The sequence below is a fragment of the Centrocercus urophasianus genome, unplaced genomic scaffold (genome assembly GCF_019232065.1).
Source record: "Centrocercus urophasianus isolate 14NV4802_14NV808 unplaced genomic scaffold, USGS_Curo_1.0 seq_12, whole genome shotgun sequence".
NCBI lineage: Eukaryota > Metazoa > Chordata > Aves > Galliformes > Phasianidae > Centrocercus > Centrocercus urophasianus.
The window spans coordinates 56,725,511-56,861,497 of NW_024884364.1; the positions used below are offsets into that span (position 1 = coordinate 56,725,511).

General features: G+C 42.8%; 5 protein-coding genes across 6 annotated transcripts; 2 read left to right on the plus strand and 3 right to left on the minus strand.

Annotated features, from left to right (window-relative positions):
• Positions 1-21,540: 21,540 nt before the first annotated feature.
• On the minus strand, positions 21,541-38,544 carry CHST10 (carbohydrate sulfotransferase 10). 2 transcript variants are annotated; one of them, XM_042810844.1, is made up of 6 exons: positions 38,498-38,544; positions 33,479-33,613; positions 30,071-30,168; positions 27,821-28,055; positions 24,683-24,788; positions 21,541-24,121 (listed from the first exon to the last, which is right to left on the minus strand). In XM_042810844.1, exons 2-6 carry the CDS (start codon positions 33,588-33,590, stop codon positions 23,584-23,586), a joined length of 1,089 nt encoding a protein of 362 aa, XP_042666778.1. In that variant the 5' UTR covers positions 33,591-33,613; positions 38,498-38,544; the 3' UTR covers positions 21,541-23,583. The 2 variants fall into 2 exon arrangements, with proteins under 2 accessions (XP_042666778.1, XP_042666779.1); XM_042810845.1 differs by lacking the exon at positions 38,498-38,544 and adding an exon at positions 37,725-38,149.
• Positions 38,545-49,502: 10,958 nt separating this feature from the next.
• NMS (neuromedin S) lies at positions 49,503-54,944 on the plus strand. Its single transcript, XM_042810973.1, is given in 9 exon segments — positions 49,503-49,575; positions 49,655-49,710; positions 49,811-49,861; positions 50,742-50,801; positions 53,077-53,112; positions 53,539-53,580; positions 54,481-54,511; positions 54,782-54,898; positions 54,901-54,944. Coding segments are annotated over 9 exon segments (510 nt in total).
• Positions 54,945-63,996: 9,052 nt separating this feature from the next.
• Positions 63,997-69,583, minus strand: LOC122155939 (histone H2A, sperm-like). Its single transcript, XM_042810322.1, has 2 exons — positions 69,218-69,583; positions 63,997-64,062 (listed from the first exon to the last, which is right to left on the minus strand). Exons 1-2 carry the CDS (start codon positions 69,581-69,583, stop codon positions 63,997-63,999), a joined length of 432 nt encoding a protein of 143 aa, XP_042666256.1.
• Positions 69,584-73,522: 3,939 nt separating this feature from the next.
• On the minus strand, positions 73,523-73,942 carry LOC122155940 (histone H2A, sperm-like). Its single transcript, XM_042810323.1, has one exon. The coding sequence runs from the start codon at positions 73,940-73,942 to the stop codon at positions 73,523-73,525; it is 420 nt and encodes a 139-aa protein (XP_042666257.1).
• A 3,451-nt stretch (positions 73,943-77,393) lies between these two features.
• Positions 77,394-82,538, plus strand: PDCL3 (phosducin like 3). The gene is made up of 6 exons (XM_042810218.1): positions 77,394-77,473; positions 78,349-78,478; positions 79,096-79,186; positions 79,525-79,668; positions 80,100-80,308; positions 82,112-82,538. The coding sequence occupies exons 1-6, from the start codon at positions 77,468-77,470 to the stop codon at positions 82,252-82,254; spliced, it is 723 nt and encodes a 240-aa protein (XP_042666152.1). The 5' UTR covers positions 77,394-77,467; the 3' UTR covers positions 82,255-82,538.
• The last annotated feature ends 53,449 nt before the right edge of the window (positions 82,539-135,987 follow it).

Here is a 135,987-nt window from a genome sequence, read left to right on the forward strand (position 1 = left end):
GGCCCTCAGGCCCGAGTCCCCGGGCTGGGCTGCCCGCCGCGGGGAGCCGCGCTCTGCACGGGCTGGGCTCGGTGTAACGCCCGGCGTGGGGCGGCTGCGCAGGGGAAGAGTGCGCTCCGCTTCCCGAGAGAGCCGAGCACGTGTGTTCGCCTGAAGAAAAAAATAATAATGAAAAAGAAAAAAAATAAAATAATAACAATAAATCGCCGAGCCCTGGCTCTCAGAAAAAATCCTTTTCTGTAAGCGGCAGCCCTGCCAGCGCAGCTTGGGGTCTACGCTTCGTGCTGAGCGCTGGCTGGCGCATCGGCAGCAACAATAAAGATAATGCAGCTGGAAGTTAGTTAATCATGCGTGAGTCAGAAAGGAATCCAACTTGCTCCGCAGGAATAACAGGAGTAAAAAAAAAAAAATAGAAGAAGAAGAAAATGTAGGCAACGTTTATTTTAGACACGGCTGTAAACAAACCATTCTGAGGAACGGGAGCCTGGCAGCACGAGGAGCAGCACCGTTTCCAGTCGAGCTGCAGCTGCAGCAGGGAGGTTGCTGTCGTTTCTGCCTTCTGTGAGGCCACAAGGCCCGGGTGGGGACCTGTCACCGCCTCTCCATGCATGGCTTTGGTCTGCAGCCCCACTGCCTATTGGCCTTGCCCTCTCTGAAAACTTAATGTTGCTGATGATGGTTTTCTGAGCAATGATGATTGGCCTGGTGCTTACCTCCTGGGCTCAAGGTTACCATCTGAAAAATGACCTCCACGCTGTGCTACTAGTTCATCATTCTGGGGGCATTAGTTAATAGCTGGCTAAACATGAGCCAGCAGTGTGGTCAGGTGGCCAAGAAGGCCAATGGCATCCTGGCTTGTGTCAGAAATAGTACAGTCAGCAGGAGCAGGGAAGCGATTGTCCGTCTGTACTCAGCCTTACCTTGAGTACTATGTTCAATTTTGGGCCCCTTAATACAAGAAAGACATCAAGACCCTGAAACGTGTTCAGGGAAGGGCAGTGAAGCTGTGAGGGGTCTGGAGTATAAGCCTTGTGGGGAGTGGCTGAGGGAACTGGGATTGTTCAGTCTGGAAAAGAGGAGGCTCAGGGGAGACCTTACTGCTCTCTATAACTACCACTACCTGAAAGGAGGTTTTGGTGTGGTGGGATCAGCCTCTTCTTCCATTTAACCAGTGATAGGATGAGAGATGACAGCCTTAAGTTGTGCCAGGGGGGGTCCAGTCTGGATGTTAGAAAAATCATCTTCTCAGAGCGGTAAGGCAGTGGCACAGGCTGCCCAGGGAGGTGGTGCAGTCACCATCCTTGGAGGTGTTCAAGAACTGTGTGGATGTGGCACCGACGGATGTGAGAGGGCATGGTGGGGGTGGACTGATGGTTGGAGTACATGACGTGTTTTCCAACCTCAGTGATTCTATGATTTCATTTCTTGGCATCGTCACTTGGAGATAAGATGGCATCAGTCCCATTGCTATGTTATCAAAGTATGCTGGGGCCATTATTCATAAAAGACAGAACAAATATGCCTGGTTCTGCCCCACTACATCAAGGCCAGGTCTCAGGAACACGGAAGGATGAGTAAATTTGGGCTTGCCCCTTGAGCCACCCCACCTCTGTTTCCTGGGACCCTGATGAAAAGCAGCAGCATTTTTGCCGATTGCCCCATCCGGTTCATGCTGGGAACCTCCCTGCAGCCCTCCTGTCAAAGCAGGCAGCAGGTGAGCACGTCCGGCCACGTTGTTTCACCCCACGTGTCCCAGCTGCTGCGTGACAGTCTTTTCTTCACTGCATGACAGTGCAGCATGGTGGCACCAGCTCAGCCAGCAATATCAAGTGGGGCCAGATGGGCAGCCAGCATGCTGCTGTGCATGCTGCAGCCTGCGGGGTGGCCGCTGTCCTCTGCTCATGAGCAATCAGCAGGCACTGCAGCAGCACCTTTCCTCAAAGGAGGGAACTGCTTTATTTAGCAGCATTACTGATGGTCTCCTGGTATGCAGCCTCTGGTTTTCCAAAGGCAGCTATTTGCAAGGGGACAAAGTTACCTCATGGTCAGTGGGCACGGTGGGGGTGGGCTGAAGGTCGGACTAGATGATCTGAGGGGTCTTTTCCAGCCCTAATGATTCCATGATTGCATGAAAAATGACAGCAAAATGAGCTGCTGCTTGCAGGACGGCAACAGAGGATGCACAGTGGGAGTGGAGGTGAAGCACTCATCTAGGTGCCTGTTATTGCTTAGCAAGTAGGACTGATATCCTGTGAAACAAGAAGGAACGGAGCATGAAAAACTACAGCAAAACTAACAATAGTCTATAATTAAAAAACTCGTGCTTCTCATTGGGATAGTTGGTAGTTCCCAGGTTGTTTAACAGAGGTCAGGGTACGTGATGTAGGAAAGACCTGCTAAGAGTTCCCTTGGAATGGGTGCCCTGTGACACGGCCATGTGGTTTATGGCTTCTTCTTCGTGGTTTATGAGCTGAGAGTGACAGATTGCAACAGCCACAGAGCTGAGTGGACTTCTCACAAACCCTCTGTAAACTGATCAAAACACCACTACTAACTTACAGTTTTCATCAGCAGAAAAGCTGTAGCTTAGAAGCGTTGCCTCCTGCAGGAGATAAAGAATCTGCACTTGTATTCAGGGCAAAATTTTTCCCAGCTTCCTCAACTTAAAAAAATGCTCCTCACTCCACACTGTGTGGCATTTTGTTAGAGATGCCCCTGGACAGCAGCGTTATTGTTCCCGTGATTGGTGTATTTCCACCCAGGGTAGCCTGATGCCACTAAATCAAGTCACAGAAGTCCATCTGTTTTCCCAGGGGAGAATTCCAGGTGCTCACTCCTCTGAGTCACTGATAAACACTTCAGGGTTGACATTGGGTTTCCTTTAAGTTTGCAGCCTAATTCTCAGCTTCTTCCTGAGGCCCAAGATTTCCCTCCAGGGTAGAATTATACTTGAAGGGGAAAGGAGGGGAGGAAGCAGCTTGGAAATGAGAGCATTTACATATCGGGAGGGCATGTTCAATTCCTCTAGCATATTTCTATTCCAAGATAGTTTGAAGTGTTAAACTCCAGTTTGTTTTGATGTTCCTGTGGAGGAGATCTGTCTGTAACTGTTTTGGAATAGCTTAATTAGAAAGGCGTGTGAGGATATAATCAGTGCACAGATATTGCCACCGTGCTAAAATGTTACTGAAGTTGTAAAGTCAAACATACTAAAATTAGCATACAGCGTAATTAAGGCTATGTTTGCTTATTTAATTTGTCACTTTTACATCTCCTTTACCTTACCTTTTACCTCCTTTACCTTTACGTTACATTTTTTTTAATTTATCCCCTACTATTTTCTCTGTGAGACACGGGGAAGAAGATGCTCCATTGATAGGCTTCCCAGTGAGGTCCCAGTGGTCACCATGCAGTCCCTCACACCTATTGATTTGTAATAGTCATACTGTGCTGCAGTAACACATTTTCCTATGTGCTTTACTATAAAATTTAGGGCTACTATGTTGGAGTACTTCACAGGTACTCTCACATCTACATTTTCAGTCACAGGAGTCATAAGGGATTCATACTGCCCCCTGTAATATGGAAAGGTGAGGTACCAAGTTCAGAGCAGGCACTAACTCAGGGCACTCGATCCTGTGTACTCAGTGCTTGAGATTTCCAAATATCATTTGTCAGATACACAGACTGACAGAAGCACAGCTTTGCTTGAGCTGCGATTGAATGCAAACACCAGGAGTTTAGAGTTTAGGCCTTAGCATGAGCACTCTGAATAAGAGCCGTACAATTAGCAATTCTTCTCCCAAGGCATGCTTTAAATGACTTATACTTTGGCACACATAAAACCCACAGCAGAGTGCAGAACCCAATTCTTCTAGCCAGTGCTGCACTGCTTTTCTTTCCCTAATCACTGCCTCATTTATCAAAAACTTTCCAGCTTTCAAAAGAAAAGGTCACCGTATGATGATTATTATTACCAGATTCTTTGTTGGTTTAGTGAATTTACCCTAGATGAGATAGAAATAGTACTGTTTTACTTTCTAAAAAGAAAGCCTTTTTTGCAGAAGCCTCATTCTTGTAGCAAAAGTATAGGGTAGTGCAGTCATGAAAAAGGTGCTAGCTAAAATCTATTAATATTAACATAATTAAGATTTTACCCTTGCCCCCAGCAGAAGTTTAACACCTTTAACCCAGACGCTGTGAGTCATAGGAGCTAAGACTGTTTTTGGAGGTTTTCCTCCTTCCTTGCAACGTGCCAGTGGGGAGATGGATCCTGTCCTTGCAGTGTGACACACATGGATCGTGTACAAAATATATTACTCCTAACTACATCCTGCATGGGCTGAAGATTAAACAGCTTGATAACTGTCCAACAAATCGTTAGCACATCCGATGATGCAGAAGGAGTCAATTAGTTGAAGTATACTACTGGATTCCCTTCACGTTGCTCCTGAGCAGAGCAAGCAACTCTTAAAGGGTGTGAGGGCTCTTCAATCAGTGCCCACTTTCTAATGGGTGGTGAAGGATGATGCCAGTGGCAGTGCAGTCTACAGTCCTGTGGTTGCAATCTCCACCATTGGATAAATGGGACTCATTTCCTCACTGAACTTGAGGGGGTCCTGCAAGAAAACTTGAGGCAAAAATGTTTACATCTGTGTTACAGCCCCTGTTGAAACAGGGCTTCACGCAGCCCAACACTCACTGCTACGGTCTGCTACACATGCTTTAAGGCAGCAGCACCTGGATCCTGCTGGAAGCTAATGGCCCACACCATTGGGGTGGAAAGTGCTGCCACCAGTCTTGCAGCACACCAACACACCCTGAAGCAAAGTGAGATAGCGCACCATGGCAAGGGACCCTTTTGGCACCCAGCATCCAACTTGTTTGAAAAAGCAGGCTAGCACATCACATTCGGTGCCACCTCGAGTCCCTTTGTGTGCCAAGATCTCAGCGTGGGTGTTCTTACATGAGTGTTCCCAGAAGATGTCACAGTGTGGCTCCCCATGCACACAGGGGACATCTGATGCCTTCTGGGATTTCTCCCATCCCTGCTGTACAAACAGCTCTCAGGCAGCAGAGCTGCCCCGGAACCACAGACAGGATCAGCATATTACTCCCCCTCCTGATTTTTCCGTAATTCTCTTCTCAGATGATCTCACACAACTTTCGAATGTGAATATTTTCACCTCCCTCTTTTCACCTGGTATTTTTTCGCTGAGAGACATCTTGATTCCTGGAGGACATTAGCAGAAAAAGTACCCTTGAAACATAACATTTTGCCCCCATTTCAGAAAGAATTCCCCTGTTGTTTGACAGTGTTGTTGTGATGATGCACACCAGAAAGCCTTCTTTGAGACCATTTGGCACAAATTTTCTAGGAGTCTGGAGAAAGATGCCATGGTGCTATGCTCAAACATCCCATGGCCATGGTTTCCTGCAGTTCGTATTCTGAGACCCAGGATCTATCCTCATTAATTAGCAGTACAGTGGCTTCCATGTGAGGTCCCCAGGCACAGTCGATCTCAAACATGAATTTCTTTCCCCAGCTTTTGGTTGTTTGCAATCCAGCATGAGGAAGGTGGATAACATCAGTTAGGTACATGCTTGGGACACCACTGCTTTGCCTAACAGAAAATTTCTTGTCCTTTTTTGATCACTTCTTTACTGTGAGTCAGCATATGACACATTTTCCCGAAACACCCAGACACCGTGCTTACAAAAATAAATGTGGGTCAGATGGAAAAACCATTATGAAGATCTGGTGGTGCTGAGGCAGAAAACCAATTGCATTCCTGCAATTGGAGAGGAGCACAAGGTCTTCTTCCCCCTTGGAAACTTCTGATCTCCTTCTTCACGTCTCTACTCCAGGAACAGCGGAGTCTATGCTACAATTCTGTGATTCCTTATAGGCCATTCAGGATGAGCACCGGTCAACTCGATCTTCAGCGCTACGATCAGCTCAAACATTAGAGAGCTCCAAATGTCATACCTGGTCATCAAAGTTTTGTGGGCTACAAAACACGCAGCAGGTTGAGAGATACAAACTGGAGAGAACATAGTGAAATAATGTCTGTTATTCTTTGCCAGTTAAGAGCGGACGGGGCAAGGCAAGTTTCCACCTCCTGAACAATGAGTGTTTGTACTTTTTTTTTGTTTTTCTTCTTCTTTGGCCGAGGCAACATTGGAAGGAGACCATAGTGGCTTTTCATATTTTGACTAAATATCGCTTTTGGGTCACTGTAGCAGAGCAGCTGCTCCAGCAAAGGTCAGCCATTCTGTTCCATGGGGTGCGGCCATCAACCTTTCCAAATCAGGGCATTTCTGAGTCAGAGCCTTCTGTTTTTCCACTCAGCAGGCCATGCTGTGGAAATGCATGTTCAAGACAGATTACAGTATGGTCGCTGGGGAACTGGAACAGGGACCTGGCTCCAAAGGCCTCAGCTGAGGTGTACTTGCTGCCCAGAGATGAAAACCAATGTGCTGAATTTTTCCAGAAGAAAGTGCTGAGATGAAGAGCAAGCTTATGTGGTTAGGGGTTCCTCCATCAGGGAAATGGCCTGCCTGCTCTGGCTTCAGCTAGAGAAAGCTCAGCATCTCAGAAACCAAAAAGCCTGAGTAGAGTTGATTGAAGTGATGGAGGAGATCAAGGGAGGTTTCTGTTTGCAGAGAAGAGAGTAGAAGGACCTGAAGGAGGCATTACAGAATAATTGACAGGACAGGCAGCTTGAACAAGTGCTTAATGAACATACAGTGCAAGGAGAGCAGAGCCAGTCCTATGTGAACAGAATGGCTGAAACTAGGAAAATAGCACAGGAGACTGAACAGACGTGAGAACTTGTCTAAAAAGCACAGGGCAGGAGGGAATGGAAAAATTTGTACAAAGCCTGGACATTAGGGCCAAATTATAGGAAACGAAGATTACTGGTCTGCGTAACAAGAAGTACAGCTGGGAGGAAGTGTGAAAAGATACGGCCTTTTGGCCATGACCAGGTATTCACCAAGGGATGTCTGGAGGACATATCATGTTTTCTTTTAGCTGTGGGAAGAAATAAGATAAAAGTCAAAGCTGTGTTTGGGGCTGACATTGTCCAGAGGGGCAGAAGATAGGAAAGCCAAGAGAAGCCCTGAGGGACAGCATCCTTCTGCAAAAAGAATGGAAGGGACAAAGACCTGAAAGGAAGGGAACCAGAAGTCCTTCTAGATGAACAAACCTTCTAGAGATGATAGGGTGTAACAGCATGTAACATATTGTGGAGTGGACAAAAACAGAGTGGAAGAGACCTACAGTAGATCAGGGGGAAAGCAAAAGTCAGTGGCTCTAGGAAGTACACTGAACATGCTGCTTGGAGGCAAATGGGGAGAAGGCAGAAAGGGCAGTGCTCTGCAGAGAGGGGGTGACCAGTCTGTTGGTAAGATGCAAGATTTTCCACTTAGGCTAGTTAGAAACTGAAGGGGATGAATGAGAATAAGAGAAGGAAGAAGGCTGCAGAAGGCAAAGGAGAGGCTGAAGAATACAAGCACTTGGACACTTCTGTGGCAAGAGTACTGTGGGGGGTGAACCACAACGAACCCTTCCAAATGGCTGGGAGGTCTCCTTGAATGTCCATTTGTTTTGAAGAGCTTAGCAAGAGTCTGAGCAGAGAGGATTTTAAATAAGAAATACTGAATGCAGCTTCAGAACCAAGAAGATGAAAGAATGGAAGAGGTAAAATGCTTGCTTTGTTTGATTTTTTTTTTATAACCTACCTCCGGTGGAGTCATGCATTCCTTACTAAACAAAAGAAAATCATGTTAGGGAACTGGCAGCCAAATATAAGGTTACGTGTGCACACCTTGGCTCAGATGCAAGAAAGACGATCCTTTATGCTGCTTTACTCAGCATCTTCATCCAGATGAATGGGGTGTTATCCAGCCAAGAACTGATCAGGTCTAAGATTGATGCAGATTTTAAGGAAGCCAAGAGTAAAACTTCAAAGGGTTAGGTCAGTCCCTTTGTATGAAATCACGGAAAGCAGCTCTGTCTACCAGGACCGTGCAAGTAAAATGTAGGTTTCAACTCAGTCACAAACAAAGGAGTATTGTGTGAATCACGCTATATGAAAAGTAAATGCCAGTGTAATAATCACCATCTCCTCAATTAAAAGTAATGGTTTGGAAAGAAAAAATGCATAAATAAAATAAAACAAGGAGAGAAAAACACTTCTATGATTAATTTCAACTGCAGTGAATTATCTAGCATACAACCTTCCTGAATTGCAAACCTTTCAGAAATGGAAAGAGTACAAAAATAGCGAGTTTGTAGCCATTTTGATTCAAAGTGTTTTTTAATGAATGCAGCAGAGATTAGAGTGAGTAAAAACACATTAGGAATCTCTTCCAAAGAGATATTTGGAATGAGATCTGTTAAAGCCATTAAGATTTCCAGCAGAGTTTATTCTGAGCGGCAAATGGGGCTAAGTAGAACCAAGTACGGCTTTCGAAGGTGCGTGAAGCTCATACGTAAAGCTCATTCTTCTACTCATGCAATGATGTGAGTAAAATCTCATAGGTTCATCAGCCAGAAGTGCATGGTGCTTACTCTTAACAACAACCAGGACATGTATTTTAAATGTCCTAATAAAAAATACTCATAGTTGTCTGTTAGCTATCCGCGGAACGGATGTTTACAAGGGCAGATAGTGACAGGACAAGGGGGAATGGTTTTAAACTGAGACAGGGGAGGTTTAGGTTAGATATTAAGAGGAAGGTTTTCACACAGAGGGTGGTGACACACTGGAACAGGTTGCCCAAGGAGGCTGTGGATGCCCCATCCCTGGAGGCATTCAAGGCCAGGCTGGATGTGGCTCTGGCAGCCTGGTCTGGTGGTTGGTGACCCTGCACATAGCAGGGGGGTTGAAGCTGGATGATCATTGTGGTCCTTTTCCACCCAGGCCATTCTGTGATTCTGTGATCATTAATTTATACATTACTTTGAGAATAAGCCCTTTTCCAACCTACTCTCAAGCAACCTGTACACGATATATAATCTACCTTTTTTCATCACGCATATACATGTTGATTTTCTGGTTTTATGAAATGAGTAATCAGCAGGCTCCAAAACTCTCGTCCTTTTGAGATGTCTCTTCTCCCCATAACGATTGGCTCAGATCTTTTATAAACTTTATTTAAACGGTGTCTTTCAACTTCCTTATATTTCTAGGTGAGGTAGCAAGCCCAACCTATCAGTAACGTCAGCAGATTTCAAGTGCCATGGAGCTGGTGTCACAGAATCACGGAATCACAGAACTGTAGGGGTTGGAAGGGACCTCCAGAGATCATCGAGTCCAACCCCCCTGCCAAAGCAGGTTCCCTACAGCAGGTCGCACAGGTAGGCATCCAGGCAGGTCTTGAACATCTCCAGAGAAGGAGACTCCACCACCTCCCTGGGCAGCCTGTTCCAGTGCTCCGTCACCTCACTGTAAAGAAGTTCTTGCACACATTTGTGCATAACTTCCTATGCTGCAGTTTCTGGCCGTTTCCCCTTGTCCTGTCTCCATTCACCACTGAAAAGAGTCCGGCCTCGCCATTCTGCCCCCCACACCTTAGATATTTATAGACCTGGATCAGGTAACCAGGTACAGGAACACAGACAAATATCACTGATGGATTACAACCACTTTCATGACTAATGTGCTCCAACATGAGCCCAGCAAAATGTCTTACTTCAGACTGAAATTCAAACTGGTCTCTAAGAAAGGGATTCACAGCGTCTGGCAATCTAATCCTTGCATCTCCTTTGTAAGGTCAAGGAGAACAGGTGACAGTGATGTTAAGGGTGAATAAATGCAGATGATTTGCAGAAAGACACAGATAGCTACCACACAGTGCAAATTTGAATGTCTTCTCCATAGCAAGAAAGCATTTTAGATTTATACCACAAGGGAATAAAAGAGCTCCTCCTGCAAGCCTAATTTGATTCTTAAAGCAAATCTGTGGAAACAATACTGGAGAAACAAAGCTCTGCAATATTTTTTTACATGTATCCCTTTCCATTTCTCTTAAGCCCACACGTCATGAGGCTGACACGTGGTCAAAGAAGCTGAAAATCTGACAGTGCTTCTCCAGTCCATGCCAAGAACAGAGCCTTACTCCATGGAAGGTTGCACAAGCTGTGATGTGTCTGGAAAAAAAAAAAATCAGGGAATGCAGAAACCCCAGTAGGACATGTCAGTCCCAGTTCTTCGCAGTGCTGATGATTGTTATGGTGAGGTCCAGCATCTGCGTCAGAACTGATGTCACATTTAATCTCCTGGCTGCAGTAAAGTGAGACATCATAAGCTTTAGTACATGAAGGCTGAAGAAAGCTTAGATGAGAAATAAATATTAAATACGTAACTGTGATGATAATTGAAGGTAATTAACTGTGAAGGTAATTAACGTTGAGATATTTTACTAAGGGCTGCAATGAATTCTCCATTAATGGACTTGTGTAAATTCAGGTCAGTTTCCTTCCTCCTTCTCTTTCCTAAATGTGCACCTTCAGCCAACACAGAATAAGTTCAGGAATATTGTTTAAAGACTTTACGGTGCAGAAAGTCAGAACAGATGAGTACAGAATCTGTTTATAGCAAACCAGTGAAATACACACAAACCAGATGAGGACGCAGATCCTAGCACAACATTTTCTAGCCCATGTGCATTCATGCTGGTTGGACACAAACTGTCTTGGATTTGTATGCCCATGTTTGGGTGAAGTTTTACTTGGGCTTGCACAGAGCCATTAATATTGCCCTGTCTTCACCAGAAATCCCTGAATACATGCCTAAATAGCAAACATTGGGCACAGGAATGGTGACAACACTTGACTCTCTGCCAGAAGTTCTGCGTAAAAGCAATCACAGCAGGACAGCTTAAGGGTATTCTGACTTAATTTAGAACTCAAACATCATTTTTCTTAATTAATAAAAATACTCTCTTTGTTTCCAGAATCTGATCCTGGACCCCCTCCCCACCCATAAAAGAAACCAAAAGACCTACCCAGTAGGCTAAGTAAGCAATAAAGGTGAAAGCTGGCCATTACCAATTTTACAAGAATTTTTTCCATGCATCTTTCATTGCCTTCATACAAATACATTATGGCTTCTTCAGCTATGAATGTATTTTGAACAACTGGGGGGCTTAGTGTTCCTACCATAAGATGCACAACTCAGTTGCCATGTGGGTGTGAATCAATACAACACTTAGCAGCTATCCAACACTCGCTGCATACTTCTGAAACACTCAGCACACGCATAGTGCAGCTCAGGTGCACAGCACAGTCCTGTCCTCCAGAAAAAACTGGGTCTAGAGCAGTGGTTCTCCAGGTTAAAGATCTGTCATGAGACAACAGCATGAGCTGTCAAGCCAGAGCAACTCCCTGAGAAGTGAAATTGCTGTTTGCATGTTGCTCAGCACGTCACACCCAGTACATGTTACTGTGAAAACAGCGTGTGAGCAGGAGATCACATTGCAGGGGTAAGGAGGTGCTCACGGAAAACAAGGTAAGGAGGTCAGGAGAACAGCTAAGCAAACTTGCTTTGTTTGTGATCCAAGGGATCCTACAATAAGCCCTATTTGCCAAGTGGGCTGGAGAGAGAGAATAACTGAATCATGGAATTGCAGGGATGGAAGGGACCTCAAGAGATCATGGAGTCTGACCCCCCTGCTAAAGCAGGTTCCCTACAGCAGGCTGCACAGGTAGGCATTCAGACAGGTATTGAATATCTCCATAGAAGGAGATGCTATTACCTCTCTGGGCAACCCGTTCCAGGCTCTGTCACCCTTACCGTAAAGTTCTTCTGCATGTTTGCATGGAATTTCCTACATTCAAGTTTTAGACCATTGCTCCTTGTCTGGAGAGAAAAGGCTAGCAGTAGACACGGCCAGGGAAATCTCCCTAACACATCTGCAGTGGATGGAATTAGCCAGCATTTCACCTCCTGCATGGGCTCTTTCACGGAATTGTGACAGGCACATTCCGTGGGTTCCTCCTACTCTGTATGATTTCTGTTTTCAAGAGAAAAAGGAAGCAAAGATAAAGCAAAGGCAAGAAGTAAGGAGAGGAGAACTATGCTCGCTGCCTCCCCAAACCATAACTGCATAGCAGCTAAGGTTGGGAAGGATCTCTGGAGTTCATACAGTACTTAAATGGAGTAGGAGATGGTAAGTTTGTATGACACATACTTGCCAGCTAGTAGGTCCCTAGCACTGATGCCCAGGATTGTTCTGCTCCAGATGCAGACTTTGCACTTCTTGCTGAACTTTACAAGGTTTTCACTGTCCCAGATCCTAGGTTTTACAGTGCTGTTCTGTCACCCAGCACAGCAAGTCTTTCCTTGCCCAATGCACAGTTTAATGCCTCCCACACAACAGTTGAAGGTGCACCCTGGCTCAACACCCAACATCAGGGATATTGAATAATACTGACCCCTTGTATCACACTGTGCCACTTGGTGTCAAGCCATTGCTTACTTGCTTTTGAGTTCAGAAGGTCAGAGAGCCTCCAATCTGCCTGCCAGGCCCTTCATCCAGTCCGTGTTTCTCAGCTCTCAGATGAGAGTTCTGTGGGAGGCCATGTCAAAAGACACTTTGGAGACATACCCATGACTGTCCCCATGTCTCCAAAGCCAGCCATCCCAGCACAGAAGGCAGAACCCAGCCCGACCCTGTCTGCCACCTGGTAGCTTCATGAGCCTGAAAATGAATTCTCAGGGCTTGTGCTTGGCAGTCCTTGATGCCAGAAGGGAAGCTGGTTACCATCCAGCTCCATAGATCATCATCCTTTAGCATTAACTCTTCTCATCAGCTGGGATGTCTCCAGGATTTTGTGTAGATGGTCAGCAGCATCCTTGCACTCACATCACCCTCTAGTTGAACCTCATCCAGCCCCATGCATTTGCAAGTGAAATACATGCAGTGTATCACAAATTCCACAGTGCATTAATGCACATCCCATAACGGAGAAGAATTACACAGATAAACCCTTTTTTCTGGAATAAAGATTGAAGTGAGGGTAAGTGTATATTTTGGCTTTCTTTTGACATGTGCTCTTCACATTTTCACCACTAGAGTGAACTAATGTCACTGTCCCTCAAGAAACGCACTCTGTCATGGCACATAGCTGCTCACACCAACACCATTCTCCCCCAAACTCCTCCAGTGTTGGAGCTGTGTAGTCAAGGTCAAAAGGTAAGTAATGCTAATGTTAGAGTGGTCAAATCAGGTGTTTATATGACACTGCTTAGAGCATGACTGGGAAAATCCTCTATTGCTATAGAGTTTTGCTGCCAGCAATTATTATCCCTAAACACATACTAACACAGACTTAAAGGTGGAGATCTGACAAAAAGAAATCTAAGGAAAAAATATCCTCCTGTTTTCAAGCCTCATCTGTGGCACCTAAAATTGGATTTAATTTTATATTCAGCCTATGGCATCAACTGTCTTCGGTTGCAGCTGTAAACAAGAAGTACTTCTGCAAGTTACGTTGCAAAGTTTGCGGTCAGTGAATGAGGAACTCATTATTAGTGGCCATTTGTGAAGACAGTTATATGTCTTAATTAGCATCACTCAAAGTTTTGTAAAAACTACTGAATTGATTGTGGGATAGTGGGATTGAGTGCACTCTCAGCAAGCTGGCAGAAGACACTAAGCGAGGTGGTGTAATTGACACAACAGAGGGAAGGGATGCCACCCACAGAGACCTGGACAAGTTTGAGAAGTGGGTTCATGTGAACCTAGTGAAGTTCAACAAGGCCAAGTGCAAAGCGTTGCACATGGGGTGGGGCAATCTCAGATGTGAGTACAGACTGCAAGAAAAACCCATTGAGAGCAGTCCTGTGGAGAAAGGACTTGGGGGTTCTGATGGATGAAAAGCTGGACATGAGCCAGCAGTGTGCCTGCAGCCCAGGAGGCCAACTGTATCCTGGGCTGCATCAACATCTCTGGCCAGCAGGGAGAGAGAGGGGATCGTCCCCCTCTGCTCTGCCCTTGTGAGGCCCCAGCTGGAGAACTGCTTCTAGGTCTGGGACCTCCAGCACAAGAACGGCATGGAGCTATTGCAGTGGGACCAGAGGTGGAATGTAAGAATGATGAGAGGGCTGGAGCACCTCTCCTATGAAGAGAGGCTGAGGGAGCTGGGCTTGTTCAGCCTGGAGAAGAGACCTCACTGCAGCCTTCCAGTACCTGAAGAGAGCTTATAAACAGGAGGGAGAGCAAATTTTTACATGATCTAATAGTGACTGAGCAAGGAGGAATGGTTTAAACCAAAAGAGGGAAGATTTAGATTAGATATCAGGATGAAATTCTTCACTCATAGGGCGGTGAAACGCTGGCACAGCTGCCCAGAGAATCTGTGGTGCCCCATTCCTGGAAGCTCTCAAGGTCAGGTTGGATGGGGCTCTGGACAGTTCTGTGCATGGCAGGGGGTTGGGACTATGTGGGCTTTGAGGTCCCTTCCCACTCAAACTGTCCCATGTGATTGCTTAATAATTTTTTTCCTTTGGGCAGTTCTCTCCCTTCTCTCAATATCTACCTCCTAGCTCCTTCAAGAACCACAGGCATCTTACTTTTTTTTTCCAGATAGGGACACCCATCTCTCCAGGACAATGAATGAGATATGGATTCTGTAAAAACAATAGCATGTGACATTGAAGTAAGAACAACTCCCATGCAAAGGTGTGAGGGAAAGAGGGGGAGAGGGCAGTCACCACTTACACCTTGCAGCTGGTCTGCAGCAGTTTACTGCAATGGGGAACAGCGATTGATAGTAGAGCTTTCTTCACCATTTGCAGACCAGGACAAGTCATACCCTCTGTGATGAGTTTAGACATCAAGCTCTAGGGCTTTTCCAAGTTTGTGTGGCCTGAATTCTTCAAAGACTTGTAGTTTCTCAAGTGGTTTTAATCACACAAACATCAAAAGACACATTTCAAACCTTACTTTCTCATTGAATTTTAAGTCCTTCATCAATTGCGAAACTAACTAACTAACTAAATACCGACAGTACAGCACAGTAAAATTTTCAACACGACCTAAGCAGCTGTCCCAAACAGTGTTCCCAGAAATGGCACAAGAATTTTAGCTTTTAGCAAGTCAGTATTGAGGTACACCAACTGCAGGAGATTTCAGCCTGATAAGACTGGCTAAATTAGAAGTAATAAAAGTCAGAGATTTAAGGCTAACGTGTTTAGAAAGCCTTATTATGGCTGGAACTTTAATCAATCCATTCTGTAAAGGAGGCTGCTTCAGCCAAATGCCATGAGGCAGTCCTAGGCTCCTTAGAGCTGCAGACAAGGTGCTCCAGGATCCAGTCACACTGCAGAACTCACCACCAATCCCACATGCCTTAAACAAAGCAAAACCCAAAAGCAACTCCACAGACACCAAGAACCACTGGGAATGTAGCATGTGTCTTACTGACAGAAAATTATTATAGTCTCTTGTGTATTGAAATCATATTCCATTCATAGAGGCCATGGGCTAGAATTGAAAGAGCACAAGAGCAGGCAGTAGTGGAAAGACTGCTTGACTCTGTAAATCTTTCTGTGCTTTTAGACACTTAGCAGACTCCACATGTTTCATAATAGAGCACTGAGAAAAAAGCTCTCAACTCCATGTGAAACTTTCAGGTGGCTGATGAGAGTTATCACTCATCACCTGGAGTGTTAGACTGTGGCACTGACAGCAAACACATCCACGTCTGATCATTTTTGAGTCAGGGAAAAATTAAAATAATGCATCAGATTAGCTCCTAACAGCATTCAGCATCATCTGCACTAGCAGTAAATGGTGGCAGCCTACATGCTGAATTCAATCTGCATGATTGAACCCATAGGTTACAACTGTCTTTTAAAAGCATCTGCTGGTAATAGAGGCATTAATATTTGATTTCTGCTTTGTCTCCTACAGGAACTTCACACTTTCCCTAAGAATGTTATAAATATCTTTAATACTCACAGCCTCATAGGGAAAAGTTTTGCTCACCCGGCACAGCCATCAATAAAATAGATTAGATGTACTATGCCCGCAGCAACCACCTCTGTTTCTGACAGCAGCAGCTTCCTTTTGCAGAAAAAGCACTCATCATTCTGCACATCTAGGACAGGGAAGAAGAGGAGAACCGAAGCTTCATGATTCATTTGCAGGAGGCAATACCCATCCGAGCGGCGGTGCCTCGCAGGGTCTCCTTGCTCAGGGGTTTCCGTGTGCCCTGTGCTGTACAGGCACTCAAGTCAGCCTGCTGGGCTGGGGCTGGCATCCAGGTGAGAAGAAGAAATCATATGTTAGTGTGCTGCCAATTTCCCCCTGGACTGGGGAGGGCACAGAAAATACAGTGAGGTTATTTCATTGTATTGAGAAGGGTAGCGCTTTACTGCTGTCAAAATGAAGGAGTTACTCCACAGTACTCTTCCTTCTTGTCTTGTCATGTCTGTTTGCACCACGTCCAACTCAAACATGGACAGGTTGAAGCACCGTAAGATTGGAGCTACAGAAATAAAGTTAGGGAGTTAAAGTTTAAACTCTTTCCTCCTTACAGAAGTTTGCGTTCCTTCCAACATTTCCAAGTATGATTATCAAAAGAAGGCAGGAGAGAACAAGTTCTATAGCTTAGCATACAGGATGGGGCTGGATGCATGAGATTAGCTTCTTGTACCTCTGCTGACCCTTCTCTTCCATATACCAACATGGTGATGTGGAAATGTCCTCCCAGCCTCCAGCCCCAGCTGGCTCCTGGCTTATACAGACTGGGTGTCTACAACTATGTTGTCTTTTGGCTCCCCTCCTTCTCTGGGTGTCAGCTTCTCCCACCAGCCCTTCATTTGCCCAGTACACTTTCGGACAGCTACACAAGCCAGGAGCTCTGCTCTCTGGCAGGCAGACCTCTTCATTCCTCTTGAATGCTAGAGATAATGGCATAAATTGTGCCAGGGGAGACACGGGTTGGATATTAGGAAAAAATTCTTCTCAGAAGGAGTGGTGAGGCATTGGAACACGCTGTACAGGGTACTGGTGGAGTCACCACCCGTGGAGGTGTTCAAGAACCGTGTGGACGTGGCACTGAGGGACGTGGTGGGTGGGCTGATGATTAGACTAGATGACCTGAAAGGTCTTTTCCAACCTTAATGATTCTATGATCCCCCCTTATCACCACCAATGAGAACTGGCATCGAGGTAACGTCTCTCCACAGCGTTATTCACCACATCCACATACAGTGGTCATTAGTGGAAATAGGTTGCTGCATGCATGCAGGCAGGTGGCCGCTTTCTCAAAGCCATGTCACACCGCTGGCATACAGCTCTGCGTTAAAGCCCGCTGGGTCTTCACATTGTCCTTCTGGCCTATCTATAGTCCAGTTACACACTTTCCTTAAATTCCAAAATGTTTAAATCTGAAGCATTTCCAACCAGAAGCTTCAGAAAAGAGGGTCCAAAATAGCAGAAGTATGAAAACTCTGCAAATACTGCCCTAGTATAGGAGAAGAGAGTACAAAGAAAATTGGCCATGGTGTATTTTAAGCTCAAAATCCGTCAGTAAGAGGATTATATTAAAGAAAAAATCACTATCTAATGAAGTGATTTTCTCTGTCTGGCAAGCGATCATACGACAGGCCCTCACCTGGTGACAGTAATAAGGCACCTGCCTTGTTTTCCATCAGAATAGCATTTCAAAGAAGCTATTCATCCAATCCTAAATACATAAAAACAAACAATTAAAAAAACAACCAACCCAAAAACAACACAACCCAGCCAACTGCACCTTACTGCTGTGTCTTAAAAATCCCACATAGAGGTATCTTTAAACAGCATGTTGAAATTAAATGAAGAGGTGGAAAGCTCCTACCCCAAGCTTTTCCACCTTTTCTTACTTCTGGAAGCAATTCTGACACAAATCAAGGAAATATCAGTTTTGCTACATCTTTGCCATGCAGACACGTAGCACTTGACAGGACAGCCTAGGAGCCTGTCCCAATTACCCCAGAGAATAACAAGTGCATGCACACAGTTGAGACACCAGCAGGAAAATCTCATAGGTTCCAAAAGCATCCAAGCAAGAGCATACAAACCAGAGCAATGGTGTGGAAATGTGAAACAGGTGTGGAAGTTCCTTCCTCATGCATTGTCTTTTGGTATTTTTTTTTTTTTCTTGCTGCAACTGTTTCCCTAATCCCTTTACCCCCACACATTTCTCAATGTGTAATTTTAATCATAAATACAAATCTCGGCAGGCTTCACAGTGAAGAGCTAGGCTGAAAAGCTAATGAAAGGCAAAGGGATGCTGGCAGATGAAAGCAGCCTGTGATGAGGACAGAGGCATAGAGGTGCACTTGGGAGACCTGGCTGCTCCAGGACGCTCACTGCCTTTTTAAGAGACAAAAGGTAGAACATCTCAAAGAACAGCCAGAAACTGGAGAAACAGTAAGTTAAAAGAGCCTGCTATTTCTCTATTCAGTGCATAAAGCAGAATGAAAGTAAAACAGGCAGATCTGTAGTTAAGGTTAGCTGTATGGCAGATTTCAAATCTACCTGCTATAAAACCTTACTGGAACTCACTCGAAACATATGAACAAGGATTCGAAATAGAGAACAGCAATATTTTTCCTTAAGTGGATTCCTGACCACTGAAACACTGAATTGGTAGCTCATGCAATGTTCGTGTTTCACCATTGCCACAGTTATTCATAGCAATTCCCTTATCTCAATTTCTTCATCTTCTCCAGTGTTACAAAGGATGTTTTGTTCTTCCTGCAACCTCATCCACCTTTCTGATAAGAATGGCAGGTGTCATGCTGTCACATGTCATATAAAGGCCTCTCAGAAGAAGGGAAATAAAACTGAATTAAAAAGACAGACTATGGAGAAGAGGAAGAAAAGGGTCTAGGAGACAAAATGTTCCAACTTCTTAAGTCACACAGGTTTCTGAATTGTAGCTGTCAAAAGACCCAGTTATTCCACAAAGACTTCCTCCAGCATAGCCATACCTTTTCCCTAGATGAGAACCATTTGCTTTGGCATCGCTGGGTGCCTTAGCTGGCTTCTCAGCATTATATAGCTTTCCAGAAGGCGTGCAGGTGCTGGATGGTTCAAGTATACCATCTTATCTGCAAATTTGCTTTTGTCCCATGAGCTCCACGCATCCAGGGAAGTCAGGTAGGTGCTGCAGTTCACAGTGTACCCTCTAGCCTTATTTTTTAATTACTTTCTTTCCAGGGAAAGCGCTTTTTTCCTTGCTGTGCCATCAAGCAGGCACCAAGAGCAGATGCTTTATGCTTTCACGCTGCCACGTGCACTCTCTTAGGCTGGTGGCTGCTCCTTGGGTATGCATTTACATGGCACATGTGGCACACTGCTCCTCTAACACCTCTAGCAGAGACTCCCCATGCTCCTCTCAGCACGGAGTCCAGTATCTCCAGGGCTTTGACATGGCTGCAGGCTGCTTCTTTCAGCCTCGTACATCCACACATTGGATTTAACAGTCAAGAATTTCTTCCAGTGGGGTTTCCTTTTATGCCACAAAGCAAACACCCAGCTTTCTTCCCTTTCCCTCCTGCCTGGATTGAAAGGGAAAATGCTGACTTCAGAGCAGTGAGCCCTGAGCAGCAATCTGCTCCTACAGCAGCCCGTGGCCACCAGCTGCATATCCACAGGCCTCACACTGCTCGCTTCACCCTGGTTACGACAGGCTTTGCTGCTAAGAGGATAACTTAATGGTAAACCCATCCCCACAGCATCAGCCCAGAAAGGCTGAGGGGAGTTCTGCACCACCCACAGGCTGCTTCTGACATCACAGAGGTCTTCTCAAGCATGAGAAGAGGACCCACGCTGGCCTCTGCAGCTGGCACGTCACAAGCAATAACTGAGACAGACCTCCAGGATCCACATCACATGCCATGTTTCCCTTACACCCTTACATTTTAAACAAGCACAGGTAGAATTTACACCTCCTTTCAGGTCTCTTCGCATTTCCATGGGGCTCCCGTGTAAACCACAATAAGACCGTGAAGCAGAAATATCACTCATCTTTCTCTTTGTTCATCAAGCATCAGGTACAGACACTGACAAGGCATCCTTAACATCTAAGAAAATAAATTTAAGCAATCCCTATATAATCTTTTTTCTCCGCAAACTGTCTGGAGTGCAGATAAGATCAAAATGTGGCTTTCCCAGCCAACAAAATTATTAACAGCATGTGGAAAAAAGTAATGTTACACAGCAGCTGAAACTGTCTGATGGCTTCGTGGAGCTGACAACAGAGCTGGTGCCTGCAGCAGGGAGCTGCCACCCTCAGCAGCACCCAGGGAAATACTGATATAACAAATAGGAAACAACAGGGTTATCTGGGAAAAATCTGTATTCTCAGGGCACTTTTGAGTTGCTACTTCTTATAAAGAACACTTCCCAAAATAAAAACCTGCATGAATATACTAACTACTGAAAAACATCCTCATTGCCTATGATCAGAAAGCACACCTTGATAATTTACTGTGGGAAGCGCAGAGAAAAGAAGTTAGGCATCACCTGTAAAGACAGTTCACAGGCAAGTAAATTCTGGATCTCCTTTTATTGCAAGAAAGAGGGGTAACAACTCACATTAAAAAACAAAACAACAAAAAAAATTCTAATTGCTCTCTACAATGACCTGAAAGGAGGTTGTAGTGAGGTGGGGGATTGACCACTTTTCCCAGGTAACAGCAACAGGATGAGAGGGAATGGCCTCATGTTGTACCAGGGGAGGTTCAGGTTGGATATTGTAAAATCTTTCTTCCCAGGAAGAGCAGTGATGCAGTGGCACAGGCTGCCCAGGGAGGTGGTGCAGTCACTGTTCCTGGAGGTGTTCCAGAGCTGTGTGGATGTGGCACTGAGGGATGTGGGCAGTGGGCTTGGTGGGGGTGGGCTGACACTTGGACTGAGCGATCTTAGAGGTCTTTTCTGATCCTAACGATTCAGTGATTCTATAACAGTTCAACTCTCCTTTGTTCCAGTTAATGTTCCAATTGGCCAAAGGATTCAAAAGCTGCTGAGAAAAAAAACAAAAACAAAACAAACAACCACCAAAAAAAACCCAAAACAAAACAAACCAACAAAAAAGCCATAGCCAGAGACAGAGATAGGCACAAAACAAGAATTAAGTCCAGGAGTTCCCCAAGTATGGCACAAATATTATCTGTATCTGCTAGGCAAATGATGTCCTAATGGCCTAATGGCATTCATACACACCACTGAATTTGTAAAAGCCTTGCACAGTGTCCCAATAAGTTAAAATAAAACACAGCCATTTAATTCATTATAAGTAGCAGAGCAAGAGCCTCCTTCCCAACATAGCATACTCTGCCCACTCTGGAACGAATTCCTTCAGTCTCAGGAGCCCAGAGAACTCAACTCAGAAAGCCATTAGAAAAAAAAAAGATGCTGTTACTGGAGATTCATGCAGCACTTCCCACCTGGCCATTTTTAAACAATTGATACATGAAGTAATTTACCCGAGACAATAAAACCAGATACATTTGTATCAGTAACTTATGCTTTCAGTGGAAAACAATTCTACTTTCATCTTTATTAGAATTAAACTTTTAAGGCCTGAATTCACTATACATCATTCACACTGTTACATTTTAGATCCGCAGAGAGGTAATTGATCAGCTCATTAGCTCCAAAATGTGTTTAACAATACATTTTGCTAAGCTCCCATATTAAGAAAAACAGAGAAACCTGGAGCTGTTAACATCTTTTTATCGTTTGTTAAGAACTAACAAGTTAGGGCACTGTAACCATTGCTTTTTCTCAAAATAATAATAATAATCATCCCACCTTTGGAGATTTGCCACCTGGGACTGTTCTCTTCTCATGATGCTCAGTGAGTGATCCTCTCTCATTTCAGTGAGACTGTTGGGATCTTTCTGAAACCACATCCAGCTACAACAGGGCTTCCTTTCTGCAGATGGCAGCCCATGTCAGCTTGGCACAGCTTTCCTTTTTCACAAGTCCAAGATGCTTCCTTGTGCTGATAGAGAAGCTATGGAAAACATGCTGGGGCTGCACTGAAAAGCAGATTCCATAGCACTGACAGCCAGCAGCGTTTCCAGCCAGCAACGTTACACTGATCTGAAAAGTAATCCTTTAGGATCAGGATTTCAGAGCACAGGTTGCATGCTCACTTTGGACAGATTGATGGCTGCAGTCTGGGCTTGTGGTCTCTCTCCCACGAACTGCAGGATGAGGCAGCAGCACGCTGATGCTTATTGCTGGTGAGCTCAAACATGGGACAACTCCTTATTGGGCAGAATGCAAGCACAGGCAATTATTATGGCTGCATTCATTCAGTTCTGGTTTGCTGTTTTTTTGACACACAAAACATGTACAGAAATGTAAGCGAAATTCACACTCCTGGCAAGCTGCCACCTCACCTGTTGGTAACACAAATGTTGGACTTTTAAAACTCCGGGCACCATGGCAGTGAATGAAAACGGAAGGATCCAAATACTGCCTACTTCAGCAATAGGGGAATAGATTTTCAGAGGGAAGCAAACGTTCTGTTCTGCAAGGTACAGAACTCTGAGCAAGGCAGGATATAAGAAAAAGGAAGACCATTAATCCAAGTAACTTTAGCAGCTCTTCCATATGTCGACCTGCTTTTGTGGCTTCTTTATTAATCTCCACTGTTAGAAGACAAAACAAAATGTGTGGCATCTTTGATTTCTGTATGTGCTCCCACAAATACAACTAATTATTTTAAATTAATTTTCCTTAGGGTTCCCCTAACGGCTTCATATTTCTATGCATATTCTCCTATGCTCCATTTGATTCTGGTGTTCTCAGATAACTTACATAGCCAGGAGTTAAATAATACCTTGAAAATCAAAGGTAGAATGATGATGCTCAATAGACCAGTAGTAAGTACAGTAAACACTTGACAAAAGTACAAAGATAACTGGGCTTTAGAACCAGCCCCTTTCTGAACAGTTCTAAAGCTTCTGTCTAATTAGGTTCACTTTGTGACAAACAAAAATGGGATTAGATCAGCATTTCTATTATTATAGCAGCCACATGACAGAAACTAGATGATTTTACTTGTAAAGCATTCAATCAGTCTTTAGTCCTGTACTGGCCTCTAATTTTCAAAGCTCATGGGAGACTGCATGCCCTTCTCATGAGAATGAATCATCGAGCTCACAAACATGTCAGCATTAACCTGCAATGAAATTGCCATCTTTATAAATACTTCACAACATTTTTAAATTGCATTCTGCCTGGGAGAAGGAGGAGGAAGACTATCGTCCATTTGTTTTTCCCTTTTCTTTTTCCCCCTGCAAGGAAGGGAGAGAAGTGAAATCCTGTGTTTTAGATAACTGACTTCATTCCTAACAGACTGCAGTGTCACATATTGAAAATATGGTCAGTAAGCAACAACTTTAAGTCCCTAACTCTTCATATGACACATGTTTCATGGAAGAACGGAGCAACATCAAAAAGCTAGAAAACAAAAGGTCATTCTCATCTCTGTCAGCGTTGCAGCTGGTATTCACACAGGTTTCAATTAAGACACTTCTCCAGAGCTTCTCCCAAACATCACTTAAACAAGAAATCTGGCTCCTGATACCCAAAGAGTTTAAAGTCGCCTTCAAACCGAGCATAGAGGCGTCTGATGTCTCTCTTGCTGATTCCTGAAAAATACCTCTCTACTTTTGTTTTGTTGTACACTGTTATGCCTGGCGGAATCGTGGGGTACGATACCAGACGGTCTATGCCGGCTGCTTTCAAAATGTAGGGAGCATCGTCCTCCAGGGTTTCATGGTGTCCAATCACACTGTACGTGATTTCGCAGGGGGCACAGAGTTCCACGTAGGTTACCCAGTGAATAATGTGATCACCAAACTGGACATCCAGCCATCGGTGATTGGGGTCACCCAGATAGCGAACAAAATCCTCAAACTGCAGCCCTTTGGTCTCCAGGCGATTTCTCCTGTACTTACGAATGATGCTGGGAGCAATTTCGTGTCGGTACCAAGGCTCAAAGCGAGGATTGTGCACAAACTTGTCTTTAAATGCAGAAATAAGTCTTTCAAATGGATCTCTAACAATAAAAAACTTGAAGTATAAATTCAGCCTAAACAGAAGAAGGAAAAAAAATAAGATTGAATAATTATGAAAATATAAGCAGCACCTAGCAAAGTCTTACAAACTGTATGGAAACTGACTGCAGGGAGAGCAATGTAAATCATATGCTACTTCCATAATCTATCAATACTATCATCAGTAGGACTTGAAATACAATGTCTGTATTTTTCACTATAAGTTTTTGCATACAGTACAAAATGTCAGTAGAGCTTCCTCATCCTCCACATTCTATTACAGCTGAAGAAGCTTAGTTTATCACAATCCAAATAAACAGGAGACCAAATCCTCTATGATGCTGAAAACTCTGAATTCAAGATATTTTTAATGTTATGAGGGTAAGCTCAAAATAAAAGTAAAATACACAATCACACAGAAAAAGTAACTCAGTGCAGCTAAATACAAAGAGGGTTGCAATTTTCAATGTCAGGTAGTTAGACAAATCATTGCTTCAGCACCAAGTGTTTCAGCTGAATGTCTGCTCTCCAGTCTGCTCACCCCACTCCTGACTCCAAGCCCCTGCCACGTCCCCAGGAAGCCATTCATCTCTTACCGCTTTTTAATTTCAGAGTCACTGAAGGAGGACAGACGTGGAAGGCCATTTTTCTCATGATCATGTACAATGCTTTCGGGGATCTCGTCTATGGAAGAATATGCTCCTACAAAAATTGAAAAGAGAGCAAGAGGATTTTTCAAAAGGGGGAAAAAAAAAAAAAAGCAAAACTGAGCATGCTTTTGGCTGACAGCTTTTTAGTTTATCTTCCAATTTCCCCCATTTTCAGTGTTTATGGTTACAATACTTGATGCTGTCAAATGACAAAAGATTCTGACTGTAAAGCTCAGAGAACGGCCTGGATTGAAAAGGACCACAATGATCATCTGGTTTCAACCCTCCTGCTATGTGCACAGTCGCCAGCCACCAGACCAGGCTGCCCAGAGCCACATCCAGCCTGGCCTTGAATGCCTCCAGGGATGGGGCATCCACAGCCTCCTTGTGCAACCTGTTCCAGTGTGTCACCACCCTCTGTGTGAAAAACTTCCTCCTAATATCTAACCTGAACCTCCCCTGCCTCACTTTAAGACCATTCTCCCTTGTCCTATCATTATCCACCCTCGTAAACAGCCTTCCCCTTCCTGCTAATATGCTCCCTTGAAGTACTGGAAGGCCACAAGGAGGTCTCCCTGGAGTCTTCTCTTCTCCAAGCTAAACAAGCTCAGTTCTCATGGCTAACTAACACCAAAATCCAAGGCCATGGGGCTTAGAAGAATTTCATCAGCAATTATGCTTAAGCCCATAACTTCCCGTTTCAGTGTCCCCACTGTCTTTTCCTCTGCCCACACATACAAATGGGGGAAGACTTTGAGAATTAATTCCAGAGAAGGAATCAGCACTTTTTCTGAGTTTCCACCACCAGCAAAAAATAAATGCTGTGGGCCGCTTTTGGAACTGTGCCAACGCAAAAGCATTTTGCTCTCAGGATCCATAAAATTCCTTTAATGACTACACTATGCTCAAACAAAAATTCCAATCATACAATATCACACAGATTGATAAGCACTAAAATTAACAACAAAAAAGCTTCAGATATTCTTCAGCCCCCCTCCCCACCCCCTCCCCCTCCCTCCAAGGATGTAAACTGACAAGAAAAATTGTCACTAAGTTCTCATGCATTCTTTTTAAGAATCCAATCCTGGAAGTTTTTATGACCTTGAAAAACATCTTATGCGACCCCTTGGGCCTCAGGAGTAAGCCTTCACACAAAGCATCATTTCAGAAAGCCAACACACACTGAGAACAGGCTGATGCAAAGCAAGCTGTTTAGTTGAAAGTCTCTGTGGCATTCTCTGTTCCAATATTTCTACCACAAAAGTAATGTAGATAATTAACATTTCAATAAAAACCTTAGGAGCAGTCAGAATTGTGATGAATAATGCACGCAACTCAGATTCTCAGTTTTATCATTTTGTATGTGTGGGGAAATACTTTATTAATTTTAGTTTTCTAATTACATTTTTTGGCACTCCAGGGGAACTCCACGTGCACAGTAGATGTCAGATTAGATAACCTCAGCAACTGAAAGCTTTTATTGCACCTTAGCTCTGGATGAATACAAGCAGTATCAGAATTTGTTTCCCAGCAGTGCCACAGCTGTTTCTACATCCTGAACCTACACATACCACTTTCAGAAGCAGAGTATTCCCCTCTAAGTATCAGTTCCATTTGTGGAAACTACCCAAAGAGACAAAAGTTACAACAGTGAAAGAGATGGTCTTCATCAGCACATACTCACATACTGGCAGCACAAGGCAGAAGAGACCAATATTTATTCAGACACAATTCTCTATCATTATCCAGCATGCCAGAACTTGGAATCTTAAAGAAAAAGGTTCTCTGCTAGTAAGACATCAGTTATCCTCCACCGAACGACAAAAAACCCTGCCAGTCCTGAGCGATTCTTTGTATGTTCTCTGTTAAAATCAGGCAAAGGAAGGTAGTTCTAATGCACTCATGTAGTTTCACACTCAGTATTTTTTTCCAATGCAGTTTACGTAGGCATTTAAGAAACAAGTGTGTACCTCTGTGCCCGCGTATCTTCTCTGGATTTTAAGCTCTGATCCATAGATCAAGACTGAAACTAATATACAAGTCTTTGGAGATATACTCCTTAGAACAAACGTTTTGCTGAGGGACACAGCTCCTTTGTCAACTTGTGACTGTTTCCTTATTGGTATGCGAACTATTTCATGCAAGGTCAAGAGAACATAAACAGAAGTGTAGAGCTGGCTGTCCTGAGGGTTCTCATCACAAGAAATATAGGTTTATAGTATTCAGGTATCAGCTATACCTTGATGAACCATGTTGCCTGTAAAGCCACCAAAGGGCTCCAATTGACCTGGCTATACATAGGAAAGACACAGTCCTGGTAAAAGATGATCTCTTAAGTTAAACAAAGGTGTGTTATATTAAATACAATCAAGCTAAGCATGTGTGCACCCAGTGGTGCAGTGGGAAACTCTGAAGAAACCACTTATTTGTATTGGCATACCATGCTACTGAAGGAGTGTTCTAGGTCCAAGTAGACAGAGCATGCCTCATAGCTTGTTACTCAAACACCAGTCCTTTTACTCCTTCTTTTAGTCTTTTATAACACACCTTTGTTGATGAAATTCTACTCTGAAGTGCCTCAGAATCTCCTTAACTCATATGAGGCTTGGTGGTTACACATACACATGATTTCACCACCACAGATCCACAGCAGATGCTGAATTTTAATAAGCTTTCCTCGAGCCTTAAAGAGTGAAGTTGTAAGTTGGTGGGTTCAAGATTTTGTACAGTCATTTCTTAGGGAATTGTGGTACCTTGTAATTTACTTGTTTCAAACCCTTTAAATCAGTGCCACCCCTTCAAAGATAACAAACCTACCTACCACATGCATATGTGCACTACTGACTCAAAGAATTTTTGAGTCAAACATTAACAGTACTTATTTTCACAGAAAGAACAGGTTTATTTTCTTTAAAAATAGATCTTCTGAAAGGATTAGAAGCAACTGTGACGAATGAGTAGCTGAAATTAAGTATCAGTGTACTGAAAGGCAGAAAGAATCCATTTTAGTCCTGTCCCAGTTGGACCAATTCTGCTCTTTCCTCCCCCTCAAAAAAACCCACACACCCACAACTGAGTAGATACCATTTAAAACGATCAAGACTTTTTTCCACTGAGTGTTGCCCACTTTTGGCGTCTGACAAAACAGGATCTTGTGCTTGTCACACACAAATATTCGGTCCAAGACGAATTTGGAAACTGCAGTGTGAGAGAGATTACTCAATGCAGTGTCTCTGCAGACATTCCGGAGAAGCTCAAGTCTTTCCATATGAACCAAGGGATGGTGTAGCAGATTTCCAGTGAAAGCTTTTCCAGTAGGCTTTATAATATAGAGGGGAGAAAGAAAAAACAAAGTGCAAATGTTTAGTTTCAGATCAAATTCTAAACTGTAAAAGTCCTCAAACTGTTCATGATAATGATCCCTACGCTCATGATAACACTACTAAACATAAACTGAAGAAGTAACAGTTTCCTTCCTGCACTGCTGCTGTACGTGTTGGTATGTGGCATTCCTCTTATCCAAAAACTGATGACCTGTTTAACTTTTGTGAGGCTAAGAATCATAGAATCATAGAATCACCAAGGTTGGAAAAGACCTAAAAGATCACCCAGTCCAACCGTTCACCTATTCCCAATAGCTCCTACTAAACCATGTCCCTCAACACAACATCCAGCCTTTCCTTGAACACCCCCAGGCTCGGTGACTCCACCACCTCCCTGGGCAGTCCGTTCCAGAGGAGAGAGCCCTGACTACAACCACATCCCTCTGCCTCATGGTTAATTGGGAGAGAGAAAGAACAAGATTGCCTGATACACAGATGAAGAGAAATTTTAATTTTCTGTTGAAGAGTCCTCCTCTTTCCACTAAGTGTGATTTACACACCTGGATCTGGGAAGGAAAGAGATAACACTGTTCACAGAAAAACAGATTTTACACTGCCATTTCTTTGTTAATAGCAAAGAAAAATTCACTTATAGTTTTGGCACAGCACATTATGGTGTCAAACTTTTCTTCAGCTTCACAACTTCCTTATTTTAACGCTGTTACCTTTTGCAGCAAGCACAAGGTTAGAAAGCCACACTGCAAAGTGAAGTACATCATTCTTATTTCCACTGCTAACTCTCAGGCTTTCACTCTGGAGGGACTTCATTATTACTCAAGTAAATATAACAAGCTGAATTTGACCAGGTCCAATGCCACCAAGCATTGTCATCTGTTTCTTTATTCAGATGGTACTTTACATAGTGCCCAAGCAACATATGAGAAAGGGATGGTTTTACATTTTGTCCCAATTATTCATTCTCTGTTCAAGATGCAATTTGGATGGCCTGACAGATTGCTTATCAAAACCAATTCCTTTTGCATGCAACCAGGATTAATATTATTGTTCTGTGGTTCACATTGTCACAAAGTCAAGAGGGAATAGTTTTAGATCAACAACCTCTTATCCTCTTCCATACAACTAAAGGAAGATATTAAGACTTGCTACTGCCAGACTTCCACTGAACAAAGCCCTTCTCCCAAGTACAGTGAAGAAAACTTAAATTTCCTTTTTTTTTTTTTTAAACATAAGGAAAACAAAGTGCCCTGCTTATACAGATATCCACATTCCATACTGCTTTAAAGAAATACTCTAAATATCAGGTGACTGATTTATCCAATGGCACACCTAGTCTTAAGTTCACATTCGCATTTGGAATTCTCAGTTTCCTTGAGAATTAGCAAGGAATTTGCTAAGAACTGCATCTGTTCTGCTTTATTTCTGAAAGTACAGAACTGTGCAGTTGGATCAACTTGTATTGAATACTACTGTGTTTGTGTTTCACTTTGGACAAATTCTGCAATGTAAAGCACAAAGAGCACTGAAGATGAAGAAAAAAAATGGAATCTGATAAAAAAGAATCAGAAAGACCAGGCAAAGAACCAAGAGGAATGAAAACAGACAAGACTCAGGCTTGACCTCGAGAACCATGAACCTGATGATTATAACAAGACATCTAAGACACTGTAACAAGTAACCCAAAATGGGGCCATTACATAAGAAAGGCAAGCAAAAACTGATTGACCTGACTTGATAAAAGTGGTAGTGCTATATTCTATATACTAGAACTATATTCTCCTAGAAGTGGAAGTGCATTAATTTGGACAGATAGAAGGTTACTGTAACAAAGCAGCTTTGGGAAGCTGAAAGAAATTCTGTTGGCTCTACGAAAAATTAAAGTCTGAATAATGATTCCTGTCTAGCAGTTCCTTTAACCACAGGAAACCCTTACATAATCTCTCTTTTCTCCCACTCTTTAATACATACAAACTCTTATCTCAACGGTACGCACCTGGAATTCTTTAGTCCAATGTTTTTCCTCTGGCACACGTGCCTCCTCCACTTTTGTCACAGCTGTCAGTATTAATGGCTCTTGTTTGGCACCATAGCCTGCAGAAGGAAAAAAGATAAGAGCATTATGGAGGATGGGGGGAAAGCAACAATTTCTGCTTTACAGCCAACACAATGGAAAAACATTTTCTGCAATAAGCAGGCAAAACATTACGATTTGTTTCCAGATGGGAAAGTACTAGAGAAGACATGAGAGGCTATGAATATTTTAAAGAACATACTCTATGGGAATTTTGGATGTAATTTTAATTTAGTTTTCTCAAAGAAACACGACCATTATCTTTCTTGAGGGGGCTTTCAAAAACAAACTGCATACAAAGAAACACAGAAATTGAAAATCCAAATGTCAGGAAAAATAATAATGTTTGCACAGGTTTTAAGATCTAATAATATATGATATTGGAGTTTTCTTTAGTTGAAGAACAACTGGATGCATACGACAGTACAATACTTTTATTTTTTTAATAAACTTCCTGGAAACTAATTTTTGCAGGCTTCTGCCCTTCCCACATCCATATTAATAGGTAAGTTTCACCTACTGTAAACTCTTAGACATTAGCAAAAAAATAAAAAGAAAGCATTGTTAAGGAGCACCTTTATTTTCTTAGCAGCAGATCTAATCAGCACTAAAGAATACAAGATCCCTTTATTATTTATTACTGGAACGATGGCTTTTCCTTAGAGACTTCCACAAAGAGAAAAACAAATTCAGTGAATACATTCATTCTTTTTAATTATTTTAGAGCAGCTAATAATCCCAAACGAAATTAAAGTATGTAAGGGAAAAACCTCCTGCATCTTTTTGCAATTTGCATGCTACAGGGAAACTGAAAAATAACACAATTCTGTAGTTTTACGTGTTTTTGATGCAGGAAAAAAAAAAAAAAAAAATTGAAGTTTTCCTTAACCTCAAAGGGAAAAGAACAGGATTTCTCCCTCAAAATTTCTTTCTATCCATACTGCATTATTTTCCCCTTCATATAGTTCACTCTTTTATGAATAGTCTTTATTCATCCGCAACCACAATTGTTTATGGTTTTATGCTCAAGAAGACATCAACTGTTTATGCCCACCCCCCCTTTCAAGGTAGCACTTCACCACTGTGCTCATGCTGGATTTAAACAAAAGGAACAGATGGAAAAGCAACTTGAAACTGAAAGGAATGCAACATCCCTAAGTGCCACATCTGCGCCTCTCCTGAACGGCTCCAGGGACACGGCTGCACCACCTCCCTGGGCAGCCTATTCCAACACATTACCACTCTTTCTGAGAAGAAAGTTTTCCTAAAACCTAACCTGAACCTCCCCTGACACATCTGGGTTGTTTTTTTTTTTTGCTTGTTTTTTTAATTATTATTTTTTTTAATTTAATAAGAGTTCCTCCAGAATTAGCCATCATGCTTACTTGGGCTTTCTCCTGGTATATTCTTCCCTTCATCAGTCCCAGTATAAACACTGCAAACTCCAACACCTACATACTCATGGCTTTGTAAGACTGAAGCTTAAAAAATTATGGAGCTCCTGCTCAGAGATCCTCCTATCCAAATAAGAAAGAGGATTCAGCACAGAGGAAAAAAAGACAAAAAATGGTAAGGCAAGATAATGAAAAGCAAATAAATGCAGAGGGTGTGCTCTGCTTATTTATTATTTTAAGTACGTTTTAGTTCCTCTGACAACTTCTGGTGGAAATAACCACTCACATAATACTTAAGCTCAGAAGCAAGAGTTGGCATAGCATAAAATACTGGAACATTTAACTACCTTACATAAGGCTGGCACATCTGCAGATATACCAAGGCTCAAAAACAGCTAAAACGGAGGAAATCTACAAAGTAAGTCTATAGCTTTCACCTTTAAGACTTAAAAGGTACACCTAGCATATTTATCTGCTATCAAGTCAATGATACAAATAGCACTAGTGATCCCAGTGCTTCAGAAGTTACATATTTTTTGCATATTTTAGGCATATGCACAAGTACAGCTGTCTTAGAACTGTAGGTTGTGTCATAAGCTCTCTGTAGGACGATTTTTTTTTTTCCTAACACCAGCTCTTCGTTAGACTTTCTTTAGAAAACTCTAACGTGCTGTGTGGTGTCATCAAATGGCTTAAATTCCCCATCAGTCTAACACCATCTGGGTTACTTATGCTAAGCAAAAGCCTATCAGCTCTTTGTCAGTCAAACGGCAGAGGATAAAGCTGAACGCAAGAAGCAGGGCAGAGGTGGCTAGGCTAAGTGTGCTGTAAAAGAAAACAAGCTTTGCATGAAATCAAGCTATACACAATGCTGCCACAGTTACAAGAGGACAGAAACTAGTATTGCGGGAGCTTTATTTTGGTCATTTTTAAACAGGTAGCTTTGTACACACTATTCTGTACACAAATTCTCCCCTTCGGAAATGAAGATACTCAAGCTGAGTACATCGGAAAAAGCAGACCTCACAAGACAAAACTGCAAAACATGTTTTCCTCTGTTCCTGACCACTAAGGAAAAAGAAAAAAGGATCCCATACAAAGTTTGCAGACTTCTACCAGGACAAGCAGGAATTGAATATCAGCACTGACATTTCTACAGATTTATTTGTTCTGTTCTCAGACCTACTGAAAAAGAGTGGTAATGTGCTGAGAAGCGTTTTGCACAGGAAGTGCATTTATGTGAATGACTATACCATCTCCTCTTTCCCAGTGTTGGAAATAATCCAAGTAATTTTGTCAGGACGGTATCTCTGATAAAAGCAAAATTTATTCGCGATTGCAATGGCGGACATCCCGCAAGCAGGAGCGCGCCTATGGACACAACATGACAGCCTTTATACCCTGTTTTCTCCCCCTTGCCTCCCCCCTCCTCCCTTGTTTCCCGAATGGCTGGGTACTCCAGGTTCACAATCTTATCAGAAGGTTTACATTTGCTATTTATCTGGTGCCAGTCAGCAGTCATCCTGTTGTTTCCAAGATGTCTCGGTGCTCTCCTTGTCCTACTGATATGGTGATTTTCTTTGAAGTCATCATCGTTAAACAAAGAGCACTGGGGGATGTCAGGCCTTCCCAATGTCAGGCACTTCCTCGGGCATGCCATGGCTTGTTCTCTGGTTTGCTCTCGTGCAGGATATTCTTGCAGTGTGTATGACAAAATATACATATATATATACATATATACACATATATACAGAGTGTGCATTCCTGGGAAGGTTTGTCTATACGGTAAGTAAACTTATCAGAGATCTTCCCCAAGTTAAGTAGAAGGACTCCCAAAAAGAACTATGATAGCGGAGATCATAAAATAAAAATAATATTATACAATTCTAATGCAGAAACAACACTTGATTCCCACACCAGCAAACACTGAACTTACCATCTGGATCTTTAAAAGTCAATGTGATAAACTTGCTGGCAACCATGAACATGAATATCACCCAAAAGCATGCAGCTAGAAGCAGCCACTGGTGGTGCATGTTGTCAGACATGAGCCATATAAAGTTGTTGCTTCCTGTTTGAAAGGGGAAAGATAGGCACATGAATACTTTTTGTTCCAGTTTAGAAAAATGCTCTCCATAACCAAACTCTAGTTAAGTATATCACAGAATCACCAAGCTTGAAAATGACCTCCAAGTCTAGTCCAACTGTCCACCTACCACCAGTATTTCCCACTGAACCACGTCCCTCAGTACAACACCTAAATCTTTCCTTAACACTTCCAGGGACAGTGACCCCACCACCTTCCTGGGCAGCCCATCCCAGCACCTCATCACTTTTTCAGAGAAGAAATTTCTTCTAATGTCCAGCCTGAACCTCCCCTGGTGCAACTTGAGGCCATTCCCTCTCATCCTACCACTAGTTACACAGGAGAAGAGGCCAACCCCCACCACACCACAACCTCCCTTTAGGAAACTGTAGAGAGAGATAAGGCCTCCCCTTCTCTTCTCCAGACTGAACAATCCCAGTTCCCCCAGCTGCTCCCCTTAAGACTTGTGCTCCAGACCCCTCACAGCTCTGTTGCCCTTCTCTGAACACACCCCAGGTAAGCGTGTCCAGAAAGTACATCATATATACAACAAAAGAAAAGCAGCAGACTCCTCTCCTTCTATTTGCTGGTAGTTTTTTTTTTTGTTTGTTTTTTTTTTTTTTCCTGTTCTTTCAACTGAAACAACTGCTTAGCCAATATGAGCACCTGCTGCTATCAGTGAGATATTTCTTTCCTCATTCACCCCACCTTGGTCTGACTGCTCACAGATTGCTCTGGGTTAGAAGGGGCTTCAAAAGTGCCCATTCAGTTCCATACCCCTGCTGTGAGTTGGGCTGCCACCCCCCTCCTCCCCCCCATTAGGCTGCCCAGGGTCAAAGCAGCAAACCTCCAATTTTTTTTTGAGGGTAGTTCTTTTCCCCCATTTAAATTTCTGAGGCGGCTGATCACAGCACAAGAAGGTAAAATGAGGAAAGCTCCACTCCTCAGGGTTGCCAGCCAGGCAGATCAACGTTAACAGCATTCATAACTGTCCTGTGTCAACTCAGGACACAAGACATTCCTCTCCTGCCCAGCCTACAAAAACCACGGGCAAGATGCTACTGAGCCAACACACTAAGTTTAACCCAAAGCTGTATTTCAAGGCAGTAATGTTACTCATTTTGTTACTTTTGTTGCCAGTAAAGTATCAACTGGAAAGTTTTGATTTCCATGATGTTAATTATTACCCACACAGCCAGCAGGAGGAGTTTCCTCGCAGCAGTAAGTGAACTCTTCCTTTGGAGAACATTGATAATGCAACTTCAAAACTCCTCACCAAATAGGATTTAAATCAAATACTTTATGCAGTGAGATTCTCACAACAGTCTTGGGAGATTTGTACAGATGCAAAAAAAAACAAAAACAAAAACAAAAAAGCACCTGCATGGCATGCGATCACATTTCTGCACAGCCACTTGAATGAACTCCTCTCTGACGAGAGGAGAGGCCCTCATTCCCAGCTAAGATCATAAAATCATGCTAGTTATTGCTTCTGAGCAAATTTTGCATTATTTTTTTGGCTGCATACCAGTGTTTTGCCTTTTCATACCCACTGAAGCTTTTGACATTCTTCCAACACATCCATCTGCCACACCCTTACTCCTGCTACAGGTGCTGACTGCTTTTCCAACTAGCTTCTACCTTCCAGCAATGCAAATGCTTCTAAGAGTTCTCACTGGAGCTGATAGAAGTGAAATGTCTCCAGGGTACACCAAACACATGTGCAGGCAAGGCAAGCAGCTGAAAACAGATGGAGGAATCTCACCATACCATTACAATAATGCCAAATTTCTCCAAACCATCAGCTCCCAAAGGTGCTCGTTTTGAAGTATGCTACAGCATCAGCTATCTTCTGTTCAAGACACCAGAACTCACCACATTTGCTTTTAGATAAGCTGGCACTTCAAAGACATGAAAAATGGTCTGGGACGGATCGTCCCATCTAACCCATGACACCTGCTCTACATAAAGCCAGGAGAAACAGACCTCTGACAGTCAGAGTATCCCTGCTAGGCCAACCGTTTTCATAACGATGATGGATACACGTCATTCAGTAAGGAATGTGGATCCCTGTTGCTTTCAGTAATTTATGTACTGCAGTTCCACGAAGTTGTGTTGAATGTCACGGGGAGAGCAGCTCCGATGCGCTCCAACTTGGAAAACAACAGCAGTCAGTACCCACAGGGCCTGCAGCCAAATCCTCTGCTCTATGGGTAGGCCAGCAATGGGACGGGATCACAGTCACATCCATAACAATCACCATTATTACCCCTCAATACATTGAAGCTGAAAAGAAAACACTAAGCCGTTTGTGCACAAAGCAAATCTACAACCAGATCCCCTGATGGAATTGTGTTGTCAGAGGATTTATCAAAATGTACTTACAATGGCTGGCACGATTACTCACTTCCAGCATCTAAACAAAACTGCATCTACCCTAAGAAGCAGAACTACTCAAAATGATACACAGAAGTAAATCATTATTCTCACTTAAATGAGGTGACCATCAACATTTTTAAAAGAAGGTGTTTATGTTGCTCCCCTTTCTCTAGCTTTTTCTTTCCTAACAGAGATATTTTTCATCATTTTCACATACAGTAATCACACTTCCTGGTCTATCTCTGATCTTACTGCAATTTGTCTTTCCTGCCACTTATTTTCTAGTGAACACACGTACATACATATTAGCTCCTGAATCTCCCTTTTAAATGTTTCCTTTAACTTCTAAATGCACATTTTACTTCTTGCATAAAATATTCTTTCCTTACAAGTAGAAAAACCAAGAACATCGCTGAAGGCTCAGTTCATCCTGTCATAACATAACACAAAGGGATTTTTCAAATTGCTCCTTTTCCCTCTTATTACAATTCTGTGTTCTTTAGGGGCACAGGAGCCAAAAAAAGGAAAATAAAAGGTAAAAGGAAAAAAAAACAAAAAACAAAAAACACCAACCTTCTCTCCATGCATTCCCCTGTTCTTTCATCTCTGGCTATCTGCCCTGAATCCAAATTGGCACACAGTCCCCAGAGCAGTCAGGTGCCAGTTTTCCCAAAGCATGTACAGAAGCACAACGGGGAACATACACACAATCGTGAACCAAAGAACAAGACTCAGTAAGTGAGTTATCTGTCTGTGAGGAACATCCTATCTGGAAAAAACACTAGGACTTTGGGGAAAATTCCTGTTCTGCATATGAATGACAGAACCGAGTGAAGAATGACAGCTCAAGGCATCAAGGTCGGAAAAGACCTCATCTAGTCCAACCATCAACCTATCACCACCATACCCACTAAGCCGTGTCCCTCAGTATCACATCTACTTAAAAAATTTATCCTGAACAGGAAGTTTTGTCCTATTCTCTTGTTATGCTACTTTAGCCATTCCCTCCTGCTCTCCAGAAGGTGGTCTTCCATCTACTTCTAAAGAGCTTTTTAGGTATGAGTATGAACGACAATCATCGAAGCAAGCCAGGCCCTGGTAGCCATAGAGCTGGTAGACACGATCCACCAATGCTGAGAGCTGGCAGCCATCCCCAGAAACCAAAGACATGCCCTGGGAATGAATAGGGCTATGCAGAACATGATGGAAGGAGACTTGAAGATTTAAGCAGTATTAAAACTTAAAGCATAGGCCCCTGCTTGGCAGCTTATGGTGCCTGGGCAGGGGCCACTGTCCCTGGTGGGACAGTGCACAGTAAATGACAGCAGCACACTAGGAGCCTCCAACCATCAACCTACTTGCCTATCATCAGCATGTGACTAATGACATAACTCGAAGTGCACAACAAAGAACTAAAAGCAGTAAGATGAGACATCCAATTCATTTTCATCAAAGCCTCCCTTCTCTTCAGATAAAGTTAACAGATCTGGACAATTTCTTATACTTTAAAAAAAAAAAAAAAAAAAAAAAAAAAAAAAAAAAAAAGCCAAAATCTTTCACAGGCTCACTTCTTAAAATTGAATGATGATGCTAAATGCCATAAAGCACGTTACAACAGGTATTTTTGAAAACTGATTCTCTCTGAAGGCTTTTTAGCACCTTGACAGCATTCACAGGCTTGTCACCTGCTCTCACAAACCGAGCACGTGTAGCTCACCTGTCAGCAGGAAGGAAGGCAGAGAACTAATTCAGCATCCCAGCAACAGCCGCATCACCATCCTGGGCCATAGGCAGGCTTGGTGTGAAGGGGCTTGGCAGACGGCAGCCACGCTGGGAAGCACTGCAAGGCGTTCAGCTCAGCATTGAGAGGCAGCCTCCCAGACAGACACTGGGGCCACACAGGGCCCTGAACGCTCTTTGCAGCGTGGCAGCAGCTGTTATCCCAGCATCAGGGCTTCCCCAGCCAGATAGATGCTGAGATGCTCGTTGCCTCAGGGGAGGGATAAGAGCAGGGTGAGCATGCATCAGGAACACGGACACTACTGCGGTGTGACAGATATGGGCTGCGTCAAGCAAAGCCTATCCACAGCCCAAAAGCCAGATCCGGGTGCAGGCAGGCGATGGAGCTTGGCTAACCAGAAGCAAACTTTTCCCGGTTAAGGAGGAGAAAATCTTCCCTGCCAGAGCCATAAGCAAAGCTTCTCTCTCCGTGCAGGGCGCCCGCCAGCTCTGCCCTGCCGCTGACAGCCCGGCCTGCCATCACCGCACCCGGAGCCGGGCCTCGGCCGCCCGCTCCGCGACCACTCGCAAAAAGTAACCTCCTGCGGGGGACACAGCCTCGTCCCCGCGGCGGCTCTAGGCACGGCGACCCGCCTCCCACCGCGGCTCCCGGCCTGCTCCGGCTGCGGGCTGCCGGGCCTCCAGCTGAACACCTCCTCCTCCCCCTTCCCCAGGCTCGGAAAGCGCGAGGCGGAAGCGCCGCCGACTTACCGGCCCTACGGCGCCGATTCCCGCAGCCCCGGCCCCCGCGGCGGGGCGCCGCTCCGGCCCGGGCCCGCCTTACGCGGCGGGGCGCCGCTCTGGCCCCGGCTGCCGCATCCCCCCGCCCGGTTGCGGGCGGCGGCGACGCCTCCCCGCTCAGCCCCGATTGCCGCTGCTGCTGCCGCCGCCGCCGCCCAGCCCCGCCGCCGCCTCCATTTCCTCCCGCCGCGGGTAGGCCCCGGCCTCGGCGGCGCCCCCAGCCCCGCCGCTGGGAGGAAGAAGGTGGAGGCAGCCGGGGGGACGGAACGCTCCGCTCCGAGCAGACTCAGCGTCCCTGCCGGCCGCCAGCCCTGGGGCGGAGGCAGGAGGGAGGGAAAAGATGCTCGCCTCGCCTCGCCTCGCCCCGCCCTGCCCCGCCTCACCTCGCTCCGGCGGGAGCGGGACGCCCTACCCCGCGGGTCCCGGCTCCAGAGAGTCCACTTCCCGCAGGTACGGGGCCCGCCGCAGCCCTCGGCCCCTTCTCTGTGGGAAGATAAGCCAATGCTCGGATCGGCTGTCGGATAGGTGTATATTGACTGATCAATTCCTCTGAAAATGTCGTGGATAGTTTCTTAATGCTGCTCTAATAGTATTTCCCAAGCCCTGCAGAAGTGAAGCTCCTGGTGTGGAAGCCCCTGTAGGAGAGACTGACAGTGGGGCAAAGCCTTGCCGTTTGAAGTCCTGCTGAATGCTGAAGACATATCTTGAAACATGAAATTGCGTGATAGAACACGTAGGAGAGGCTTTATTGCCTGGCTCCAAAAGCTGTGCCCCTACTGCTTGACCCAGCTGTGTCCTCTGTGTCTGGTCATGAGAATCACAGAATCATTAAGGTTGGAAAAAAAATCTTCAAAGATCATCTAGTAGAACCATCACCCCCATGCCCACTGACCACATCCCTCAGTGCCACATCCCACATTTCCTGAACACCTCCAGGGATGGTGACTGCACCACCTCCCTGGGCAGCCACTGCCTTACTGCTCTTTCTTAGAAGGAATTTTTCCTAATATCCAGCCTGAACCTCCCCTGGTGCAACTTGTGGACACTGCATCTTGTCCTGTCACTGTTGCATTGAGAAGAGGCACAAATGTGAATGTCCATACTGCTCAGGACTGGCTTACTCTGCAGTAGACATTTGTAGTTTGTGCTACGTACCATTTCACCCTGCATTTCTTATGAAATCTTGTGGGTAAATATATGAAAATATGAAAATTGCTTTTTTTTTTTTTTTTTAATTGTGTGACTAAGTAAATACGTAAATAACACCTGTTCCCTCAAAACTGATTTATAGTGGAAGATTTTTTTCTTACCTTAAATCCTACAAAGTCCATGAAGAGCTTGCCAACAGCACAAGATCAGGGCCAACAGCTTGAGAATGGACAAGTTCGATAGAGCCAGAACTGTAGTAGATGTTTCTATCTGTGTTCAGCTATCAATTAGTCAAAGAAAGAAAAAAAATCCAATGACAGAAGAGTTTGAAATGTTTTCACAAATCAATAAAAATTAAAACAACAAAAACAATACTATACTGCAGCCTAGGCCAAGAAAGCCCAGGGAAGCCTAGGGATGGTCTTCATATGAATGCTGTGGCAGCCTCCAGAGCAGGCCAGGCCAACACAAATGCATTACCAGCAATGCCTTAGGATGAAGTCTTAGTCAATGGGTTGGGTTGAATCTCAAAGATGATCTAGTTCCAGCCCCAAAGCCACAGGCAGGGTTGCCAGCCACTCGATCAGGCTGCCCAGAGTCCCATCCAACCTGGCCTTGAAGAACTCATGGGATAGAGCATCTACAACTTCTCTGTGGTGATGGTGTGGTGATATCCTCGTCCCTCCCTTCTGCCTGTGAAATAGAAATTGCGATAGTTACCTTGCTCATAAGGCACATCAGAAGTCTGAATTCATTCACCAGTTTGAGATTTGCATAGGCTGACCACTTTGGAAGTTGCTTCTTTCTTCAGTCTTGAGGGTGACGACTAAAGTGCAGCCATGCACAGATTATTAATAAGCAGTCTTCAACTGTGGAACCAATTTCTGACAGATTATCAGACTCAACCCAAGCATTTTAACCTTTCAAGTATGTTGTTACTGACATGTATAATAATTAGACCTGTATAAATTGAACATGTTTTTTTCCAAACTTAAGCACAGTTAATAAGCTTTGTTTTCAGTAATTGGACCCAAAAATGTCTGATGGAGTTAAATAATGTGTTACATAGGAAACTGTAAAGTTGGATTATGAAATTGCTAGCTAGGGTTGACAGGGTTCTTGCTATTAGGAATGTTAAACTGTAGCGGGGTTCAGAGCTTTAAATTGGCAGCAAAATCAATGGTTGTGTTTGTTGGTTTATAGAATCAGAGAATCAGAATTGTTTGAGTTGGAAGGGACCTTTAAAGGTTATCTAGTCCAATTCCCTTGCAATAAACAGGGACATCAACAGTTGGATGAGATTGCTCAGAGCTCAGTCCAGCCTGACTTTGGATGTCACCAGAGATGGGGCATTCACCACCTCTCTGAGCAACCTGTGCCAGTGCCTCACCACCCTCACTGCAAGAAACTTCCTCCTTACAGCCAATCTAAATCTCACTTCTTTTAGTTTGAAACTATTTCCTCCTTGTCCCATCACATTAGACCCTGCTGAAGATTCTGACCCTTCTTTCTTATAGCCCTCTTTTAGGTACTGCAGATACTACTGAACCTGAATTCATCCACATTTTCTTTGACTTTCCAAGCTCAAGGTATTCAGCGAAAGCATAGCTTCTGCGTACTGTTAAACTCATGAGGTGTTTGTTTGTTGTTTGTTGTTGTTGCTGTTTGGTGTTATTTCAGGTTTCAACCCAATGCCAATTATTTGGATTAGTCTCGGTAGCTCTTTCAGTTAAGTTTTGCCTCCATAAAAGCTCACCCTAAGACAGGACACTTGTCCCAGATAAAATACTGAGGAAGCACAAATCTGATTGAAATCAGCAGGAACAGATGCTTTTCCTGGTGCAGTGTCATTACTGGCAAGGTCACTGTTCTGCCTTGTGGCTGTGTTTCCAAGGCATGGCTGATCACACTTTGTAACTGCTCTGACATGGTGTGCTGGTGTGTAATATATTTATTAGGGTTTGATCTCCATCACTACTTTCTCTCTCTTTCTGGAACTTTAGCAAGCTGCTTGAAATGTGGATCTGACTGACGAAAGGTAGAAAAGATAGAACACATTGTGGCCTCTGCAGCCACAAAAAAATCAGACTGAAGAATAAGCAGCCCTAAGAGGAGTCTCATACAGTTGCAGGATTCACTGGTGCAATCTAAACAGTAATTCCTATGGAGTGCCACAGGTAAAATAAGTCAGCAAAATGTCATATATTCATTTATTTTTTTTTTTTCTGTAGTAATAACTTAAGCAAGGAGTCAGCTATAAGGTGTGTATCAAAAACAGCTGATGTATAGGAAAGACTGTAGTAGCTATAGGAGTGGGTAGGGGGGGGAGCTTAGGGCAGATATCTGTACCACAATGAGACTTGCTGTGCTAGAGGCAAGTTCAGATCCACAAGCAGCAAATAAGACTTTTTTCATTTGAAAACTAATTCCACTTTTTTATTGCAAGGTAGGAAAGTTTATCTCTTGATAAGTGCCTTGAGAACTGTTAAATCTTTTTATAGCTTTATACTTTATACCATTAGATTTCCTTTGGAGTAGGAGACAAAAAATGTAGACTGATGTAAATAAGCCATTAGCTGAACCACATAGCTTACCTTGAAGTGTTAAAACGTTTAATCTGAGCTGTCTTTTGAAAGGGAAAACAACTCTGTGGGGTTTATTTGCATCAGTGAACTGAGCATGCTGCCAAGACTGGGCTACAGTAGCTAAGAACTACATTTAATTATCAAACCGATGTCAATTAAAATTGAATCCAAACATTCAAAATTAATTATATAGGCCATCAAATGAGTGCAGCCAACACACAAGCCATAATGCCAATGTAGCAAGATAAGTTAATTCTTAAAAAATAAATTAAAAAGAGAAGAACTTCCAGTTTGGGAGCACACAGAGATGCCTAAAGGAGGACTGAAGGACAACTTCAGTAACAGAAGTGCGAGCAGAGAGAGGGATGGGGAGGCATGGGAGTGAGATGGGGTCCTGTTTGCTCCCAAATGCATGTTAGACAGGTGTTTTATATAAGTTGAACAGCTTTCACAGGGACACCAAGTGCTTCAAATAACTTACAACTTGCTGTTTGGGGTGACTCTTGAGAGCTGGCAGATGTGATACCTGGCATGCAGAGTTTTAACATTTGTTTCCCTTACCCTTACCCCTTACCCTAGTGTCCCAGTGGCCCAGTAATTAGCACCACTTGTAGCAAGACAAGAAACAACGTTCAGGAGTTCTAGGGGATGTAAGCCTAGAATGGTGATCCTAAAATGAAAATCACTGCTCTGCAACCCAAACATAAGAGAGAAAGAACTGGAACTTTACATCACAAATCTTCCCAGCACACTCTCCTTGTCAAGGCCACAGCCAGGTGCCAGCAGTGGAGTGGCATGGCCATTAGGGTAGCACACAGTGTCTAAATCTTGTGTTACCACAAGTGGTTTTCTTAGTGTTTGAGGACACCATCTTTGAGCACAGATCCTATTAACACGACTTTGCTCTCAGTGCCTGTACCTTTCCTTTATAAATACTGTGCATAGCCCAGATCAGCTGTGTTGAACATTGCTTCTCTTGCAATGTGACAGAACACAGTTATTGAATACAATTTTTTTTTTTTTTTTTTTTTTTTTTGTGTGTGTGTGTGTGTGTCAATTCAGAGCCTAACTTTTACCCTTGTTCAGCTTATTGTAGGGCACCAAATCCCATGTACATCTTAAAGCCTCTCACAGTAATCTTACAGAACCACAACTATTTCTTTTTTTAGCCTAAGAAACACCCCAGCCCGGCATTTCAAGGCATCAAACCATTTAGGCATGTTTCCCCAGCAACATTATATTTATTTTAAGTTGCACCCCCAGAAAAGGAGGCTGCCATCCATCCTCCCACTTGCAATTCCCACTAGACATTCTGTCCTTTTATTTTTGACATCACCGAACTTGTTTTTCCCACTTTCCACAAAGTGCCAGAGCTGTTAGCATGTGCTTTGTTGCAACATCCTTTTATTTTTATTTTTATTTTTTCTTAATTTACATGCAGCTTCCTTAAGCACTAACTTCATTAAGGAAACAATGTCACTGAAAAGAGATTCCTTGATCTGGGCAATGCAAAGAGGAAGATCAGTCTGTTCTCCAGCACCACCACATCAGCAGCGCATGAGCTTCATTTTATTGGATAATTCATGGCACTAAACTGTGCCTGGAGTTGTTGTCTAAGTATGTTCCTATTACAGAAGGGAGTGGGTTGCATCATTTTCTGCTGTTCACTCAATGATGTGGTTGAGTTTACAGTAGGGAAAAATTATCTGAGCAGAAGGTAGGGAAGCATTGCTTGATGGCATCTGTCTGTTTTACGATTAGGAAAGTCAGTGTGAGGTTAATATTAAAGCAGCAAACACAGACTTCATTTTGTTCAATTCCTTCTTCCCCTCAGGAGAAAATTCTTTTCTTTGCTAGCATTTTGCATCTGGATAAGTGACATACATCATTTATTCCATGGTGAAAACAAAAGTGATTTGAATAACTTTTAAATAACATTTGTTAACAGCAGTGTGTTACTGAAGTTAATTCTGCACTGCCTTTCAGATCTGCAGCAAAGATTCATAGGCTGCAGCATCATCACTGTTATGTGCCAGAAACTCAGCAAAGGACTAGAACGTGTCAGGCACATAGAGCAGGCAGGAAATATTTAAAAACATTTTTCAATTAATGGCTTGGGTAATGGCAGTGTATCCAATACACCTTCCAGAATTTGGTTTTGAAATTTCATTATGCATCATGGAACGTTAATATAGTTTTTTATTGGCTTCTTCAATGTCATTCTCATCTATATACGACTATTTCATCACAGAGGACCTGGATTTTAATTTTGCAGCCCTCCTCACTTTTCCATTCAGTAGTAGTTTCTGTACTGTTGGCCAGGAATATATATGATAATTCTGTCAACAGAAAGAACATTTTAATTGAGTGTGGTTAATTTTCCTGCCTCAGGGCTATTCACCCAACTACATCAACACAATATAATCTCTGGCTCCATAGGAGCTCATGAGAGTCACACACCTTCAGCCATCTGAAATCTTTGAGGGCAGCAGTGGTAGACCAACTTGGATTTACCAGATACTGCACAGTATCTTTTTCTATTAACAAGCTGTGAGACCCAGACCCAGTGCTAAAACCTCTCCCCAGAGAGCTGCGCTTTGGAGATTGTGGTTGATAATCATTGTGCTGACTGCTCATTTCCTTCATAAGTTTCCTCTTTGAGGAATTGATTATTTTCAGATAAGATTTAAGTGTGTTGTCTAACAGCAAACTGTACTGTGGAGGAAAAAAACCAAATGTTTTCTCCTGTTATACAGAAACGAGCATGCTAAAGAGACCCCAGCCTCTGTAGGGCTGAGATAGGAAGGTACTGGGTTTGACCTACTATAAGGAATACATACAGTACTCCTCAGAACTTTACTCTCTGTGGATATTGTGAGAGACCTGGCTCACTACTGTGTTCTTTGTTGTTATTTGGCTTGAGTTATCCTTATTTTCTCTCATTTTTTTCCCCTTTTCTATTTGGCTTTAGAACAATTCCTTCTATATTTCAGGGCCATCAGAGCCAGCAGAAAGTGCAGTGATTGCCATTTATTGACAAGAATCCTCAAGAGGTGTTACTGCAGAAAGGAATGGAGAGCTCACCTCACTGCATTTTCTACACACTACTGCTAGCTTTAAAGTACATCCAGACATAACTACCACGGGGAATACCTGTGTGACACCACAGCCACTGAGGGTCCAGGTAAAAAACACTTCTGTCAAAGAGCAGAAAAAAAGTTAAGTCATACAGCTGCCAGGATTTAACATGTCAGTAATCCTATCTGTTCATTATCAATGCCAGTAAAATTCTGTATGAATCTCTCCTACCTGGAACAGAGCAAGAAAATTAATTGCCTTCATATTAAATGAGTCAACTTGCTAAACAAGAAAAATACAGGTATCTTCAATAATAATTGTAAGTGACAAAATTGGAGTACTTACTCATTTTGGAAGGCATTTGACTCAGATCCCTTGTAGGAGTAAGTGCTGCTCAATGAAGCAAAGGGAAGCAAAGTGTGGGTTTGAACTCCTTGCTGCTTTCACCATGATGCATGCACACCCCGTAGTGCCCAGAGGCGTGATCTCTCAGTTGTCTATATGATCAGCTTCTCAAATGGATATTATCTGTGTGTGACCTTAAGTTGAGAAGATACTGAGAAATATTACCTACTGAGGGTTGGTGGGTCATAAGGCACTGACATAGATTAATGTCATCTGGTGCTTTTGTCTCTTTGGCTGGTAGGCTTAGAGTGAATGTTGCTTGAAGAGTCTTTGTAGGTTTTGGCTTCATTGGTTCTGCCTGTAGCTAGCTGCTGGTGAGACAAACATCCATTTTAAGGCAACATATGTGTATGTATTCTGTTCACGTATACTACAATTAATAGAAACTTAGAATCTGTGTATTTGTCAGAAATCTGGGATGCACGGTATACAATGGATACCTTACACCCTAATAATTAGTGTAAGTTATCCATCATCACAGGCTATGGCAATCTCTCTCTAAAGACAGAATTATAAATTACACATAACCACACTCAGAGAAAATTGAAGATACAAATTAAATCATTCACATTTGGGAGGAATGGATGAATGAGTGTCAGCTCTATGATTCACCTGTTATAATCAGATTTATTTAACTGGTGATGCTAAGTACATATCAGCCTCTCCAGTCCTTAGTTGGGACACTATGAGAAATTTCTGGTAAGGCACAAGATAAGGAGTCAGGAGTATAGTTGTGGATAACTGAAAGCTCAGGCACAGAAAGTGGAGTTATCCCTCTGTTCTGCCTAAGCAGGACAGGACAGTGTTGAAATTAAGCCAAGTGTGAGTTCCAGACTTAAGATCTTTCCAAATGCCTTGGAACGTGCCAATCTAAGTGAACCTTCAGCCCAGATAGCACAGTATAGCCCACTAATGTATTTTCATTTCCATACAGTACAGCATGGTAAGTATAAATTTCTTAATTTCTGAGGAATAGTCATTTCTCTGGCTGCATGTAGCAGACATAAAATCAAATTTAGCCAAGAAGTGATCCAAAAGAAGGTAACAGTTCAGATTCCTAGCCTAGATCCTAGCTTCTCCTTGTACTACTTGTACTTGGAGAGTGTACTTGGAGCGTACTAGTACTACTTTTCCATGGTTTAGCTCTTGGTTATCTTTTTGTCCTTAATCTCTGACTGTATGAGGTACATTTTTACTGACCTTCTTTAAACATTTCCTTGTTGACCTACTGCACTTTAAGACCATGGCATTATATCTGCAAAGTACAGCAATCCAACCACAAACAGAAGAAAAATACTTATTCTGCACTTGTTTGACATTCTGACAACCAAATCCACACCTGTACAAGACCTCTGTTTTACAAAACTTGAGCCTTGCCCAACTAGGCACAAAAATGAGAGAAGCTCCCGCTGTTTGGACTGCTTGTCTGTACTGGAAATGAAGTGTATGTTGATTAAATTCACAGTCAACACAGCCTCATACTCAGATAAATGAGCAGTGTCATATTTAATACAGGGTGAGTACTGGGAGATGCATGCAGGCTTTGTGCCAAGTTTGCCTAGTAAGTACCCTGCAACTTCTGCAGCATTTTATCATCTTTCCAACAGATCCATGGTTTGGCTTTCCACCGAGCAGCATCAAGCTGCAAAGGGTGCAAGGCACAAGGAGGCAGCAGCAGCCAGTTTTAATACACTTAGGAGCTGAACACTGGTGACGTTTTATGGATCATGCCTTTGCTGCGTGCAGAACTGCTGGTATCACCACAGAGATCATTTGCAAAAAAGAAAGACAGTCTTCATCCTTATGCCTGTTGAAGCCAAATTATCTTTTTATTCTTCATTTATCTACCACAGCATGCTTTAATGGAAAATTAATGTTACTGCTACTAAATATACACCAACCCTCCTGACTCACCACAAAGATTCTCTTGTTTCCCATTGACACTCCCCCAAAGCTTCATTTTAACTTGCTCACGTATAACTGTGGGCGCTGAAACTCTTAACCTATCTCTTAGCATGCAGGAAGTCCAGGACCCTGTACATTGAAAGGGTGGCTCATTAATCTGCCTTGGTGCTGATGAACCCATTGGCAGAACTGCACCTGATCTAGCACCTGTGAAATGAAATGTACAGCAGCTGCAGAAAGTTCTGATTTAAGGAAGGATAATGGATAAGTTCAAAATGTGACACATTTAACTATTTGAATTGTTGCATTTAAATACTTTTCCCAGTTCTTCCCTCACACTGCAGTGTGGCTGATAAAATCCTATTTTCAGTTTGGTAATAAGTACTGATTTATTTTTTTAAAATTGAACACACATGACTTAATTTTAATCTGATCTTTATGTATAAACCTCACCTGAAGCAAATTAGTAATTCCACAGGCTTCACAGGACCAACATTTGCTGAAGGATACATTTAGGATATTCACTTGGAAAGAGTGAAACAAAGCAGTGGGTGCTGCATTGTGCTCAAAAAGGAAGAAGGAAAGATGCAGGCAGCACCCCATATTTTTCCTCAAAGAGAGGTAAGCCTTACCTGCTCAGCATGGTCACACAGACCTTTCTCTATGATGTAGCAATCACTTCACTCTCCTGAAAATTGACATGGTTAAATAGATGGAAGAGGCCATTACTGAACTGGCTATGTAGGATGGAAGCAGAATTTAGGCAGATAATGAGTAGCCTGAAGGAAAAAGGAGCAAACTGAGTTTTCCTTATCAGACAGGGAAAGCCAGAGAACCACAGAATCAGAAAATCATAGGAATAAAAAATGACTTAGGTTGGAAGAGACCTCAAAGCCCACCCAGCCCCAACCCCTGACATGGGCAGGGCTGTCTCCCTCCAATTCAGGTTGCCCAGGGCCCCATCCAACCTGGCCTTGAGCACCTCCAGGGATGGGGCACCACAGCTTCTCTGGGCAGCTGTGCCAGCGCCTCATCGCCCTCTGAGTTAAATATTTCCTCCTAACATCTAGCCTAAATCTCCCCTCTTTTAGTTTAAAGCCATTCCCCTTATCCTATCACTGTCACACCATGTAAAAAGTCCATTTGCCTCATGCTTATAAGCTGCCTTCAAGTACTGGAAGGCTGCATTAAGCCACCTCTTCCCCAGGCTGAAAAACCCCTGCTGCCTCAACCTTTCTTCACTGGACAAGTTTGATGAGGAAAGGCTGAAGGAATTGGGTCTGGCCCATTATACTTAATCATTAGTAGCAAATTAGTAGCCGTGTAATTGTATTCTACTCTAAAATGTAGTAAGTAATTAGTGTTTGAAGGAATTACCATTCAGTACACAGACAGCAACTAACACTGAACAGATCTGTTAGATGCCTGTTCCTGTACTGTAGGAGTGATCTGGGTGCAAACTCTGCACTAAGTGTGGCAACACAAACATTGTACTGTCTGAAAGGGACAAGAAGGTCCCTCCAGTCCCAAACTGTCAAGACCTGGGCAAAGCACAGTTACTGCCGAAAAGTGACGTGGATTTCTTGCATCTCCTCCCTAATCAAATCCCTACTCCTATGCTACAGTGGGACACGAGGAATTTATGTACTCGTTGTAGCAAACTCGAAGTCTATATAAAAAAAAGACTTTAGGAAGGCTCGGCCTGTCTTGCTCTCAGCCCCTTCGCGCAATTCCCCGTCACTTTGGCGGGGGCGGGGGCCCGGCAGAACGGGGCCGTGGCTGCGGCCGGTGCCGCCCCTGTGTCGGTGCGGCCCCATAAAGCCGCCGCCCGCCGCCGCCCTTAGTCGCCCGCTATGCTCCTGCCGCCGCCCGCGCTGCCCTGGCTGCTGGCCGCCTGCTGCCTCTGCGCCCTGCCGCGGGGCTCCGGTAGGTGCGGGGCCCGAAGGGTAAAGGGGCTGCCCTCGGGGCCCCGCTGAACCGCCCCCCCTCGTGTCCTTTTCCGCAGGGTTCCCGCAGCCCCTCTCTCGCTACAGGGACGGCGCGGAGCTGCCCAAGAGCCAGGTAGGGCGCTCATGCCGGGGGTTGGGTGAGGGGTCAGGGAACTGGGCTGCTGGCTGCTGGGGACAGCCCCGCCGCTAACGTCCGCTCTGTACTTCGTAAGCAACTGGCGCTGTGCTTCAGTCAGTGGATGGAGCTGTCCAACCAGCCCCAGGTAAGCTGCCGTTGGGCTCAGCGTTTTCGTACCATCAGAAGTTGTATGGAAACTTTCAACTGTTTTGTTGTGCGTGGTGGTTTGTTTGTTTGATTGATTTTGTTTGGTTTTTTTTTGTTGTTGTTGTCGTCTTTTTCCCCTCTTATCTTCCAGTTTTGTTGAACAAGATTGGTGGGAAATAGTTCCCAAAGATGGTTATTTGTCTTGCGTTTTATTTCCTTATTTCTTGTCTGAGATGTGATCACGTACATAACCAAACCCTTGTCCTGTGAGTATGGGACCCCCATGTGAATCCCATCTTTGCTCTCTCCTTCTCCTCGGGAGTCCTGAGATAAAACCCACTGGAGCAGCTCTTGTCACTGACATAGCAGAGTTACTCTCTGGCCCTTCATCATCTGTCCTGCAGGTGTACAACTGGACCAGACTGATTTTTAGCATCTAATAAGATAAAACTATCTCTGTTGAACATACTGGGCTCTGTGATCAAACCTACATCAAACAGCTTCTCCTGAAATGCCTATAGATGAATGAGTGTAGATAAAACATGCAAACAAAGACAAATCCCAACCCAGCTAATTCTGGAACACTTGGCATAGGAAGGAGCATCTTAAATGTAAGTGATTCATTTAAGTCTGTTTATAGCAAGAGGCTCTACTGACAACACAAGTCTTTCTGTATGCTCCTTATAACAAAATACTTGTTTTTCATCATGTACTAACATCAGTAAGCCTTACCTTGCTCTGAGTGGTTTTATTGGAACCACATACATAATACTTAAATTGTGCTGGGATTTGGGTGAAGCCTGTAAAACTGTTCTCTGTAAGACCTTGTACATGGTGTCCTATCAGTAAGTGTATTACAGAACTGTTTGGTTTTGCAGATCTCCAGCACTGTTTTGGATCTTTGTTATTCCATATTCAACAGCATGCAAACAAATGAGGTAAGGTGCAATTGCTGCTTTTACCTAAAAGCATCCCCTCCTTAGACCTTTTCCAAGTGATAACATATAATCTAACACTGTCATAGTCTGGGAGATGCAAGAAAGTACCAATGAAAGAATATTTTTTCTCAATAGTGCTTTCATGTAATACTTAATGCTATTATATTAGAAATCAAGTTTTTTTTTTTTATTGAATCAGAGCTAAACATCCACTTACAAATGAGGTTAGTATTTTAAACTGGCCCCCACTTTTGCATAATAGAGGGTTAAACATACTAAAAAAAATACACAGCATTGGTTCAACAGCATGCTTAAGATCATGCTGAACGTGGAAGCATATGAACTGCTTTGTTAATTTTTAAGTTTTATTGGAGCTTGTTTGTTTTTTTTTCTTTCTGATTCAGATCCAAAAACTTAAGCTGAGAAGTTGCTGAGTGTATATATAATGTGTACACTGAGCTATACTGGGTATAGCTCTTCCTCAGTGGTGCGGTAGTATTAGGACCTAGCTCAATATCAGTTCTGCTTTAAAATGCTTTCTATTATCAACAGTTTGCCTTTCCCATAAAAGTCATACTGCCTGTAGGTATATTAAAGCTATTTCACTTGTGGAGTTTGACTCCTCTGTTTTATTAAATCACAAATAGAGCCTTCAAGACAACAATAGAAAGTATTTTGACAGATATTTTGAACAACTCTTCTTGCCAGTGTCTTTGCCTTATTATAATTCCAAGCATGTTTTCCTAAAGCAGCTATACCACTCTACAATACTGAAGTTTATTATATAAAAACTCTAGCGTTTCTCTATTGGCTTTGTGCTTCTACAGTTTAGCTAGTGAGGAAACACCCAGAACCAGCCAGTAGCCATTCCTGGTTACTACTTTAGTAACTAACCTTACCAAAAATTCACTCTGTAAGTACTCAAGGCTGGAAGCTGGATCTTACAGTGTCTTTTCAAGAGTTACAGCAAACACTTGCAGTGTATCTACAATAGGATTTCTAGGTGTTGTCTGACAAAGTAGAGGCTCAAAAGCAAAGGGTGAGATGCGGAAGAACTGCACCTAAAAAACTTGTTGGGAGAACTAGTGGACTATTTAGTTTCAATGTCTAATTATCAAACAAATCTTGTAGATGGCAGTCTCAAAGGAATCAATAGGAAATAATATCTAAAGAGTATTTGAAAATCCCTTTCTAAATCAAGCCAATACACAGTTTTTAGTAGCTCACCTGTTGCCGTGTTTCTTCCATACAATTAAATCCTACTAGCTAGGACATCTGAAAGTGAGTCTAAGTTATGTGCTGGTGTTTTTCTCTGCTTGATGTCCAATAATCATCTCTCAACAACTAGTGTCCACCATATCTTCGTAGTGTCCCCATTTGTGTCCTTTTATCTTGACTGAACATGCACTTTTTTTCTTCTGCACTGTTTTGTACTGAGCTGACATTAATGGGACCTGCTCTGTTCATCATTTCCTTGTGCCTTGAACCAAGAACAGTTAAACAAAGGCGAAATCCTCATTGCATTGCCCGAGTCCCAATTCCTTCATAATTCCTTCATTCCTTCTTGCATATTTTCTTTTTAAATTCCTTCTCCCCAGTTTCCCACCCACATGCTTTATCTGTGCTCTCCTCCCATCTTCATACTTTGCTCCTCTTGGACAACTCAATCCATTCACTGGCATAGCGGCGGCTCTGGCTTGGAGCTGTTCTGTTCCCAGCCAGCCAGATGCGTGGTTGTGGGCAGCAGTGCTGCAGGCAGAAGAGCTCTCAAACCTTGCAAGTGTACTGGGCAGCAGGTTCAGGGCTTTGTGAAACACCTGGCTGCTTCTGTTCCCATGAAATTGCGGGGAAAGTTTCTATTCCTGATGTAGAAAAATGAGCAATTTTATGAAGAGTAAGAGGGGTGTGCTGGAAGGCATCAGCAGTAATGCCTGGGTTGAAATATAAGGGCAATTTTCAAGCAGGAGAGCAGCCCCATTTAAAGAGGGGAACAGCTATCAAGGACCATTTAAGCCGGAGGTGTGGACTGCTATGCTTCGTGCCCATTTGAGCTCTGCTTCTCTCCCCAGAAATAAAAGCATGTTGAACAGTGGAGTTGGTTAAAGTGGGATTTACAATAAGTCTTCAAAAAGATCCATTTGCTGCTGTTGTTGTAGCTGTCTTCTGTGTGTACTTGTCTCAGAGTGGAAAACCTAATCAGTGACAGAGGATTACTACAACAAACAAACAAACAAAAATGATGGCATCTTGATTAACTTACATTGTTGACTTGCAGGAATCACAGGTTGCTGCTGCAGAGTTTACGAAGAAGGTATGTAAATGTAATGGCTAGTAAGTAGGAGTATGTAAGTGATATATAAGTTATATAAGTGATGTTTTTAATCACTTATATAAGTGATTGGGAAGAGCTAAGCAGACCCTGCTTCTGCAAAGCACTGTACTATGTGTAAAGCTTCTTCTGTACATCTTCTCAAGCCTGTGAATCTTTAATTATGGTAACTTAGTATATTTACACTAGACAGAATGGATCATTGTAGACAGTGCCCTTTGGGTATTAATTTTTAATCAGCAGTCCAGATGAATGGGCACTGGAGACTTTCAGCATCTTGTTATTTGCATGCTGCTGAAAGAGGCCCTGAATTATTGATAGGCTGATGGAATGACACCGAAACTTGTCAACAGATCTATAGAACAGAGTTTAAAATATTTTGTTAATGGCTTGTGTTTTATTTTACAGGATAGTCATGGGACTCTGGGACGGCCTTTTTTCCTTTTCAGGGTATTTGAATTTCTTACAGATTCTGTGTGACAGACAGTGTTATATCCATATACCATCACCTGCTTCACTTCACAAATTCTCACCACACTTGTTTTGGTTAGACATCAAATCCCCCTCTGTTTGAAAGCTGAAAAAGCCATTTGCTTAAAAAACTCTGGTTCAGCTAAAAGACCACAAGATAATGAGATCTGGAGTGGTAATGGATTGAACTCTTTTTACTGTAAGATGTGACTGTGGATGTCTCCATTCACCTCCTCTAAAGACAGAAGTATGTGGCTTGTATGTCACAGATGGCCAAGGTGCCTTCATACTAAATTCCCCCTATGAAGCAGATGCATGAGCTGATTTTCCACATAGCCTGGAAGGTCTGGCTAGTAGGCAGTGGCATGCTGCATAACAGTGAAAAGCCAAAGCAGTGTTATAAACATCCTCATTTTCTTCACTTTTTTTCACCCATTGGCTTAAACTGTGGCACGGTCTAGTTCAGAATACTCAGGTCTATGATTATATGATTAACCTTATAAGGTTAACACCAAGCTAGTTTTTAGGAATGTTTTCAATGTATCAGAAAAGAAATCTAAAAAGGTTTTGTCATGTAACCATTGTGTCAATTCAGAGTCTAGTCAGGTACTTTCAGGGCTGGTGTTTGTATGTTCTTTGTTAGGCATCTACTTAGTTCCTCGATGAGCTGGGACCAACATCCTTAGAATAATAGAAGTCAGATTGAACAAAATTTCCTGGGTTCACAGTCAAAACCCACCGTACATGGCTCCCTGTGATACTTAACATGTCTCTTTAAAAGAAATCTTAGCGCAGCCTTAATGGGGGATGTATTTGGCTGTGTTTATATATCTGACATCTAATAGCTCTGTATAGCCCTTCCATTATTTTATTTTTCAGCCTCGAAATGGAAGAACTATTGAAGGCAGTGGTGAGTAGACTATCCAAAAGCAACCAGAACTTGTTCCATATTTCAGTAATGAAGGAGTTACTGAGGAGTTGTATGAATCTAGTACAAACCTAGATACCCATGTGGATGTTTCATATGGTCAGTGAAAGCCATTGGGACAGAAATTCTTTCTTGCTCAAAGTGTTATGGTATATGCTCTTGACAAAATAATTTTCTTTGAGGTTCATTCAGGAAGTATTTTCACCCTCTGTAAAATGATAGAAATGATACAGAAATGACTTTTTTTTCTAGTGGGTGTATATTGTACTTGGAACACAAAAGCTAGCAAGTCCTTCCCTATGATAAATGTGGACTCAACTCTGCTCCCAGCGACCTTCAGTCACCTAGTTCCATGTGAGAACCCACTAATAAGATCTCTGCATGCAGATCGGAGTGATCTTTACATCATATTTAGGTCTTCCTGGAGTAAACCTGAGTAGAAAGAGCAAGAATGGGGATGTAAGGAAGGAAGACAGTAAGATCTAGTAGTATCATGTAGTTCTTCCTTATCCGTCTTTGAAAGGGTATATTAAATGTCTCAGTGTGCTTTAATGGAAAACGCAGAAAATAATCAGTGTATATGCATTTCCTCCTTCAAACTCTCTTCTTCCAATCTTTTGTCCCACAATAAAAAAAATCAATCTGTTTGCATTTAAGAATCACATCCAAGTGTTGACGGGAAAGGTTATTTATCTGGGGTGACAGGTCAGACAAGTAGCAAAGAAAGACTGCAAAGAAAACAAGCAAAGAATGTTTTTACTGTATTTTTAAGATGAAGTCAGAAAGAAGGGAGACAATGATTGGAAGTGTGTTATGGAGCAGCATAACAGTGTGCTTGCTCTGCTCTTACCCACAGCTCAGTGCCCTGAGTTAGTTGGGCTGCAGGATCAGCGCTGTGCCTCCACCCTTCTGAAAGGAAGTCAGTGTAGTTGGGATATGATGGAGAGAGCAGAACTGCATGAGGAGGGAGGATTCATGTTTGAATGCACCTAACAGATCGGGGTACTTAATCCCATATTTCAGACTTTCGCCTATCTTTATCTCAAGGTACAGGAATTTCAGGTGATTTCATTTCTAATTTTAGGAAGGACTAAACATACATAACTGAATACTAAATCACATACAGATCAACATTTCAGCATAAAATATGACATTGCATTAATTTATTTCAGAATACCATGGAATATGAAGTCTGTGAGTCGACTTACCAGCTCAATAACTTGGTTTATACAAAAATAAGAGACTTCTTGTTGCACTGTCTATTACGTGACTGAGTTGTCTGGAATTTACTGTTCTATATAATAAATTTGCAATCATGAATTCTTCTTGTTGTCCTTTTCTGTTGTAGCAGGCACTATACCTCGTTGGGCTGTAACATAACATTGTCTGGTTCTGACTTTATTAAAAATCATTTGAATAGAGATAATTCTCAAATACTTCCAATAGTGCATTTTATATTTATTGTGTCTTCTTTACTAGGGTCGTGCAGGTAACTTTACTCTTTTGACAAATTAACATACTTTCCAATCACTTAAGAAGATACGTCCCACGATAAGAAATAAAAGTTATCATGGATGTTTTAATGGAATAATTCTTAGTTTGAATAATTAAAGGATTGAGTGTGATAAAAAATGAATCCAAAGCACTTTCAAAGAAGAGGAACATGTATTGCTGTTCACAGAAGAGCTGTGGAGTCAGATGAGAGCATTTTTTTTCAAACTTGCCTTGCTGGCTATCGTAAAGCACAAATAAGTCACTCATGAGAGATATCCTAAATATCTGCCCTTTTTACTGAAATAATGAATATCAATCAATCAATAATGCAGCCAGTCGTGTTTGCACTGTAAGGAGTGGGTGATTTGTATTGGAAAGTGGAAATAGTTATGTGCAGAAATCTTTAAATACTGAAGTGGTTGCTTCCTTTGGAAAGGGGCATAATACAGCCAGGGTGAGAAGTATGAGGCCTATGTGATGAAAATACATCAGATTTGGATTCCCCAGTAAAAAGTGACCCACAGCAGTGGTCTCTTCAAGCCCTTCCTTACCTTAGATTCATAGAATCATCTGAGTTGGAAGAGACCTTAAAAGGCCATCTAGTCCAACACACCTGCAATGAACAGGGACACCTACAGGTAGATCAAGGTGCTCAGAGCAGCATCCAGCCTGACCTTGGATGTCTTCAAGGATGGGACATCCTGGATTTCTGGGCAACTTGTTCGCCTACTTTACTAACCTTATCATAAAAAAACTCTTTCCTTGTATCCAATCTAAATCTTTCATTTTCATTTGAAATCATTTCCCTTTGTCCTATCATGAGAGGCCCCACTAAAGCATCCGTCTTTCTTAGCCTGCCTTCCCCTCCTGGAGTACTGCCTTGGTAAGGCAGCATGGTACCATCTCAGTTATGCAGGCACAGGTGTCTGTGAATGGGATTTGGGAACTCCTCTGTCTTTGAAAACAAACTCTGAGAAATCTGTGGTAGTATTTTAGCCAATAGATAAAGTGATGATTTATTTGGCTACTGTTAAGATGTCATCTAGGTGAACACCATCCAGTCGTGGCCCTCCACTCCACAAAACTCATGGACAAGTGGGAGGGAGCTCACAGAGATCTCCCCTAACCTGTTGGGGCTGGAGCACTTGATCTGTGAGGAGATGCAAGGGCAGCTGGGCTGAGCTAGCCTGGAAAAGGAATGGCTTCAGGATTGCCTAACAGTGAGGATGTCTGAAGGGAGGCTGCTAGGGACAGAAATGGCCTCTTCGGGCCTTGATGGCACACTGTTGCATTGGCAAACCCTGCTGGAAGCTGTTAGCTCATGGAAAGGTTACTAAAGGGATGCTGGCTTCTCTAGTTCCTAAAGCATTAGGGGCCAGCTTGGGTGAACCCCAGGAGAAAGCTAAATCTGCTGCAAGTGGTGAGGATGCACTGTAGTGATACACATGAATATAAGGTAATGAGACTAAGACACAGTGGCCTGTTTCACATCAGAGGCCAAAGCTTACTCTTGCTCAGTTCTGCATGAGTACTGTACCACAACTCATGCTGTGCACTCACCATCAGCAGTGACTTCCTCCACACACAGCAGGTTTCCAGAGTAGCATCTGTATAGGTCTTAAGACCGGCTAACTAGAAGTGGTAAATGCACAGCAATTTGCAAGTAATTAGCTCAGATTCCTCAGCTATATTTCTATAGCAACTATAGCTCCTCTGTAAAATGCACCGGAGAGCTCTTGTTTGCCTGTTGGTGGAAACCTCTCCTCCCCTGAGCAACTGGAACTGGAGTAAGAGTCATCCATGTGGACCAAAACCTGAGTTAGACTGTACATCACAAAAATCCTGGCTGTGAGCACCATTACGGTTGGATTAGATGATCTCAGTGGCCTTTTCCAATCTTAATGATTCTTTAATTTTTAATGATTCTATGATACCTGGCCTGAAACTCTTTTTGAACATCCCACAGTAAAATCCATAGCAGAAATTTGAGTCCAGATGTGCAACAGCAACAATTAGGAGTGAAAAATTTCTATGAAAAAAGGAATGAAAGCTGAGTTCTTGAGTTCAGCAAAAAAAGGGACAAATGAAAAGGGATGTGACGGTATATAAAGAGCATGTTTAGAAGAGTAAATCCAGCACTTATCCATCTTCTTGTAATGAAAAGGAACAACGGGGGAAATTCAATTACACTGAGAAGCAGTACATTTAAGCTGCAAAGGGGAATTGTTTTCTAACACTAAATCAACTCCTGAAACTTGTTGCTGTAGCTCAGAATGAGTGATTTGAGACAGCTCTGCCTGCTTTTGGGGAGGACACACTGAGGACAGTGCAACTTCACTCTATATAATTTGCCTTGAGAATCCAGGCTGGCCCAGACCTCCCGTGTTATGGGCTGCTGGGGCTTGGAAGCAGCTGTCTGTCCCCCATGCTTCATTTCTTCACTCTATGTGGGAGGTCAAATGCACTGTGGGGGTGTCTGGCATTTCCCATAGCTGTGGGTCAGACAGGGCTCACATGCATCAGCTTCTTCTACTAGCAAAGCCACTAGCCCATTAGCATCAGACAAACACATTGCTGAACCCAGGCTGCAAACAAGCTGTGGCAGAATTGCTGCAACAAATAGTATTTTTTTTCTTCCTGAAGCTTCTTTGCTAAAACATAACAACTGGTGTTTTGCAGGTCTGACAGCACTCAGTTGCAAGCTGGCTCCCATCAGGAACAGCACATTTACTAAATCTCCAGGCTGGGAGGGACTGCAAGCACTGGCAGACAGAGCCAGCATTCAGGACGGACTTAGCAAAGCTACATCAGTGGAAAAAGTGTACAGCTCATTGAGGCTGAGAGTGCATAAGAATAATTGGTTGCAGCTTTGCAGAGACAGGGATAGAATCATAGAACCTTAGAATTGTTTGAGTTGGAAGAGATCCATAAAGGCCATCTAGTCCAACTCCCTGCGATGAACAGGGACACCTACAGCCAGATCAGGGCGCTCAGAGCCCCATCCAGCCTCACCTTGGATGTCTCCAGGAATCTCATTCACCACCTCTCTGGACAACATGTGCCAGTGCCTCACCACCCTTACTGTAATAAACTCTTTTCTTATATCCAGTCTAAATCTCCCCTCTTTTAGTGTGCAACCGTTTCCCCTTGTCAGTTGCTCCTTGGGTGGATAACTGCAATCAATCAGATATAGTACTGGGGAGAGCACAAAAATACGATGTCACACTACCAGTATGGAGGCTTACAGAGTACCATTGGAGGAGGAAGATGGAGAGGTGACAGAAGAGGGACCAGCTGGGAGGAAAGACAAACATTAAGGGAAGTTAGGGCCGTGAATGAGGTGGGGTTGGTTGCATAAGGGGAATAATATAATGCTTCATTTTAAGCTTATTACTCCTGGCAGTATCTGCATGTGCATGGATACTGCAGGAACAGTAAGCTTAAAATGAAATAGGATATGAAGAAGGATTGACATTATGTTTGACAATCAGAAGAATGAAGCACTGGTTGACAGGCAGAGTGATCTTTTCTTGGTCACGTAAGTTCTCCAGGTGGACTGACACCTGACTTGGACAGTATATCATAGAAGTCCATTTTCTCCCCTCAGTGTTTTGTCGTGGTGCAATGTTTGTTGCTGATTATGTTTCGCTTAATAAAAGATTAGTGTTTTATCCTGTGCCACTAGCAGCTGTGACAAGTGGCACCTCGCTCCCTGAGCTGCATGTACCCAACCTGGGAAGGGCACTGCCTTTGCTTGTGGGATGCTTGTGAAGAGCAAGAGAAGACATCTCAGTGTGGAAAAGGAAGCATATGGATTACAGGAAAAAAATGAAAAGACCATTTATTATCTGCAAAGTCAGATTGCACACTGGAGTCCTTTGAAAACACAGTGATAGGATTCAAATAGATGACAGTGAGGATAAACAAAAGGCCAGTGAGATAACTTTCATGTATGTGTGACATAAAATACTATATAGGAACCCACCAGCTTGTCTCCTCTTCACGTCCTCAACAAATAATGAGACAGAAGCAGCTGCAGAAATTACAGATCTACCCGCTGCAGATATAAAACCATTTGCTTGGTTTAGCCAGCTCTGCAGAAGCCATGCAGCTTCTTGATAGGCTGGCCAAAAACTGTCTGAACCCTGCTCAGCCTTACTGGAGTATACGAGGCCACCGACTGAATACCTGCTACAAGATGGATGTGTTTGTTATTCTAAACACAGCAACAAAATGTTTATTTATTTGCTGGGATATTGGAATCAAGCAGTGGTGGCAGCATCACTGCTGGCAGCTGAGATGGATGCTTGTGTGGGAAGGCTTGTCTTGCTTGTCTGCTCCAGACAACTCACACATTGCAATTGCCAGTCTCTACCTTATTAAACTGAGTAAAAACCTATGTTTGATGGGGCTGCACTGTATAAATTGTCTTAATCCATACATGTATCACCCTGATAGATTTCTCCACTGAACAACTAGAAGCAGCTGCCAAGTCTCTTCCTCCAGTCTTTTGCCACAGTGAAGAAACAAAAATATGAATGGTCTCATAACTAGTTATGATTCAGCACCTGCAAAATTGACATTTCTCTAGGGAAAAGAACCTTATACACCAAATACCATTAATCTATTACCCTTAAACATACTGAGAGATCAATAGAGAAAGTCTGAAGGTGAACCTATGGCTAAATAGAAAGGAAAAGTTTTGGACATATTTACCACATAGCCCAGAGGTTTGTACAGAGCAGTTCAGATAGTTCCTGCTGCATTACTGCATGGGGTGAGGAGCACGTATGACTGACTACGTGTCTCTGGAGTATAGCTATCTAAACTTAAAACAGCAAAAGATCTATGTATCAACTATAATTTCCAACAGAAAACGCAATGGTCTCTCTTGCTCCACCTGAATTGCTTAAACAAGAGTCTTTGATTGCTTTCTCCAGTTTGTTTCAGGGTCTGTAGGGCAAGATTTGTAAGGAGCGGCTAAGGCCCCTCGTTGTGCTCAGCGCAGAGCAGAGGAGCTGAGGGGAGGCCTGATGGCGGCTGCAGCTCCTCACAGGGAGCGGAGGGGCAGCGCTGAGCTCTGCTCTGTGTGACAGCGACAGGGCCCGAGGGAACGGCATGGAGCTGTCAGGGGAGGGCAGCTGGGGGTCAGGGAAAGGGCTGCACCAGTGGACGGGGAGCATGGTGAGTTCAAGGAGCGTTTGGATAGAGCTGTCGGACATAGGGTTTGAGGTTCGGGTGTCTCTGTGTGGAGCCAGGAGTTGGATTCGATGATCCTTGTGGGTCCCTTTCAACTCAGGAGATCCTATCATTCTTTGACAGCTGGTACACCGCGTTAAAATGCCTTCCAGGACAGACGCTTAGCATTGCAATATTGGGATTGGGCAGCAGAGGGCAACACTGATACCACTGATAATTGGGATGTTAAAATCAGAGGCGCGCCAGAACCCACCCAGGTCTCTGAGTATCAGTGACGCGTTACTGCCATGCTGTGGCAATGGGCGCACTGTGCTTATTTTGATCCTAAACTGAGTAACAGACGTGAGAAGGCTTTATGCATCCCTTATAAGCGCCTGGACAAAGCTGTCTGAGGCCTAACAAGGAAGCAAAAATTACAACACAAATCTCAGTGCAGAGTGAGCTGCAAGTGTTCTCCAAAACCGGTACATCCATCAGCAAGATCAATCCTCCAGACAGGGCGCAGAAGAAGAGTTTTGTTTTTTTTTCCAGGCATCATTTCATTTCCGTGTTTCCATCCGTCCACAGCTTCATTGAATTGTGGAGTACCATGTAGACACTTCTTCTAATGGGTGTTATTGAAAACATCAGTATTCCTTGACAGACAATTGCACCATTCCACAATTGAGTTAGGAAAGTAACACGACATCAAGATAAACATGTTTTTCAGCACCGGTAACGAGAGCTGCCACAGGAGCTGCATTTGGAAATTTTTCATTGCTTTGCATCTTAGTCACGTACCAGCTTTGGCCACAGGTGACTAGACAGACATAAGATGAAATCTGTAGCACTGGATGTAAGGGAACTAACCACGTGTGAAAGTATGGTGCAATTAGTGCCTCATTTTACAGAAGTAAATGAGTAGATCAACAGAACTAACAAAGTTATATCTATCAGATTTACAACTCGAGGATCTCCACATTGCACATAATGAAAGATAGTTTTTATTTTCATTTGACTAGCATAATTCCATGCTGCTGCCCTCATTTCAGTCAAGGTATTCATAGGCTCTATTCCTTTTACAGACCTACCTATTTCCATAAAACTGATAAGAATCAGAGTAGCTCTCCATCATATTTGCCTATTGCTGTGGATTCAGAACTGAGTGAAGTAAGCCAGCTTAGTAGGAAAGCATAAGATGGTAAATCATATGTTTGACTTCCAGTTCAGGCTCTCTTAATGCATAGTGGTAACGTACACTTCAGTGAACCACTTAAGTGCATGATCTTCATATTTACCAAGTGCTTTGCTTAACAGAGGCTTCTCACTGTGTATGAAACTAATGTGTTCCACCAAAGCAGCATATTTCTAACTCAGCTTCCCCATCTCTGAAACACGTGTTGTCACGTGTCACAACTTGTCAGTCTCAAAGTTTTATTATGATACCCTATTTGTTCTGTTCTATTCTAAAGAAATAGCTTTAAAAACATCAAGAGTATCCATTAATGAACCAAGCTGAAACCCAGACCATTCAGAGAAGACAAATACTGATTATCAAGATATTTGTCTGAACTTGTTCCGATTTACTGTGTCTGGAATGAAAAATGACATTAATCATTGTAACAAACAAATTTGTACATAGTTTACCTTACAACCAACTGAAAGAATTTATGCTTACATTAAAAGTAACCCTTAGATAATAGCTGTTATCATATTACCATGATGCATCACTATTTATTCATTTTAGTGCGATTAGCTCTCCTCCAGTAAATATTTAAGTACTCTTCAGAGTATGTTTAGCAAAACAAGTTGCCAGGGGCCAGTTCTGTGTTCATCCCATTAAGACTGCTAACATTCCTCATGAAAATTCAACAAAACTTCTGTAGATGACCTATCTGACAGTTTCTGATCCCCTATCATTTCAATGCTGGTGTGTTATAGGGCAGCAATAAAATATCATAACTGCATTTGCTTCCTTTTCTGCAACAGACATTTGATTTGTTGGTAGCCCCCATCGGGGCTGGCACTGAGCTCAGTGAGCTACATTCACTTTTAAAAAGCAGCATGAAAGGAAGAATACATCTGGAAAGTATCAGCGGACCTGCTGAGTAGATAATGGGACACGCAGGTATAAACGTGCAGCCATAATGGCCAGAAAGTACTCTGACATTCAAGTTGCTCAATAACCTTGATAACAGAAACCAAAGAACATCACTCAGTAGTTCCTCCATAACAGGAATTATTCTGTCTTCCTTTATTCTATCATTTAATAAATTTTATGTTCACTTCCTGCTGATGTTTGGCTGTTCTCTCTTTTACTGCCTGCATCTCTCTTTCCATTCTTATAGTATTTTCATCTTTGCTCTCCCACTTCATAGTTTTTCACTACTGCTTACCCCAGCAGTTTCTTCTGCTTCAACCATCCTCCTCCGTCTGTCCTGGTACAACATGTCCTGATAAAGACAAAGGAGGCAATGCTATGCTCTGAGGAAGAGCATGGTGTGAAGCAGGTACCAGAGCAAGCTTCCTTTGAGAGGAATTGGATATTACTAATGCAGCGAAAAACATGATAAAAGGCCCTGGGTATGGAAGAGTCATTTTACTTCCTTTCAAATTATAAAAATGATAATAATAATAATAAAAAATGTAGGTCCATTAAGAAAAGGGATGTTCTACAGAGGGTGTAAGGAGGAGTATAGTTACCCCTTAACTGTGATCAGTTTTTAATTAATGCACGCTCATTTCTGCCAGGGATCAGTGCTGCATTTATGTTCTGTGTTAAAGAAGACACAGCTTCACCAGTTTCTGGAGCTTCTGATGATTTCAGTGAGAGGAAGACTAAGCCATTCTGATGAGCGGCTCTTCAGGGAGAGACAGGCAGAATGCATGCACATGTAAATTTTCTCAGCAGAAGGCTTCAGTGGGAAGTATTAAGTGATAGTGAAACCCTCAGTTGTTTACAAAGATATTAAGCTACCAGGATTTGTTCCTGCTCTCCTTGCCCAGCAAGGAAACCAGAGCAGAAGGCACAACAGAAATGCTCAGCCAGAGGTAGGCCACAATCCACAGCACAAAACAGGTTTACTCCCACATATGAAGAGATGGACACCTGCTAGTTAACAGGAGAATCGGATCTGTACAACATCCTGAAGGAAGAAGTTCCCAGAGTGGTAAATAGTAAACCCACCAAGGAAAGCTTCCTGGATGGCATCCCAGCAAGCACTATGTACACACACAACGCTCTAGAAAAGTCAGGCCCCAGCTAAGTTACCTGGTGCATTAAAGTGACCCTGATAGGAGAGATCAAAATAGATGAAGTTATTTTGAGATTAGGAGAAATGTTAAATCTTGGAAAGGGATGTATGACAGGTGTTTAATGTTTCCTCAACAGATGCATGAGCTATGCGTGAGCTCCCTTACTGCAGCAAGCACATTCCTCAATAGATTCAACTAGCAATGTAGGATTTAAGCCTCAACAAGCAACTGTATGACATTTGAATGAATAGAGAAGCTCAAAGTAATAATAAAAAAATCTGTTCCCAAGCTCAAACAGCAATCTTCACCAGGGAGACTTAGAGATATCTGAGTCTTAAAAGAAAGTCGGCCAAGCATTGTGACAGCTTGATACAACCTCTCACTGTTCACTGCTTTGTGTCATTAACTCCAGCTTAACCAGTGCCCTGGATTCAGTGCATGCTGCAGCAAGAAAGAGACAAGTTTCTTCGCTGACCTAGATGGAGGACAGTTATTTTCAGGTTATTAATGTGCACTTCTCTTGCATTCTGTGAGGTAGGCCTGTTTCTTTTCCACTATGAACCACTGACATCTAGCTGTGTACTGACAGGCTGATATCACACTTGGACTGAACATTAGGGGGATTAAAAAAAAAAAAAAAAATGAAAGTGAAGAAATGTCAGTATTCCCATTGCAGTGCCCACCATTGAGTCATGAAGCTGAACTTACTTTTTCTGTTGCTGAGCTCGCTCTGTGCAGCATCTTCAGTTATCACAACTCCTCAGCAGAATAGAGCTCTGGATCCAAACGTCAGGTGCAAAGGCAGGTACTGGGATAACACAGACCTGCATAGGCTGTTAGCAACAAAGCTGCAGTATCTAATATCTTGGGCTGCAACAAATCTGAAAGAAAGTACAACAGCCAAACCAAACCTTAGGCAGCTTCATGAATACCTCAAGGGTCAGAAGTACACGTAGAAAGATGTCTATACTAGCTTGCTTAGGAAGAAGAGAGGTATGGCCAGACCAGGCAACAACTGAGAACACGTTCACCTTCCTTGGCCTGGCTCTTAGAGTGCTTACACTTGATGAAGAAAGCAGCATGTTTCCACAGAGAATATTCTTTCTGTGTCTCTCACTTTGATAAGCACATTTAAAATCTAATGCATCTCAGTGACTGAGCCTGCCTCTCCCTGCAACCAAGGGAGACGAGAGCACAGAGATAGCGCAGGGTCAGTTTGCATGTTTTACTGGTTCACCAATTACACATTCCTAAGCATTTGGCCAATTCCTCTCCCCAGCTGCTAAGCAGTTGGCATAATAACCAGTAAAATTGTCATCAGCCAAGTTTAAGAGAGCTTACACATTTCCCATCGTGATACTGCTGACAAAAATATCCTCGCAGATGCTACACACAGCACTGCAAAGAGAGCCACACTCATAGCAAGAGCAAGCTGGTGAGACCATAGTGTTCATTGCAATACTGGAAACAGTTTTTCCATTCTCTCCCACACGCACTCATTACATAACACCTTGTTTAGGAGTCTCCTGAGCAGCTTGTACAAACAAAACAATAGATTTCCATACTTAGCAGCCTCAACATATTCAGTGAACATTAGCTAGTTAATAGGCAGTTTGCCCCCTCAAGTCATGGGGTACATAAGCTGTGACACCAAAGACAGCTGAGGAAGATAGAGAAAGAAGAGATATAAACAAGAGCAGAGCCTGACCCAGATGCTAGGGAAGCTTTCACAAATACACTGATAACATGTAAAGTTTATTTGGGGTACAGAGGTGCTTTATTATATATTTAAACTGACACTGATTAAGAACACCCTCATTGAAGCATGCATAACATGGTGAGCGTGTACATCTTAAAGAGAAAGATTAAATAGTCTTCCCTGCTGCAAGAGACAAATAGTAAAGCCAGTCAACAAAAGCTTCCATCATAACATTGAGTGTTATCTTCCTAACTGTCTTCAGACATGGCAAAAAAAGAGAAAATATATCCAAAAACGATACAGGAATCCTGTGTGCTCCAAGGGTGCTCTTTCCTGGACCGCTGTTTCTCTAAGCCTTTCTTGTATCTGCAGTTGTGCCAAAGAAAGGGGCAAGGCACTGACAACAGTGATGCCTCTCCCCAGCCAGGTTTTTTAGCTACCAGCCTCCAAAACAGCCCTTGCAGGCTGCAGAACCCAGAATGCCGACTGAGCATTCAGCCCTGGAAGACTGCATCTTCCAAAGCTTGCTGCTTGCAAGGTGATAGAATGTCTCAGGTTTGCCAGCTATGCTGTGGTCACATTTAAACTTTTTAGTTAAACCAGATGAATTTTGTAAGATGTAGATAATTGGTTATTTGGCAACAACAACAGGAAGAAGAAAAAAAAAAAAAAAAAAAAAAAAAGAGGAAAGAAAAAGAAAGAAAAAAGCCACAACCAGCACCAACATTGATGGCTGCCTTCCCTCTGACCTAGTCAGACTGACTTCCGTGCTTTGGGCATGAGCTGTAACTCCTAGCCATCTTACCTCAGCATAGGTCACACAGCTTTCCAGATTGGAGGAAACCCTTTACACAAGCCTGGGTCATCCTTTGCTTTCTCTGCAGCAGAGCTGAGACTCTGGGAACTGTTGCCATTAACATTTCACCTTTTCTGTAATATATGCCAATACAGACATGGGAGGTTGCTGCTGAAACCTACTACATTGTTAACAATTATCAACTCACGTATCTGGTATGATGCAGTTTCACTCCAGAAAAAAACCTCTGAAACTCTCATGATTTTTCATTATGAAGGCATCAGAGGCCAACCTCTGCCTAAGAAGTTCTTGCCATCATTCCAAACTTTCTCCACCCCCCTGTGCAAACTCAAGTTATGGCAGCATCGTGCTCAGGCATGCATGGTAATAGCTTGCCAAACAGACATGAATTTTGCTTTTTAGGCTGGAAAAAAAAAAAAAAAAAAGGAAAAAAAAAAGCACAAACCAGAAGCAAAACGGTTTAACAAATACGATACCAGCAGCAGATGTCCTGAGCAGCTGTGTTGACACAGCAAAGGGAGCAACACAGCATGGTAGGAACTGCACAGGCTCCTGCTGCTGCTGGAGCACCACACTGGGGGCAGCACCTTGGATGGGCCAGGAGCCAGCACAGCATGAAATGTAACCACCAGCCTGATGAGGAAACGGGGGAGTGTTTTTCTTCAAATACATCTTGCCTGTCAGTGTTAACTGAAACTGCTGTAGGAAGACATCCTACAGCCCCCTAGGGAGCTGCTGTTGCTTTTCAAGGCAGGGGATTCAGTTTATGACACAGGTCAGCATTTCAGCATTACCTCACCCTCTTAAGTTTCAAGAGAAAGTTGCCATGCTTATGCAGACGCAATGGCTGATCTTAAGGCTACTCTCAAAACAATCACCTAATATCCACACTAGAAACCACTCATCTCCATGGCTCCTAGCAGCCAGTGATATTGGCACTGACTGGATACCTACACTCTCCCCCATTTGACTTTTCACAGCCTTGCCTCTAGAATATATTTTGCAGTTTACAGACGTACTGCAGGCTTAACACACTGAAAGACCCCCAACTGCAGCTTTACATGCAGTGCCTAGTTACAGGCTTCTCACCCTCCATTTAAACTCCCTAGCCAGTCTGCACAGAGAAGAAACTATATCCATTTCCACTGGAGAAGAAAAACCAGGAGAAATCTGAGTTGCTTTGGAGAAAAAAAAGAAAAAAAAAAAAAAAAAGCCACACCATCTGAATGACTACAGGTAAAATACAGGAAACAGGCTCCCAAATATTGAGCTGGTAGGGTCTGTCTGGAAGTAGTTCTCCAAGTAACTTTTTTGTCTGAATGGATTAATATATCTGAACCTGGTGGACAGTAGGACCTTCCTGTTCTATGCTACAAGCAGAATAAATGAAACAGTGATGCACAACAAGCATTAATACTGGTATGTCCTCAGTAGTGCTATAGTCTCAAGTACAGACCCAATAGCGCTCAAGCAGTCTTTCCAGTTACATAGGTGCAGAACACAATCTTTAAAACGTCTTGGGAAAGGTCATTTTCTGGATTGCACTTTATCATGTAAGTTTGCTTGATCTGGATCCTAATAGAACGAGCCTCAAAGAGACTAAGGAGAGTTTTATTAGAATCACACTTAAAACAACTTTACAAATCCTTAAGGCTGAATTGCTGTCAACATTTATGCACAGTGTATAGAAGGCTCCTGAGATGGCACTCTGAATGCAGAGACCAAGGAGACAGTGCCAAACACAATCCTCAGCCCAATGCACATGTGGTGATGCTGAAGTTACAGCACAACACTATTTCATCATTCCAGTATTAGATAAATCATCAGCTTTACCATCACCGTGAACAAGCCCAGATGAAGTTTCTCAGCTGCTGTCAGATGAAGCAGACTTTCACACACTGAATAAGGAGATTCCAGCTACCCACCCATCTGCTTTAAAGGCAACAGGTAGTGGAATGAAGACCATCTGTTTGATGCAGCAAATATTTCATGGAAAGGCATAAGATAGAGTCCTTCTCACAGTTATTCATAAAAGCAGTCCGACTTCTTTCTTCTGAAGAATGTTGATAGGGAAACTTAAACACCTTTCAGCCACCCACCTAGATAGGCATACAAATATAGACCAAAAAATATGCAGAGCACTGGGCTGGGGAAAAGAAGCCAGCAACAGCAACACAAGCTGGGTGTGTGGCAACAGCTAGAACTCCTGCGAATGGCCATTTTTGTGGGGTGGCTTAAGTGTCACTGTCTTCTTAGGAACAAGCTCAGGAAGAACATTAGGTAGCACCCCTCCTTCAGCGATGGTCACACAGGAGAAGAGCTTGCTCAGCTCATCATCATTTCTCACAGCCAGCTGGATGTGCCGGGGCAGGATCCTGGCCTTCTTGTTTTCCCGTGCAGCATTTCCTGCCAGCTCCAGGATCTCTGCAGTCAGGTATTCCAGCACTGCAGCCATGTAGACTGCAGAACCGGGGCTGATCCTGTCAGAGTAGTGGCCTCTCTTCAGGAGCCCGTAGACCCGGCCCACAGGGAACTGCAGACCAGCCATGGCTGATTTCGTTTTCTTTGACACAAGAGGGAGCCTTGTGTTTTCATTCTCACGTGCAGACATTCTAGCGTCAATCTAGCGTAAGGAAAGGAAGAATTAGCAATAAGGAAAAACAACAGAAATTGAGTATTTAAGTCTGTCCTCCCTTCCTTGTCATTCCACTGCCTCTCTCATTCCTGAGAAGTCGTTTTTTGTTTCTCAAGAAGTTTGCTAGTTGTTTCACGTTCCTGTCTGGAGGAGCAGATGTGTTAGGCTGCTTCTCCATGAAACTGACGTGTTTCCAGCCAAGGGACACCTACCACCTCAGTCAGAGCAGAGGTCAGCTTTCTGCTAGGCTCCTGAACTTCTCAAGAAAGAGATGTGGAACAGGGAACAAGGTTTTCTGATCCAGTATCAGAGGAGCACTGCTGCTAAGGAAAAAGGTTAAGCAAACAAGGCTTCAAGATGCAACAAGCATTCAGAAAGCCTGCAGGGAATCTTCACTGAACTTACCCCTAGCAGAAACACGAACAGCTTCTGTAACCATGTCCTCCAAGCAAACAGCTAAAAATTTGTATGTTTTTCTGATGTAACAACAGAAAAATAAACAAAAAAATCCCCTTCATCTGCTGGAAACCACTTCAAACAGAGCCTGTCTTCTAAAGACGAGGAGACCTATGCTGCAAAGTGACAGGCTACAAACAAAAACAAGACTTACAAAGAAGAGAAGCTGTTTTTACATTGGAGACTGAAATTGTTCTACACTGTATACTGCAGCAGATTACTACAAATACATGAGTGCCATCTACTTGTATACTGTTTCTCTTTTTATTTTTCTCTGAAACGAGCCTCCATTACTTATTACTGATGAAGTTCTTAGCACTGAATAGCACCAGCTCCTCTTTGATACATAACAAAAAAAAGGCAAATATAGGAAAATCCCACCCCTATGCAGAGGATTGCTTTTAAGTTTCAATTGTAAGCTGTTTTGAAAAAAAGGAGGGACTTCCCTCAGACTTCAGGAGAAACTAAATCAAATATTATATTAAAGCTCTTTGAAGTATAATAATAGAAAGGCTTTTATAGATTTCTGAGGACCCACCCTAGAAAAAGGGAGCTTTAGAATTAGCCTAGATAAACAAAGCTAAGATTCACTTTAAACAACAGCCTTACACAAACAAACAAACCAATTATAAAAGCCACTACCTCATTCAGTAGTGGCTTTTACTCATCCAGTTCATTTCCAACACAAAGAAGGACACCCTTAAAGAAAAAATCCTTACCAATACAAGTTGCTTTAGGCCTTCTCTCCAGAAAAACCACAACCAAAACAAACCTCCCTTTCTCCCCACAGCTGCCACCTTTTTAAGCTCCAGACTGGCAGCCATATCATCAGCAGCTTTTGCCTCATTTAATGCCACCTGAGTGAGTGAAAATTCAGCCTCTCAAAATGACAAACAATGAAAGTTATAACACTTGAGCAACACAGTGCAGTTCTTAAGAGCAGGTGAATTTGGTACTCTTCCTTGAAAAGCTGCTTTGCATTATCAGCTAATTTTCTCCTCTGAAAAGACACATTATTTACTGCCTTGAAGAAGGGTGATACCTCTGACTGGCAATTCATTTATTACAGCTGTACGGGGGCATACTGCACCCTGCTGCACTCATCAAGAATTCAACCTAGTAGCCTCTACTGTGGTTGATTTTGCTGCCAGCAGTGGCCAAACTGCTTTATGAGCACATTACAGAGCTTGGGAAAGGCTCAGGACCTCTGTTTGCCTCCATTTCATGGTTTGTCCTCCTTTGTCACGCAGTTCATTTTTTTTCCAAAGTCATGCGTAGCTGTGTTGCAAGGTTTTATATGTTCTTTCAAGGGTTGAGTGTGTGGTGACAGCTGAATCTATTATTTCTCCAACGTATGAATGCTGAAGGGTTGAGCCTAGGCCCAAAAGAAACTATCACTAGCAGCTGAGCTAGGAGGCATCCATTCTCAGACATCCAAAGCCAGAGGGGTGTTTTCAACTCACTCTGCAATCTGGTTAGTTTATGAATGAATTAAACTACTGGCTAGAAAAAAACAAATGAGATTGTTCTCAATGAAAGAAATTCTGAAAAAATAGACCTTGGAATTCACCACAAACTCAGTCTTTGGGGATAGGGCCTTTCTTCTCCCTCAGCTCTTTCATCACACAGAAAATGTCAAGTAAAGGCCTTTCCAGTAGCTGCATGAACACTGGATGTGCCTCCGAGGGTCTGTTTGGTGCAGCGCAGAGCAGAACCACAGAAGCAGTTTTCATCCTGGAGCAGCACTCTGAAACATAGCTGTCTTGATTAGCAGAAGGCTATAACTGCCACACTTAAACCTGCATGAAATGAGTATCTTGCTTGAATCTTCTCTCATTACTGCAAGCTTTTAGATTTTCGCTTCACCGAAAGAAATAATCATTCCCGCCATTGCTTTGCACAGTCAAATAGCGGGATTCACTTGACTTTCACATGTTCATTTCACATATATGTCCTTTAAACCTTTTTATTTTATTTTTTTTCCCCAGTTAGCAGCACAAGGCTAAAGTTGCATGTAGGACAAGGGGGATTGGAAGGAGCAGCCTTAAGTTGTGCCAGTGGACGTTCAGGCTGGATACTGGGAAAAACATCTTCTCCAAACAAATGGTGATGCAGTGGCACAGGCTGCCCAGGGAAGTGGTGGAATCATCGTCCCTGGAGGTGTTCCAGAACCGTGTGGATGTGGCACTGAGGGACATGGTCAGTGGGTAATACTGATAGTAGGCGAACACCTGGACTAGATGATTTTTGAGGGCTCTTCCAACCTTAATGATTCTATGATATAGTACATTTTTATGCACAAAGCTGCAGATCTACTCCCAGGCATTTTTACATTTCTTTGCTCCAGCATCCCCCACTTTCTCACTTCAGTGAAATGCGTAGGCCAACCAAAAGCTCATCAAATTGATCTTTGCAAACAGGCTGTGTACAACTCCTTCAATTGCCCACTACTGTGAAAAATTCAAGATGTTTGCTTTGCTCAGGAATCCTTCTCCTTTCCCACTCTTACTTAAGTGCAGCTTTGAGTTGTTTATGTTATGAATCACTACAGCTCTAAAGACCCTCAAAATTGTGAAAGCTGACCTGTAGGCTCTGGTATACTCATGCTTTGAGGGCACCTAGGTCAAATTCAACATGACAGGCATATCTTACATAAAACAGGTTTTCACTCTGCCTGCAGGTTAGGAAGATGGTTCTAACCAGCTCTTCTCTGTAAGATGCTGTGAAGTCTGTGAGACAGTACCTCAAAGGCAGACTGATCCTAATACGCTTGCACCAGATCTTGTTTCCCCACTCAATAGCAAACCTCAATATCCACTACAGAGTGAGAAGCCTAGAAATCTTCTCAAGGGAAAGCTTTCACTTTCAGTGAGTTAGTTAGAAAAGGCCTAGGAGTTTGTTTGGAGGAGAATATATTTGTTATTCTGCACCACTAGAAAGAAGCAAGAGAATCACCTCCACCAACAGCCCAAGGTTTAAATAGTCACCGGGTAGCCAGTATAGCAAGGAGGAGAAAGAAGTTTAGCCTCCTATGAGAGATAGCTCACTGCAGCTCTCCAAGCAGTAAAGCATTAAAGCAAAGGGTAATCAACTCTAAAGCAGAATTAACCTGTGAGGTGCTAAATTAACTGCACTGAGGCCATGATAAATGTTCACATGAACATGTCTTGATTCCTCTGCCTGCTCTACAACCTTTACCTGAAAACATATTATAGAAGTAAACAAGCAATTTTAAAGAGTTACTTGGGTGGTATGCTAGACCAAGAAAATAAGGCAATCACATTTCTGTGGAAATGAAGCTGTGGAAAGAAAGGAGAACAGTGTTGCTTTCTGGAAATTTTTATTACAATCTTTAAAAATGCATTAAAAACAGTGGAAAAAAAATTACAAAGAATTAAACAAATTAGTGCTGAGTCCCATTATTCAAAAGTGCACAGGTCAGACCAGAAAAGGCAAGTTTCACTGGCTACCAGATTGTTCCTTAGGCACACCAGTATTTTTGGAAGTTTTCTTGGGAAGGAGCTGAGGGAGGATATTTGGCATAACCCCTCCTTGAGCGATGGTCACACAGGAAAAGAGCTTGCTCAGCTCATCATCATTTCTCACAGCCAGCTGGATGTGTCGGGGCAGGATCCTGGCCTTCTTGTTTTCCCGTGCAGCATTTCCTGCCAGCTCCAGGATCTCTGCAGTCAGGTATTCCAGCACTGCAGCCATGTAGACTGCAGAACCGGGGCTGATCCTGTCAGAGTAGTGGCCTCTCTTCAGGAGCCTGAAGACTCGACCCACAGGGAACTGCAGACCAGCCATGGCTGATTTCGCTTTCTTTGGTGCGGCTTCAGGCTTGCTAGCCACGGTAAGCTTCTTCCCTCGCCCAGACATTCTGAATAGCACAGAGAGACAAAGAATTGGAGATTTTCACTGTACCCAGGTGCTTAGGATACAGGTAACTGATAACAAGAAGAGATAACAGCAAGGATAGTTACACTTTGTTCTCTTCTACATCAAGAAGAAAGCTTGTTCCTTTCATGAGGGTAGGAAGAGCTACTCACTTAAGTTCATTAAAAACAGATCTAGGATAACTGCTACTGCCCCATAGCAGCCTATTTTTGAGGGAGCAAGAGTGGTTTGAAAAGTTATCAGTAAGACTTACTGAAGCAAATGTAAAGAGCTCAGAAAAGCAGTTTTTCAATTATTAGAATGTACTGGAGATTGAGACAAGATGGACCACCTTACACAAGGTTTGTCTTAAACAATAACTTATCTCAGTGCTAGCTAAAGGCCAAGGCTGCCTCTTTTTCCAGGAGAACTCAGTATTCAAACTTCCTTTATTGTTATATTAGATTTTCTGAATTCACATTAAATACAAAACTTCAAGGACTTATACAGCCCACAAAGCCTTATCTGAGGGAGACCAAGAGATTTGCACTATAGTTTCTAAATTTATTCTTAAATAGATTTTTCTGGTTGCCATAGAACGATGGAGACTACTGTGCATGAGAGAGAAAGAATCAACTTGGACATAGTGTTATTACAAACATAGAAATAGATTTTACTGTCAATTTACTAGAATAGCAATCAAGAAATTCAGTTCAGCTAGAAAATATCTGCAATATATTTTATCTGCAAATATTATATAAAAATATATTGCAAATATCTGCAATATATTGCAATAACTACAATAGTTAAAGTGGTAAAAATACTTGATTATCCTATTTATTCAGACTTAAGATATTGCTTAACTTCTAGTACAACTGTTTATAATATAAAAGAACACATATCATTAGACTAACATAATTTGTGTAGTTTTTAAATAGAGAAGCTTAAATACTTAAGAAATAACAGAATAAAGTTTCAAAGGGAAGAAGCAAAACAAAAAGCTTACCCTGTATCAAAGTCTAAACAAAGCCAAACTATAGCTTATTACCTCCACCTTCAAACAAAAGTTTTTAGGTTAGCTTACATTGCAGATATACTATGTTACACATACAGTTTCTCTACAAAGTCACCCCAACTTTTTCCCTGAGCTTTATAGATGAAAATGATATCCTGTTACCTTCCAAAGAGATATTTTTAAGCCTAATTTGTGCTTTGCTATAGCCTACAGTCAGAGGCAAACAGTCCTGAAAAAAACCATTTCCCCTAACCTGGAGCAGTGACTTTTATGAGCAAGATTTTCTCCCCATTAGTGGGGTCACCTGGACAATTAATGAGTCATTCCCACATGTGGTTCATCTTCTTCCAAACACTTGACTGGAGGGAAAAGGAAGAAATACAGTCACTCTGAGGTAAATCCTTCTTGGAGTGGGAGTCTAGGCTGTCTTCAAAGGCTAAACTACACTTATAATCTCTGTGCTCATATCAACTCTTAGTTGTTGGGGATGGAATATTTCTGTTCGTGTACCGCATGTAAAAATCAATCCTTCCTTTCCTGCTAAGGCTTGATTTAGACAAGTATATAAAGGAAATGTGAGTTTTAATCAAGAAAGAGGAAGGGAAATAGAGTAACGTGGGTGCTTTCTAGGCAGAGGAGGCCTTTCAGCAAAGAGAATGGAGAAAGACTGTTAGCTTCACGTGTACTCTGTGAGCAAAACCCCCTGAAATGATGTGAAGGGAATGCTTCTAAGGTGTGTGATGCTTCTGGTAACTCAGGACTTAATCTGAGAATATTGGCTTCTGGTGCTCAGGGTCATTGGTTAGTTCCTCTGAATTGACTTGGGTAAGAATCTTACCTAATACAAGTGAGTATTTTCGTACAATCACAGAATGGCCTGGGTTGCAAAGAACACAGTGATCATCTGGTTTCAACCCCCCTGCTATGTGCAGGGTGGCCAACCACCAGACCAGGCTGCCCAGAGCCACATCCAGCCTGGCCTTGAGTGCCTCCAGGGATGGGGCATCCACAGCCTCCTTGGCAATCTGTTCCAGTTACCACTCTCTGTGTGAAAAACTTCCTTCTGATATCTAACCTAAATTTCTGCTGTCTCACTTTAAGACCATTCCCTCTTGTCCTATTACTATCAACCCACGTAAATACTCATTTCATTCACCTTGTAAATAATGAGTGTACTTTTTGTGCTTATGCCCTTTTTGTATTTGTTTCTAGGTATCCAAAATAGGTTCCAAGAGCAACATGCAAGAACCACATGCATGAATGGTATTTTCAGCTTCAGAAGATGGTATTAAACCAGCAGGGCCCCTTTAGAGCTCAGGCCCCGACAAAACATTTGTATGCTGAAAGGTGCATAAGCAGGTAAGCCTTCCGTTCTGCTTGCTAGCTGTTAACTGTGGGTCAGAACCAAAACACTTTGGCTCCTAGAGGGGGCCTGAAGTAGATTCCAAAATTGCAATTCTAAAAACCTCAGCACAGATGCTGGCTTCAAAGTTCTTATGTAATCTATAATCGTGGCTCCAACACCACTCAGACAACCACGGCTTCCACAGTGATGGACATTTGTCGCACCTAAACATCAAGTTGAGTCTTCCTGTCCTTCAGGGCCATAGGAGGTGGATATGGAACACATTCCATGCATCCAAATATTCATTTTAACCATCAGTGTCAACTGCAGCTGTGGCTATCAATCTCAAAGGGAGGACAGGTGATTGTGCCTTCCATTCAGTAGAACAGGCTAGCAGTTAGCACAGAAAAAACCTAGCTGGGTTGCAAGGAAACATAAATTTTTATTTCAGTCCCTTGGTGGAGCACAGAAAAAGAACAACACAATCTCAAGGCCTGCAGACTGGCTGTGTGAGGTAGTTTCTGGGGACACAGGACGAAGCTCCCCATTCCTGAGCGTGCTGGCTAACGAACTACAGCACAAAAATGAAGAAAGAATTTTTTTTTTGCAGGATTCGAGGTGTGTTTTTAGGGAATGGGGTGCTGGCCCCAATGGAACAATGAAAGGATGGATTTTCCTACACGTCTGTGTGAAATCCAAGCTCCAGAGGGGCTAGGGATCTCATACCCAGCCCACTCCTCTGTGGTGCTCAAAACCAATGTCAAAGTGACAATCTAGGCACCACCTGAGGGTGGCTGGGCACAGACTCCCCAGCTCAGCGATCACAGCCCCAAACTGCTGGATTTCAGTCCTTTCCTTCTAATGTGGAAAGGACTGCCTGGATTTTCAAACAGCTCGCTTGCGAGAGGCAGACGAGAGACCCACAGTCCGTAGCCGTATGACACACGCTCAGCGTCAGCCGTGGAGCCGAATGCACCGAGCCTCCAATCGGGAGTGGGCCGCGTTCACAGCAAGCCCTGCCTTATTAGGCGCTCCGGGAAGCGGCAGTGGCGACACGGGCTCCGCCTCACCCCCACCCCGTCCGGCAGCGCCGCCTCTCCGCGCCGCGCACGCCGGGACTGGCCCTGCCCAGCGCCGCCGCTCTCCGGGCCGCGGTCCCGCAGGCAAGATGCAGGTGAGAGCTGGAAGTCGCGGCAGTCCGGCCCTGCCCCAGTCCCCGTGGCGCGGGGGAGCCCGGCGGAGCGGCGTGCAGAGCCGTAAGGGCCAACGGCCTCGGCCCCGGGCCTTCCCGATGCTCCTCCGAGCGGGGCTGCGGCCGTGCGTGGCGTTGTGGGGCGCCGGGTTGGGCTCTTCTCTCTTTAAGGGCGGTGTGCGTTTTTTGCTGTTGTAGTAAGCAGATGTCGGTGGGTGGCTTAAGCGCTTCTGCGTGTTGACAGATGGCAGGAGTGCTAAAAAGTCTGCAAGTACTGTGCCTTGGGGTAGAGAAGAGATGTGGTCTCACAGAGTCACAGAATTGTAGGGGTTGGAAGGGACCTCCAGATCATCTAATCCAGCCTCCCTGCAAAGCAGGCTCCCTACGGCAGGCTGCCAAAGCAAAACCAACCTGGTGTGTAACTTAAAAACATTTCTACTGAGTTTCTCAGCAACGCAGGGGTGCACATTGGGCTTTTTTGGGGGGGGTAGGGGGGGATTATTGGAACTTCATTGCGAAGGCTTTTAAAATTCAGGAGCAACCTCAGTACAGACCTAGATATGTTCCCTCACAGTGGCCTTACCTTGAGAGACTGTGTGCACTTCCCTCCAAGCACTGGCTTAGTAGTGATCACAGCACTTCCAGACCTTGTACCCTGCCAAGATGTGCTCTGGAATAGAATCAAGTTACTTCTCATGGGACTACAAGGCAACCTTGGTGTCAGGAGGATGCATGCTGTGGCTTTCTGATGCTGTCCGGATGATTTCACTTCATCCCTGTGCTGTTTCCTGAAAAACTTGCTTGAATGTAGAAAACTCTCCTCAAATACCTGTCATCCACTTCTTGTTTTACTGTAGGACCCAGAGAAAGACACCGAGTGGAATGACATCCTGCGCAAGAAAGGTATCCTTCCTCCAAAGGAAAACAGAGAAGAGCAGGAGCGTGCAAAGGAAGAGGAGCAGCTTGAAATCCTTCAGAAATCTCTTGGTGGGTTCATGTGCCTGTGAAGCAGTGTGTCCTCTTCTAAACCTGTAGGGCATACCAAAACTAATTCTTGTACAGGGTTAGCTGTACAAGAACACCTTGTACAGGGTGTTGCATCTGTTAACAGTATCAGACAAATACGTTCCAGAATATATGGCCTCTTCCAGAGCAGGAAGACTCTCTTCTTGATGACAACTCCATGATTTTGAAATGTTTACGTGTATACAGTTGCAATAAGAACTGTCTCAGTGGAGTATGTTTATGAATGTACAAATAAAACATCTCATAAACATGATCATTGTATGCATCCTCCATTATTAAGCCATCCCTGCTGTATTATATGTTTGTGCTGCAGTCACAGAGCTTGAAAGCTAGCTGTGGTTCTTCTGTACCAGCATAGCCAGCCTTTGGCTTAGAATCGTTGTTGTCTTTACATCTGTGTGTATAGAGTTCATAATATTTTCTAAAAAAAAAAAAGTAGTGTAATATTGGAGAGGAAAAAGACATATTTCCCATACATAAAATATATTTCCCATACCTAAATTCTGTTAGACTGAAAGGCTGATGAGTTTTGTTCCCAGAATGATATATTTGCTGATTTGATGTTGCTTCTCTTCTAGTGAAAACGTATGAGGACATGACTCTGGAGGAGCTAGAAGAAAACGAGGATGAATTTAATGAGGAAGATGAGAAAGCTATTGAAATGTACAGGTTAGAACATCATGTGGAATTTGGCTTTAATGAAATCTTTTTTTTTTTTTTTTTTTTTTTTCCCCTTGTGTATCTCTTGTGATTTCTACCAGCTAGCTTGGTAGCGTAGCATCTGCAGAAGAAGTATCAAATTCCTTTCATGGAGCACAATTGTACTTACTGCATGTTGATGCTCAAAATGTGGCTCAAATATAATAACATCTGTAGCCTACTTCAACTTGCTTTTATCGCTTTGGGGTTTCAACATATTTGTGACCTGCTTCTAAAATCTGGGTTTCAGTCAGGTACTTTAAAATGTATCTATTTTTAAGATCTCTTTCCCATTCTCTATTGTTCAGACAGCAAAGATTAGCAGAAATGAAAGCAGCTCAAATGAAGAATAAATTTGGAGAAGTTCTGGAGATTTCAGGAAAGGATTATGTTCAAGAGGTTACGAAAGCTGGGAAAGGTATATGGGTAGTCCTGCACCTCTACAAACAGGGGTAAGATCTTAATTATTTAACCTCTAAACCTTTCATGGCTCCTGACAAATGTACAGTTAATGTGGAAATCGAGGAACTGAATCTGGAGTTAAAAGAATTGTTATTAATTTGCTTTCTGTTGGCTTCAAGACAGCTCAGCTTTGTTGTTGAAATGGTGTTACTGTGAAGTGATGCTGTTGGTATCTTAATTAAAAATGGACAGCAAAAAATGTAACAACAAACAAAGAAAAGAAAAAGCCACATCAACTTCTAGTGGTACTAATTTAATGGGAATGCTAGAGAACTGAACAAAAGTAGTCAGAATTGCTTTCAGTACATTGGTCTTCCCACTGAACTGTTATTTCTGACTCTTTTTTTTTTCTGGAGAAGATTGCTATCAAATGAGTCTTTTTTTAGTTTTTCTTATACATGTCTCTTGCTGTTCTTGACAGAATTCCACTCTGTGCCTTAATAAACCAACATTTAAGTGGACTTGCGAAAAAGTTCAGAGATGTGAAATTCATCAAAGCTATCTCTACCACCTGCATACCCAACTATCCCGATAAGAATCTGCCTACGATATTTGTCTACCTTGAAGGAGACATCAGAGCTCAGTTCATTGGGCCTTTGGTATTTGGTGGCATGAACTTGACGAAGGATGGTGAGTGTCTGCATCCAACTGCTGTGAACATCTTTGCAAGAAGCTAAAGAGGTGGAGTGAGAATTAGGAGAATGGAGATCGCTAAGAGCCGCGTGATGAGTTGGTTTTGCTGTTATCTTCTCCCCACCGTTTGGCTCAACAACACGTGATAGCAATATTGTAAAAGCAGCAAGTATAGGCCAATGTAAAGGTATTTAGAAAGCTGTGGATTGCAGGAGGTTGGCAGGGAGTAACATCATAAAGCAGTGCTTGGAGACAGGTATACAATGGAATAGGCTCTAATTGTTGGAAAGTAACTGGAACAAATGCCATTCCTGGACTTCACTGGAGGTAAAAGGAGGATACTTGTTGGCTTTCTGGGTAGGTGTGTCAGTACAGATACTTTCAAGCTTTTGCAAAGGCATCTTGATCTGAAATGAGCCGCAGATAAGGAGTACTTCAGGTTCCTGCTGAATGGTAGCAGTTGCCTGTGTTGCAGTAGGATGCAAAGAGGATTTTGTAGTGTGCTTTATTTTGTTCATTTAATAAAATCCGAAAGTTTGCAGGTTACACTGAGTACATGCTGTAGAAGATGCTCTGTTTGACGTGTCAGAAAAAGAAAAGCTCACCTGTGAAACCGCTAATTTGAGAATAACTAACTGTATATAGAGGTTGTCTCATTATACATTGAAAGGAACAGTGGTAGCAGAACACACAGTTATCTTTCCCCCATTTTTAGCACATAAATAATTGATTGAGCTAGCTTAATTCAGTCACAGAGAAAAGCTGGGCACTGAAATTCTGTACTTTTATTTCTTCCCTCTCTAATTCTAGGTGATTTCCATTGGAGATTAAGTAAAGTGTGTGCTTGCATTCGTTAGTCTGTAAAGTCTGAAGAAAATTGGGTTTAGTGATGGATTTTCCAGCAGGACTAGGAGAAAGGTTTCAACTGAGTGTGTTGTATTGACTTTCCTCTACTTCTGGGAAGCAATCCAATTTGGATCTACTTAGTAACAGGCACACTACTGATGGGCAGTTTTGTTTTGTTTTGTTTTTTTACTGTCTTGCAAATGAACTAATAATCAGTGCAAGGAGTAGCTGGAAAGGGGTGAATTGCACTTACGTAAGTATTTTTCAGGGATATACTTTACAATTCAGGTATATTGATGGAATAGCCTCAGTGGCTAAAGAAACGTAGCTATTCCTGCTTCTTCTGACTGTGCTGAGCTTGCTGTTTGATGCAAACAGCTGTAATCTCTCAGCAGTGCGTGTTCAAACCTGATTTCTCTCCTTAACTGGATAGAAGGAGGTTGTGTTCTTTCAACAGGGAAGTTGCCTTATGCAAAGCTGCTGCTCTGTGTCCACTGTCTCTGACATTCCCCGTTGTAAAGGGAGCCAGGAGGCACAAGGAATGACACTGCAGACTCAGAGTACTGCTCTGCAGACAGCCCAGGGCACAGAGCCACCCAAGTGGTTGAGATCTGAGTCAACACTCCTAATCTTGAAGGGAGGACTTGGCTGGAGTGGGGTGAGGGACAGGGCAGGGGAGCTGAGATGGGGTGGCAGGGGAGGGATAGAGTATGGCCCTGGTTTTGATGATATTCATGGTAGTGTGGTAAGAGAAGCCAGCTGGGGAAACAAGGTGGGAAGAACTGAGGAGAATTGTCACGATCAGAGGTCCTTTTTCCTTTTGAGAGTAAATCAGAAAGGTGAGGAGCTGTGTGTTGGGGTAAATAAATCAGCAAATATCAAAAGGTGTCAGAGATAGAAAACAGCCTAGTCTGCTTCCCCTTATTCATGACATTCTTATTTTGCTCTGTGTAGAACTGGAGTGGAAGATCTCGGAGTCAGGTGCCATCAAGACAGACCTTCAGGAGAACCCCAGGAAACAGATCCAGGACCAGCTCATGTCCTCCATTAGGGCATGTGTCCAAACCAGGGGAGAGAGTGACTCAGAGGATGACTAACTCCTGCATCAGCATCAGGATTGATACAGTACACTTGCAGCCAGTGTTCCTGCCTGAAAGACTGGAGGTGCTCATCAAGATCTTCCTGAACCCCAAAGTGGAACATTTCAAGACAGCCATTTATCTAGAAATTTAAAGTCGGTGGTTTTTTGATTTTGGTGATGTGGGTGTTTTTCCTGAAAAAAAAATTACTGCAGCTTCACTTGAGATCGTGAAAGACTTTTTATATTACAAAGCCTGAATAAATCTTACTCCAAGTTTTAAAATATAGGTATTGCTAGATACAAAAGTCTCTTGTTATTATTTTCTTAGTGAACTGCTGACGCTTTTTTTCTTTTTAACATAAAATATGAAGTGACCTAAAGCGTAATAGTTTGACTATGTTAGTATAAAAATTGATCTTAAACATGGTGAGTTACAGCATGGCACTTGGTCTTCTGTTAACCTGTCCTGTGTAGATGCTGGATGGAGAGAGGGGACTGTGGAGAGCTCAGGGAAGTGACATGGGTGCTGCTGAAAGCCACGTGTGGGCCCTTTGCAGTGGGGTGCTGGCAGAGGGGCTAGCACAAGTGGGAGAGCTGGGGGCCCCATTGTCTTCAGAGATGCATTAGTGATGGTCAGTATCTTCTTGGACCTGCTAAGTCCAGAACTCACTTTCATGTACGTGAGTTTGCTTAGCAGCAGTATTTTGCCTTTTGCAGCACTTCTTCAGGAAAGAAGATTCAAGATAATGGCATTCCAGTGTGAAATTACTGACTTCCACTTACAGAGAAGTTCAGTGCTTTACTACAATAATGCCATTGCCATATGGAAGGGAAAACAATGTTTGAAGAGCTAATCTTATCTTCCTATATTAAAGCAAAAATAAAATACTCTTCTAGGTAGAACAGTAATAATTGAAGTCTTAGTTCAACTCTATCTCTTCCTTTCCTGAATTATAGCTATTCTAACATTGAGCTGTGTGCTTATTTTGGATTGGAACAGTAGACACTAAAATCTTTCTCTTTGAGATCTGCATAGGGATTTGAGTGTAACTTAAGTCTTTTTTTTTTTTTAAACAACACTGTGGAAGTGAGTAAAATGCAGCAGGATACAGGCTGATAAATATTAGTTATTACATTTTGTATGTATTCACACATTTCTTGACAGTGGGCTATGCAAAGTGCTATCAGACCTGAGCCTTTTTGGTGCTTACCTGTGTCTCCTTACAATCTAGGAAAAGGACAGTTCTTTCTCTGCAGAAAAACCAATAAGTGACTTCTACAGAAGTCATTTACATTAAAAAGATTCTAGCAGAAGTCTGCATGGTTTTTCTTCGCTTGTCCTTTTTGAAGTGTGCATTGTTTCACACCTTGGAATGACCTCTGAGCGTATCAGCTGGGTTTCCTTAGGAGGATGCTAACGGAGAGGAGCAACCACCAAAGGGCATTTGATACAAAAAGTAAAGCAAGGGCTAGTTTGAAATAAGACCCTCTGTGAGATGGTTCGGTATGAATGTCATATCCTCAGCCTTTCTCTCTCCACATTTGCTGCTGTTAGCAGTTCAGCTGTCTTAGTGCAGGCACAGCTGCCATACTCTTCTTAATTTATTTTTAAAGCTTATCAACTTTCCAGTAAGGAGAGCAGAAACTCCATTTTGTGTCATTGCTGCAACATATTCAATTTAAAGTATAATCTAAAAAGTAGCTAGAGCTCTGGATGCATTTTTGCTTCTGTTACTAGCTCTCTTGAGCCTCTTTAAGGAAGGAGGATGGTGATAACTGCAGGGTAGGCTTTTGTGGTTTTCTGGACTGCTGGTTTCTCCTGTTATGGTCCGTGAATCAATACAGTATTCTGTCTTCAGTCTTTGCCTCCAGCACATCCTCTCTGTGCCTGTCAGGTACTTTCATCCAAGGACTTACAGAAATCTTGCTCTGGTTTGCCATGCACGTCTTCCTGTACTGATCATGTCTAGTCTCTATTCAGCACTTTCTTTTCAGTTTTTAAATACATATCTGTGACCAGGACAGGAGAGCCTATGTACTGCCAAACCCTAATTTCAGACCACTGATGAGGGCATGTATTTAATAGCATTGGATAGTTTGGAGGTGACCACGAGAGGTCTCTCACCAAGTCTCCTGCACAAAGCAGTTTGGACATGCACGAGAATGCACCTGCTACTGCTGATCATTGGGTAGCTGAAGGACAAAATGCATCTGATGACCAGACCATAGGAAATTGCTATGTGCTTATGACTTGTACCGTTTTTTACTCTGTATTCTTGTACATCCTGTACTCTGAGATGCTTGATGAGTTGACATGTGGGGTGCCGTTGGAGAATATCATCTTTAATGGTGTAGATGGAACAATAACAGAATACCAAAAGAGGTTGAAGGTTCTGCTGAGCTACTGACACTCATGCAGAGCATCATTTTTAATGGTCTCCGTGCTTCCTGGTATTTGGCTAAGTGTGAAAACAGTTCTTTGTAATCCTGTTCTCTTTCTTGCCAATTGTATTGTCCTGATCAAGGCCTTTTGTAGAAATTAGATCTCCGGTGGAGATGGATAATGAGCTCTGTTTAACCTTTCAGCACAGCAGAAACTACGGAAGCATTCAGGTAAGGGGAATGAGCTTTCATTTAAAAGGAAGCCAGTTGCTAAATAGCAAACCAAACCAGCCATTAGTATCCATAGCAGAATGAGGCAACGTAATGTGGGAAAATAACTGGGGAAACCGAATGCTCATTTGCAAAGATTTGGGGCACAGTCACTAAATGCACTTCTGATATTTTTGCAACCTGGCAACAATTAGTGTCAGATCAGTGATCTCTACTGTGCACTGAGGCTCTGGAGAGTCAAAGGCACTGATCTTGTAAAGCCTGCTGAGTTTCGTAGAAGATCCTGTTCTATGCAGTGCTATGAGAGCATCGCTGACTCATCCCACACAGCAGCAGTGCCTGAGGTGGGAAGAAAAGTAACCATGGGCCATAGAGAGATGCGGATGATTCACCATTAGTGGACAGTCACTCGAGTTCTTTCTGTGTGTGTGAAATGTGAGTAAACCTGTAGTCATAAGGAGTGCAGCCTTCACAATGTGGGTCTTAAATCTGCTGCTTACGTGGGTTTTATGTGCAGGCAGATTAAGTTGATGGCAGGCTGCCCTGATCCAGCTAAGTCTCCACTCTGATCTTCCTCTACCTCGATCTGCTTGCAGGGATGATCTGCACTCATCAAATCCTGCCAAACCTGGAGGGTAACAATTTCCATGTGCTTTATACACACAGAGCCTTGTGATGTGTACAAGCATGGTAACGAAGGGGAAAAGCCAGTTCTCCAGGTTCTTAGACCTACCATGGCCAGGGTACCTGTGCTTGGACACAAGTGTTCTCAGAAGCTGGATTTCAGGAGGTGATTTTCATCAACCAGCTGTATTTTTGTTCCTGTACTGCAAGTTCAATTTCACAATAGTTTATCACTATTCTCTCAAAATCCAGAAAGTTCTACACTTCGGAGTCTGTGTAGCAATATGAATTAGCATTTCTAATGCAAACCACAGTAACTTATCTTGGACTAACTTGTTTTGTAAGGGGGGCAAAAAGAAAAAAAAAAAACACCATAATATGAATCTTTTTCTGCATATTTATTGGGATTAGATCATGTCTAAAGGAACACTACTGTTGCTAAGATCAAAGGGGACCGCTTTCCCTTCTCTATATGCCAGTCACATCCTTTAAAACCACTGCATTGCTAAACCTAATCTATTCCCTGTCAATTGTTGGGAATGCAGCATGTATCCAGTTAAACTCATTCCTCATTGCAGCCCATTTTAAATCACTCTTCATTTCAATTTCATTTAGCTAATTCAGTCATCAAAGGAGTGCGAGAGGCATAAAGTACTTCATTGATGGGCTTATCTAGTCACAGAATTAGAAAAAGTACTGAATATCTTTGGTCTACTTGCAGGAGGCTTTTGTGATGCCAGGAGAGGATTCACTCCCTCCCTTGGAAGAGTTTTGAGCTTCAGATGAGAACCATTGAGAAGAAAATCCAAGCAGTAAGAGTCTCTCTAGACTTGTGTGGGAGATTGATGAGCGTTCCAACTTGTTTTCATGTAATGTGTTCAATCTTTCATTTCCTGACATGGCACCATTTTTTTCAGGCCTTCAGCAGATTAATTTTAATTTACAGAGCTGACTGACGGAATTGAGGTCTGATAAGAAATGGCAGGAAAAACATCAAGTAGTTCTGAGGTCATTTCCATTTCACACTTAATGTGTTAAGTGATCAAGGAATGACATAACTTAAAGTGGAACAATCCCATGTAATAGGTGTTAACAGACAATTAATGAGCTGAATGTAATCTTTACAATCAATATTTGTAAGCCTCTGGATCAATATATCTACTATAAGAAGCCACATTTCTTCCAGTACATTGAACAGCTTAAGCACAACATTATTTACGAGGCTCCAGCTTGTGGAGGCAAAAGTCACAACAGCTGCCAATGAGAGCAAGATTTTCCATACAGCTGCTGCTTACTTGTAAAGTGACACTGCCTCTTGCTATGGCATGTAGCAATGGGTTGATGGTTGGGCTAGTTGTGGTCCTTTCCAACTTTAATGATTCTATGATCCTGATCCCACTCATACCCATTGGAAGTACTGCCATCAACAAGGAAGGCAGCAGAACCAACTACATCGCAGTTTATCCATCTGCAAAATCATACAGACCACGTGGGAGTTGGGAGACCTCATCAATTACTTGCTCATATGAGGATGTTTGTTACAAAAAGCTGAAAGCAGTGATATTTAGAGCCTTCAAGGTGACAGCTGCTTTCTGTAGCATTGTTGTTCCTGGGCTCAGGCAATGAGAGCAGGAGAAAGTCAGCAGTAGTCCCTAGTGAAAGTTGATTTCTGCTATGACACTAAGGCATGGGCTATTCTCTTTTGCAAGGAAGTGCTTATTGTAAAAGGTTGCGGAGTTTGTTGGGATGAAAACACAAGAGAATATGCAAAACTTGGAGTTGAATTTCCTGGCTGGTCGCTACCCCAAACTTCTGATTATGTCTAACTAGCAGACGTAATGGGGCTGCGGAATGATAGTAACCAGATCCTGCAGGGTGACCCAGGCCTTACAACCTCTCCTGATGAGACAATGGGTATGGATGCCAGATCTTTCGAATACCCCCATGGGAGAACACCCAGGTTGCTGTTCTCTGTGTTTAGACGGTGATGTGCTAATAGAGAAAGCAAGTTAGAGACAAAATGTTTGCTAGCTCAGAAAGAAGCTCAGGTCTTATTGTTTGAGGACTGGAACAAGCTCATCCTACTTAGGGAGTCCTACTGAAGGGCTCAAAGTGTGCTTCAGGTATTTTTGAATTTCCAGAAAACGGGAGGGATGAGCAGCTCCACAGCGTCACCTCTCAAAAGCGTGCCAGGCACGAAGTAACTGCAGTTGTGCACAAGATGGCAATGTTCTCCACAGAAATAAACTTGCTTCCTTACTATGGTCTGTCTGTGTGCTTTTAGACGCAATGCTGGTTTCAGTGGAGTATCAGTGGCAGTACTTGAGATGCTGTGTGCAGTCTGAAGTCTGTTAAGAAGCAGATACACCAGCTGTATGTCAAGTATGTCTCCCTGTGGGCACATGTGAATCTGTCCCATGGGTTTCTGCAAGCTTTAACTATTGACTTGACTCTGTTATACTGCATATGAACATGGCATTTATAGCATTAATTCCACGAGACTCTTTTTCAGGAAGGATGCATCTGTCATCATGTTGGTTGTGAACAGCTGGCCGTACACACTTCCCATTTCCCATCTGTACAGATCCAGGCATCTTGTCCACAAAAAAAAACCCAAAACAAAACAAAACAAAACAACAACAACAAAAAAAGTCACTTCTAAATCACTCCTCAGCAAGAACTTGGTTCCAAAACCAGCAGAGGCTGAGGAGCGGGCCCAGACTGCCTAAACCAGAGCAGTCCCGCCTCTGTGCATGAGGTGATCATACGAAGATCTCTGTGGTGTGCTCCTGTACGGGAAATGTTAGGTCACAGTCTGAACCAGTGACTGAGCACCTGGTGAAGAGTTGTAGCCAGCACAGGTGGGGCACAGGTGGAAGCAATTCATCTGTGCGACCAGAAGGGGTGGACACCTCCCTAACCTTATGTAAGGGCTGGCAGCTGCAAGGGAAGCATCTCTATTTGAGATTGTTGTTTGCAGGCTGTCTGGTGAGCCCCGATCCCTGGAAAGGGGTAAACAATTCCTTCTTTATTACTGGATTGTGACTGCTACGTTTCTTAGATTTAAAGCAACTATATCTGCTGCTGCCTATCATTACTTCACCATGAAGTGTAACCAGTTCAGAAGCTTTTCAGTGGCTACCATGTTCTGAGCAAAATAGGAGGGATCTTAGTCCTAAAGCGATAATCTTTACACAGCTCTTGACTTACCTCCCTGCTACAAAGGGTGATCCAACTCATCTTCATAGGTTCTCTTTCCTCTTTCTTCCAGAAGACTCATTTGTGCAGGACTGTGTTGCTTTGCAATTTGATTTATGAAAGAAGAAAGAATTCAGATTGCCCCTATTTTTTAATGATCAAAAGCAGGTATGATGAAAGGAACAGTGGTATCCAAATAGTTTCCAAAGCAAAGGGCTCTACACGAACACACTGAGAAATGGCCAAAGAGGAGCTGCCTAGAACATCATCAAGTATATCCACTAACAAGAAATGTGTCAGGGTAGACATAAAATCATAGAATCACAGATTCATTGGAAAAGACCTCTCAGGTTATCCAGTCCAACTGCCAGCCCACCACACCCACTGGCCATATCCATCTGTGTCTCATCCACGTGCTCCTTTAACACCTCCCTGGGCAGCCTGTGCCAGTGCCTCACCACTCTTTTTGGAAAAGAAATTGTTCCTGATATTCAACCTTAACCTCCCATGGCACAACTTAAGGCAGTTTGCTCTCATCCTATCACTGTTATCTTGGAGAAGAGGCTGACCCACACCTCACCGCAATCTCCTTTCAGGAAGACATCTCTCCTTACATTCAAGCTGGGTGTGTGTGATCTCTGAAGCATCAGGATCTGAAGCTGTGTTTTGCAAAGCTGTAGAACTGTTCTATGAGATTTCAAGATCCCCTGTCTGGGGAGACCAAGCTTGCAAGGTGCGGAGTCACTCAGAACAGAACAAAAAAGCTATGTTAAAGGCAGTAAGTGAAGTTTCTCACAATAGACAGGCTACTGGGCAGCCTGCTCTCTCCCTCAGAGCCCTGCCTGTATGGGATGCTGCAGATACATTATAAAATTCCCTTTTCTAAGGGCTCTCCAAGGGCATGTGTGTGTTGCATGGTGGGCACAGCAGGCCAGGAAATCTCCGGCTGCCGTGCAGTGCTTGTCCCAACTTGCTGTGCCCACTCTGTACATCCTGTCAGGTGAATAACATTCTGCTATCAGAGCCCCTGCACAGCTTTTCAAACCTTAAATAACCCAGCCATGTAATCACTCCAGGAGGTAATTAAACCACCTGCTTATCAACAGTGGAACAGCAATGGAGAGTTGGGATCTAGATTTTGTATGAGATAGCCTTTTCTTTTGCAGGTTAGGTCATGAAACATCAAGACAAATGTCCTGGACTTAGGATTTCTGCTTCTGGCATAACTCAGCAGCAATACTTGATCTGGTGGCTTAGGAAGCTCCAATTTTGCAGCCTTGCTATGAGAACATCTTCCTTCAAGACAGAATCCTAATGCATCTTTTTAGAAAAATGAATAGAATAGGACACTTCCAAAAAGTCTAAACTGTGCCCAGATCATGATAATTTGGAGAACATCACACACATGTGTCTGTGTCTCAATGCAGAGCTGGTGCCTCACTGCATCAGGTTTTAGCCTAAGCTGTGATGGACTGAACTTTTTTTCTTTTTACCATGGCAACCTCACTATGGTGATTTCAGGGCTTGGAAGCTTTATATTTATCTTGACCAGCATGAAGAAGTCTGAAGCTCATTAAGTGGGGAAGGTGGATGGATAGCATATGGAACACACTGCACAGAGACAGCACTTCCCTTCACAGGGCAACTGGGTCACTCGTATTATCTCCTCTGGCTGCAAGTTGCCTTTTGGACATACTGAGTCGCTAACAGTTCTCTCCGTCCCAAGGGAAGAAAATCCAGACAGATGGCTTCAGAGAAAACCTTGCATCTTTAAGGCAAGATATGTTCCTGGAACAATAATTAATGCTGGTGGGATTTTACTTATTTATTTATTTATTTTTTTGAGAAGCTTGGAAAGAATTCAGTATCACCAGAGGGCATTAACACAGAGCCTAGCAGAGGACAGAGAAAGATAAAGAGGGGAAAAAATAGCTACCACAAAACAGTGATCCTATTAAAATGACATTGAAGAATTCTATTAGTGCTCTTTGCCCCCTCGCCTGCCTGCCTTCAAAGATTCCAGGCAAAACACTGCTGTCAGTCAGATAAAGCTGAGTAAATCTCTGCTAGAGGTGACATTCACATGTGGCAGAGAGGCACCAGGACACTGGGCAGTGGAAACACTGCACCCGTGGTGCTGCTGCTGCTGACTCTTACGGCTGTACCCTTTAAGTTGGAGCAGAACAGCTTGATCCTACAATTATCTTTCCCTTCCCAAATTAACCACTTACTTAGGTGTTCCATTTTGTTTGATACCTGATGCTACAGACTGTAACACAGTGTTGTCCGAAATAAGGATGATCTGGGGAGTCACACAAACTGAAACTGAAGATTCCTGTCTGTCCAAGATCACAGAGAAAAGGTGGGACCTCATTCCCTGTTATTAGATCTTCTCATTCTCACTTCCTGAGCTTGTCCTGCCAGTATGTTTGAACAAATGCCTGTTTATACAGGAGTATCTAGTGCACCATGCTCTGGATTAAGGATGTACTGTCAACTTAAACACGTTCAAAATAAGGCTATTGATTTCACTCCCTCCCAGTTATTTTAGCAAGAAAACCTATTTGGATCCCAATCAAAGGCATAATTTATTGCTCTTTGTCGAAGAGCAGATTCTCTTTTACCTTTGACAATTACTATAGATAGAACAGAAAACTCATACAGCATCCTGAACAAATGTCTGTGCTTTCAGCACTGATAATGCCTGAGTGGAGCACTGTCTGCAGTGCTGTGATCCTGGACAGATATGGACCAGCTGCAGTGGATCTGGAAGGGAGCTGCAGGAAGGATCAGAGGGCTGGAAATCACAACCTACCAGGAGGAATGACTGCACTGGGGCTGCCTTCCTTAAAGAAAAGAAGATCAAGGATGGGGGAAGGGAGAGTGATAGTATTCTTCAAATATGCAAAAGACTGCTGTTGACAGAGCAGGAAAAGAATTGTTCTCCCTGGTGGAAAGCAAAATAAATAACGGGTTCAAATTGCAACTAAGATGACTTAAGTTAGGCATTAAGAGAAAGATTTCTAGCAGGAAGAAAAGTGAAACACTGAGCAGATTTGTGTGATGAGACATTTTGCAGACCCCACTGGAGGTCTTTGAAACCAGTGCTCCTTGGCAAAGGAAATGAACAGACAGCCTCAGGAGGATTGTCCTTGTGCTACAGGTACTGGGACTGCCACCACATTTTAGAGGAATATAGTTCACATGGAGAAAAGCTTGTCTAATGTCAAAGGGATGAGTTGCAGAAATGAAAGTTTTTAATACTTCGTTATCTCTTATAACCTTTTCCAATCATCCAGTCAAACATCCTATGATTTATGAGTTATGTCAGCATTAAAACACAAAAATATCTCAATGTAAATTGCTCATTAGGCTTCCGTACAGGACTGACGTTGGCAGCTTTGAGCCACTGACTTACCATAGAATCACAGAATCATTAAGGCTGGAAAAGACCTCTCAGATCACCCAGTCCAACCAGCAGCCCACCCCCACCATGCCCACTGTCCACGTCCCTCAGTGCCACATCCACACTGTGCCACTGCCCCACCACTCTTTCTGAGAAGAAATTTTTCCCAATATCCAACCAACCGTGCTGCTCTCTGGAGAGTTCATCTTTTTCCAGACCGCTCAAGTGAGGAAGGCAGGTCTCTCTCCTGCCTTCATCAGGGGCCTTGTGCACTCAAAGGTGGGTGGGAGAATACTATCTGGGTGATGCATGAATCAGCACTACTGCTCTGAGCTGCTGCATCAGAGGATGGGAAGAGATAGCATGGATGAGCAGTGACTGCCAAGTTGGCCACAGCACCCCAGCACACACCATCAAGTCTTTCTCCTCTTCAGTGCTCTGCTTCCCGCAGAGGGACAGTGTTTACATCCCACAGGACTTGGTGAAAAAACAACTGGTAAGGATGAGTAGTATCAGTGAAAAATGTCCTCATCTACTGGGTGAGGTGATGGCTGGGAGAGAAGAGGGGAGTTGCAGTCCCCATGCAGCTAGTTTCAAGCCCAGGCAACCCATGCACATGTGCAGGGAGCCCTCTCACAAGCGTCCTACCCATTAGAGTTTAATCATTTGCTGGTTGTGCTGCTGGTGAGCTGATGTAAATGGAGATGATCCCTAACTAATGTGAGACCAACTCTAAGGAGTATTTTCAACAACGTCTGAAGACTCTCCAGTCACTCACTGACTGAGCAGAAACATCAATAAATCTATCTGGGTACTCTCTCCCCACACTCTAGGTACTTCTAAAGATATGAATTTGTCTGAGGGAGTCCTGGTCTGGAGTTGTGCGAAGTGGGGACACACCACCAGTTGAGGGGTCAGAGGGCCAGTAGCTTCTATTAGTTACATTGCAGTTGGACAGGAGCTGAAGCCCTGCCCTTCGGCCTGACTCCGCTGGAGAGAGCACACAGCTGCAAACAGCTGTCAATAAGGAGAAAGCTGATAGCTGCTCTCACCTTTTGCTTTTTCTGACGTTGAAGAAAAGGAAAAGGAAAGGAAAAATCATCTCACAGGAAGCTATACACAGATTATTTCTCTTCTCCTGAAGTGAAAGGCATCCCTCTTGTCTTGCATAGGATGCGAGTTGCATGCTGAGACACCATGCGGTTCTGAACTCTCCCCAGTAAAGCAATTGAGGGTGAAGGAATGTGGAGATTGGCAGGATGATCTGATTGGCAGGGCCATTATGAGTGTGCTGTGTTCTTTCATTACAGCTCCTATTGCTGGCCTGTGTTAGCTGGAGGGGATGAGGTGGTCAGGATGTTCCCTCTGGCCATAAAAATCTATTAACCTCACTGTGCACCGGGCATGGCTCGGAATTCCAATACCTGTCCACCATCTGAAAGATCCGAAATACTAAAGTCAGCAGGGTTTCTCCATTGATTTCTGTCAAAGTCACTGGAGAGAAGCTCTTTGGCAAAGGTTCAGCTGCCAGACATGGCTGGGTTTTGGGGCTCTGCAGCAGGTGTGGCTAGGAGAGGATCTTTAGCTACTTAGAAAAGGATGAAAAGCAGTGAGAGATGGGCCACTACATCCCTATCCTCACTGATGGTGCTGCTTCCCTTTTTAAAGAATGGATAGAAGAGAGAAACTCACTGGAGACTTGCTACTCTTTCCTACAAAAGGAGATCTCTTGAGCACAAGAAATTAGGCTACCTCAGAAATAGGCCAGAAAACCACCATACTCTAGAGATTGACTTTCATATATACATATACATGTTCACATATAGGGCATATTTAGTGGTTGGTATTTTTTGCACATATAGGACATAGTAGACCTAGTGAATTTTTGAGTGAGGCTCCTCCTTACTTACCAGCTTCTTAGGGTACAGTTTTTGGAGAAAGGGGCTTCTGAATTCTTCTAGTTAATTCGGTAATCTGCCTAGAAGAGTGAGAAATTCGTCTACCTGAAGTTAGGTATCTGAATATAAAAATGTCCCATCCTAGGCTGGCGGCCCTTTTCTCCCCTTTATAATTAGTAGGAAGAGGCATAAGAGCTGGCAGAGGCTGACAAGGCAGCTCACCTTTGGAGATGCCCCTTTTTCTGCATCACCTATAGGAAGAGTCTTGAGGGACCAACTAAGACTTCAGTACTTGGCTGACACAAACCCAAAGTGAGGGTCCCAGAAGCTATCAGGTTGCAATGCTTCTCACAGCTGATCTAATCATGGAATCATTAGGGCTGGAAAAGACCTGTCAGATCATCCACTCTAAAAGCCAGCCCACTTCCCCCATGCCAACTGACCATGTCCCTCAGTGCCACATTCACGCAGTTCTTGAACACCTCCAGGTACAGTGACTCCACCAACTACCTTCCTTGGCAGCCTGTTCCAATTCACCACCACTCCTTCTGAGAAGAAAAATTTCCTAATAACCAACCTCAACTTTCCCTGGCATAAATTGAGGCAATTACCTCTTGTTCTGATGCTGTTACCTGGGAGAATGCCATCTAAATGGCATTAGAGAAAAAAAGCAAAACAAAACAAAAGAACACTATATAGTAATCAATCATTAGCTTAATTAGTTCCAAGCATGAAATCAAACAGATCCAACTGGAAGCTGCATCCAGCCTGTGGGCTGACTCCATCTGGTGTAGCTCCACTGCTTCATGGTGGGACATAGGAGGATGATGGGGATGAGGTGGTGGGGAGGTCCAAAGCCTCCTGCCATGCCCACATGCATCCAGCCAATCCCTTGCCCTGGGAGGTTCTGCCAAGTGCAATCTCAGGGCAGACATCTGGACTGCAGGTGCACAGAGCCAAGGTTTGGACCACCCCCTGGGTTAGGTCATTCTTTTTGGCCAGGGAGAGGCTCAGGGAAGTAAACATCTTGAGTCTTGTATTGCGCAGCCCTGCTTTTGAAAGTGTGAAATAAATGCTCAGATGCACAGCCTGTGGTGTGGTATTTTTTGGAGGAATTCTCACAAAGAAAATGGGACCTTGTGTTTTCTGACATTCACTTTAAATAAAAGGCATTGTGAGGAGTTTTACAGAATGCCAATTAGGCTCACATGTTCTCAAGCAAGAGCACTGCGCTTCACGTTGGCTGAAGTCACTGTGTAACAGGAAAAAATCAGAGAGGTTCATGAGCAACTTATCACAGGCTGCAAAGTCTGACTTCTCCCTCTGAGCCAAAGGAGAGCTGCTGGCAGACCTCCCTTACAAAAGCTGTACAAGAGAGGAGCAGCCCAGCTTTTGGGCTGTGAGCAAGGCCTGAAACAGAACCTGGGAAGGAGAAGGTCTTCTGCTCTTAAGGGCTCATCTGGGCTTTTCTTTCAGCTACATCAGTCCATCTAGGAGGAAATAAGACCCCATTATTTATTATGACTTACTTGCATCTCTGACAATCACAGCTACAGCAACACTGCTCTTAACTCCTATTAGGTGACTTAGGACCTACTTCAATATCCTGATGAAGTTCAGTGCTTTAATGTTTGTAAATAACTTTGTCTATTTAAGTCTTACAAGTTCCTCCTTATAAGTCTTGTGAAGGATCCAGAGCACAAGTATTAAAGAGAACTGCTGAGGGAGCTGGAGTTGTTCAGTCTGGAGGAGACTCAGGAGAGAACTTATCGCTCTCTACAACTGCCTGAAAGGAGGATGTGGTGAGGGAGGAGTTGGCCTGTTCTGCCAGGTAACAGTGATAGGACAGCCTCAAGTTGTGCCAGGTGAGCTTCAGGTTGGATATTAGGAAAAATTCTTTCTGAGGAAGAGTGGTGATGCAGTGGCACAGGCTGCCCAGGGAGGTTGCAGTCACCATCCCTGGAGGTGTTTAAGAAATGTGTGGATGAGGCACAGAGGGACGTGGGCAGTGGGCATGGTAGGGGTGGGCTGCTGGTTGGACTGATCTCAGTGGCCTTCCAGCCTTAATGATTCTATGAGGGCTGCCTGTAAGTTCTGGGACTTCTGCTGTCACAGGACAAATTGTGCTCTCTGGTCACCAGCAAAGCCTAGCTGTCCTGTTTTAGGCTCTCCAGCAGGTTCTGGCATAGCCCGTAGGTGATGTCTGATGGAGACAAAGCACTTCTTCATCCTTTCATTATTCCTATCTTGCGCTCACTGCCATAATGGGCCAGGAAAATGCGAATGGAGAGGTGCATACTGCAATGCTATGGCACACCTTTCCAGTGCTGTGGAGCACAAAGAACCTATTTTTCTTTTTTTTTCATGCAGCAGTAATGCTTGGTGTCTAACAGTACATATATATATATGGGAACTGTTGAGTCATGGCCTGAACCACTGATTGATCACCTGAGGAAAGGACTGAGTCAGCCATGGGAGCACAGGGGAAGGCAATTCAGCTGTGTGACAAGAAGGGGTGGAACCTGGCTGCATCCCTCCTAGACCCTATTTAAGGGCTGGCTACCACTAGGAAGGGATCTTTTTCTGGAGATTCCTCCTCTGAGGAGACTTTATTGCGAATCTAGATCTTTGGTTACAGATGTGCATTTCTTTCCTGTCTGTTTCTTTTCCCATTTTCACCTTGGTAATCTATCTAGCTGTAAAACCCACTGTAACGATATAAAATAGAGTGAAGGTAAATTGAAGCTATTTACTCTCAATTTTCATTCATGTTACCTCTACATCAGCACACAGGTTTACTTTCTGTCTCTGGTATGAAACAAAGGCAACATCTCTAACAGTGATACAGCCATGCGTAGCTTCAATCAAAGCACCTTTCACTGTTCAGAGGAGGAATTAATCCAAGTAATGGCTTTCAAATGGACTGCACTAGCATTTCTGGCATAAGGTCTCCATTACTCTTCTGCATTTTGCCTCCATCCATTTCATTAGCCTTCCTCTGATGTGCCTCTACTAAATGCCAGCTAACTGGGGTCAAATGCAGCCACTATGTGGTTAGGAATGTCATGAGGTGGTGTGGTCTTCCTTCACCACATGGCTTACCATGCATATACAATGTGGCAGCTGAGCCTACTGCCCCTCAAATTAAGTGTCCCCCAGTTAATTTGTCTAGTGAGAAGTGTCACTCTTCCTAATGGAATTGCTCAGGTTGGAAACGATCTTAAAGATCATAGGGTCTGGCCCTGTAACTCCTCACCAGAGCACACAGAAGTGTTCTTCAACATTTCGTTGCTGCAGTAGCTCTACATTGCAACATTATAGGCAAGGCCTGTGCTGCAAATAACAATTGGGTTGGGTACCAATGCCTTAGCCCAAAGCCATGTAGCTCCTGGATACAGCTCCTATACAAGTACACAGCTCCAGTCCTGAAAGTCAACTTCCTTTAGTTCATACAAGGTGAAGGGGGTGGTGGCTTCTCAGTTTTCTCAATTTTAGCCCACTTGGTTTCAGCTGAAGCAAATTGCCTGAAGAAACAGTTGCTCTACTCAGGTTGATGGGAGGCAATAGCATATAGGTGTAGCATGTAGTATCAAACTTCTTATTGGACTCTTTATTAAAATTGAAAACCTTTCAGTGCTAGAAAGAGTTCATCATCAATTAATGACAGTGTTGTCTCCAAACAATATTAGAAAAGTGCATCCAGACACATGCACGTGCATGCACGCTTCTGGCTGATTCATGACCTGCTCTTTCTTAAGTTCCCAGGGCACAACATGCAAAGCGTAATCCTTATTTCTTTAAATAACTCATTTCGTCTTCTTTCAATGAACTTACTCATGCTCTTTGAACTTCAAGGTAGAAAAATCAAAGGCAGTCACTGTGTCTCTTAGGAGTTCTTGACCTACTTTGTATCCATCAGTTCTCATCTCCTACAGAAATATGGAAACTGTGTCAGAGGGATTTACACAATAAGCTGTCAAGAATGTTTCCTCTTTTAACTTTACACATTTCAAGGAAAGGAACCATAAAAAAGGAATATGCACAAACTTTGGATACAATTGTAGGAAAAGTGTATGTGCCAACAGATAATGCAGAAGGTACCTCTGAAGGCTCAAGAGGCTACTTGAATGAGTTGTCAAGTGTAATTCTGAAAAGTGTCTAAATTCTGTCAGGCTGGCAGTAGGATCAGAACTATTTCAGAGCGATATTGCTGGCAGGGAAAGGGGCGATTTGAAAACCTGGAGGAAGGGGGAGAGAAAAATATTTTCCCATTTGAGGAAAAAATTCCACTAATCAGCCATCACTCAGTGGCACAAAATAAAGACTCACAATAAAAATAATAATGAAGAATAAATGTAGGACTTCACTTTTCAGAATCTTCGGCAAATATCCAGAGGTGTGTTAGTTGTATTTTAGATTACTCCTCAACCCAACAAACTCTCATTAAATGAGCAGTCAAGGATGCTTATGCAGAGATCAGGACACAACAGATTTCCTGATGAGGCAGCCCTTGAATTTTCCCCAAAGAAGGAAAGAGACTAAAACATATTTACACTCTTACCCTGTGCCCCCTTCTCATCTTTCTCACTAAGACTTTTATTGGAATGAAAGGGAATGGCTGTAAGTGGTACCAGGGAAGGTTCAGATTGGATATTAAGAAATATTTCTTCTCAGGAATAGCAGTGATGCCGAGGCACAGGCTGCCCAGGGAGGTGGTGCAGTCACCATCCCTGGAGGTGTTCAAGAACCGTGTGGATGTGGCACTGAGGGATGTGGTCAGTGGGCATGGTGGGGATGGACTGATGGTTGGACTGATGATCTTAGTGGTTCTTCCAATCTTAATGATTCCATGACTCATTAGTAGTGGGGATTTCTCCCTCCAGGCAGGATCTGAGAACTGCATCTAGGAGTGCAATAAGGTATGGAATGATTGTCTAGCAGCTTGGACAGGGTGAATAAACAGCCTTCTGAAGCAGCATCTTGCAAGAATAGGAAGGGGGTTTGCTCAGTGTCACCAGGGGGCTTGCTCGGTGCCCTTAAGAACAACCCCATGTGTTATCACTGTGCAACCCAGATATGAGCAGTGCCAATCAATCAGGTAGTGCAGGTGATGGCTGTAAAACTTGCGTGGTTCTGTGCTGAAATATACAGTAAACATGTGCAGTTTGTTGCTGGGAAATCCCCTTGTTTCTGGCAGCAAACATGGCAGTAGTATGAGTGGTTGAATACCATTTTTACAACATGGCCAACCTTTTAAAAGACAAATAATTTTTTTTATTATTATTATTATTATTATTATTTTTTGACACATCCATTAAGAGGCTCAATATCTTCTCATGCCAGTATCTCTGTGGCCATGGGGTGAGTGCGTGTGTGCATTCATGTGTTTGTTTTGTCACAAGCCCTTACTATGCAAACTGGACACCTGTATCCCTATCTCACTCTTTATGTCTAACTTAAGCACTTTGTGGGGACAAAAGCAAGGCAAATCTGTACTGTAATCCAACCAGTAGTTTTCTATTGAGCACTGCCAGAGAAATGGCTCAAGTTCAAGGACACAGCTTTTCTCAGAGTATACAAAGAAAGTCTGCCTGTAAGAGAGAGGCTGATTTGAAAGATGCTGGATCCTTCAATGACAATCGACCTGAAACTGTAGTGGCAGCATCCTTGTCAGGAGAGTAAGTGCACCAAATGCAACAGTGCTCTTCTGCTGACAGAAAAGGGTCCCACCCTGAGCACAGAAGGATTTAATTGCTCTGTGTTTCCTGCAGTATGGCAACTATACCTGTATATCTTATCACGGCACCAACACATGTAGTGCTTGTCACACACTTTCACTCTAGTCTATCTTCTCACTCTCTCCTCTGCCCCATGACACCTGCTCCTCAGAATTCTGTGTGGGGTTGACTCCTTTCTGCCACATCTCTCTCCAGTTTGGAGGTGATGTACAGGGAGGAGAGGGGGTGTGCGGTGCCCCTGAGGCTGTTTGCTATGAGCTGCTCTGGAACATTGGAGCCAGACTTGGTGCTAAGATGGGAGCTGTGTGACCCAGGCTGGCCTTCTCCCCTGTAGCCTGTCAGCTCTGCAAGCAGCTTTCCTGAAAGAAAACTGGGTGTAATAGATGTGATAGGCAACCTCTATTTGAAGCCTGTTTGTGGGAACATTTCTTATCAGTGCGATGTTGTAAATATGGGCGGTCATGTTCCTGTGCATGCAGACAAATGTGTCACCCCACTGCGTAGGTCTGAGCACAACTGTGAGGAGAAGGGGAGTTTGATATACATTCCACTGCCTGCTATACTTACAGTGTGCTAGAGCCATCTCCTCTCTGCTTCGTGCATGTACCAGCAGTAACCAGGTAACAGTAAACTGATTTACATTCCAAAGAGATTATTCGCAGTGATGCACTCCATTAAATGGGCGGACGGTGGCTTACTTTTCATAATCCATGGTGACATAGTGGAAATGAAAGTGACAAAAGTTATAGATAGCTCTTTAGCTGAATATGCAAAAGAAGAGACAGGAAGGAAAGGCAAAGGGCCAGGGGCTTGCTCCTGCAAAATGCCATGCTGGGCAGTGATGTGCTGAGTGCCCCAGTGACACATGAGGGCTGCGAGAGCGGGGTTCCAGCCCCTTCATGGGCTGTGAGATGGAAGTCAGCATTCATTGCTTCCCAAATACCACAGAATCATAGAATCACAGAAATGTTTGAGTTGGAAGGAACCCTTAAAGATCATCTGGTCCAACTCCCCTGCAATGAACAATATCAGTTTGTAGATCAACACGCTTTAAACCAAGTGCAACCCTCGAATTTGCTGCTCTTCAATGACTTTTCTGTTTTTGTTTGTTTTTTTTGTTTGTTTGTTTGTTTGGTTTTTGTTTTTTAATGAACTAATAATTGCAAACACATATGCCACTGTGTGTAAAATGGTATAGCCCAACACTGGTTTAGTTTGGAAAACAAACCATTATCATCCGAATGATCATGAAGGCAAGTCGTGAATGCTGAGAAAGATGGAATAAATAGACACTGCAAAAAAGAATTCATCATGCCTGAAATTTGTACTAGACTGTGAATTATGTATTTACTTATTTATTTATTTATTTGCTAAGCCATAGAACATTTAAAGAGAGATAAATGCTCAAACTGGGTCAGCTCACCTGCATCCAACAATTCAACATCTTTCCTCATCAACCATTTCTGGGATCACAGAGCCTGATGCTACACCATTACCTAAATTAGTCAGACCACCTTCAGCATCTCCATGTTGCTGAAGGGCACTGTGGGCTTTATGAAAGAGTTAATTCCAGTGATATCTTAACATTCTTTTACTGAAAATTAGCACCTTGAAAAAATGACTTCAGCCAGTCCCGTGTCAAGATAGCCTTCAATCTAGGGACATAAAAATAAACTGCTACAAACTTGCCTTAAAAGATTGCTCCAAACTCAATAGCTCTGAAGACTAACAAAGGCAATATAAACATCTTTTAAGCAAAACATACTGGTGAAGAAACTGTTTGTTTTGTTACAAAAATCAATGCAATCTGCAGGGGTTCAATCAAATGGATGTGGAATAAGCCCTGTGATTCATCTCTCTTTTGTGAGTGAGGGATGCTAGGATGAAATGGAATACACTCGGAGCTGGAATGGTTGGAATATGCATTGTGAGAAATATCATTTTCTTTTCAGCTTGAAATCTGGCAGTGACACATGTTTTTAATTGCTTTCATTAATATATCAAAATGTTTCTGTCACATAGTGAAAACCACTAATTCATGAAAATGCAGACGAGGTGCCACAACCCCTAAACTAACAGAAAACCTTTCACTGAGGTATAATTCTGAAACACCACTGCCATTCGGTGTTCTGCTGGCATGCAGGATTCACTGTCACCATTCACACACATTTCTGAGTGAGCTAGACTTGCAGCTCGTATTTTCCGAGGATCTGTGTTGGTCTCTGGGCTCCTTTGCTTTAAGTCAAATATACAGCTGCACAAAAAATATTGGCATTGTCATCAGCAGCATCTCTTTGCTCTGAAGCGGAGATGAGTCATGCAGAAATTAAACTGTACTCAAGCAATGCCTATCTTACATGCAGCTATCATCTCCTTACTTGCCAGGTCTGAAGTAGATAGCCATTTTTATCTATGTATGTTTTCACCATTAATCATTTGATCTTATAATGAGAGAGATGAGCTCTCTATGGCAATGTGTACACTACTCTCAGACACATGGTCTGATTTTTGGGTGGTCCCTGTGGACCCTCACTGCAAGAAAGACATCGAGGCCCTGGAGTGTGTCCAGAGAAGGGCAATTAAGCTGTAAGGGTTCTGGAGCACAAGTCTTATAGGGAGTGCCTGAGGGAGCTGGGTTTGTTCAGTATAGAGGAGAATCAGGGGAGATGTTATTGCTCTCTACAGTGATCTGAAAGGAGGTTGTGGCAAGGTGGGGATTGGCCTCTCAGATAACAGCAACGGGATGGGAGGAAATTACTTCAAGTTGCACCAGAGGAAGTCCAGGTTGGATATTACGAAAAGTTCCTTCTCTGAAAGAGCAGTGAGGCACTGGCCCAGGCTGCCCAGGAATGGTGGAGCCACTGTCCATGTAGGTATTCAGGGATGATGTATATGTGGCACTGAGGTACGTGGTCTAGAACACTCACATGCATGTGTTGGTGGTTGGACCAGATGATCTTAGTGGCCTTTTCTATCCTTAATGATTTTATGATTCTATGATCCAGGAGCTGGACTTGATGATCCTTATGGGCCCTTTCCAACAGGAGTTATTCTGTGATTCTAAGTAATAAATTGAAGAAAGCATAACAGAAAGACCAAAATATTAAATAATTTGCATTATTTAAGGCATTTCAATAGCAGTGATTCATTTTTTTAAACTACTCAAGTTTCCAAAAGGACAGTGAGGCTGAGACAGCAGTCAGCTCGCCACGTGACAGCCCGTCACAGCCCTCCCTCTCTCTCATGCTGTCACCGTGTAGCCGCTGAATGAATAGGCAAAAAACAGCCTCCTTTCAGCTCGGACACGGGCTGCCAGTCACTTCTGACAACAAGCATTTGGTGCCCATTTTTAGCAGGATTGTAGCAGATCGGGCTCTATCTGGTGGCTCAACGGAGCCTCCCATCTGCGTTCAGCTCAGTGCGCTCGATCTTTAGATGTGCCATGGTTCTGAGTCACTGGCTCGCTCTGTTTCAGTGTAGGTGATCTGATTCACAAGTGTGAGGTAATAATATAGCTGGGGAAAATTAAGTTCCTATTTCTATGAAAGCATAAATGTTATTTGAGACAGTGACATTTACAATTCACTGAAAAATATGATTTGTTTTACATGCAGTTATTGAGCTGCCAAGGAGTTTTTTTTATTTCTAGCAATTTAAGCTTCTCTGTAAAGTAGATGATTTAAGACAGGCAGAAGATGCATTTTTCTCACGGATCCATTATGTCTGCCTCTTCCCTTTGCTCCTGGTCTGCAGCAGCAAAGAAGCCGCGCTGGTTCAGTATCACTGGATCCACGTACACAGCTCATTTTTCTTTTTAATATGAGGGAGAGAGAAGAAAGCCTTATAAAACACAGAGCCTTAAAAAAAGAAGCAGGCAAGTCCATCATGATGGATAATATTTACACCGTTAAACAAAAAATTCACTTGCAATACCAAAAAGCAGAGCACTTTTCATTTTTATCTGCAGTGTCACTCTTCTAATGATTTCTGTCACAAAATCTAAACAAAACCAATCTGGGCTTGCGTGGCTGCGGAGTTCTGCCAGGTGAATCAGGAAAGTAGGTCAGTGGGTCATTAATGCAAACCTGACAGCAAGAACTCGGCCCGCTGAGAAGGAAGAGCTTTAGCGCATTCTTACATTTGACACACTGTGTGCATATCACTGCCTCTAAATAGGCATTGCAGCTCAAATACTGCAAGCCAAAACACAGATCTGAGAACGTTTCTGAGACTGAAATGCCTTCATCCTCTCTTTGTACAGACCTCACAAATCGCATTATGGAGATAGTGGTTTTTTTTCACAGTAAAAGAGCAACATATATTACAATTTCTGTGTGCCTAAGAACACTGCAAATCATTCCCAGAAACCTGTACGACCTTATTTCTGTTACTGACCAAGGCACTTAAAATGCTTTTCTGCTGCCTCCTAAAAACCCAACTATTTTTGACCTTTCATTTTCCAAGAAGACATGATGGGAACACAACGTTGGGAATTTCCACCTTGAGCTGGGTTGCAACTTCCACCTTATTCATGGTGAGGGTCATATGATGGGGAGGGAAAAGGAAGTGCATTGCTCTGGGCCTGAGCTCCCTATATCCCACAAGCATCCCTTTGGGCACAGCCCCACATCCCTTAGTGGAGTCCCCTCCACTCTTGTCCAGGCCTTCCTATCTGAGAGTCACCAGTGACAAAATTCACCTTCTGGCTTTCCGACTCTTTCTCCTGTTGCTAATTTAGTTTATCTCTTGGTATAAATATGCTTGGTTATGTTACTGTTGCAACACTAAGTCAAGAACATATGGGATCTTTACACATTTTCTCCTCTGATTGTGCAACCAAACACTTGTTGGTTTTTTAGGCTTTTTTTTTTTTTTTCTTAACCTTACTGTGGTTTCTTGTTTCGTATTATTTTAGTTTTGTGCCAAGCTTTTCCATCTTTATCTTCTTTCTTTTTTATTTCTCTTTTTTTTTTCATGTGTATTGGACTTCCCCCCTTGGAAAACCCTTTCCAGAAATTCAGATTCAGCAGTTAAGAAATCCGTAGCAGCTTGGAATTCCTACCTGATATGTCAGTTGCAGGAAACGTCTGACAAACACAGCGGTCCAATGGTGAACAGAGTCATTAGCAAATCCACAAAGGCAAGGACAGAAATGTAGAGCTAAGATTTCTCATTTCTCTTCCATACACCAACCTCCTTGGGCTTGTTCAACTTCTTTTTGGCCAGCTTCGTATCTTTTATGAGCCATGTAGAAAACCTGAACCCAGAGATGACATCAGCCTATTGGCATGGGCAGCAGCCGCATTAGATAAGCTGTGGTCATTGCAGCAGTGCAGCAGACCTCCGTACAGCCTAAGAAGGCTGTCTGTCTGTCTGCTCAGGATAACGGATACTGATGTCTTGTCCTGGCCAGGACAGCCTGTGATCCCTTGAAGGGTGAAATAATTCTCCTGATAGAGGTAGTAGTTCTGCAGAAGGTGAGCAATGGACAGCAAGACTTAAAGTTATAGAATCAAGTGGTGTGTATCTACAGGTTGAACTGATTTAAATCCAAGTGACATAAGCAGTTGTTTTTAATTATGATTCCAGACATAAGCAGAGAATAGCTAATCCTCATCTGTAGTTTGTTTTGAATTTTTCCTTCTAAAATATGTCCCCACACAAAAGCCCACGCACAATAATTAATATAATTGTATATTCATTTTTGCAAGACGAGGAAGTAAACAAAATCTACTCGGATTTATCAGTGGAGTTACTGTTTACAAACACTGATTCAGACCTTCAATTTTTAAGTTACTTGATTTTGAAACATCAGGCAAAACATCTCTTATTTATTAGATGATGCTTCTTTCTTGTTTATAACTTGAATGGATTAAAATACGTGACATGAGCATATTTATTATTTCAATTATTTCAATGATACTGACTTCAGTGCTCTGCACATGTGGGAGAAAACAAATTTGCCAGAGCACATTAAGCAGCTAAATAGTTTATTAAACAAATATGTAATGTTCCTATCTGCCAGATCAAATTGATTGTTTATGGTCAATAAAAAAAATAATATCCTGATTGTCTTAGAACTTGTAGATTTCATCCTTCCACATTATTTTTTCACTCGTAAATCAGGGGATGAAAACATTTTCTTGGTTTTATCTGAGTGCTTGGTTTTCAACTTAAACCATCCATGAGCATCCAGCCTTTTGACTTGCCTGGTCTCATTGAGCGAAGACCAAATGCCATATCGCATTTGGGTCGCATATGAAATACATCATATAGTTTATGTATATAAGTAACAAAATTTATTTTTAATATATTTTTAATTAAAACATAAAAAACAAGGAGCAACAAAACCATAAAACCAATGAGACGTTTGACTTTGTTTTTGTGAAACTAATGCATCAATGTCTGGTTTGATGGCAGTTGTTGCAATTCTTAGTGAGTTCCCAAGGTGTTCGTCGGAGATTTTTGGTGAAATTTTACTCTTCCTGTGATTCATCTCTGAAAACTTTTGTTCACAAATGTGCGTACCACCAAGAAGAGATGACATGAAGGAGGCATGACTGTGAGGTGAGAGATATTTCTCTCTGGTAAAGTAGATCTTTTCAAAGTCTAGTAAAGAAACCCGATCAAGTTATTCTTTGAGTTGAAAGTCTGATTGCAATTCTACACCTTCGATTAGAAATCGTGCAGGTAATGTATTTATGTCAACTGAAAATGGATTTGCAAATATACAAAAAAAAAAAAAGGATGATTTTTTCAGAAATCTATCAACCTATTCTCAAAGTCCTTTATCACAACTGCATATTTTTTAGCACAGCTGCATATTTTTTGCTGTTCACAGGACTGTGTTCAGCCGACACATCAAAATGCATACAATTATTTGCTATCACTTGAGCTTGCTATAATTTAAGTTTCATTTCACGCGGCGTTATGGTTTGAAACATAGCATAGACAACTTACTTTTCACCTTGCAGACACATGTTCAACTCATTTAAATGAGCCACTTGTGGGACATTTTTAATCTTCATGTTCTGGCACAAATTTTCTTTTTGCTTCCATAAATGACTTGATTTTATTTCACAAATCATAAAATCTGCTTAGCACTTTACCCTGACTTAGCCACCTTCCTTCAGAAAAGTAGATGATGTCCCCATAACCAGCAGCCATACTTCTAAGAAACTCCTGGATCTGGCGATGATTTGGTCCATTGGACATTATGAAATTCACAGATTTGATGGCAGTTTGCATGACATTGATCATTGTTAAAGCTTTTGCATATAATTTTTCTTGATGCATGATGCAATGATATTTTGTCATATGTGAGTTGCCAGTGGCAATTGTATCAACTATTAATTTTATAAGTCCCTTTTTTTTATCACTGTCACCTGGGTGCCAACAGATATGTTGACAAGGTTTAAGAAAATCGCTTTCATGTAATTTTTACTGCTTCACACAAAACAAGAGATTTAGCTGTGTCTTTTAATGGCACCAAAGAAACAATTTCTTCAGTGATACTGTGTTCATTATGAATACCTCTAATGAAAATGGCAAGTTGAGTAATATCTGTAGCATCAGTACTTTTATCTATTGCCACAGCATAAAAACTGAAATCAGCAGCTTTACTCTCCAAATTTCTTTTGATAGATTTTCCTTTTCTTCAGTTCATCTGTCTACAGTCTGATGAGACAAAATTATTTTAAAGCTGTTTTTTTGTTTTGTTTTATCACAGAGTCACAGAATGGTCTGGGTTGAAAAGGAGCTCAAAGATCATCCAGTTTCAACCCCCCTGCTATGTGCAGGATCGCCAGCCACCAGACCAGGCTGCCCAGAGCCACATCCAGCCTGGCCTTGAATGCCTCCAGGGATGGGGCATCCACAGCCTCCTTGGGCAACCTGTTCCAGTGTGTCACCACCCTCTGTGTGAAAAACTTCCTTCTAATATCTAACCTAAACCTCCCCTGTCTCAGTTTAAAACCATTCCCCCTTGTCCTATCACTATCCACCCTCATAAGCAGTCATTCCCCCTCCCGTTTATATGCTTCCTTAAATTACTGGAAGGCCACAGTGAAGTCTTCCAGGAGCCTTTTCTTCTCCAAACACAACAATCCCAGTTCCCTCAACCTTTCCTCATAGGAGAGGTGCTCCAGCCCTCTGATCATCTTAGTATCCCTCTTCGGACCCGTTCCAAGAGCTCTGCATCTTTCTTGCACTGGGAGCCCCAGGTCTGGATGCAGGACTCCAAATGGAGCCTCACAAGAGCTTGGTAGAGGGGAACAATCACCTCCCTCTCCCTACTGGCCGGTCCTCTTTTAATGCAGCCCAAGGACATAGTTGGCCTTCAGGGCTGCAAATGCATACTGCTGGCTCATATCCCGCTTCTCATCTATGAGAACCACTGCAATGATGGCGCACAGCATGGGGTGGTGCATTGAGACCCGCGCCGGGCCGCATACAACCCACGTGCTGTGAGTTGGCCCTACCTGGTCTAGTCTCTGTCCTGAGCTGCTGGAACACAGTGTAGTGCAGAAAGGACTCTGTCTGTACTTAAAAGTAGAACTTACCTCTGATAAAAAAAAATGGTTTCTTGCTGTAGCAAGGCCTACTTCCAAGTGCTCAGTGTGTAACTCCCACCACCTGTGGGATGAATTTCTTAAAAAGTTTAGCTGCTTGCATGCATACAAAACAAGCATTGCTTATTAGTTTAAATGTAATTTATTTTATTGTAATCTATGATAATAAATTTAGACCTTCCCATATGTCTCCATGTTTTGCATTTTAGCTTGAAACAACCATTATTTAAGAGAGAAAAATAAAGATCTAATTTCAACTGTAATGGATCCAGATTTTAATGAAGATTAACCAACCTTCCTCTGATCAGTGGAGCAAGGTGATTATACCAACAAAATGAATTTAGCAGCATTGCCGTTGCTATGTGTGTCAACTTATTATATGCAGTAATAACTTGAAAGCATAATTTTATTAATTACCTCCAAGGCAGTTGATGTTTTGTTGATGGAAGGACACACCATGAATGCAGTCTAATTTCTCCTGCAATCATGTGTTTACATCCTCATGGAAATCAAACAAAATTAATCATTTGCTGAGTGCTTTGTCAAACCAAGAGCTGTAAGAGGAATGCCCACCAGTTTACTCTACAAAGTCTGTGTATTTATTTGACATCTCCAAATCACAGGAAAACAGGAGCTCGGTGAGCAGTCGAACAGAAATTAAAGCGTTGTTTTAACTCATGGGTCACAAGGCAAAAAGACAGGAATGTAGGAGCAGTTGTCATCTCTACCTTAGGGACCAGATGGAAATTCTCTCTTCCATTGCCATGCACAGACAGATAGGGTTTGTGAGTGGCGAATGGCAAAAGTCCAGGTCATCACACCCTGCAACCAGTTCTCTTTCTGGAGATGTCCCCTCTACTGCATCCCCAGGGTATTCCCAGGGATATATCCCCATGTGGGGAAAATGATCGCATCCCACTGAAGCCAGCAGTGGTTCCCCCCCGTTGTCCCTCAGCTCGGTGCATGCTGTCCTCAGCAGCCAGCAAGCATAGGTTACACAGGGAGAGTTATCTTTGAAAATGAATTCTGAAACAATGCATTTAACATATGAAAGACTGGGAATCCAAAATGAAAGTTTTTACATACTTGGCATTCATTTGTAAGTTGGCAGTGACAGCTTTCATCCTACAGAAAACATTTTTTATCTCATGAAAGTTGAAAATAGCTTTGTGCGGTATTGGTGCCTCTCGCTAAGATGGGGCTTTTCATCCATGACCTACTTTGCTTTCTGCACAATATATCTAATGAGTAATAATGACTTTGGAAAGGGCAGCACTGGAGAAGAAGGTGAAGTTAATGCCTTAAGATGCTGTCTGTGAAAACATCAAACAGAATATTTTTCAGCAGGTTGAATAAGAGAATCCAGTTAGAGTACACAGTTTAAGAACAAAACAACACTGGGCTGTTGGCCAAAGGCTCATGGGGTGGTTGTGCTATGGCTACACAGGGCACAACTGCTTGACATCCACCTCCCTTTTCCCCATCAGTGGGGGCTGATGCACTTCTCCAGCTTCTCTTGCCCTCATCCATCCCTGACTCTCCTTCCCTCCACATCCCAGCCCCACACCCCATTTGTCCTGCATTACCCTAGGGGATGTTTAGTATCCTAGCAGGAGTTTTAGACAACAGAAGGAAAATGTTACATTTCTATTAATACTGTTAGCATTCTCCTGGTCTTCCTTGACTGAAGTACTTTTATTTTGCTGGAGTGGAAGAGATACAATTTATTTCTCTTCTAGAGTGACTAAATATGTTCTACCTTCCAAGATTATTTTGTGCTTCAAGGTGAGCTGAGAATACTCTTGACTGCAAAACTATTCCTTGTTGAACAGTGTAGAAGAAAAATAATTTTATATACATTATATTTGAAAATTCATGGCAGTCAAAGTCCCTGGTGGCTGGAAAAAGGCAATGATTCACCCATTTTCAAGAGAGGTAAATAGGATGACTCAGGGAACCACTGGTTGATTACTCTCACCTCACTGTTGGGGAAGATCATGGTACAGCCTGGAAGCTGCACTAATGCACAATGAAGAGAGGAATCTGATACAGGACAATCAGTATGGCATTATCAAGGGTAGGTCTGAACTACCTAGTGGGCTTCTATGATGGCATAACTGTGTCTATGGACAAGGGAAGAGCCACTGATGTCATCCATCTGGACTTCAGTAAGGCCTTTGACACAGTCCCCCAAAATATCCTTCTCTCCAGGTTGGAAAGATAAGAATATGATGGATATGAAGCAACTGGTTGAGAGATTGTACCCAGAGACTGATGGTCATTGGCTCAGTGTCCAGATGGAGTCAATGACCTGATAGTGGCCTTTTGGTATCTGAAGGGGGGCTTTAAAATAGAAGGGGACAGACTCTTTAGCCAGGCTCTGTTGTGATAGGACAAGGAGAAATGGTTTCAAACTAAAAGAGGGGAGGTTTAGACTGGATATAAGAAAAAAGGGGTTTTATTTATGAGAAGTGTAGTGAAGCCCAGAGAAGTGGTGAACGCCCTATTGCTGGAGACATTCAAGGTCAGGCTGGGTGCATCTCTGAGCAACCTGATCTAGCTGAAGGTTAATTACAGGAGAGTTGGACCAGATAACCACTAAGTTTCTCTTCCAACTCACATGATTCTATGATTCTATAAGAAAAAAAAGCAACATGTGAGCTTCTAATTCAATAATATGCAAGCCACAATAATCAGAAACCTGGGAACTGGTTTCCCGAAAAGCATAAAATGTCTCCCTGAGAAGTGAGTAGTAACTCAAACAGGGCAAGTAGAGAACAGAGAAGGGCTGCCTGAGGAAGGAGAACAGTGAGCTTGCTGTTGGAAGGCGAGCAGGAGATGCAGAGAGGAGTTGTTCTTTGCCTCAGTTCCTGTCTTCACAAGGAGCTGCCTGCTTCAGGCTCAGCTACCGGCGAGGATTGATCCAGAGGATTTATGTACGAGTGATCAGTGGGTCCAGGCTTGAACACATATTCAATCTCATGCCAATTAGAGTAAATACATTCCAAGGAAAGTGAGAGCTGTGAAAGCCATGTGAAGCAGAGAATGACAACTGGCTTCCCTCTCATTATGTCTGGCAATATAAAGCTGTATTAAAATACTGATATTTTGCAAGGCCCTTTATAATACCGACATGATCTGAAGTGGTGTTTGTTTAACATACCCAGTGTTTTAAGTAGGTCAAGTTCAAAGCCTAGTCAATATTTGAAAAATCTCTGCAAGTTAAAAAGGCAATGAGAAAAATTAGCATGTGAGTCAACGGGAGCTTTTCTTCCCAATTGTACTTTGCATAGGGAAAATGAGGACAGTACACAACGAATTGCTATTTGTGTCCCAAATACCCAATTTCTTCTCTGACTTTCCATAGGAGAAAAAAGAATTCTAAAACACTTTTTTTCTGAGCTCTTACTTGATCATTCTCTTCTCTAAATTGGGAAATGGAAACTTTGGTTTCCCATTTTAACTTTGTCAGAAAAATCAGGAGCTAAAAAGTGAGTTTTATTTAACCTGAATCCCAAACGTATGTACATCCTAATTACAGTATATAGCTGTGACTTGGAGATGCTGGATATCAGATATATGTAAAACAAAATAGAGGCTATGAATGACAGAAGGAGACATAAACCAATAAATAAAACTATTTCTTTACAAAAAAGCTGAATTGGAAGAATTATCTAAGTGATTGCAGGATAGCAGGGCAAGAAGGGAAGAAAGGAGGACAGCTCTTACTAGCACAGGCCAGTGATATTTAGGCCTGGTTTTCCTTACATCCTTCATTAGCCAGTGGACTTCCAGAGAGCAGCTCAGAGCAGGTGCTGTGAATCATTTTTTGACAGAAACTCTGGGTGAGCTCTGTTAGTGCTTCAGTTCAGACAAGGAGCACACCATTCTCTAAGCAATTCTATGATTCTGTGATTCTGATTATCCCCACTTACAGCACCGGTTTCCATGTCAGAGCAGCTCTTGGTGTTCTTCTGGGTAAAACCAAGCTGGAGGAGGCAATCTGCGAACACCTGAAGTGCAACAACCCCTACATCTAGAGCACACAAAGAGCATAATTTCCTGGTTCAGGTGAGTTCAAAAGCCAAAGCAAGGTGGGATAAACATCTCCCAGTGCATCTTACAACTGCAGCCCCTCTAGAACCAGCACCATCCCTGCAGTACGAGGCAGAACACACTCCAAGGGACACACTGCTGATGGGATGTATCCAGACATGTGACCAGGGGAGGTTCAAGTTGGATGTTCAAAAAAAATTTCTTGTCAGGAAGAGTGATGAGGCACTGTAACCCAGTGGTAAGGCTGCCCAGGGAGGTGGTGGGGTCACCTGGAGTTGTTCAAGGAAAGAGTAAGTGTGGCACAGAGGGATATAGTTAGTAGGCATGTGGGGATGGGATGGGGTTGGGCAAGATGAAACTTAGAAGTCTTTTCCAACCTTAATGATTCTATGATTCTATGACCTGAGATGCACATCTGCTCTGCCATGATCAAGAGGCACTTTGGGAGCCACAGACACTTCACTGTTTTGTCACCATTTAAATTCTAATTTGATGTACAGGCACAGCTGTGGCTTGTCTGTACGACGAGTTGTTGGAAATGAATTTCTGGTATCAGTGTATGGCCTTGGGAATTGGTCTCCTGATCACTGCCCAGTGTGCTTCCATGATTCGCCCAGGTGCAAAACTGTGCAGCAGGAAGGGTTTCTGCAAAATCTTTTCAGACCAGAAAATGGCAAGGAAGAAAGAAATGAAGCAGTATACTATGTGGAAAGATGCCACCATTACTGTCTGGGTGCTATTCTGCAAAGCTACATAAAATCTGGATTCTGTGATGCTAAATGACAAAATTCCCACTGATGTTGATGGGGCCAGAATCTGATTCTTGTCAGTTTGGGATCTGTTAGCCTGGAGCTTTTCATCGGTATTTGATCCAAGTAAACCAGCGGACTGAAAACTGAAACCAGAATGCAGAAAAATTCTGCATTTCTGTGAGCAGCAAGTCAGTCAAATGAACGTAAAAGTCAAACAGTGTTAGTTTAGTTTAAGATTTTATCTTTACAAGAGTGTAACAGGACTTGGATAGGTATTTCTGCATTTAGTTGTAATGCTAGCTGTGATACCAAGCTCCTACCCAAGTTTAATTCACTAAATGAACAAACCACAAACTGGAACAGCAGTTTTAAGCTAAAGCTATTGGTTATGATCCTAAAATACTTTGGATATAAGACATGTGAAATAGTTTTTTGTGAAGTTAAGTGCTTGAAACTCTGAAAAGAGTGTGATAAATTATTTTTAATGTGTTTTATATTAACATTGGGGATGTAAGGACTTTGTCAGGGTCACAGCACAAACCATGGATTATAGTAAAAGCAGAGACAAGAGTGGCAGTCTTTATACAAATTTGAGACATATTTCCCTCTTTCAAAAGAAAAACATGATGTCAGTGCAGTTAAATAATTGCAGTATTTTGAAAAGATTGTTGTAGTCTTCCATACACAAATACACACAAATTCTGTGAGAGATGTGAATGCTAACAAACTGTCTTAGCCTCATAGTAATTCTGAGGCAACATTGATGCGCTCCAGTTTTACACTTCACTAAGGACAAACAATGTGGCAAAATATTAAAAGCTATGCAAACACGGCTTCGGGATTTCATTTACAAGATTCTTTTGAAAACAATATTTTTTTTCACCTAATGCCCTCATGAGAGTATATTTCTCATTACATTTCTGCCAACTGGAGAATTCCAGTCAAGTGAGAAGAAATAATGAGCTACATTACAACAACCAGCCACAAGAAGATATGAGTAATGCGAAGTACTTCCCACTACCAATGCTGCATAAATATGCACCTTCCAGGGAAATGACAGAAAAGGTAGTGAGGATATTTCCCTGCACACACCTACTCTGACCACACGGCCAACCTTTAAAGACTCCTTTGCAAATACAATTGCCCAGTGCTTGTAAGCCGCTCTCAGATGGTGAGGGTAATGTCATGACTCTTCAGTGCCTACTAGACGAAAAAGAGGGAATGAAGGTAAGGATAACCCTTCAGCATTGTGAGACAATGAAAGTTGGAGTGATCTGCCTCCTCCTCTGGGGACCATGGTGTCTTGTGAGCTAGTCTTGCCTTAGGAGAACCTACAAGCCAGCCCCAAACATTCATTTCAGAGATCATAGAATCATAGAATCTAGGGAGTTGGAAGGGACATCTGAGGGCCGCCTAGTCCAACTCCCCTGCAGTGAACAGGGACACCACGGCTAGACAGGTTGCTCAGGACCTTATCCAGACTCGCCTTGAAAGCCTCCAGGAATGGGGCATCAATTACAGCCCTAGGCAGCATGTTTCAGTGCCTCATTAGAGTGCACACAAAGAATCACCTCTTGCATTATTGTTCCTAGAAGGTAAAACTTCCGCATTTGTTGTAATGTTCCTGAAAGAAGCCTACACATCACCTGGTCTTTCCCATGCCACGGAGAAAAAATATACATACTTGCTTTCAGAGGCACACTCACCATGCCTCAGTCTGAAACATTTCTATGATTGATCTATCCAGGCTGCAAAGCTTTAGGCAATTGCTTAATTAGTCATGAGTTTTACACTCCTCAAGCTATTTGAATTACACATACAGTATGAACAGCGTGCACCTTTCATTGTAAAATTCTTTGATTCTTAGTGTCATTACTAAATATGAATATTTGACCTAGGATGACTAAAACAACCCCTGGGTCTGGACAGACTTTCACATTTACCCCAGTCTAATCTTCAGGCTCAAATGTATTATCTTAGATAGTCTGGTTTAAGTAATACTATGAACAGACCATTCACAGGATAAGAATTTGACTTGACTTGACTGGATGGTTGCACTCAGAGTGCTGTGGCCAGCAGCTCAGTGTCAAAGTGGAGACTTGAGACAAGTGGTGTTCCTCAGGGATCAGTGCTGGGATTGGTGCTATTTAACATCTTCATAAGTGACATAGTCAGTGGGATCAAGAACACTCTTGGCAAATTTGCAGATGGCACCAAACTGAGTAGTGCAGTTGACATGCCAGAGGGAAGGGATGCCATCCAGAAGGATCTGGACAGTCTTGAGAGATGGGCCCACACCAACCTTATGACGTTCATCAAGGCCAAGTCCAAGGTCCTGCACTTCTGCTGGGGCAATCCCAAGCACAAATACAGGTTAGATCGAGAGTGGCTTGAGAGCAGTCCTGAGGAGAAGGATTTGGGGGTGTCAGCTGATGAAATACTTAACATGAGCCAGCAGTGTGAACTTGCAGCCCAGAAGGCCAAGCATATTCTGGGTTGCTTCTAGAGAAGTGTGACCAGCAGACTGAGGAGGGACTCTGCCTCTCTACTCTGCTCTCATGAGACCCCCACTGGAGTATTGCATCCAATTCTGGGGCCCCCAACACTAGAAGAACATGGGACTGTTGGAGTGGATCCAGAGGAGGGACACAAAGGTGATCAGAGGACTGGAGCACCTCCCTTATGGGGAGAGGCTGAGAGAGTTGGGGCTCTTCAACCTGGAGAAGAGAAGGCTCCGAGGAGACCTTCATGTGGCTGTCCAGTACCTGAAAGGGGACTACAGGAAAGCTGGAGAGGAACTTTTTATATGAGCAAGTAATGACAGGACAAGGGGAAATGGTTTAAACTGGAAGGGGGTAAATTTAGATGAGATATTAGGAAGAAATTCTTTAATGTGAGGGTGGTGAGACACTGGAACAGGTTGCCCAGTGAGGTTGTGGATGTCCCCTCCCTGAAGGCATTCAAGGCCAGGCTGGATGGGGCTGTGAGCAACCTGGTCTATAAGGAGGTGTCTGCCTGTAGCAGGGGGATTGGAACCAGGTGATCCCAATGGTTCCTTCCAAACCAAGCCGTTCTATGATTCAGTAATTCTATGTCTCAAGAAACCAGCTGGATTACAACCCTGCTTGAGTTTTTCAGCAGTTTGGAGGACTTAGAAAATAGGGAGTCTGAAAGGCACATCTAAGCATTATTGGTGGGACTCAGACCTGCAAAAGCAGGACAATTTTACTTGCTGCTGTAGGATTTTCATTGCAAAACTCAGATAGAGGGAGAGAGGACACTGAAATGGAATTAAATATTCACATAAAAACACAAATCAGGATTTTTTTTCACTTAGCACATGGAGTTTTTTCACAATTCTTGCAGCCAGTTTGACAGACAGCGTATCAGTGCAGAACTAACGCTGTCAGAGCCAACTGCGTGTTCTGCAGCATAGAACAAAGTAAGACATTATTGTGAGAAAGTTTGCCTCAAGGCTGTGTTTCTAATAGACTTTAAGACCATAAGATCAAAACAAAAATCTGTGAAAGAAGCATTAAAGAGATGCATTCACGGGAGGAAAAAAAATTAAACTGTGGGCAACATTTCCAGTATAAGCAAGAGAGAAAACAAAATGCACTGCATTGAATCAAGTTTTTGGTGATCGTTACCTTTAGCCATTAGTCTCTTACCTCTAGTACCGCTCTGTGAGTTCATTTTCTAAGGCCACCCCCTTCGTCTCCTCACTGCAGAGTGGAGCAAATAACTTCTTGATCTGCTCTTCTCACCTTCCCTTCATGTCCATTGGAGAGCAGGCTTCAGCACTTTGGTTGCTTGCAGGAAACTAGTTTATGGTGATGACATTATGCTTTTCAGGGTACAGAATGAGGTCCCCGGCCCAAGGAGATTCCAGACTGCAGAAACACAATGTAGGCAATCACTGGAGAGAGGAGAAACACCTCATGAGTGTGTGCAGAGGGAATGGAGGAAGTGGAAGTTTTCCCAGGGCCCAAATAATAGGGCTGTGTATTGGTAGGACAGATGATTTATTTCTCTTCTCTTCTTTCCCTCATATGCACAGAAAAATGCTCATTTAATGATTGCAAGTGTACACAAGCATAGTCTTTCTTTCAGGACCAGATAGAAAGGAGATACTGATTATGAGGATGCTATTGCTATACCTTCAGCTATACCAAAGGGAATAGTGAAAGCTGCTGGCAAAATAAATTGCTTTTTTTTTGCATCAGAGTTCCCATATATTAAAAATGTCCCACTGTGCAAATTCCTCTTTGAAAGGAAAGCAAGAAGGACTGAGGTTGGAATTAGCTCTGGTAAACTGTAAAGAACTGAGGCTTTCTAGAATTCAAGTGCTGAGGCAGATGGCAGAGCTAGAAGGATTACATTAAAATTAAAAAAAAAAAAAGCAGAGAAACCCACTTTCAATCTAGCACATTTCAATTAATGACATTATTTAATATTGAGCCATAATTTATTTAAGCTTCTTACTTTGACAAGTTACTGTACACCAAAGGATTCTAATTCTGTTCTCATGCAATAACTTTGTTTTCATTGGTATGTGATATGAAGAGCTTTCCATGCTCCCTTATCACGAAGAAATCCACTGGAAAACAATTATTTTTCAGACATAACCCCCCACAGGAGAAGTGAGATCAGACTCTGTGTACATATTTTGAGGATGTAGTTAACAAGCAGAATTAATTGCATTAGTCTTGTAAAGACTTCATCTTTCCCAACCTTGAGTTCACACTTTAATGATGTTTTATGAAGTCTTCTGATCTTGAATAGCACGGTAGTTTAAAAAAATCCTCCCATTATCACTCTAGCTGTCAAAAAATAACTAGATGCTCAAGACACTTTCACTAGGGAGAAGAAATTGAGGAACTGATGATAGAAATAAATTGTCTGTATGGGTATCATTTTGCCTTCTCAATTAGGTCCCTGTAAGAAAAGATTCTGGGAGTTCTGTGCTCATACAAATTCAGACAGTGTTATGCTTCCTCAGAAAACAGAACTGAATATCAAGGGTCAGGATAAACTGCATGGGTTCAAGGCACAAGCTGGATTATGAGATGTGCTTATCTGTGGATGGATTCCCAGCCATGAGGGTTTTCCCTGCAGCAGTGGGCTTGTGTTGAGCACCAGGCTGACATCAGATGGTGGGATCCCCACTCTGCATGAGCTTCTGCTTTGCCCTTTCCCTCATCCTCCTTACAAGCTGCCAGCAAAACCACCATGCTCTACAGAAATAACTGGCAAGGAAGATCCACAGTGATTGCTCCCAGATTTCTGTCTGTGAGAAAGATGTTTCTTATTATCATACAAAAATATAGTCTTTTCCAATTCCACGTCTCAGAAAGTAAAGTGCTTCCAGTTCCTTTCCTTTGTGGCCATTTTTGGAGGTTACTCTTCCAAATGGTGTTCCCCAGGGCTCAGTATTGCAGCCAGTTTTGTTTAACATCTTTATCAATTACATTAATGAGGGGATGGAGTGCACCCTCAGTAGGTTTAAAGGCAACACTAAGTTGGGTGGGAGTGTTGATATGCCTGAGAGTAGGAAGGCTTTGCAGGGGAATCTGGATCAGCTGGATCAGAGGGCTGCATCCAGCTCTGTAGCACTCAAGAAAGCTAATGCTCAGTGCTGTGCTTGTCCCATAACCATCCCATGCAGATGGGATGAGAGTGGCTAGAATGTTGCCTAGCTAAAAAGAATTAGAGTGAGCTGGTGGGCAGCTGATTGAACATGAGCCAGCAGTGTGCCTAGGCAGCCAAGAAGACTTCTATACATGCCATGTTCATCAGTCAAGATGTTTGATATGTTATTTAACAATAGGTTACAATCTAATGGCATGAGTTCCTGCAGATTGCAGAAAAGCGGAAGTTTGGACATGAAGCCTACGGTCTGTATCACGTCAATCTAGGAGAGAGGTGAAAATGGAGTAAAAGTAAAGCACCCAATAAAAGATGACAGAATCTAAAAATTGATTCATATTTAATGTGGTGGAATTACAGGATGTTGCCAGTGAATCACACACTGTCATAAATTAATGATTTATTTAACAGAAAACTGAGGATGAGAATGACTAAAATGTAAGAAATTTGTATTGGAGGAACTGATATTTGCAAGTTTATAAAGAAATAGGTTAGGTGAATCAAGGACAATCATGATTGGATGTCAATAAGTTTGGACAATGGTTGAAGTTGAAACAACTGGGGATGGAAAATAATGCTTGCAGAGAGACATGTGGCTGTTTCTCCGAAGAGTTGCAAGAAATTGTCAGCCTGTGGGGACATTCAACAGCAGATAAGATTCACCTCCCTCTGGGTGGGATCTCTATGGAGAGCATCAGTCTGCCCTTCTGTCTGGAGGCTCAGGTCAAGCTGTTGTATCTGGTTAAGGAGAAGAAGCCCTTGGTCAAGACATGGATTGACTGACTTCAGCCCCTCATTTGTAGAGACTGGAAGGCTCAAGTGACTGCAAAAGCCTTCTTAAAGCTTAATCTAACACTGTTGGTGAGTTTGGTGAGGAGCTGGTCTCTGAGAACTTGGCAGGAAGATTGATATCCCTTGTCACTGTTATTATATGATGGGTAATAGAATCACAGAATCATTAAAGATGGAAAAGATCAGTAAGATCACCTAATCCAACCATCAACCCATCCCCACTATTCCCACCCACCATGCCCCTCAGTGCCACATCTACCCTTTAATTGAAAACCTTCAGGGATAGAGATTCTACTGGGCAGCCTATGGTGTTGCAAAAAGCAGCTTCAGGGGGCATAAATATAAAGATAGGAAGGGGAAGAGCACAAGCTGTCTGGTGTGTCTGTAGGCATGCAGAGGGACATATACAGCAGCTCCCCAAGCCTGGAGCACATTAGATCATTGGACCTTCCAGCTCCAATAGCCATATTTTCACAGGGCTGGGGTCTCCCTGGGGGTCACAATGGAGCTCAGTGCAGGTCCTGGCAGCCCATCCTCTCCTGCTGCCCCTGCCAGACCTGAGCAGCTCCAGCCCTGGCACCAGACACATCCCCAGGAACAGGGCTGGGCATGGCCAAGGCAGGGGCAGGACATGGGCTCATGAGTGAGCCCAGCTGGGCAAAAGCCATGGCTGTTGCCTAACCCTGCTGCAGCCTCAATGGGGCAGAGATTGGCAACCCCGAGCAGATGTGGAGGCCTGTGCTTGGAGGAGGCCTGTAGGACTGAAATGGGGTGCTGGAAGTCCCACTGGAAATGGGAGGGACAGCCAGGCCCTGTGGTGCGCTCAGGGCCTGGCACAGTGTGAGCGGTCCAAGAGATCTCTTCAGTGGAACTGGTTTCCTTTTCTTCTTTTCGCGTAACGTACTGCTGTACAGGGAGAAAACAGTCAGGCTTAGTAAAAGCCGAGTTTTTATTTACTCTTTGTCTGACATGGAGTCAGATGACTTGAACAAAACCTGGAGGGTCATGCAAGGTTTCAGGTCCTTCTTCTCAAGACTGCCGTTACTGGCAGTGCCATCACAGTCATACTAGCACAAATCGGAGGCCTATTTGTACTTTTAAACCATTAAAATCTTTACCAGAGTATTCATTTCTTGTGAGTTTTCCAATAAGATGGAATACCAAGGACAAGTCAAACAGCAAAGCACGATCTATTTTATTTTTCCCAACTTTCTATTACTAAAAGAGCATGAGAAACACTTGAGGGCAGTTTGTGGAGTGCATCTACCATCCAACATGACAAGTAGGTTAATTGGAATGAAAGAAAATGTGACCCTTGACTACAATTGCCCCTTAAGGGTATCGAGTTTAATGTTGTTGTTATTGTGTTCTGCAACACTGTGAGACAAAACACAGTGATGGGCTTTTCTCTGCATAGGAGCAGTTCTTAACAAATAGAGCTGCACCGAGTGACTTGGATTAAATTTGACTAAGTCTTGCCCGAAGAAATCTTTCCCTAGAAAATCCTGCAGCACTCACAAATATTTTAGGAGTGACAATGCTGGGTGTCCAGCTCAGTGGAAAAGCACAAGTGCTGTAAGGGAGCAATACAATATGCATCTTCCAGGCATAAGTATGTGTGGATCACCTGCCATTTCTGTTACTGGCTCTGCGTGCAAAGGAATCTACCTTGTGACTCTGTATGAATGTTGAGGGGAAAATAGCTTGATTTTTTTCAAAGAGGGAGAAAGTACTGCAAGAAAATATGTGCAAATTAATGTTATAGAATAGAGATTTTTAGTCTAATCCACTTGAATGTTCTGCTCTGTTGAATACAGACAGTCTCTATGGAAATTCAGACAATAAGAGTTGGGGCTACATGTATTCAAATTTGAGTTGACCTCATTACAGCTCAGTGTTAAAGGCTGTTACTGATATGGTCAGAGCTTGTTCGCATAAATTGGCCCTTCAGTTTCTGTGGGAGTGCTCCAGTGGAACTGGGTGTTGAAGAAATAAGCAAGTTGCATTCACAGAGCAGGAGGTTCCTTTTTGCCTAAATGAGAAGTGCATGAAAATGCCAGCAAAGCATGGGGCAGGTTTTGCTCCCTCGGCTGATGTCCCTACAAGCTTACGTCTCCTTCCCTTCCTTCTTGCTCCCACACTGCAGCAACCTGAGGAAGCCTGCACTGACCTGATGCTTGGTGTAGGAGGAGGAAGATAGTGACTGATGGGATCCCACTTGGGTTGACCCCAGACCTGACCAGCTCCCTCTTGATCTTGTCATTGAGGCCTATTCTTAACAGTGTAATGAAGACCACTAGGAGCCAGGTTTCAGCTCTGGTAGGAGTCTCTGACTAGAAATTGCTTTCTGAGGCAAAGTGTCTTTGTGAGGGCACAACTGTGGGTAGAAAGGCCTCAACCAGGGTTTTAATTTCCTGGGGGAAAAAAATCCAAACAAGGTGGGTGTAATGATCTGAAGGGCAGTGTTACCAAAAGAGAGAGACAAGATCATGGTCTGTAGAGATCCTGAGATCGACTGTGCTGTGTGTGACAGGTGTGGCCAGATCTGGAACTGCTAGAGGAACTTTTATCCAGGTAAATGCCATTTTTAATTGGAGCATGTGAATATTAATAGAATATATGAGTAAAGAAATAAGGTCTAAAGAGCAAGCAATGGGCAAAACTGTAAATTAAGTCTGTAAATAGAAACCTATCTACTTTGTCTATGATTTTCTGTATTGTGCCTACTCTAATAATCTTTCACTGCCGCTGTGAAAAAAGAAAAAGATGGCTCACTTCTGTATAGGAGGTTTCAAGGAAAAAGGTAAAAAATGTTCCCTTTGAAATGAACATACCTGTAAAGACCTGAGAGCTGAATTCAAGGAAAGGGAAATATTGTTCTTGTTCCTTTTCCTCATCACAAAACAGGATTTTCCCAAAATACGTTTTTGTCCATTTGCATATTACTGTATTATTCACCTAGTACAGAATCTGTTCAGCCATACAGGTGCCACTGGGTTCAGGCGTGGGTTGGGTACAGGATGCGTTCTTCACCTTAAATGAACAACAAGCAATAAAAGTGTAAGTGTTCCCTAGAACAAAATCTGTTCTCTAGCAACAGAGAAAGGTTTCAAAATCTTCAGAAGGTGAATTATTAAATGAGCTCAAAACATTTCTCAAACTGTGCTAGAAGTTGACCTGTGACCTGATGAATAGTGATTTGAATATTTTGAATTATCTGAACATTTTTTACATCTTTTTTGGGTTTCTTTGGGATTCATAGACCACTTTGCTGAAGGCTGCATTGCAGGGGAATGCTAGCAAAAGCACAAGAGCCACTTAGGCACTCGTCACCTGTTGAAATAGTACAAAAGATGCCTGTCTTACCTCAGTGTGGGCTTCTCTTTGACACCTCCACGAAGGACAATGTGACAGCAAGTCTGATAAGATATTCTTGTTGTTAATGTTGGTTGCTGCTTCTGTTCTGCTGTAGATGTTTGTTACTCCTTTACTTCCCTGGCCACTGGGTACCCCTGAAGAACAGCATGTCAGCTCTGCTGCTGTAGCTTTACCCTATCACTCTTTAAGACCATTCTGCTGGATGATCCCTTTCGCTTTCATGAAAACCAAACCAAAACTCTTCCGTAATAGGGTAGAACTTTTAAATCTGAGGTTTAGTGGCACAAACTGAGGAGTAATTAAACCAGAAGAACTAATTTGGCAGCAATATTGGGCAGTTAATGGAGTATAATGGCTGAGCTCATGTCACCGGTGCTCTGCTCAGTTTGCCTGTCTGGGATCCTACATATTGCGGATACTGCAAGTGAAATAATTCTTGAGCTGGTTTCTGCTTATGCTTAGCATTGGTATAACAGTACACCTCTGTGAGCTTTCCTACCTCGCTGTTCCAAAAAGCAATTTTTAGTTTGATATTTGCAGTTAAAGATTGAATGGAATAATGGAGCAAAATCTTGTGACTTTTGCTGGCACGTGAAGAAAGCAGAAAAAAGAGAAACGGTATTGTTCTTAGATAGATCTGAAACTACTAGCTTTGTACAGATAAAGAAATGTTTGGAAATACATTAGCACTGCGATATTCCAGCTGGGACATGGAAATAACTTGTCTTGTTGGTGCTCATTTTCAGACAACAGAAATGAAATCATGTCTCCAGCGCGAAAAGGTCAGCCAACAAGATTTTGCTAAATTCATCAAGCCGTGCTCCCTACTGAGCAGATACCACTGGTGTGCACTAAAGTAACAGAGGGGCTGATGATGTGGCCAGAATAGAAGCTGAAAAAGATGCACTGATCTTTTCATTTCCTGCATACTGAGAAATAGGATTCCCTAGCTGAAACTTAACATAAATCTTTCTTTCCTCCCACATCTTTTATCTGGCAAAAAAACATTCAATGACTTCAGAGAGAAAGCACTGGTCCAGCCAGCATCACCTGGCAGTAACAAGGCACAAGAAAGTTCAGTACTTTTACTGAGCAGTAAAAGTCCAACCTGCCTTTTCTTGTGAAACAAAGAGTAAAGAAACCACCCAGTACAAACTCATGTAAGGATATCTTTATGCATTTTGAAACTGGTTCAAAGCTACAACCGGTATTGTCACAGCATCCACAGATTAGATGACATTTACAACAGTTTTTAATTAAATTTACTTAATTTAGATATTTATCAGCCAGAATCCATTGGCATACTTTCTTCCAGCTTTTTTAAAGGTTAAATGAGCAATATGTGTAATGAGATCTTTGAGAATACAAATTGTGTCATTCTCAAATTATCCCCAAAGCCAGTGCTGTGCTGAAGGATTTGTGGAGCCCTGGCAGAGGGGAATCTTCCTCCTGGTAACTCTGCTCACTCTGCTGACACCAGAGTGCAGTGTCTGACCTTTACACTGCCTCTCCTGCCCAGGTTGGAGCGTGGGATGTGATCGTAGCACTGCTCCTTGGTTTATTGTACGTCACGGGTGAGGTCTCTGCATCTACTGTACCATTCAGCATGGCACTACTGCACTTCTTAAGAAGTATGTGGTGAAGCATGTTAAAGGAAGAACATTATTGCAAGCCAGCACAAAGCAGAATGAAACGCAGTACTCTGAAAAGGGCAATTACAGTGAAGCTACATATGAGAGCTGCAGATGGACACAATATGTAGTTGAATGACTAACAAGGAAACACAGTGGATGGCCTCCTAACAACACATGGACCATATGGTATCAAAAAACTGGGGGAATCATTCTTGTCAATGTGGCAGTTTTATAAACGCCAAGGTAAAAAAAACACATAAGCTCTTTTGAAAATCCCACTGAGTATCTCATCTCAAGCTGACAGATTTTTTCAGAGCTAGCCTTATGGGTTCAGACATTATAGCATTGAATACAGTGAGAGAAGGATAGGACAGAACAGAAGACTCCCAGTAAAACTCCACACAAGGTGGTAGAATTCCACTAAATTCAGCATCATTGTGTTCACTGAATCCAGCACCAGCACTGTTCAGATTTTGGTCGAGTTATTTGCAAACTAGATTTTACTTCTTCACGCAATTTGGTGGTAATAATTTACTTCTCATAATATAATGTTGTTACATGCATATGTTACATGCAAGAGACACAGATTCTTTCTACCTGACAATGTACAGCAGTTGTGCAGGAGTGGCCTTCTCCATAAAGAACTTGACTGAACGTACCATCCTCTGAAAACAAATGCTCAGATAATCTGTGTTATCAGATACAGGAGATGACTAGAGTGACTGTGGAAGAATTAATGGTAAAGAATGATGGGGAACAGGGGCTCAGAAGTGAATTTGCTTTTACATTACCCATCCATGAATCAGCATTATTGTTGAAGCATAGGCTGCCAAGTGCTTTAAAGAGAACTTGCAGGCGTTATGGATAAAATATAGTTGAAACATCCTTGTTTTTGTCCCTGCTGTAATGAGCGCTAAGCAGCTTTACTTTCACTCTGTCTGCAGAAAGTCATCGGAAGCATTCATCCGTTCCTTGCAACAGGGGTTGGTATGGTTCAACAAGCAACACGTTGAAAACTTACTTCTGCATTTCTTTTGCTGGGATTATTCAGCACTCATAACAGATGAGTTGTCCTCCTGCACATGACACCAAAGGGAGGCCTGATTTACATGCCCCTGCTTAAGCATACAGGCAAATTACTTTGGCTCCCATATGTATGCCTGCTACAATCCTTAGGTGTTATTGTCTGATAGCAGAGTTCTAGGGTTCTATTGGTAGCTTCTTATTGAAAGCTGTGGCTTGAAGTTATGAACCAGATCCCTGTGATGGGTTCAGCTGTGCTACCCAGCATTAAAGTCTTTCCTCAGCTTCTCACTTGCCCTTATCAGTGTCAAAACCACCACTTCAAAGTCTGAGGTCCTGAGCTCACCATCCGTGTCTTATTTGATCCTGATTATCTTAAACAGTCTGACAAGACACTGGGAAATGGAAACATGACATTTATTATTCTGCAGAATGAAGGATTTTATGTTCTAGCATATTTTTGGCAAAACACAGGAAAAGACTCACATTTAGGGATATAGCAGACAGCTCTTAAGCAATATGCTAACTTATTTCTTTCTGTCCAAACCGTAAGCTATATGACAGCTGCCTTTCTAATGAGAAAAATGCAGTAATCATTACTTGTGTGTAGTGGTTGGCAACAGTTGATTGAGTTTCTGGTGAGCGTAACTCTCTGATCTGTTCTTCTTGTGGTAGTTTACATACAGTTTCTTAAGTTTGCATTGTTAATCATACCTATATTTAGAACTTTCATTAGTTGGGACTCAATACGAGCAGAAAAAAAAACAAAAACAAAAACAAAAAAAGACCAGAGAAAAGATATGACCATAAAATTCTGCAGTGGTGAGAAAAAAATGTATCCCAGATTTCACTCTATGGGACTGTGCATCTTGATTTCCAACTGGAATTGATTTCAACAGTCAGAAATGTTGTAAAAATAATTGGCACTGCAGAGAAACTTACTTATAAGCCGATTTTTATGCACTGATTTTTACTTAAATTACAGTAAGTGCTTTCTTTCTCTGATTAAAAAGGAGCTTGGTTAGGTTAGGTATTCCTTTACTTAAGTTAAGTGATCTGAATTCATTTGTCAGATAGAAGGGGATGTTGGTGCAACCTTTTGTCAGAGGAAGGTCAGTAAGTAAAGTCAGGTTTTGCTGAATTGTTTGATTTGTTTTTCTAAGAATATACAGCATTTATATAGAAAAAAATGTATATTCTTCTTCCTGATCTCCCAAGTACCCCTCAGGGCCTCTCCACATTGCCATAGGAATGCCAGGAAGCCCCATACTGTCTGGGGCCTTTGCCATTGCTGTCCCAGATAGCATAGCAGCATTGAGTTTGAATGAGCCAACATCTATGGATTTCCATTATGATGGTAAATAAACTGCTGACAGCATGGCACACCCAGGTTTGGTTGGCCAGGTTTGATATGGCCTAGGTATATTGGATGATCCTTTCGGAAAACCACCTGTGCTCTTTTTTTTTCCCTTATCTTTCTAGAAACATACAATAGTCTCCTTGTAATCGAACTGGCTCTCTTGTCAAGAGCTGTGACCTTCAACAGGTAAATGAAACATGGATGGCTTAAGAAAGGGTTGCAAAGATCTCTGCTGCAGCCTCTCAGTCTTTATGCAGCCACCTGGGTCTGTGAACTTCTGCAGTATTTCATATTAATAATCAATAAAGTATACAGTGGGATTTTTTCTTCTTTTTACAGAAACAAAACAACTTTGAAGGGAATAAAAAAGTTGCTATGAAAAGAAGGGAATAGACATGAAGAGGAAAGAACAATATCGCAAAAAACATACTGTTTTCCTCGTCTGTATCTTAAAGGCATCATGGATTAATTGTAGTTAGAATGTAGATGATGTAAGACATTGACCTAATTCTGCCCTCATCTTTATTCCAGCATTGCCTTTTACTTTCTCTGTGAAGGAGCAAATGCAAAATTTCAACCAATTTCCTAAAATAAAATAAAATAAAAAATTAAATTAAAAAAAAAAAAGGAGTTCTCCAATTTCTGCATTATTTTGAGGGTGAAATGCTGCCCAGAATTAACTCAGTCATTTGGGCACTGCAAGGTCACTCCTAGACATATTTCACAAGAAAAGATGAATTTATAGTTGATCTAAATTAGTGCAGCTTCAGTGAAGTCAATTGAATTACTCTTGCTCAGTTCAGGTCTTGTAGTCAGATTGCCTCTGGAATATGAAGTATATCTTGTCTACTATCAGTAGTGAAACTAATTTAATCTTTCTAGGTGATAAAGAAGAGGGGCCAAGCCGTTCTCTCTAGAAGTAAGAAAAATGAACATGCATTTGGAGGCACGCTGAGGAATATTAAAGTGACAAAATCCTGCAGAGAACATTGTGTCACTGATATAAGGAAAAACTGCATTTATGTGGATATACCAGGAATACGCAATGGGTGCTGGAAGTGGGGTGAGGTAGAGGGCAGAACATCTGGCTCTGTGTTCTGTTAACAGGCAGGAGGTGCAACAGGGGCCACTGACTGCTCCTCTGGGTAAGTACACCCCCAGGAGAGGATGGGGGTGGTCAGCCCACCACTGGCACCTGAAAGGAGGCTGTGGCGAGGAGTGGGTCAGCCTCTTCTCCCAGGTAACAGGGATAGGAGGAGAGAGAATGGCTTTAAGTTGTGCCAGGGGAGGTTCAGGTTGGATATTAGGAACAATTTCTTCTCAGAAAGAGTCATGAGGCAGTGGCACAGGCTGCCCTGAAAGTGGTGGAGTCACCATCCCCAGAGGTGTTCAGGGATGTAGATGTGGCACTGAGGGACATGGCCAGTGGGCATAGTGGGATGAGCTGACAGTTGGACTGGGTGAGCTGAGAGGTCTTTCCCAACCTCAATGATCATATGATTCTATGATCACATAAAATATGCTAGTGAAGAGCAGGACAAAACTTTGCCTTTTTCTGACCCAGGAAAGTATTTTTAAAAGGATGTGCTCTCAGACATCTTTGTTCATGCAGCTAGCTTAGTTTTCAACCACTCTTCTCATAGCTCAGGGTGCAGAGTAGACTTGCAAAAACTCACAGCTTAAGTGAGGTGTCCAAAAATTAGCCTCTTCATATTGTATATGTTACTGGAGTACAGTATCGAAGTACCCAGAGATAAAAGCAGTCATTATCCATCAACAAATTTAATGTCAAAGGGGGACCAAAACGTTGCATACATATGTATACACAAATCCACAAACACACGGATGGTGCATGGCTGAGATGTCCCAGTGTCGGGTGTATTTTGCTATTCTAATAGCCAAATGATCATTCTGAGGCATGTGAGTATGTTTTCCCCAGTATTTTCCTGATCAACTCAGTTTTGGAGAGTGCTGGGCTTCAGTGAAATATCAGAGTTAAATATCAACTTCTCTTTGGAAACGCTGTGCGATAGTAACATAGAAGGAAAATATTTTCCCTTGCATTAAATATAGCTATTTTTTAGAGATTATGAATAACTTCAGATACAATTTTTTTTTTTAACCTGAAAAGTGTTTGCCTCAATTCAGAAGAGGCTTTAAGACTACCATAGTATACTGCATTTACGAGGAAAGGGCACACAAAACATAAAAGCAAAAGTAAATGCTAGAAATTATTTCATAACATCTAACTCATCTGAAGGAAAAACAGAATGGGCCAAGGTGGTGCCCTGTTTTGTCACCAAGTAAAATCTTGCTGTTGTGAATGAGATCCAAATGCCTGTGCTCTTGTGATACATTGCCACTTAACAAAGGAAGGGGTTTTGTGAAATGCTGCTCCCAAGGAAATCAATCTGAAAAGGAATTTAATGCAAATACCAAAGCTGCTTCAGAATGCTTTGGGCCAGAGGTATTTATCTCTTGTGGAGCCACTGTAGGATGGTGACAGTGTTGACAAATCTCAGATTTTGAGATCCAAGCACTATTAAATACATAACACCTGTACATTTAAGTATGCAGACTACCATTACCATCCATTTGTGTCTTCAAGGTGGAAGCATTTTCCCAATAAGTATCAAATACCTCTTTAAAATTCAGTTCAGAGGGAGAAGAGGACTTTTATGCTGTTATTATGGATATTCTGCCATCACAATGACATCTATCTCAACTATTCTCTGTCTCCCAGCAAGATAATAAGGTTTCTAGCCGCCAGCCTAGGATAGGAGTAAGCTGGTGGCAATGGGGATTGCTTGGGTCATCCCTGGGGTCAGTGGCGTGTGACAGCTGTAAAAGGAAATTTTGCCCCAGGGTAAAAGAAAACTATAAAATTCTCAGTTCATTTATTTATCAACTTCTCTGATTCCTGCCTTCATATTTCTGTTTCATGCCGTTTCCATGCAACATAGCATTCAAAAAGCCAGAAAGATTTTGCTATCAAAATGCCAGCCCTTCTTTCTGCAGTCACTGGGTGAAGGTCTTTTTATTCAGCTAGCGGTGACTGACTACGTTTTTTCACACAGACAGAGATCCTTCAAAAGAATAACACTGCTTGTCGTACAGTGATTTATTTTTTAAAAATTCTCTTCAGATTTATCTCTATTTCTGAATCATATTACTTGGCTTAACCACTCTGCATGTGCAGAATGTCACCTTGCACTTCTTTGCTAAAAAAATATGGGTGAAAAATCAAACCTCCCCTCTGCTGAGAGTGTCCAAGTCTATCCTTCTTGGTAACGGGGAAAAGGTCTCCATGAAAGGAAGCTGCATCACATACTAGCAGTGCTACCCCTGCTAGACTTACAAGGTCCATTTAATCTCCAGTTGATGTGAACACCTCAAAGTACATAATGTATAATGGGATAGCAAAAAACTGCTTCAGAGCTAGAAGTCTAAAGCATTCCACAGAAAAATAAAAAAAAAACCTGACACAAAAATAGGTTTAATCTCCCAAGAGACAAAAATAATACAAATCACACCTCAGCAGGTATTAAATGTCTCTGCAGGTTAAAAGAGGATATGTCAACCTGTGTGGGCTTCTGAGAGCACCCAGTGCTGACTGCTCCTCCTGAGGATGGCTCTGGGATTGGAGAGGTTTTTCTCTTTTTCTGAAAAAAAAAAAGCAATTAGCATCTGATGCTAAATCATGCAATCATCTATCTGATGATTGGTAAAAAGCTTTCTATACCTGTATACAAACAGGTATAACCTCATTGCCACCAAACACTATCACAGTATCTCCACAGGTACTCTCCATTAACCACATCTCATGTAACTTGGCAAGCAGGGGAGTAGAAACTGGGACTTACCTTTTAGCCTGCTCCAGCATGCAACTATCCTGTGTTGCAATTAGCCTTTCTCTTTAACTCTTTCCAGACTGGGGCAAAAGGCAAGCCATTGCACTGTTGTGCACAGTGGATGGTTTTGGGATATAGCATGTCACAGAGACGAAATTTCTGGGAAATCATAGAATCATAAAGGCTGGGAAAGACCTCTCAGATCATCTAGTCCACCATCAGTCCATTGCCACCATGCTCACTGACCACATTCCTCAGTGCCACATCCACACGGTTCTCGAACGCCTCCAGGGATGGTAACTGCACCACTTCCCTGGACCACTGCATCACCGCTCTTTCTGAGAAGAAATGTTTCCTAATATCCAACCTGACCTTCCCTTGGCACGACATAAAAGCCATTTCCTCTCATCTTATCACTGTTACCTGGGAGAAGAATCTGACCCCAGCTTGCCACAACCTCCTTTCAGGTCATTGTAGAGAGCAATAATGTCTCCCCTGAGCCTTCTTTTCTGCAGGCTGAACAATCCCAGTTCCTTCAGCCACTCCCCATCAGACTTGTGCTCCAGAGCCCTCACAGTCTTGTTGCCCTTCTTAGACATGCTCTAGGGCCTTGATGTCCTTCTCGTAATGAGGGGCCCAAAACCGAACGTGGTACTGAAGGTGTGGCCTCACCAGATCTCAGTACAGAGGGATGATCGCTCCCCTCGTCCTGCTGACTGCACTGTTTAAATCATGATTTTTAATACAACAGAGCTGAGATTCCTGGCTCCCCTGGTTCATCCACAAAAGAGAGGACTGCTGACACTGCTCACGCACTGCTGAGACCCCACTCAGTGCACTCAGGACCATGCTCCTTGCTCGCTCTCCCAAGCAGGCCACCTATCTCTGAGACTACAATCTTAACTCAATGCCTGGTGCAGCTGAATCAAACAGCAATCATGTTTTCCCACTGCGTCTCCACAGGTTGGTTGCCACAGACCTTGATTCCTAATGCAACGAGGCATTACTAATTAGGCTGACTTTCTCCTCTTCAGCTTATTAACAATATGCTCCATCCACTGAGCTAAAGTGAGAGAAGCACAATTAAGGTGGGGAGGGGGACATCTCCAAATCACTTTTTGAAACCTTCAGTGACAAAAGAAATAAAAATGGATGTAATAAAATACAAGTAATGAAAGATTGTAAGTGAAAATACTTTGAAAGTTTTTCATTTCTTGTGGATTTGAACACTCTTTAGCAAGCCAAGAGCATAATATCTTCCATTTTTCCAAACTTCTATTTGGCTTGCGTCACTGCGTATCCAGGAGTGGGCTAATTAAAATTGTTTTGTTGCTAATGGTAGTGCATCTTCTTTCACTAAAGAGTTCAAACTTCAGCCATCTTCTTGATCTGCTCTGAGTTTTTTAATCTGTAAATTAGAAAAAAAAAGCATATGCCCTTTTAATGACTATAAGAATTTGAGCTCATTAATGCAGAAAAAAAAAAAAAAAAAAAAAAAAAAAGAAAAAGAAGAAGAAGGAAAAGTAGGCTTTCTATTATAGCTGTTCTTTAATTATGGAACAGCATGTGCGAGAAGGCTCTTTACTCATAACTGTGTCCTCAATTCTGTTACACATTTTAGTGGAGAATGCATGTAATAGAAAAACAGCAATAGAGTGTGGAAATTGTCCAGAGCCCTGCTCTCCTAGGGAAACGATGCCAATGGTACTTTTGTGCTGCTGCTCCTCGGCAGCCTCTTTGCACTTTCCTCCAGGTTACATGCACAGCATGACTCACTGCCTGATGGTTTCATTGAAATAGAAAAATATAGGCACAGTAATGATTGCATTCAATCATAAACTACAATCAATACGGTGCAGTTTAAATGTTCTGTGCCCTAGCAGGCCACTATGGAGTCCCCCCACTCCCCCTTCCCTATCTGATTCCCTGAAGAAATGATTTTTCATTTCTAAAGGGTAACAGTTGTTCCAAGCGATCTAGCAGATGTAGCCGAGTCTCTCTGAATGAAATATGTAGGTCAGAGCAGGAGGCATTCATTGTTTTCTTTGACGTACCTTCATGTCAGCCCTTCATTGGAGGGAAAAGCCACTTCACAGTGCTCACGGAGTGCCCTGTGGGAGTCTGATGGGGGGACCTCACAGTAACCCCCCCCACAGAGTTCATATGGGGGCAGCTGCAGGCAGGGATATTTTTGTGCCATAACGAGACTCTGTGACCTTTTATTTATGTGCACGGGGACATGAATCTCAAAACAAGTTCTCAAGTGTGCACAATTATCTCAACAATACATTTTTGTGTGTGTGTGCATCTCAACACCACGGCAGAGTTTGGCAAACTTGCGGTCTCTGATGAAGGACTGCTCCCAGGAGAGCTGGGCGAGACTGAAAGCAGGATGAGGAGAGTGGGGAAAGTGGCCATGTCAGGACGCGGGGAACTTCTCCAGGAAAAACAATAAACATGACTTTTGGCCTTTAGAGACATCTCATGTGCCACTGCTGATCACAATTCCCTGGGGCAAATATCCTCTTTTCAACGCCAGCAAAAAATCTGGCTCAATATTAAGTATGTACTCACTCTTTTGCAGTGTCTTCAAAGGAGAAAAAGTCCGAAGGATTCTCTTCTACTCCACAGTTGTGATGCTTTGACAAAACCCACCACTGCAGTGTTTCCTTCCCAACACAGGTCAGGAAAAATCCCCCATGACGTACCAGATCTCACCCTAGCAGACCCCAATTCCACCTTTCTTCACAACCACCTGCACAAGGAGCTAATAAAGAAAGGGTTTTCCCTTTTCCCGTTAGCAGTGGCAACTGCCTAAAGATGAAAAATAACTCCCAGAAGGCTGGTATAAAATGAAATCATGCCAACAAGCCCTAAATAAAGGTTGCAGCTCCAACATGTCTTCTGTTACGTTCAGGATGTGCAGTAAATGACAGCTGAATAAATCAAACCCCTGGAGTTCCATCATAATGATCAGGTTAAAAGTGTTATTATCTCATTTCAGCTAAAAGTTCTGATTCGTATTTTTTTTTTGCAAAAACCTCAGAGATCTTGGATTGTATGTCAGTCATATTAGAGCTGGAAAAGGACTAGCATAACTTTCTGAAAAACAGACTTTTCTTTGGTCATAAATCAGCGCTCCTAGTTTCATTCGGCTGCCTGTCTCCCTTTCTTCCTCTTTCCCCCCCCTCCGTTTCCTCCTCCCACTCGTTAGTCTGTTCAGCACCTTCGGTGAGTCACACAGAGCTGGCTGACAAGCGAAGTCAAGTTCGACTTCACATCAAGTTCCTGCAGAGCCCTTCTGCTGCACGGTGTGCTGAGCATCATTCTGGCTCCCTCCTCCCAACCCAGCTCAGATGGACCTGCACTCCTGAGGATGAGCATTTGGGACCAAGAGTCCCCTGCACACCTGGAGACCCAAACTGTGTGCATTGATGTGAGTCAATTAGCAGAAGATTGCAGGTGAGAGAAGCTGTGATAGGTCTTGAATTATGTCAGGTTAATTTAAGCCTGAGGGATTGAAAGAATAGTCACGGTGTTGGTTAACTCTGCCTCCTGTCTCTACCCCTAGCTGAATTATATTCCCTTAAAACTTCCAAAGTGGATCTTGCCTTATCACATGGAGAGTCAGTGCAGGACACGATAGATGGGACCCTAACAGCTTACTGTGCAACACTCCCTGAAGCAAGGACTTGGTGCTGTGTTCTACAACCCCATTTCAGCAGTCTGTAAGCACGTGCCTGGCCTTAAACAAACAGTGATCCTTGAAAAACCCGAAACACTGTACCAAGGTATGAGGCTTATGGCAGTTATAGTACTTGTACAGAACTGTCCTGAACCAGATTTTAGTACATGATTCCATATGTTTCTGGCTTACATTTCACAATTCTTAGCAATTGTTGAGAGGCACTGCCCAGTCCCTCACTGCTGCAGCTCCCAGTGCCAAACTCCATCCCCATGCCATGGATTTGCCAACTCGATGCCCTTGGGCATCCAAGTGCCTAACCTGACCCAAAGCAGCTCCTAGGCCAACCAAGAGGTGCCTGGTGAGATCCAGGGGCTTTTTGGGCAGATGCCCAAATGGTATTGAGATCCCAATGCAGACAGTAATGAGGCAGCTTGATCTCACGATTAGTGCTCAAGCCTTAAACAAATCTTACTCAATTCTTGCAGTTGCAGAAAGGGCAGTAAGTCCTCATTTCACTTTTAGCAATGATGTAATTTTACAACTCCTATAGATGCAGCTATTAACAAGGCTTAGAGAACTATCATAAATGCTTCCTTTTCCAAAGCCTGGGAAAAGTCTGATTTGTTACCAGGAAAAGGATCTTTTAAGTCTGGGATTGATTACTGCTTGCTATTTCACGTACGTGTAAGTATTAGGTCAGTTCTGAAAGATGCATAAATTACTGAAACCAAACTGTTGAGTTAATAAGAATGATATTTTCAAACTCTTATGGTTCCATTTTAAGTTCCCATGCTATTAATGCCAGTTGAATAAGTTACTGAAACTGAAATGAACCACGTTCAAGGCTAAATTATGCTAAAATAGGTCAAGCAGCAGTGAAGGCAGTTATTTTGACTAAACTAGGGTTAACAAGATGCATGTAACAAATGCCTCAGGAGAACAATCACATGTGCTTGCTGCACATGATACCACAGCAGGATACCCATAGCTTCAGGTTCGAGCTAAATGGCATCATGGTGTGCTCTTTCGGGCAAGAAAATAGTTTTACAATTGTTTGAATATGATCCCCTCATTCTATGTGATGTAACCTGACAGTTTAAAGGGTCCCATAAGCACGTTTTCACTGAAGCCTATGCAACTTCTAAATACTCAACTAGGCTGTTTTTAACATAAAGCAGAGGGAGAGCAAAGAAGTAATTAATGAAAGAGCTGATACCTTCTGAGACTCCCGGCATGACAGCATGCCCAGCTGTCTTACCAGTTGCTTCTGAATAAAGAAAGAAGTCAGGAGGCAGAAATTAGCCTGAGGTGTTAAAATCGAATATCCTTGGACTTCATGATAAACAGAGATGAAATACATGTCTAGTGTTAGTCTTCTTTGTAACAACAACAACAAAACTTTTCACATAAGCTCTTTGATTTCTCAGCACTCAGTTCCATAAATCTCATATGAAAAAGTCTGTAATGCTGATCTTCCCTTCCCTTCCCTTCCCTTCCCTTCCCTTCCCTTCCCTTCCCT

Excerpts from the sequence above, each read along its gene's own strand:
- CHST10 (XM_042810844.1), bottom strand. The coding sequence starts at position 33,590 with ATGTCTGACAACATGCACCACCAGTGGCTGCTTCTAGCTGCATGCTTT. Across the intron at positions 24,789-27,820 it reads AGTCTTGATCGTTTTAAATG|GAGCATATTCTTCCATAGAC; the intron begins GTATCTACTCAG and ends CAATTTTTGTAG. Across the intron at positions 24,122-24,682 it reads GACTCTGAAATTAAAAAGCG|GCTGAATTTATACTTCAAGT; the intron begins GTAAGAGATGAA and ends TCTTCTGTTTAG.
- LOC122155939 (XM_042810322.1), bottom strand. The coding sequence starts at position 69,583 with ATGTCTGCACGTGAGAATGAAAACACAAGGCTCCCTCTTGTGTCAAAG. Across the intron at positions 64,063-69,217 it reads AGCTTGTTCCTAAGAAGACA|AGCCGCTCATCAGAATGGCT; the intron begins GTGACACTTAAG and ends CTCTCCCTGAAG.
- LOC122155940 (XM_042810323.1), bottom strand. The coding sequence starts at position 73,942 with ATGTCTGGGCGAGGGAAGAAGCTTACCGTGGCTAGCAAGCCTGAAGCC.
- PDCL3 (XM_042810218.1), top strand. Across the intron at positions 78,479-79,095 it reads AATCCTTCAGAAATCTCTTG|TGAAAACGTATGAGGACATG; the intron begins GTGGGTTCATGT and ends CTTCTCTTCTAG. Across the intron at positions 79,669-80,099 it reads CTGCACCTCTACAAACAGGG|AATTCCACTCTGTGCCTTAA; the intron begins GTAAGATCTTAA and ends TGTTCTTGACAG.